The sequence below is a fragment of the Oncorhynchus keta genome, chromosome 1, assembly GCF_023373465.1.
Source record: "Oncorhynchus keta strain PuntledgeMale-10-30-2019 chromosome 1, Oket_V2, whole genome shotgun sequence".
Lineage (NCBI taxonomy): Eukaryota > Metazoa > Chordata > Actinopteri > Salmoniformes > Salmonidae > Oncorhynchus > Oncorhynchus keta.
Genome location: NC_068421.1, coordinates 100,302,602 through 100,446,780, shown reverse-complemented (window position 1 = coordinate 100,446,780; position 144,179 = coordinate 100,302,602). Strand labels below are relative to the sequence as shown.

At 46.8% G+C, this 144,179-nt stretch overlaps 4 protein-coding genes and 1 long non-coding RNA gene across 14 annotated transcripts in view; 3 read left to right on the top strand and 2 right to left on the bottom strand.

The window, feature by feature from the left end:
* chd1l (chromodomain helicase DNA binding protein 1-like) overlaps positions 1-42,325 on the top strand; it is a 73,227-nt gene extending 30,902 nt beyond the window's left edge. Inside the window, exons 14-24 of the mRNA XM_052469095.1 lie at positions 1,290-1,443; positions 5,230-5,407; positions 7,020-7,156; positions 11,327-11,478; positions 11,696-11,886; positions 12,020-12,118; positions 19,400-19,470; positions 22,145-22,259; positions 22,939-23,047; positions 37,163-37,637; positions 39,361-42,325. Of these exons, the coding sequence (XP_052325055.1) occupies positions 1,290-1,443; positions 5,230-5,407; positions 7,020-7,156; positions 11,327-11,478; positions 11,696-11,886; positions 12,020-12,118; positions 19,400-19,470; positions 22,145-22,259; positions 22,939-23,047; positions 37,163-37,637; positions 39,361-39,483 (1,804 nt within the window). The 3' untranslated portion in view covers positions 39,484-42,325. The remainder of the gene's footprint in view (positions 1-1,289; positions 1,444-5,229; positions 5,408-7,019; positions 7,157-11,326; positions 11,479-11,695; positions 11,887-12,019; positions 12,119-19,399; positions 19,471-22,144; positions 22,260-22,938; positions 23,048-37,162; positions 37,638-39,360) is intronic.
* LOC127909141 (uncharacterized) lies at positions 14,029-19,393 on the bottom strand. 6 transcript variants are annotated; one of them, XR_008069858.1, is made up of 7 exons: positions 18,951-19,393; positions 18,811-18,915; positions 18,389-18,493; positions 18,070-18,316; positions 17,675-17,779; positions 17,463-17,602; positions 14,029-17,174 (listed from the first exon to the last, which is right to left on the bottom strand). It is a non-coding gene; the product is annotated as an uncharacterized LOC127909141 (long non-coding RNA). The 6 variants fall into 6 exon arrangements; XR_008069860.1 differs by lacking the exon at positions 18,389-18,493 and having other exon boundaries at positions 18,070-18,174; positions 18,601-18,915; XR_008069859.1 differs by lacking the exons at positions 18,070-18,316; positions 18,389-18,493 and having other exon boundaries at positions 18,566-18,915.
* LOC127909112 (putative keratin-associated protein 4-16) lies at positions 26,142-32,003 on the bottom strand. Its single transcript, XM_052469108.1, has 2 exons — positions 31,857-32,003; positions 26,142-31,220 (listed from the first exon to the last, which is right to left on the bottom strand). Exon 2 carries the CDS (start codon positions 27,226-27,228, stop codon positions 26,302-26,304), a length of 927 nt encoding a protein of 308 aa, XP_052325068.1. The 5' UTR covers positions 27,229-31,220; positions 31,857-32,003; the 3' UTR covers positions 26,142-26,301.
* Positions 42,326-46,038: 3,713 nt separating the features above from the next.
* On the top strand, positions 46,039-138,384 carry LOC118387352 (E3 ubiquitin ligase TRAF3IP2-like). Of its 4 annotated transcripts, none has more exons than XM_052469100.1 (10): positions 46,042-46,210; positions 57,770-57,864; positions 68,705-69,318; positions 73,902-73,938; positions 74,055-74,110; positions 85,673-85,770; positions 88,466-88,534; positions 94,674-94,790; positions 98,836-98,910; positions 137,724-138,384. In XM_052469100.1, the coding sequence occupies exons 2-10, from the start codon at positions 57,821-57,823 to the stop codon at positions 137,868-137,870; spliced, it is 1,257 nt and encodes a 418-aa protein (XP_052325060.1). In that variant the 5' UTR covers positions 46,042-46,210; positions 57,770-57,820; the 3' UTR covers positions 137,871-138,384. The 4 variants fall into 4 exon arrangements, with proteins under 4 accessions (XP_052325062.1, XP_052325060.1, XP_052325059.1 ...); XM_052469099.1 differs by having other exon boundaries at positions 68,702-69,318; XM_052469102.1 differs by lacking the exon at positions 98,836-98,910 and having other exon boundaries at positions 46,039-46,210; positions 68,702-69,318.
* Positions 138,385-138,790: 406 nt separating this feature from the next.
* On the top strand, positions 138,791-143,714 carry LOC127909099 (uncharacterized). Of its 2 annotated transcripts, none has more exons than XM_052469098.1 (2): positions 138,791-142,595; positions 143,136-143,714. In XM_052469098.1, the coding sequence occupies exons 1-2, from the start codon at positions 141,593-141,595 to the stop codon at positions 143,702-143,704; spliced, it is 1,572 nt and encodes a 523-aa protein (XP_052325058.1). In that variant the 5' UTR covers positions 138,791-141,592; the 3' UTR covers positions 143,705-143,714. The 2 variants fall into 2 exon arrangements, with proteins under 2 accessions (XP_052325058.1, XP_052325056.1); XM_052469096.1 differs by having other exon boundaries at positions 142,650-143,714.
* The last annotated feature ends 465 nt before the right edge of the window (positions 143,715-144,179 follow it).

The window sequence follows — 144,179 nt, the reverse complement described above, 5'->3', positions numbered from 1 at the left end:
GTAACACAGGGCCCTAGTTCTATTGGTCAGACTAGGTAACACAGGGCCCTGGTTCTATTGGTCAGACTAGGTAACACAGGGCCCTAGTTCTATTGGTCAGACTAGGTAACACAGGGCCCTAGTTCTATTGGTCAGACCAGGTAACACAGGGCCCTAGTTCTATTGGTCAGACCAGGTAACACAGGGCCCTAGTTCTATTGGTCAGACTAGGTAACACAGGGCCCTAGTTCTATTGGTCAGACCAAGTAACACAGGGCCCTGGTTCTATTGGTCATACTAGGTAACACAGGGCCCTAGTTCTATTGGTCAGACCAGGTAACACAGGGCCCTAGTTCTATTGGTCAGACCAGGTAACACAGGGCCCTGGTTCTATTGGTCAGACTAGGTAACACAGGGCCCTAGTTCTATTGGTCAGACCAGGTAACACAGGGCCCTAGTTCTATTGGTCAGACCAGGTAACACAGGGCCCTAGTTCTATTGGTCAGACTAGGTAACACAGGGCCCTAGTTCTATTGGTCAGACTAGGTAACACAGGGCCCTAGTTCTATTGGTCAGACTAGGTAACACAGGGCCCTAGTTCTATTGGTCAGACTAGGTAACACAGGGCCCTAGTTCTATTGGTCAGACTAGGTAACACAGGGCCCTAGTTCTATTGGTCAGACCAGGTAACACAGGGCCCTAGTTCTATTGGTCAGACTAGGTAACACAGGGCCCTGGTTCTATTGGTCAGACCAGGTAACACAGGGCCCTAGTTCTATTGGTCAGACTAGGTAACACAGGGCCCTAGTTCTATTGGTCAGACCAGGTAACACAGGGCCCTAGTTCTATTGGTCAGACTAGGTAACACAGGGCCCTGGTTCTATTGGTCAGACCAGGTAACACAGGGCCCTAGTTCTATTGGTCAGACTAGGTAACACAGGGCCCTAGTTCTATTGGTCAGACCAGGTAACACAGGGCCCTGGTTCTATTGGTCAGACTAGGTAACACAGGGCCCTAGTTCTATTGGTCAGACTAGGTAACACAGGGCCCTGGTTCTATTGGTCAGACTAGGTAACACAGGGCCTTAGTTCTATTGGTCAGACCAGGTAACACAGGGCCTTAGTTCTATTGGTCAGACCAGGTAGCACGGGGCCCTAGTTCTATTGGTCAGACCAGGTAACAACATTAATAATAATATATATTAGCACTAGGGCCTTGAGTTAATAATAATATATATTAGCTGCTATATATTCTCTTACTTATTAATGTATATAAGTTGGTGGTGGGGTAACCAGAGGTCTATTTAACAGGGCTGTGAAGGTGATCCGGCTCCTGGGGAGGGATACGGTAGAGGAGATTGTGTACTCCCGGGCAAGTTCTAAGCTCAGCCTTACCAACACAGTGATAGAAGAGGGGCGTTTCTCTCTGCTTAACCACACCCACTCTGCTGCTGCCGGTCTGCAGGTCAGTAACCCTGGCAACACACCGTCAGTAACCCTGGCAAAACACCGTCAGTAACCCTGGCAACACAACGTCAGTAACCCTGGCAAACACTGTCAGTAACCCTGGCAACACACCGTCAGTAACCCTGGCAACACACCGTCAGTAACCCTGGCAACACACTGTCAGTAACCTGGCAACTGGTGATGGGAGGAAAAAATGCCTAAAGTTATTATCACAATATTATTATTTTATAGGCTGTACCTGCGCCAAAACTCTTCTTTCTTCTTTGTGAGTCAACATGTTTTCAGCACTTTTATTTCCATAACTGATCAAAACTAGTTTTTCATGGCTCTCTCGTGTCCCTCTACAGCAGACATATAGTGAGCAATATGTTTGGGACATTGAATCGCAGAGTCGAATCGCAATACATACAGAATCGTAAAATTCACAATACATATCGCACAGTCAGTAAACCTGGCAGCACACGGTCAAGAAACCTGGCAACACACGGTCAGTAAACCTGGCAACACACAGTCAGTAAACCTGGCAACACACGGTCAGTAAACCTGGCAACACACGGTCAGTAAACCTGGCAACACACGGTCAGTAAACCTGGCAACACACGGTCAGTAAACCTGGCAACACACGGTCAGTAAACCTGGCAACACACGGTCAGTAAACCTGGCAACGCACGGTCAGTAAACCTGGCAACACACAGTCAGTAAACCTGGCAACACACGGTCAGTAAACCTGGCAACACACGGTCAGTAAACCTGGCAACACACGGTCAGTAAACCTGGCAACACACGGTCAGTAAACCTGGCAACACACGGTCAGTAAACCTGGCAACACACGGTCAGTAAACCTGGCAACACACGGTCAGTAAACCTGGCAACACACGGTCAGTAAACCTGGCAACACACGGTCAGTAAACCTGACAACACACGGTCAGTAAACCTGGCAACACACGGTCAGTAAACACGGTCAGTAAACCTGGCAACACACGGTCAGTAAACCTGGCAACACACGGTCAGTAAACATGGCAACACACGGTCAGTAAACCTGGCAACACACGGTCAGTAAACCTGGCAACACACGGTCAGTAAACATGGCAACACACGGTCAGTAAACATGGTCAGTAAACCTGGCAACACACGGTCAGTAAACACGGTCAGTAAACCTGGCAACACACGGTCAGTAAACCTGGCAACACACGGTCAGTAAACCTGGCAGCACACGGTCAGTAAACCTGGCAACACACGGTCAGTAAACCTAGCAACACACGGTCAGTAAACCTGGCAACACACGGTCAGTAAACCTGGCAACACACGGTCAGTAAACCTGGCAACACACGGTCAGTAAACCTGGCAGCACACGGTCAGTAAACCTGGCAACACACGGTCAGTAAACCTGGCAACACACGGTCAGTAAACCTGGCAGCACACGGTCAGTAAACACTGTCAGTAAACACTGTCAGTAAACCTGGCAACACACGGTCAGTAAACCTGGCAACACACGGTCAGTAAACCTGGCAACACACGGTCAGTAAACCTGGCAGCACACGGTCAGTAAACCTGGCAGCACACGGTCAGTAAACCTGGCAACACACGGTCAGTAAACCTGGCAACACACGGTCAGTAAACCTGGCAACACACGGTCAGTAAACCTGGCAACACACGGTCAGTAAACCTGGCAACACACGGTCAGTAAACCTGGCAGCACACGGTCAGTAAACGTGGCAACACACGGTCAGTAAACCTGGCAACACACGGTCAGTAAACCTGGCAACACACGGTCAGTAAACCTGGCAACACACGGTCAGTAAACCTGGCAGCACACGGTCAGTAAACCTGGCAGCACACGGTCAGTAAACCTGGCAACACACGGTCAGTAAACCTGGCAACACACGGTCAGTAAACCTGGCAACACACGGTCAGTAAACCTGGCAACACACGGTCAGTAAACCTGGCAACACACGGTCAGTAAACCTGGCAACACACGGTCAGTAAACCTGGCAACACACGGTCAGTAAACCTGGCAACACACGGTCAGTAAACCTGGCAACACACGGTCAGTAAACCTGGCAACACACGGTCAGTAAACCTGGCAACACACGGTCAGTAAACACTGTCAGTAAACCTGGCAACACACGGTCAGTAAACCTGGCAGCACACTGTCAGTAAACATGGTCAGTAAACCTGGCAACACACGGTCAGTAAACCTGGCAACACACGGTCAGTAAACCTGGCAACACACGGTCAGTAAACCTGGCAACACATGGTCAGTAAACCTGGCAACACATGGTCAGTAAACCTGGCAACACACGGTCAGTAAACCTGGCAACGCATGGTCAGTAAACCTGGCAACACACGGTCAGTAAACCTGGCAACACATGGTCAGTAAACCTGGCAACACATGGTCAGTAAACCTGGCAACACATGGTCAGTAAACCTGGCAACACATGGTCAGTAAACCTGGCAACACACGGTCAGTAAACCTGGCAACACACGGTCAGTAAACCTGGCAACACACGGTCAGTAAACCTGGCAACACACCGTCAGTAAACCTGGCAACACACGGTCAGTAAACCTGGCAACACACGGTCAGTAAACCTGGCAACACACGGTCAGTAAACCTGGCAACACATGGTCAGTAAACCTGGCAACACACCGTCAGTAAACCTGGCAGCACACGGTCAGTAAACCTGGCAACACACGGTCAGTAAACCTGTCAACGCACGGTCAGTAAACCTGGCAACACACGGTCAGTAAACCTGGCAACACATGGTCAGTAAACCTGTCAACGCACGGTCAGTAAACCTGGCAACACACGGTCAGTAAACCTGGCAACACACAGTCAGTAAACCTGGCAACACACGGTCAGTAAACCTGGCAGCACACGGTCAGTAAACCTGGCAACACACGGTCAGTAAACCTGGCAACACACGGTCAGTAAACCTGGCAACACACGGTCAGTAAACCTGGCAACACATGGTCAGTAAACCTGGCAACACACGGTCAGTAAACCTGGCAACACACGGTCAGTAAACCTGGCAGCACACGGTCAGTAAACCTGGCAACACACGGTCAGTAAACCTGGCAACACACGGTCAGTAAACCTGGCAACACACGGTCAGTAAACCTGGCAACACACGGTCAGTAAACCTGGCAACACACGGTCAGTAAACCTGGCAACGCACGGTCAGTAAACCTGGCAACAGCAACCATTTCTTTCATGACACCTCACTGTCCCGTCAACAGGCTACTCTGCCCTTCCTGACACCTCACTGTCCCGTCAACAGGCTACTCTGCCCTTCCTGACACCTCACTGTCTCGTCAACAGGCTACTCTGCCCGTCCTGACACCTCACTGTCCCGTCAACAGGCTACTCTGCCCTTCCTGACACCTCACTGTCCCGTCAACTGGCTACTCTGCCCTTCCTGACACCTCACTGTCTCGTCAACAGGCTACTCTGCCCTTCCTGACACCTCACTGTCTCGTCAACAGGCTACTCTGCCCGTCCTGACACCTCACTGTCTCGTCAACAGGCTACTCTGCCCTTCCTGACACCTCACTGTCTCGTCAACAGGCTACTCTGCCCTTCCTGACACCTCACTGTCTCGTCAACAGGCTACTCTGCCCTTCCTGACACCTCACTGTCCCGTCAACTGGCTACTCTGCCCTTTCTGACACCTCACTGTCCCGTCAACTGGCTACTCTGCCCGTCCTGACACCTCACTGTCTCGTCAACAGGCTACTCTGCCCTTCCTCTCTCCTCATCCATCCTGTTCCATCTGTCTCTCTCCAGCTCAGCGAGATCCTGAAGTTTGGAGTGGACAAACTGTTGTCGTCAGAAGAGAGCTCCATCCAGGCTGTGAACATGGGTCTGATCCTGGGTCAGTCTAGAGACGGGGAGTGGCTGACTGATGAAGCCCCCACCCAGACCAAGGACCTGCCCACAGAGGAGGGAGAATCTGAGGGACAGAGTGAGTAGCAAAAGCTCATTGAGGCCCCACAGCAAAACCTGGCATCAATCTACACTGTAAACCTCTACTACTCTACACTATTAGTGTGCATCCCAAATTGCATTATATTCCCTCAGGTCCCTGTGGTAACCGTGTGGTTAGATTTGGACCAGTAACCAGCAGGTAGCCTAGTGGTTAGTGTTGGACTAGTAACCAGCAGGTAGCCAGTCTCTCTCTCTCCCTGTCTCTCTCTCTCTCCCTGTCCCTCTCTCTCTCTCTCTCCGTCTCCCTGTCTCCCTCCCTGTCTCTCTCTCTCTCCCCCTGTCTCTCTCCCTGTCTCTCTCCCTGTCTCTCTCCCTCTGTCTCTCCCTGTCCCTCTTTTTGTCCCTGTCCCTCACTCTCTCCCTGTCGCTCTCTCTCCCCTGTCCCTGTCTCTCTCTCCCTGTCTCTCTCTCCCCTGTCCCCCTGTCTCTCTCTCTCCCTGTCTCTGTCTCTCTCTCTCCCTGTCTCTCTCTCTCCCTGTCTCTCTCTCTCCCTGTCTCTGTCTCTCTCTCTCCCTGTCTCTCTCTCTCCCTGTCTCTGTCTCTCCCTGTCTCTCTCTCTCCCTGTCTCTCTCTCTCCCTGTCTCTCTCTCTCCCTGTCTCCCTCTCTCCCCCTGTCTCCCTGTCTCCCTCTCTCTCCCTGTCTCCCTCTCTCTCCCTGTCTCCCACTCTCTCCCTGTCTCTCTCTCTCTCCCTGTCCCTCTCTCTCTCTCTCCCTGTCTCTCTCTCTCTCTCCCTGTCCCTCTCTCTCTCTCTCTCCGTCTCCCTGTCTCCCTCCCTGTCTCTCTCTCTCTCCCCTGTCTCTCTCCCTGTCTCTCTCCCTGTCTCTCTCCCTCTGTCTCTCCCTGTCCCTCTTTTTGTCCCTGTCCCTCACTCTCTCCCTGTCGCTCTCTCTCCCCTGTCCCTGTCTCTCTCTCCCTGTCTCTCTCTCCCCTGTCCCCCTGTCTCTCTCTCTCCCTGTCTCTGTCTCTCTCTCTCCCTGTCTCTCTCTCTCCCTGTCTCTGTCTCTCCCTGTCTCTGTCTCTCCCTGTCTCTGTCTCTCCCTGTCTCTCTCTCTCCCTGTCTCTCTCTCTCCCTGTCTCCCTCTCTCCCTCTCTCTCCCTCTCTCTCCCTGTCTCCCTCTCTCTCCCTGTCTCCCTCTCGCTCCCTGTCTCCCTCTCTCGCTCCCTGTCTCCCTCTCTCTCCCTGTCTCCCTCTCTCTCCCTGTCTCCCTCTCTCTCCCTGTCTCCCTCTCTCTCCCTGTCTCCCTCTCTCTCCCTGTCTCCCTCTCTCTCCCTGTCTCCCTCTCTCCCCCTGTCTCCCCCGCTCTCCCTGTCTCCCTCTCTCCCTGTCTCCCCCTCGCTCCCTGTCTCCCCTCTCTCCCTGTCTCCCCCTCTCTCCCTGTCTCCCCCTCTCTCCCTGTCTCCCTCTCTCTCCCTGTCTCCCTCTCTCTCCCTGTCTCCCTCCCTCTCCCTGTCTCCCTCTCTCTCCCTGTCTCCCTCCCTCTCCCTGTCTCCCTCTCTCCCTGTCTCCCTCTCTCTCCCTTTCTCCCCCTCTCTCCCTGTCTCCCCCTCTCTCCCTGTCCCTCACTCCCTGTCTCTCTCCCTGTCCAGACCACATGTACTACTTTGAAGGGAGGGATTACTCCCGGGAGGTGAGCTCTGAGGACCAGAGGACCTTCAGTCGTCTCCTGGAGGAAGAGGCAGGAGGAGGAGGAGGAGAGAGACGAGCGACACGACACAACGATGAAGTAAGACTCTGTGACCGTCTCCTCACCTCTACTCTACTAGACTAGTGTGATGGTGGGCTAATGACTAACATCATTACTCACAAACATAGAAATATGACATCTTTATTCTACACCTTTCACTAGTAGCACTGTTAGACAGACAGGGTATGTTGTTGGAGTGTAATGTTAGACAGACAGACAGGGTATGTTGTTGGAGTGTAATGTCAGACAGACAGACAGGGTATGTTGTTGGAGTGTAATGTCAGACAGACAGACAGGGTATGTTGTTGGAGTGTAATGTCAGACAGACAGGGTGTTGTTGGAGTGTAATGTTAGACAGACAGACAGGGTATGTTGTTGGAGTGTAATGTTAGACAGACAGACAGGGTATGTTGTTGGAGTGTAATGTTAGACAGACAGACAGGGTATGTTGTTGGAGTGTAATGTTAGACAGACAGACAGGGTATGTTGTTGGAGTGTAATGTTAGACAGACAGACAGGGTATGTTGTTGGAGTGTAATGTTAGACAGACAGGGTATGTTGTTGGAGTGTAATGTTAGACAGACAGGGTATGTTGTTGGAGTGTAATGTTAGACAGACAGACAGGGTATGTTGTTGGAGTGTAATGTTAGACAGACAGGGTATGTTGTTGGAGTGTAATGTTAGACAGACAGGGTATGTTGTTGGAGTGTAATGTTAGACAGACAGGGTATGTTGTTGGAGTGTAATGTTAGACAGACAGGGTATGTTGTTGGAGTGTAATGTCAGACAGACAGACAGGGTATGTTGTTGGAGTGTAATGTCAGACAGACAGACAGGGTATGTTGTTGGAGTGTAATGTCAGACAGACAGGGTGTTGTTGGAGTGTAATGTCAGACAGACAGGGTGTTGTTGGAGTGTAATGTTAGACAGACAGACAGGGTATGTTGTTGGAGTGTAATGTTAGACAGACAGACAGGGTATGTTGTTGGAGTGTAATGTTAGACAGACAGACAGGGTATGTTGTTGGAGTGTAATGTCAGACAGACAGGGTATGTTGTTGGAGTGTAATGTTAGACAGACAGACAGGGTATGTTGTTGGAGTGTAATGTTAGACAGACAGGGTATGTTGTTGGAGTGTAATGTTAGACAGACAGACAGGGTATGTTGTTGGAGTGTAATGTTAGACAGACAGACAGGGTATGTTGTTGGAGTGTAATGTTAGACAGACAGGGTATGTTGTTGGAGTGTAATGTCAGACAGACAGACAGGGTATGTTGTTGGAGTGTAATGTCAGACAGACATGGTATGTTGTTGGAGTGTAATGTCAGACAGACAGGGTATGTTGTTGGAGTGTAATGTTAGACAGACAGACAGGGTATGTTGTTGGAGTGTAATGTTAGACAGACAGACAGGGTATGTTGTTGGAGTGTAATGTTAGACAGACAGGGTATGTTGTTGGAGTGTAATGTTAGACAGACAGGGTATGTTGTTGGAGTGTAATGTCAGACAGACAGACAGACAGGGTATGTTGTTGGAGTGTAATGTTAGACAGACAGGGTATGTTGTTGGAGTGTAATGTTAGACAGACAGGGTATGTTGTTGGAGTGTAATGTTAGACAGACAGGGTATGTTGTTGGAGTGTAATGTCAGACAGACAGGGTATGTTGTTGGAGTGTAATGTCAGACAGACAGGGTATGTTGTTGGAGTGTAATGTTAGACAGACAGGGTATGTTGTTGGAGTGTAATGTCAGACAGACAGGGTATGTTGTTGGAGTGTAATGTCAGACAGACAGGGTATGTTGTTGGAGTGTAATGTCAGACAGACAGGGTATGTTGTTGGAGTGTAATGTCAGACAGACAGACAGGGTATGTTGTTGGAGTGTAATGTTAGACAGACAGACAGACAGGGTATGTTGTTGGAGTGTAATGTTAGACAGACAGGGTATGTTTTGTTGGAGTGTAATGTCAGACAGACAGGGTATGTTGTTGGAGTGTAATGTCAGACAGACAGACAGACAGGGTATGTTGTTGGAGTGTAATGTCAGACAGACAGGGTATGTTGTTGGAGTGTAATGTTAGACAGACAAGGTATGTTGTTGGAGTGTAATGTTAGACAGACAGACAGGGTATGTTGTTGGAGTGTATTGTCAGACAGACAGACAGGGTATGTTGTTGGAGTGTAATGTTAGACAGACAGACAGGGTATGTTGTTGGAGTGTAATGTCAGACAGACAGACAGGGTATGTTGTTGGAGTGTAATGTTAGACAGACAGACAGGGTATGTTGTTGGAGTGTAATGTTAGACAGACAGACAGGGTATGTTGTTGGAGTGTAATGTTAGACAGACAGACAGGGTATGTTGTTGGAGTGTAATGTCAGACAGACAGACAGGGTATGTTGTTGGAGTGTAATGTTAGACAGACAGACAGACAGACAGGGTGTGTTGTTGGAGTGTAATGTCAGACAGACAGGGTATGTTGTTGGAGTGTAATGTCAGACAGACAGACAGGGTATGTTGTTGGAGTGTAATGTCAGACAGACAGGGTATGTTGTTGGAGTGTAATGTCAGACAGACAGGGTATGTTGTTGGAGTGTAATGTCAGACAGACAGACAGGGTATGTTGTTGGAGTGTAATGTTAGACAGACAGACAGACAGACAGACAGACAGGGTATGTTGTTGGAGTGTAATGTCAGACAGACAGGGTATGTTGTTGGAGTGTAATGTCAGACAGACAGGGTATGTTGTTGGAGTGTAATGTCAGACAGACAGGGTATGTTGTTGGAGTGTAATGTCAGACAGACAGGGTATGTTGTTGGAGTGTAATGTCAGACAGACAGGGTATGTTGTTGGAGTGTAATGTCAGACAGACAGGGTATGTTGTTGGAGTGTAATGTCAGACAGACAGGGTATGTTGTTGGAGTGTAATGTCAGACAGACAGGGTATGTTGTTGGAGTGTAATGTCAGACAGACAGGGTATGTTGTTGGAGTGTAATGTCAGACAGACAGGGTATGTTGTTGGAGTGTAATGTCAGACAGACAGACAGGGTATGTTGTTGGAGTGTAATGTCAGACAGACAGACAGGGTATGTTGTTGGAGTGTAATGTCAGACAGACAGACAGGGTATGTTGTTGGAGTGTAATGTTAGACAGACAGACAGGGTATGTTGTTGGAGTGTAATGTTAGACAGACAGACAGGGTATGTTGTTGGAGTGTAATGTCAGACAGACAGGGTATGTTGTTGGAGTGTAATGTCAGACAGACAGACAGGGTATGTTGTTGGAGTGTAATGTCAGACAGACAGACAGGGTATGTTGTTGGAGTGTAATGTCAGACAGACAGACAGGGTATGTTGTTGGAGTGTAATGTCAGACAGACAGACAGGGTATGTTGTTGGAGTGTAATGTCAGACAGACAGGGTATGTTGTTGGAGTGTAATGTCAGACAGACAGGGTATGTTGTTGGAGTGTAATGTCAGACAGACAGGGTATGTTGTTGGAGTGTAATGTTAGACAGACAGACAGGGTATGTTGTTGGAGTGTAATGTCAGACAGACAGGGTATGTTGTTGGAGTGTAATGTCAGACAGACAGGGTATGTTGTTGGAGTGTAATGTCAGACAGACAGGGTATGTTGTTGGAGTGTAATGTCAGACAGACAGGGTATGTTGTTGGAGTGTAATGTTAGACAGACAGACACAGAGGCTATGTTGTTGAAATTGGCCAGACTGTGCATTGTCAATGGTCTGTGATTGGCTCAGCCGTGTATACGGTCTGTCTGTTGGTTATAGTATGTCTTCCAAATGGCACCTTACTCCCTATATAGTGCACTACTTTAGACCATCCTATGGGCCCAGGGCACACTATTCCCTCTATAGTGCACCACTTTAGACCATCCTATGGGCCCAGGGCACACTATTCCCTCTATAGTGCACCACTTTAGACCATCCTATGGGCCCAGGGCACCTTACTCCCTATATAGTGCACTACTTTAGACCATCCTATGGGCCCAGGGCACACTATTCCCTGTATAGTGCACTACTTTTCAACAGAGTCCTATGGGCCCAGGGCACACTATTCCCTCTATAGTGCACTACTTTTCAACAGAGTCCTATGGGCCCAGATCTAAAGTAGTGTACTATATTGGGAATAGCGTGTAATTTGGGGGACAACCTATGTCTCTTGGCTGATGTTCAGTGGCCCCCTCAGGTGTGTCTGTCCGGGCCCCTGTTGGCCCCCATGAGGAAGAGGAAGGCCTTGACTGAGACTGACCTGAAAGAGAGGGAGGAGGCTGCAGCTAAGAGGGCCAGAGTACAGGAGGACAAGAGGAGGAGATTACAGGAGAACAAACACAGGAAGAAGTAAGTCATTTTCACAAGAAACCAAACAGCAGAAAACTGACTGAAACAGGGAGGTACTCACTAACAGTTTCAAATAAGAAAACTTGTTTCTGTTACAAAATATTTTGCTATGGTTTGCAACGGTGTGCATTAATGAATATGACCCTGATCGTGGGGTAGACACCTGCAACATAGACCCTAGTTCTGGTTCTGGTATAATGAGGCGTCTGTGTTGCAGGATGGCATGGTGGGAGTCCAGTGGGTACAGGTCCCTGTGTTTACCCTCTGTGGAGAGCGAGGAGGAGGAGGAGGCTGATGACCTCAGTGTGACCTCTACAGATTCAGAACACTCTGCTATTAGCTACGTGTTGGGCGATGTCACACACCCCTACGCCAACCAGGAAGATGCCATCATAGTGCACTGTGTTGGTATGGAATCATTCTGATATTAAAACATTCATTCTGGTTATCACCTTGCTTACAGCAAAGAAAGAGAGCGAAACAAACAAACATGAAAACATTGTATTGAAAATGTCTGTGTTTATGCTCTGGCATCTTGTAGATGACTCTGGCCGGTGGGGTAGAGGTGGTCTCTTCACAGCATTGGAGAACAGGTCAGATGCACCATGTAAACAATATGAGCTGGCTGGAAAGATGAAAGGTGAGCTCACATCGTCCAGGGTCACAAACCCTTTTTCCTTAAAGAATATTAACGTGGGCCTCCCGGGCGGCGCAGTGGTTAAGGGCTGTGCCACCAGAGGCTCTGGGTTCAACCTTCGTCTCTCCCGAGCCTGTACGGGAGTTGTAGCGATGAGACAAGATAGTAGCTACTAACAATTGGACACCGCGAAATTGGGGAGAAAAAGGGGAGTAAAATCCAACAACAAAAAGAAGGAAAAGAATATTAACGAACCGATGCGGCGGGCAAACGCACTGGAAAAGCATTTAAATGGACGAGGCACACGAGAGCGCGTTACATACACACGAGAGAGCGTTACATACACACGAGAGAGCGTTACATACACACGAGAGAGCGTTACATACACACGAGAGAGCGTTACATACACACGAGAGCGCGTTACATACACACGAGAGAGAGCGTTACATACACACGAGAGAGCGCGTTACATACACACGAGAGCGCGTTACATACACACGAGAGAGCGCGTTACATACACACGAGAGCGCGTTACATACACACGAGAGCGCGTTACATACACACGAGAGAGCGTTACATACACACGAGAGCGCGTTACATACACACGAGAGCGTTACATACACACGAGAGAGAGCGTTACATACACACGAGAGCGCGTTACATACACACGAGAGCGCGTTACATACACACGAGAGAGCGTTACATACACACGAGAGAGCGCGTTACATACACACGAGAGAGCGTTACATACACACGAGAGCGCGTTACATACACACGAGAGAGAGCGTTACATACACACGAGAGCGCGTTACATACACACGAGAGCGCGTTACATACACACGAGAGCGCGTTACATACACACGAGAGCGCGTTACATACACACGAGAGCGCGTTACATACACACGAGAGAGCGCGTTACATACACACGAGAGCGCGTTACATACACACGAGAGAGCGTTACATACACACGAGAGAGCGTTACATACACACGAGAGAGCGTTACATACACACGAGAGAGCGTTACATACACACGAGAGCGCGTTACATACACACGAGAGCGCGTTACATACACACGAGAGAGCGTTACATACACACGAGAGAGCGCGTTACATACACACGAGAGCGCGTTACATACACACGAGAGAGCGTTACATACACACGAGAGAGCGTTACATACACACGAGAGAGCGTTACATACACACGAGAGAGCGTTACATACACACGAGAGCGCGTTACATACACACGAGAGAGCGTTACATACACACGAGAGAGCGTTACATACACACGAGCGCGTTACATACACACGAGAGAGCGCGTTACATACACACGAGAGAGCGTTACATACACACGAGAGAGCGCGTTACATACACACGAGAGCGCGTTACATACACACGAGAGAGCGCGTTACATACACACGAGAGAGCGTTACATACACACGAGAGAGCGCGTTACATACACACGAGAGAGCGTTACATACACACGAGAGCGCGCGTTACATACACACGAGAGAGCGTTACATACACACGAGAGCGCGTTACATACACACGAGAGAGCGCGTTACATACACACGAGAGCGTTACATACACACGAGAGAGCGTTACATACACACGAGAGCGCGTTACATACACACGAGCGCGTTACATACACACGAGAGCGCGTTACATACACACGAGAGCGCGCGTTACATACACACGAGAGAGCGTTACATACACACGAGAGCGCGTTACATACACACGAGAGAGCGTTACATACACACGAGAGAGCGCGTTACATACACACGAGAGCGCGTTACATACACACGAGAGAGCGTTACATACACACGAGAGAGAGCGTTACATACACACGAGAGAGAGCGTTACATACACACGAGAGAGCGTTACATACACACGAGAGAGAGCGTTACATACACACGAGAGAGCGTTACATACACACGAGAGAGCGTTACATACACACGAGAGAGCGTTACATACACACGAGAGAGCGTTACATACACACGAGAGAGCGTTACATACACACGAGAGAGCGTTACATACACACGAGAGCGCGTTACATACACACGAGAGAGCGCGTTACATACACACGAGAGAGCGCGTTACATACACACGAGAGAGCGTTACATACACACGAGAGAGCGTTACATACACACGAGAGAGCGTTACATACACACGAGAGAGCGTTACATACACACGAGAGAGCGTTACATACACACGAGAGAGCGTTACATACATTTGCTCAGAAGAGGGGGTTTCAACTCCATTCTAATATGGACTTTGCTTCTGGAAAACCGTATCAAGTCACGGTTGTTGTGTCGAGTGCTGCTTTTGGATCTCCCTCGTATACTTCTGTTATCGGGGGGAAAGGTCCACAATGGAACGAACATTAATGTGGAGACTGATACATTTACATCGGTTGGCTATCAAATATAATTGTCTGTGCTTTTGTGGGCTAATGTAGCCCATTTTATACAATAAATATGTTGTCGCGAGGACAGTCTGAGGACTGTTATTTATCAAATTTATACGTTTATTGAACTAGGCAAGTCAGTTAAGAACAAATTCTTATTTTCAATGACGGCCTAGGAACAGTGGGTTAAATGTCTTGTTCCAGGGCAGAACGACAGATATGTACCTTGTCAGCTCGGGGATTCGATCTTGCAACCTTTCGGTTACTAGTCCAATGCTCTAACCACTAGGCTACCCTGCCGTTCCCCATTAACGTCGTGACTTGACTTTAACATTCATCTGAGGACTGTTATTTATCTAATTAACTAAATATGTTTAATTGTTAAATTCATCATGTAACAATTAACTCATTAGGATCTAGGGCACCACGAGAGAGATTATTTAAAGAGTTACCATCTCCTGAATTAAACTCTATACGGTCTTTACCTTTTCACATCTACAAACAGTCAACTTATTAATCATAACCTTGTATCATATCATTCTGAACAGCCGTAACCTCCTTGCGTCTGCAAAAACCTGAGCCTTACTTATGATTCAGCACAGTCGTGGCCAAAAGTTTTGAGAATGACACAAATATTAATTTTCACAAAGTCTGATGCCTCAGTTTGTATGATGGCAATTTGCATATACTCCAGAATGTTATGAAGAGTGATCAGATGAATTGCAATTAATTGCAAAGTCCCTCTTTGCCATGCAAATGAACTGAATCCCCCAAAAACATTTCCACTGCATTTCAGCCCTGCCACAAAAGGACCAGCTGACATGTCAGTGATTCTCTCATTAACACAGGTGTGAGTGTTGAGGAGGACAAGGCTGTTGACGAGGACAAGGCTCTGTCATGCTGATTGAGTTTGAATAACAGACTGGAAGCTTCAAAAGGAGGGCAGTGCTTGGAATGATTGTTCTTCCTCTGTCAACCATGGTTACCTGCAAGGAAACACGTGCCGTCATCATTACTTTGCACAAAAAGGGCTTCACAGGCAAGGATATTGCTGCCAGTAAGATTGCACCGAAATCAACCATTTATCGGGGCATCAAGAACTTCAAGGAGAGCGGTTCACTTGTTGTGAAGAAGGCTTCAGGACTGTTGTGAAGAAGACTTTTGGAGGATGGCCTGGTGTCAAGAAGGACAGCAAAGAAGCCACTTCTCTCCAGGAAAGACATCAGGGACAGACTGATATTCTGCACAGGGATTGGACTGTTGAGGACTGGGGTAAAGTCATTTTCTCTGATTGTTTGGGGCATCCGGAAAAAAGCTTGTCCGGAGAAAACAAGGTGAGCGCTACCATCAAGTCCTGTGTCATGCCAACAGTAAAGCATCCTGAGACCATTCATGTGTGGGGTTGCTTCTCAGCCAAGGGAGTGGGCTCACTCACAATTTTGCCTAAGAACACAGCCATGAATAAAGAATGGTACCAACACATCCTCCAGGAGCAACTTCTCCCAACCATCCAGGAACAGTTTGGTGACGAACAATGCCTTTTCCAGCACGATGGAGCACCTTGCCATAGGGCAAAAGTGATAACTAAGTGGCTTGGGGAACATAACATCGATATTTTGGGTCCATGGCCAGGAAACTCCCCAGACCTTAATCCCATTGAGAACGTGTGGTCAATCCTCAAGAGGCGGGTGGACAAACAAAAAAACATAAATTCTGCAAGCATTGATTATGCAAGAATGGGCTGCCATCAGTCAGGATGTGGCCCAGAGGTTAATTGAATGGGCTGCCATCAGTCAGAATGTGCCCCAGAAGTTAATTGAATGGGCTGCCATCAGTCAGGATGTGGCCCAGAAGTTAATTGAATGGGCTGCCATCAGTCAGGATGTGGCCCAGAAGTTAATTGAATGGGCTGCCATCAGTCAGGATGTGGCCCAGAAGTTAATTAAATGGGCTGCCATCAGTCAGGATGTGGCCCAGAAGTTAATTGAATGGTCTGCCATCAGTCAGGATGTGGCCCAGAAGTTAATTGAATGGGCTGCCATCAGTCAGGATGTGCCCCAGAAGTTAATTGAATGGGCTGCCATCAGTCAGGATGTGGCCCAGAAGTTAATTGAATGGGCTGCCATCAGTCAGGATGTGGCCCAGAAGTTAATTGAATGGTCTGCCATCAGTCAGGATGTGGCCCAGAAGTTAATTGAATGGTCTGCCATCAGTCAGGATGTGGCCCAGAAGTTAATTGACAGCATGCCAGGGCAGATTGCAGAGGTCTTGAAAAAGAAGGGTCAACACTATAAATATTGACTCTTTGCATCAACTTCATGTTATTGTCAATAAAAGCCTTTGACACTTATGACATGCTTGTAATTATACTTCAGTATCCATAGCAACATCTGACAAAAATATCTAAAGGCACTGAAGCAGCAAACTTTGTGGAAATTAATATTTGTGTCATTCTCAAAACTTTTGGCCACGACGGTACATGCCAATCAGGATATATCTATAGCTATGTACTGTACATGCCAATCAGGATATCTATAGCTATGTACTGTACCTGCCAATCAGGATATCTATAGCTATGTACTGTACCTGCCAATCAGGATATCTATAGCTATGTACTGTACATGCCAATCAGGATATCTATAGCTATGTACTGTACCTGCCAATCAGGATATATCTATAGCTATGTACTGTACCTGCCAATCAGGATTTATCTATAGCTATGTACTGTACCTGCCAATCAGGATATCTATAGCTATGTACTGTACCTGCCAATCAGGATATCTATAGCTATGTACTGTACCTGCCAATCAGGATATATCTATAGCTATGTACTGTACATGCCAATCAGGATATCTATAGCTATGTACTGTACATGCCAATCAGGATATCTATAGCTATGTACTGTACCTGCCAATCAGGATATATCTATAGCTATGTACTGTACCTGCCAATCAGGATATCTATAGCTATGTACTGTACATGCCAATCAGGATATCTATAGCTATGTACTGTACCTGCCAATCAGGATATCTATAGCTATGTACTGTACATGCCAATCAGGATATCTATAGCTATGTACTGTACCTGCCAATCAGGATATCTATAGCTATGTACTGTACATGCCAATCAGGATATATCTATAGCTATGTACTGTACCTGCCAATCAGGATATCTATAGCTATGTACTGTACCTGCCAATCAGGATATCTATAGCTATGTACTGTACATGCCAATCAGGATATCTATAGCTATGTACTGTACCTGCCAATCAGGATATATCTATAGCTATGTACTGTACATGCCAATCAGGATATCTATAGCTATGTACTGTACATGCCAATCAGGATATCTATAGCTATGTACTGTACCTGCTAATCAGGATATCTATAGCTATGTACTGTACCTGCCAATCAGGATTTATCTATAGCTATGTACTGTACCTGCCAATCAGGATTTATCTATAGCTATGTACTGTACCTGCCAATCAGGATATATCTATAGCTATGTACTGTACCTGCCAATCAGGATATATCTATAGCTATGTACTGTACCTGCCAATCAGGATATCTATAGCTATGTACTGTACATGCCAATCAGGATATCTATAGCTATGTACTGTACATGCCAATCAGGATATCTATAGCTATGTACTGTACCTGCCAATCAGGATATATCTATAGCTATGTACTGTACATGCCAATCAGGATATCTATAGCTATGTACTGTACATGCCAATCAGGATATCTATAGCTATGTACTGTACATGCCAATCAGGATATCTATAGCTATGTACTGTACCTGCCAATCAGGATATCTATAGCTATGTACTGTACATGCCAATCAGGATATATCTATAGCTATGTACTGTACCTGCCAATCAGGATATCTATAGCTATGTACTGTACATGCCAATCAGGATATCTATAGCTATGTACTGTACATGCCAATCAGGATATCTATAGCTATGTACTGTACCTGCCAATCAGGATATCTATAGCTATGTACTGTACATGCCAATCAGGATATATCTATAGCTATGTACTGTACATGCCAATCAGGATATCTATAGCTATGTACTGTACCTGCCAATCAGGATATCTATAGCTATGTACTGTACATGCCAATCAGGATATCTATAGCTATGTACTGTACCTGCCAATCAGGATATCTATAGCTATGTACTGTACATGCCAATCAGGATATCTATAGCTATGTACTGTACCTGCCAATCAGGATATCTATAGCTATGTACTGTACATGCCAATCAGGATATCTATAGCTATGTACTGTACCTGCCAATCAGGATATCTATAGCTATGTACTGTACCTGCCAATCAGGATATCTATAGCTATGTACTGTACATGCCAATCAGGATATCTATAGCTATGTACTGTACCTGCCAATCAGGATATCTATAGCTATGTACTGTACATGCCAATCAGGATATCTATAGCTATGTACTGTACCTGCCAATCAGGATATCTATAGCTATGTACTGTACCTGCCAATCAGGATATCTATAGCTATGTACTGTACCTGCCAATCAGGATATCTATAGCTATGTACTGTACATGCCAATCGATAGCAGTCAAACGGGTTAAATCGACATCCATCAATGGAAAATGATATTTTATCTTGCAACATTTGCAATCTCCTTTATTAGCTCACAGTAATTCTCATTTTGATGGAAAACCACATTTTACTTCTTAATTCCCTCAATAGCAAAAATGTTCTCGATGTCTCTGTCTACTGGCTCTCCATCAGCCCTGGTTCTAATGTCTAATCTAATGGCCTCCAGTGCCTTAGACCTAGTTGTAACTGTACTACCTGTGCTGTCCTGCCATTACACACCAGTAAATCAAGAGTTATTTCTGTTTCAGACTTGGAGCTGGGATCAGTGTTGCTGTTTCCTGTGGATGATAAACAGTCCAGACTGGATGGCCAAGACCAGGTAAGTGTAGCAGAGATGACGTAGACCTGTCTGTGTCACCCTCATGAGGAAATTTCCTCTAGGTCTAATGGTTGATGTTCAGGTGGGTTCAGATCCCACCTGTTACACAAGCACACACACGCCCCCTCTCAACACACAGTACGTGTCTATGCCCTAACATCTTGCCAGAGTGTTAAAGCTATAGAACCTTCAGAAAGGATTCACACCACTTGACCTTTTGCCACATTTTGTTGTGTTACAGCTTGCATATAAAATGGGTTCAATTTAGATTTTGTCACTGGCCTATAAACACAATACCCCATAATGTAAAAGTGGAATTGTGTTTTTTCACATTTTTACTAATTAATAAAAATGTGTAGCTGAATTGTTTTGAGTCAATAAGTAGTATTTAACCCCTTTGTTATGGCAAGCCTAAACATTTTCAGGAGTAAAAATGTGCTTACCATAATAAGTGTCATGGACTCTGTGTGCAATAATGGGGTTTAACAATATTTTTGAATGACTACCTCATCTCTGTACCCCACACATACAATTATCTGTAAGGTCCCTCATCTCTGTACCCCACACATACAATTATCTGTAAGGTCCCTCATCTCTGTACCCCACACATACAATTATCTGTAAGGTCCCTCATCTCTGTACCCCACGGATACAATTATCTGTAAGGTCCCTCATCTCTGTACCCCACACATACAATTATCTGTAAGGTCCCTCATCTCTGTACCCCACAAATACAATTATCTGTAAAGTCCCTCATCTCTGTACCCCACGGATACAATTATCTGTAAGGTCCCTCATCTCTATACCCCACACATACAATTATCTGTAAGGTCCCTCATCTCTGTACCCCACACATACAATTATCTGTAAGGTCCCTCATCTCTGTACCCCACACATACAATCATCTGTAAGGTCCCTCATCTCTATACCCCACACATACAATTATCTGTAAGGTCCCTCATCTCTGTACCCCACACATACAATTATAATATATAATAATAATATATGCCATTTAGCAGACGCTTTTATCCAAAGCGACTTACAGTCATGTGTGCATACATTCTACGTATGGGTGGTCCCGGGATTGAACCCACTACCCTGGCGTTACAAGCGCCATGCTCTACCAACTGAGCTACAGAAGGACCACCATTATCTGTAAGGTCCCTCAGTCCAGCAGGGAATTTCAAACACAGATTCAACCACAAAGACCAGGGCGGTTTTTACAATGCCTTGCAAAGAAAAGCACCTATTGGTAGATGGTAATTAAAAAAGCAGACATTGAATATCCCTTTGATCATGGTGAAGTTATTAGTTACACTTTGGATGGTGTATCAATAAGCCCAGTCACTACAAAGATACAGGTGTCCCTCCTAACTCAGTTGCCGGAGAAGAAGGAAACTGCTCACCATGAGGCCAATGGTGAATTTAAAACAGTTACATAGTTTAATGGTTGTGATAGGAGAAAACTGAGGAGGGATCAACAACATCGTAGTTACTCCACAATACTAAACTAATTGAGAGTGAAAAGAAGGAAACCTTTACAGAATACTAATACTCCAAAACATGTACCCTGTTTGCAACAAGGGACTAAAGTAATACTGTAAAAATATGGCAAAGCATGTCACTTTTGTTCCTGAATACAAAGTGTTATGTTTGGGGCAAATCCAATACAACACATTACTGAGTACCACTCTCCATATTTTCAAGCACAGTGTTATGGGTATGCTTGTTATCATTAAGGGCTAGTGAGTTTTTCAGGGTAGAAAATAAATGGAATGGCGCTAAGCACAGGCAAAAAGGAAAACCTGGTTCAGTCTGCTTTCCACCAGACACTGGGAGATGGATTCACCTTTCATCAGGACAACAACCTAAAACACAAGGCCAAATCCTAGAGGACAACCTGGTTCAGTCTGCTTTCCACCAGACACTGGGAGATGGCTTCACCTTTCATCAGGACAACAACCTGGTTCAGTCTGCTTTCCACCAGACACTGGGAGATGAATTCACCTTTCAGCAGGACAATAACCTAAAACACAAGGCCAAATCTACACTGGAATTGCTTACCAAGAGGACGGTGAATATTCATCAGTGGCAGTTTTGACTTAAATCTGGTTGAAAATCTATGACAAGACCTGAAGATAACAATGATCAACAACCAATTTGACAGAGATAGAAAATAATCATGTGCAAATGTTGCACAATCCAGGTATGGAAAGTTCTAGAAACTTACCCAGAAAGACTCACAGCTGTAATCGCTGCCAAAGGTGCTTCTACAAAGTATTGAGTCAGGGGTGTGAATACAGCTCTAAATGAGATATTTCTGTATTTAATTTTCAATGATTAGCAAAAGAAATCTAAAAACATGTTATGACTTGGTCATTATGGGGTATTGTGTAGGAAAAAAACATGTTTAATCCATTTGAATTCAGGCGGTAACACAACAAGATGTGGAATAAGTCAAGGGGTATGAATGCTTTCTGTAGGCCCTGTATGTTCCTGTGTGTGCCCACACTCTGCTCTGACATAATTAAGATACCTGTGTAATTATGATGATGATGTACCTGATTTGTATAATGAGTGATTTGTTCCCACCCTCCTGTTCTCAGATGACCGTGATGTGATGTGGTCCGTCCGTCTGTCCCCAGGTTGTTCTGATGTGTCTGTCTGTCCTCAGGTGGCCCTGATAGTGGCCCAGCAGAGAGCCAGAGACAACAGCCTGTCAGGGATCCATCTCTCTGCTCTGGAAGAAGGACTCCAGAAAATCTACAGGGTTGCCAAGACTAACAAGGGTAGTCTGTCTGTCTGTCTGTCTGTCTGTCTGTCTGTCTGTCTGTCTGTCTGTCTGTCTGGGGAGAGATTAGGCCCTCTGTCTGTCTGTCTGTCTGTCTGTCTGTCTGTCTGTCTGTCTGTCTGTCTGTCTGTCTGTCTGGGAGAGATTAGACCCGCTGTCTGTCTGTCTGTCTGGGAGAGATTAGGCCCGCTGTCTGTCTGGGAGAGATTAGGCCCTCTGTCTGTCTGTCTGTGTCTGTCTGTCTGTCTGTCTGTCTGTCTGTCTGGGAGAGATTAGGCCATCTGTCTGTCTGTCTGTCTGTCTGTCTGTCTGTCTGTCTGTCTGTCTGTCTGTCTGTCTGCCTGCCTGCCTGCCTGCCTGCCTGCCTGCCTGCCTGCCTGCCTGCCTGCCTGCCTGCCTGCCTGCCTGTCTGTCTGTCTGTCTGTCTGTCTGTCTGTCTGTGAGAGATTAGGCCATCTGTCTGTCTGCCTGCCTGCCTGCCTGCCTGCCTGCCTGCCTGCCTGTCTGTCTGTCTGTCTGTCTGTCTGTCTGTCTGTCTGTCTGTCTGTCTGTCTGTGTAGTTGGAGTAAGAGACCATTTACTCTGCTGTACACGTCACTAAAGATGCTGATTTGAGTCACGAAAGATTTAATTTGTCTCCTTATTTCCCTCTCATACACCTCTCTCCCCTCCCCTAGCTAGCGTCCATCTCCCCCGAATCGGCCACTCCACCAGAGGGTTTAACTGGTATGGAACAGAGAGACTCATCAGAAAACACCTGGCCTCCAGAGGGGTACACACCTCCATGTATCCTTTCTACTCCTTTACAAACCCTAACACAGCTCCATGTATCCTTTCTACTCCTTTATAAACCCTAACACACCTCCATGTATCCTTTCTACTCCTTTACTAACCCTAACACACCTCCATGTATCCTTTCTACTCCTTTACTAACCCTAACACACCTCCATGTATCCTTTCTACTCCTTTACTAACCCTAACACACCTCCATGTATCCTTTATATTCCTTTACTAACACACCTCCATGTATCCTTTCTACTCCTTTACTAACACACCTCCATGTATCCTTTCTACTCCTTTACAAACCCTAACACACCTCCATGTATCCTTTATATTCCTTTACAAACCCTATCACACCTCCATGTATCCTTTCTACTCCTTTACTAACACACCTCCATGTATCCTTTCTACTCCTTTATAAACCCTAACACACCTCCATGTATCCTTTCTACTCCTTTACAAACCCTATCACACCTCCATGTATCCTTTCTACTCCTTTACAAACCCTAACACACCTCCATGTATCCTTTCTACTCCTTTATAAACCCTAACACACCTCCATGTATCCTTTCTACTCCTTTATAAACCCTATCACACCTCCATGTATCCTTTCTACTCCTTTACTAACACACCTCCATGTATCCTTTCTACTCCTTTATAAACCCTAACACACCTCCATGTATCATTTCTACTCCTTTACAAACCCTATCACACCTCCATGTATCCTTTCTACTCCTTTACAAACCCTAACACACCTCCATGTATCCTTTCTACTCCTTTATAAACCCTAACACACCTCCATGTATCCTTTCTACTCCTTTATAAACCCTAACACACCTCCATGTATCCTTTATATTCCTTTACTAACCCTAACACACCTCCATGTATCCTTTCTACTCCTTTATAAACCCTAACACACCTCCATGTATCCTTTCTACTCCTTTACTAACCCTAACACAACCCCATGTATCCTTTCTACTCCTTTACAAACCCTAACACACCCCCATGTATCCTTTCTACTCCTTTACAAACCCTAACACACCTCCATGTATCCTTTCTACTCCTTTACTAACCCTAACACAACCCCATGTATCCTTTATATTCCTTTACAAACCCTATCACACCTCCATGTATCCTTTCTACTCCTTTACAAACCCTAACACACCTCCATGTATCTTTCTACTCCTTTACTAACACACCTCCATGTATCCTTTCTACTCCTTTACAAACCCTAACACACCTCCATGTATCCTTTCTACTCCTTTACAAACCCTAACAAATCTCCATGTATCCTTTCTACTCCTTTACAAACCCTAACACACCTCCATGTATCCTTTCTACTCCTTTACTAACACACCTCCATGTATCCGTTCTACTCCTTTACTAACCCTAACATGTATACTTTCTACTCCTTTACTAACGCTAACACACCCCCATGTATCCTTTCTACTCCTTTACTAACCCTAACACCTCCATGTATCTTTCTACTCCTTTACAAACCCTAACACACCTCCATGTATCCTTTCTACTCCTTTACTAACCCCAACACACCTCCATGTATCCTTTCTACTCCTTTACTAACCCTAACACACCTCCATGTATCCTATCTACTCCTTTACTAACCCTAACACACCTCCATGTATCCTTTCTACTCCTTTACTAACCTTAACACACCCCCATGTATCCTTTCTACTCCTTTACAAACCCTAACACACCTCCATGTATCCTTCTACTCCTTTACTAACCCTAACACACCTCCATGTATCCTTTCTACTCCTTTTACTAACCCTAACATGTATCCTTTCTACTCCTTTACAAACCCTAACACACCTCCATGTATCCTTTCTACTCCTTTACAAACCCTAACACACCTCCATGTATCCTTTCTACTCCTTTACTAACCCTAACACACCTCCATGTATCCTTTCTACTCCTTTACTAACCCTAACACACCCCCATGTATCCTTTCTACTCCTTTACAAACCCTAACACACCTCCGTGTATCCTTTCTACTCCTTTACAAACCCTAACATGTATCCTTTCTACTCCTTTACAAACCCTAACACACCTCCATGTATCCTTTCTACTCCTTTACAAACCCTAACACACCCCCATGTATCCTTTCTACTCCTTTACAAACCCTAACACACCTCCATGTATCCTTTCTACTCCTTTACTAACCCTAACATGTATCCTTTCTACTCCTTTACTAACACACCTCCATGTATCCTTTCTACTCCTTTACTAACACACCTCCATGTATCCTTTCTACTCCTTTACAAACCCTAACACACCTCCATGTATCCTTTCTACTCCTTTACTAACCCTAACATGTATCCTTTCTACTCCTTTACTAACCCTAACACACCTCCATGTATCCTTTCTACTCCTTTACTAACCCTAACACACCTCCATGTATCCTTTCTACTCCTTTACTAACACTAACACACCTCCATGTATCCTTTCTACTCCTTTACAAACCCTAACACAACCCCATGTATCCTTTCTACTCCTTTACTAACCCTATCACACCTTAATGTATCCTTTCTACTCCTTTACTAACACACCTCCATGTATCCTTTCTACTCCTTTACTAACACACCTCCATGTATCCTTTCTACTCCTTTACAAACCCTAACACACCTCCATGTATCCTTTCTACTCCTTTACAAACCCTAACACACCTCCATGTATCCTTTCTACTCCTTTACAAACCCTAACACACCTCCATGTATCCTTTCTACTCCTTTACAAACCCTAACACACCTCCATGTATCCTTTCTACTCCTTTACTAACCCTAACACACCTCCATGTATCCTTTCTACTCCTTTACTAACCCTAACATGTATCCTTTCTACTCCTTTACTAACCCTAACACACCTCCGTGTATCCTTTCTACTCCTTTACTAACCCTAACAACCTCATGTATCCTTTCTACTCCTTTATTTACCCTAACATCTCCTTTGGTAAACAGTTGTGTACTCTTTGTTTATTTAACCAAATAGCTTGCCGGCTAACGTTAGCTGCCTAACTAAGTAGCATTGCTGTAACCAGCTAGCTGGCTAAATATGTATTCAGCTAGTTAGCTAGCCATGTTCTATGCTGTTAGACTGATATAAAAAAAAATGTAATTAGGCAAGTCCGTTAAGAACAAATTGTTATTTACAATGACGGCCTAGGAAAATGCAAACGGCCTCCTGCGGGGACGGGGGACTGGGATTAAAAATAAATACAATTAAAATATTGGACAAAACACTCATCACAACAAGAGAGACAGCACAACACTACACGAAGAGAGACCTAAGATGACAACATAGCATGGCAGCAACACAACAACAACATGGTAGAAACACATGGTAGCAGCACAACATAACATGGTAGCAGCACATGGTAGCAACACAACATAACATGGCAGCAACATAACAACAACATGGTAGCAACACAACATGGTAGCAGCACAACACAACATGGTAGCAGCACAACATAACATGGTAGCAACACAACACAACATGGTAGCAACACATGGTAGCAACACAACATAACATGGTAGCAACACATGGTAGCAGCACATGGCAGCAACATAACAACAACATGGTAGCAACACAACACAACATGGTAGCAGCACAACACAACATGGTAGCAGCACAACATAACATGGTAGCAACACAACACAACATGGTAGCAACACAACATAACATGGTAGCAACACATGGTAGCAACACATGGTAGCAGCACATGGTAGCAACACATGGTAGCAGCACATGGTAGCTACACAACATAACATGGTAGCAACACAACATGGTAGCAGCACAACATAACATGGTAGCAACACATCACAACATGGTAGCAACACAACATGGTAGCAACACAACATGGTAGCAACACAACACAACATGGTAGCAGCACAACATAACATGGTAGCAACACAACATAACATGGTAGCAGCACAACATAACATGGTAGCAGCACAACATAACATGGTAGCAACACATGGTAGCAACACAACATAACATGGTAGCAACACATGGTAGCAACACAACATAACATGGTAGCAGCACAACATAACATGGTAGCAGCACAACATAACATGGTAGCAACACATGGTAGCAACACATGGTAGCAACACAACATAACATGGTAGCAGCACAACATAACATGGTAGCAGCACAAAACATGGCACAAACATTATTGAGCACAGACAACAGCACAAAGGGCAAGAAGGTAGAGACAACAATACATCACACAACTCAGTCACAACTGTCAGCGAGTGTCCATGACTGAGTCTTTGAATGAAGAGATTGAGATCAAACTGTCCAGTTTGAGTGTTAGTTGCAGCTTGTTCCAGTCGCGAGCTGCAGCGAACTGAAAAGACGAGCGACCCAGCGGTGTGTGTACTTTCTTGACCTTTAACAGAATGTGACTGGCAGAACAGGTGTTGTATGTGGAGGATGAGGGCTGCAGTAGGTATCTCAGATAGGGGGGAGTGAACAGGTGTTGTATGTGGAGGATGAGGGCTGCAGTAGATATCTCGGATAAGGGGGAGTGAGGCCTAAGACGGTTTTATAAATAAGCATCAACCAGTGGGTCTTATGACGGGAATACAGAGATGACCGGTTTACAGAGAGTATAGAGTGCAGTGATGTGTCCTATAAGGAGCATTGGTGGCAAATATGATGGCAGAATGGTAATGAACATCTAGCCGCTCGAGTGCACCCTCACCTGCCAATCTATACATTACGTCTCCGTAATCTAGCATGGGTAGGATGGTCATCTGAATCAGGGTTCGTTTGGCAGCTGGGGTGAAAGAGGAGCGATTACGATAGAGGAAACCAGGTCTAGATTTAACTTTAGCCTGCAGCTTTGTTATGTGCTGAGAGAAGGACAGTGCACCGTCTAGCCATACTCCCAAGTTCTTGTATGAGGTGACTAAATCAAGCTCTAAACCCTCAGAGGTAGTAATCACACCTGTGGGGAGAAGGGCATTCTTCTTACCAAAGCACATGATCTTTGTTTTGGAGGTGTTCAGAACAAGGTTAAGGGCAGAGACAGCTTGTTGGACACTAAGAAAGCTTTGTTGTAGAGCGTTTAACACAGAATCTGGTAGAGGGGCCAGCTGAGTATAAGACTGTATCATCTGCATATACAGTGGGGCAAAAAAGTATTTAGTGAGCCACCAATTGTGCAAGTTCTCCCACTTAAAAAGATGAGAGGCCTGTAATTTTCATCATAGGTACACTTCAACTGTGACAGACAAAATGAGAAAAAAAATCCAGAAAATCACATTGTAGGGTTTTTAATGAATTTATTTGCAAATTATGGTGGAAAATAATTATTTGGTCACCTACAAACAAGCAAGAGTGGCCTAGCCAGTCTCCAGATCTCAACCCCATAGAAAATCTTTGAAGGGAGTTGACAGTCCGAGTTTCCCAGCAACAGCCCCAAAACATCACTGTTCTAGAGGAGATCTGCATGGAGGAATGGGCCAAAATACCAGCAACACTGTGTGAAAACCTTGTGAAGACTTACAGAAAACGTTTGACCTCTGTCATTGCCAACAAAGGGTATATAACAAAGTATTGAGGTAAACTTTTGTTTTTGACCAAATACTTATTTTCCACCATAATTTGCAAATAAATTCATTAAAAATCCTACAATGTGGGGCCTAGGATTGAGCCATTTGGGAAACTCCCTTGATGACAGGCAGTGGCTGAGACAGCAGATTTTCTGACTTTATCCACTGCACTCTTTGAGAGAGGTAGTTTGCAAACCAGGCCAAAGACCCCTTAGCCGGTCCACGAGAATGGAATGGTCTACCGTATCAAAAGCCTTGGCCAAGTCAATAAAAATAGCAGCACAACATTGCTTTGAATCAAGGGCAATGGTGACATCATTGAGGACCTTTAAGGTTGCAGTGACATCCATAGCCTGAGCAGAAACCAGATTGCATACTTTTATGCTCGCTTCGAGGCAAGCAACAAGCATGCACGAGAGCACCAGCTGTTCTGGATGACTGTGTGATAACGCTCTCGGTAGCCGATATGAACAAAACCTTTAAATACGTCCTTCTGTAGCTCAGTTGGTAGAGCATGGCGCTTGTAATGCCAGGGTAGTGGGTTCGACTCCCGGGACCACCCATACGTAGAATGTATGCACACATGACTGTAAGTCGCTTTGGATAAAAGCGTCTGCTAAATGGCATATATTATTATTATTATTAACATTCACAAAGCCGCTGGGCCAGACGCATTACCAGGACGTGTACTCAGCGCGGACCAACTCAAGTGTCTTCACTGACATTTTCAACCTTTCCCTGACCGAGTCTATAATACCAACATGTCATAACATAACATACATAACCTGCCTAAATGATTACCGCCCCGTGGCACTCACATCGGTAGCCAAGACAAGCTTTGAAAGGCATGACTCACATCAACAGCATCCTCACCGGACACCCTACACACCAATTCGCATACCGCCCCAACAGATCCACAGATGACACAATCTCAATCACACTCCACACCGCCCTTTCTCACCTGGACAAAAGGAACACCTATGTGAGAATGCTGTTCATTGAATAAAGCTCAGCGTTCAACACCATAGTGCCCTCAAATCTCATCGCTAAGCTAAGGACCCTGGGACTAAACACCTCCCTCTGCAACTGGATCCTGGACTTCCTGACAGGCCGCCCCCATGTGGTAAGGGTAGGTAACAACACATCTGCCACGCTGATCCTTAACACTGGTGCCCCTCAAGGGTGTGTACTTAGTCCCCTCCTGTATTCACCCACGACTGCGTGGCCAAACATAACTCCAACATCATCATTAAGTTTGCTGACGACACAACAGTGGTAGGCCTGATCACCGACAACGATGAGACAGCATATAAGGAGGAGGTCAGAGATCTGGCAGTGTGGTGCCAGGACAACAACCTCTCCCTCAACGTGAGCAAGACAAAGGAGCTGATCGTGGACTACAGGGAAAAGGAGGGCCGAACAGGCTCACATTAACATCGACGGGGTTGTAGTGGAGCGGGTTGAGAGTTTCAAGTTCCTTGGTGTCCACATCACCAACGAACTATCATGGTCCAAACATACCAAGACAGTTGTGAAAAAGGCACGACAAAACCTTTTCCCCCCCAGGAGACTGAATAGATTTGGCATGGATCCCCAGATCCTCAAAAGGTTCTACAGATGCACCATCGAGAGCATCCTGACCGGTTGCATCACCGCCTGGTATGGCAACTGCTCGGCATCTGACCGTAAGGCGCTTCCTGCGGGTAGTGCATACGGCCCAGTACATCACTGGGGCCAAGCTTCCTGCCATCCAGGACCTCTATACCAGGCGGTGTCAGAGGGAAGCCCATAAAATTGTCAAAGACTCAAGTCACCCAAATTATAGACTGTTTTCTCTGCTACTGCATGACAAGCGGTACCGGAGCGCCAAGTCTAGGACCATAAGGCTCCTCAACAGCTTCTACTCCCCAGCCATTAGACTGCTGAACAATTCATAAAAATCAACACCGGACAATTTACATTGACCCCCCCTCTTGCTACTCGCTGTTTGTTTGTTACCTATGCAGTCACTTCGCCCCCACCTACATGTACAGATTACCTCAACTAGCCTGTACCCCCGCAAACTGACTCGGTACCGGTGCCCCCTGTGTATAGCCTCTACATTGACTCTGTACCGTAACACCCTGTATATAGCCTCCACATTGACTCTGTACCGGTACCCCCTGTATATCTATATTAATTTCCGGCGCCGACAGAGATGGCCGCCTCGCTTCGCGTTCCTAGGAAACTATGCAGTTTTTTGTTTTTTTTACGTGTTATTTCTTACATTGGTACCCCAGGTCATCTTAGGTGTCATTACATACAGTCGAGAAGAACTACTGAATATAAGAGCAGCGTCAACTCACCATCAGTACGACCAAGAATGACTTTCCCGGAGCGGATCCTGTGTTCTGCCCTCCACCCAGGACAACGGAATGGATCCCAGCCTGCGACCCAAAACAACGACGTCGTAGAACGCCGCAGCCCGTCTGGTGTTCAACCTTCCCAAGTTCTCTCACGTCATCCCGCTCCTCCGCTCTCTCCACTGGCTTCCAGTTGAAGCTCGCATCCGCTACAAGACCATGGTGCTTGCCTACGGAGCTGTGAGGGGAACGGCACCTCAGTACCTCCAGGCTCTGATCAGGCCCTACACCCAAACAAGGGCACTGCATTCATCCACCTCTGGCCTGCTCGCCTCCCTACCACTGAGAAAGTACAGTACCCGCTCAACCCAGTCAAAACTGTTCGCTGCTCTGGCCCCCCAATGGTGGAACAAACTCCCTCACGACGCCAGGACAGCGGAGTCAATCACCACCTTCCGGAGACACCTGAAACCCCACCTCTTTAAGGAATACCTAGGATAGGATAAGTAATCCTTCTCACCCCCCCCCCTTAAAAGATTTAGATGCACTATTGTAAAGTGGCTGTTCCACTGGATGTCATAAGGTGAATGCACCAATTTGTAAGTCGCTCTGGATAAGAGCGTCTGCTAAATGACTTAAATGTAAATGTAATGTAAATGTAAAAGAGGCAAACGAAGCGGTCTTCTGGTCAGGCTCCGGAGACGGGCACATCGCGCGCCACTCCCTAGCATACTACTCGCCAATGTCCAGTCTCTTAACAACAAGGTTGATGAAATCCGAGCAAGGGTAGCATTCCAGAGGGACATCAGGGACTGTAACGTTCTTTGCTTCACGGAAACATGTCTCACTGGAGACATGGTGCTTGCCTACGGAGCTGTGAGGGGAACGGCACCTCAGTACCTCCAGGCTCTGATCAGGCCCTACACCCAAACAAGGGCACTGCGTTCATCCACCTCTGGCCTGCTCGCCTCCCTACCACTGAGGAAGTACAGTTCCCGCTCAGCCCAGTCAAAACTGTTCGCTGCTCTGGCCCCCCAATGGTGGAACAAACTCCCTCACGACGCCAGGACAGCGGAGTCAATCACCACCTTCCGGAGACACCTGAAACCCCACCTCTTTAAGGAATACCTAGGATAGGATAAGTAATCCTTCTCACCCCCCCAAAAAGATTTAGTTGCACTATTGTAAAGTGGCTGTTCCACTGGATGTCATAAGGTGAATGCACCAATTTGTAAGTCGCTCTGGATAAGAGCGTCTGCTAAATGACTTAAATGTAAATGTAAATGAGACGCTATCGGAGTCGGTGCAGCCAGCTGGTTTCTCCACGCATCGCGCTGACAGAAACAAATATCTTTCTGGTAAGAAGAGGGGCGGGGCGTATGCTTTATGGTTAACGAGACGTGGTGTGGTCACAACAACATACAGGAACTCAAGTCCTTCTGTTTACCCGATTTAGAATTCCTCACAATCAAATGTCGACCGCATTAACTACCAAGGGAATTCTCTTCGATTATAATCACAGCCGTATATATTCCCCCCCAAGCAGACACATCAATGGCTCTGAATGAACTTTATTTGACTCTTTGCAAACTGGAATCCACATATCCTGAGGCTGCATTCATTGTAGCTGGGGATTTTAACAAGGCTAATCTGAAAACAAGACTCCCTAAATTGTATCAGCATATCGATTGCGCAACCAGGGCTGGTAAAACCTTGGATCATTGCTATTCTAACTTCCGCGATGCATATAAGGCCCTCCCCCGCTCTCCTTTCGGAAAAGCTGACCACGACTCCATTTTGTTGCTCCCTGCCTACAGACAAAAGCTAAAACAAGAAGCTCCCACGCTGAGGTCTGTTCAACGCTGGTCCGACCAATCTGATTCCACGCTCCAAGACTGCTTCCATCACGTGGACTGGGATATGTTTCGTATTGCGTCAGATAACAACATTGACGAATACGCTGAATCGGTGAGCAAGTTCATTAGAACGTGCGTTGAAGATGTCGTTCCCATAGCAACGATTAAAACATTCCCAAACCAGAAACCGTGGATTGATGGCAGCATTCGCGTGAAACTGAAAGCGCGAACCACTGCTTTTAATCAGGGCAAGGTGACCGGAAACATGACCGAATACAAACAGTGGAGCTATTCCCTCCGCAAGGCAATCAAACAAGCTAAGCATCATTATAGAGACAAGGTAGAATCGCAATTCAACGGCTCAGACACAAGAGGTATGTGGCAGGGTCTACAGTCAATCACGGATTACAAAAAGAAAACCAGCCCAGTCATGGACCAGGATGCCTTGCTCCCAGGCAGACTAAATAACTTTTTTGCCCGCTTTGAGGACAATACAGTGCCACTGACACGGCCCGCAACCAAAACATGCAGGCTCTCCTTCACTGCAGCCGAGGTGAGTAAAACATTTAAACGTGTTAACCCTCGCAAGGCTGTAGGCCCAGACGGCATCCCCAGCCGCGCCCTCAAAGAATGCGCAGACCAGCTGGCTGGTGTGTTTACGGACATATTCAATCAATCCCTATCCCAGTCTGCTGTTCCCACATGCTTCAAGAGGGCCACCATTGTTCCTGTTCCCAAGAAAGCTAAGGTAACTGAGCTAAACGACTACCGCCCCGTAGCACTCGAGTCAAGGACCATATCACCTCCACCCTACCTGACACCCTAGACCCAGTCCAATTTGCTTACCGCCCAAATAGGTCTACAGACGATGCAATCTCAACCACACTGCACACTGCCCTAACCCATCTGGACAAGAGGAATACCTATGTGAAAATGCTGTTCATCGACTACAGCTCAGCATTTAACACCATAGAACCCTCCAAACTCGTCATCAAGCTCGAGACCCTGGGTCTCGACCCCGCCCTGTGCAACTGGGTACTGGACTTCCTGACGGGCCGCCCCCAGGTGGTGAGGGTAGGTAACAACATCTCCACCCCGTTGATCCTCAACACTGGGGCCCCACAAGGGTGCGTTCTGAGCCCTCTCCTGTACTCCCTGTTCACCCACGACTGCGTGGCCACGCACGCCTCCAACTCAATCATCAAGTTTGAGGACGACACAACAGTGGTAGGCTTGATTACCAACAACGACGAGACGGCCTACAGGGAGGAGGTGAGGGCCCTCGGAGTGTGGTGTCAGGAAAATAACCTCACACTCAACGTCAACAAAACTAAGGAGATGATTGTGGACTTCAGGAAACAGCAGAGGGAACACCCCCCTATCCACATCGATGGAACAGTAGTGGAGAGGGTAGTAAGTTTTAAGTTCCTCGGCGTACACATCACAGACAAACTGAATTGGTCCACCCACACAGACAGTATCGTGAAGAAGGAGCAGCAGCGCCTCTTCAAACTCAGGAGGCTGAAGAAATTTGGCTTGTCACCAAAAGCACTCACAAACTTCTACAGATGCACAATCGAGAGCATCCTGTCGGGCTGTATCACCGCCTGGTACGGCAACTGCTCCGCCCACAACCGTAAGGCTCTCCAGAGGGTAGTGAGGTCTGCACAACGCATCACATTATTAATCTCATATGTATATGTATATACTGTACTCTATATCATCTACTGCATCTTTATGTAATACATGTATCACTAGCCACTTTCAACTATGCCACTTTGTTAACATACTCATCTCATATGTATATACTGTACTCGATACCATCTACTGCATCTTGCCTATGCCGCTCTGTACCATCACTCATTCATATATCTTTTTGTACATATTCTTTATCCCTTTACACTTATGTGTATAAGGTAGTAGTTTTGGAATTGTTAGCTAGATTACTCATTGGTTATTACTGCATTGTCGGAACTAGAAGCACAAGCATTTCGCTACACTCGCATTAACATCTGCTAACCATGTGTATGTGACAAATAAAATTTGATTTGATTTGATAGCCTCCACATTGACTCTGTACCAGTACCCCCTGTATATAGCCTCCACATTGACTCTGTACCGGTACCCCCTGTATATAGCCTCCACATTGACTCTGTACCAGTACCCCCTGTATATAGCCTCCACATTGACTCTGTACCAGTACCCCCTGTATATAGCCTCCACATTGACTCTGTACCGGTACCCCCTGTATATAGCCTCCACATTGACTCTGTACCGTAACACCCTGTATATAGCCTTCACATTGACTCTGTACCGGTACCCCCTGTATATAGCCTCCACATTGACTCTGTACCGTAACACCCTGTATTTAGCCTCCACATTGACTCTGTACTGGTACCCCCTGTATATAGCCTCCACATTGACTCTGTACTGGTACCCCCTGTATATAGTCTCCACATTGACTCTGTACCGTAACACCCTGTATATAGCCTCCACATTGACTCTGTACCGTAACACCCTGTATATAGCCTCCACATTGACTCTGTACTGGTACCCCCTGTATATAGCCTCCACATTGACTCTGTACCGTAACACCCTGTATATAGCCTCCACATTGACTCTGTACCGTAACACCCTGTATATAGCCTCCACATTGACTCGGTACCGGTGCCCCCTGTATATAGCCTCCACATTGACTCGGTACCGGTGCCCCTGTATATTGACTCTGTACCGTAACACCCTGTATATAGCCTCCACATTGACTCTGTACTGGTACCCCTGTATATAGCCTCCACATTGACTCTGTACTGGTACCCCCTGTATATAGTCTCCACATTGACTCTGTACCGTAACACCCTGTATATAGCCTCCACATTGACTCTGTACCGTAACACCCTGTATATAGCCTCCACATTGACTCTGTACCGTAACACCCTGTATATAGCCTCCACATTGACTCGGTACCGGTGCCCCCTGTATATAGCCTCCACATTGACTCGGTACCGGTGCCCCCTGTATATAGCCTCCACATTGACTCGGTACCGGTACCCCCTGTATATAGCCTCCACATTGACTCTGTACCGTAACACCCTGTATATAGCCTCCACATTGACTCTGTACTGGTACCCCCTGTATATAGCCTCCACATTGACTCTGTACCGTAACACCCTGTATATAGCCTCCACATTGACTCTGTACCGTAACACCCTGTATATAGCCTCCACATTGACTCGGTACCGGTGCCCCCTGTATATAGCCTCCACATTGACTCGGTACCGGTGCCCCCTGTATATAGCCTCCACATTGACTCTGTACCGTAACACCCTGTATATAGCCTCCACATTGACTCTGTACTGGTACCCCCTGTATATAGCCTCCACATTGACTCTGTACTGGTACCCCCTGTATATAGTCTCCACATTGACTCTGTACCGTAACACCCTGTATATAGCCTCCACATTGACTCTGTACCGTAACACCCTGTATATAGCCTCCACATTGACTCTGTACTGGTACCCCCTGTATATAGCCTCCACATTGACTCTGTACCGTAACACCCTGTATATAGCCTCCACATTGACTCTGTACCGTAACACCCTGTATATAGCCTCCACATTGACTCGGTACCGGTGCCCCCTGTATATAGCCTCCACATTGACTCGGTACCGGTGCCCCCTGTATATAGCCTCCACATTGACTCGGTACCGGTACCCCCTGTATATAGCCTCCACATTGACTCTGTACCGTAACACCCTGTATATAGCCTCCACATTGACTCTGTACCGTAACACCCTGTATATAGCTTCCACATTGACTCTGTACCGTAACACCCTGTATATAGCCTCCACAATGACTCTGTACCGTAACACCCTGTATATAGCCTCCACATTGACTCTGTACCGTAACACCCTGTATAAAGCCTCGTTATGTTATTCTTATTGTGTTACTTTTTATTTTAGTCTACTTGATAAATATGTTATTCTTCTTGATCTGCACTTTTGTTAAGGGCTTGTAAGTCAGCATTTCACAGTAAAGTCTACACTTGTTGTATTCCGTGCATGTGGTAAATAAAGCTTGATTTGATACCAGAGAGAATACTATAGACATCAATAAAGCCAGTCAGTTGGTTATTGGCACGTTTTTACAACACTTTTGATAAACTGGGCGCTCTAAAAGAATAGGGTTCCGTTTGGGCGCTCTAAAAGAATAGGGTTCCGTTTGGGAAGCAGACAAATGGCCTTTTCTCTGCATTGCATCTGTTGAAGGGATCGAGTGCTAAATGTGTTTGTCTTAACTGTGAAGGCTTTGTTTTGTCCAGGATGTTTAGTCCTTAACTGGCCTGTCTATCAGATACTACTACGGCAGGTCTGTCTCTACCTCTGCTTTAGGTACATCCACAACACCCTCCACAGCATCAGCCTCAACCTCCAAGGCCTCAGCCTCTAGCTCCAAGACCTCAGCAGCATCCCCCTCCCCAACCTCCGTCTCGGTCTCCCCCTCTCCTCCACACTCCCCCCCAGTGCCACAGTATCCTGGCCCTGACTCAGACAGGGAGAGTGAGGAAGGAGAGACAGCCAATCAGAGCTCAGACAGAGGGAGTGAGGAAAGAGAGACAGTCAATCAGAGCAGCAGGACCCCCAGCCCCTCTGGACCTGCTCTGCCTGACTTCATGAGAGGAGTTCATGTGTTCTTCTACAACCTGACAGCCTCAGACAGGAAGAGACTGGCCCGCTACCTCATCACATATGAAGGAGATGAGGAGGAGATCATGAGTTCAGAGGTCACACACATTGTAACAGAGCTGGAGAGTCCTGTCCAATCACAGGTGACCTCAACAGTCAGTCTTACATTTACAATTTCAAGGATTGTTATAACATGGTTATAACATGAAAAGCATTGATGTACAGTGACACATATTTCTGATGTTGCTATGGTCTGATGATGCTAGTATTGTGATGTTGCTATGGTCTGATGATGCTAGTCTTGTGATGTTGCTATGGTCTGATGTTGCTATGGTCTGATGATGCTAGTCTTGTGATGTTGCTATGGTCTGATGATGCTAGTCTTGTGATGTTGCTATGGTCTGATGTTGCTATGGTCTGATGATGCTAGTCTTGTGATGTTGCTATGGTCTGATGATGCTAGTCTTGTGATGTTGCTATGGTCTGATGATGCTAGTCTTCTGATGTTGCTATGGTCTGATGATGCTATGGTCTGATGATGCTAGTCTTGTGATGTTGCTATGGTCTGATGATGCTAGTCTTGTGATGTTGCTATGGTCTGATGATGCTAGTCTTGTGATGTTGCTATGGTCTGATGATGCTAGTCTTCTGATGATGCTATGGTCTGATGATGCTATGGTCTGATGATGCTAGTCTTGTGATGTTGCTATGGTCTGATGATGCTAGTCTTCTGATGTTGCTATGGTCTGGTGATGCTATGGTCTGATGTTGCTATGGTCTGATGATGCTAGTCTTGTGATGTTGCTAGTCTTGTGATGTTGCTATGGTCTGATGATGCTAGTCTTGTGATGATGCTATGGTCTGATGATGCTAGTCTTCTGATGTTGCTATGGTCTGATGATGCTAGTCTTGTGATGTTGCTATGGTCTGATGATGCTAGTCTTGTGATGTTGCTATGGTCTGATGTTGCTATGGTCTGATGATGCTAGTCTTGTGATGTTGCTATGGTCTGATGTTGCTATGGTCTGATGATGCTAGTCTTGTGATGTTGCTATGGTCTGATGATGCTAGTCTTGTGATGTTGCTATGGTCTGATGATGCTAGTCTTGTGATGTTGCTATGGTCTGATGATGCTAGTCTTGTGATGTTGCTATGGTCTGATGATGCTAGTCTTGTGATGATGCTAGTCTTGTGATGTTGCTATGGTCTGATATTGCTATGGTCTGATGTTGCTATGGTCTGATGATGCTAGTCTTGTGATGTTGCTATGGTCTGATGATGCTAGTCTTGTGATGATGCTAGTCTTGTGATGTTGCTATGGTCTGATGATGCTAGTCTTGTGATGTTGCTATGGTCTGATGATGCTAGTCTTGTGATGTTGCTATGGTCTGATGATGCTAGTCTTGTGATGTTGCTATGGTCTGATGATGCTAGTCTTGTGATGTTGCTATGGTCTGATGATGCTAGTCTTGTGATGTTGCTATGGTCTGATGATGCTAGTCTTGTGATGATGCTAGTCTTGTGATGTTGCTATGGTCTGATGATGCTAGTCTTGTGATGTTGCTATGGTCTGATGATGCTAGTCTTGTGATGTTGCTATGGTCTGATGATGCTAGTCTTGTGATGTTGCTATGGTCTGATGATGCTAGTCTTGTGATGATGCTAGTCTTGTGATGTTGCTATGGTCTGATGATGCTAGTCTTGTGATGTTGCTATGGTCTGATGATGCTAGTCTTGTGATGTTGCTATGGTCTGATGATGCTAGTCTTGTGATGTTGCTATGGTCTGATGATGCTAGTCTTGTGATGTTGCTATGGTCTGATGATGCTAGTCTTCTGATGTTGCTATGATTTTCTGTGTCACCAGGAGCTCCAGGAGCTGATTGGTCAGCACCCTCATGCACTTCCTGTTCAGAAGACCTGGCTGGAGGCCTGCTTCTCTAGACAGAGACAAGTCAACACCACCAAGTTCCTGCACTACTTTAAATGATGTATCTCTTCAGTACTATAACACGCAGGTGATGTGAGCCTGCAGGAGCCACGGATCAATTCCTTATGCAGCACTCCCTTTCTCCCGCTACAATACTACTTAACATACTCAACTGATTACACTGAAGTAGAGAACATTCCTTTACTCTGCTTTTTATTTGTATACATGTTTATCAATTATTTTAATGAAATTTGAAATGAAATGAAATTTGAAATTTTTTATGAAATTTGAAATGTATTTTGGTAGTTGCAGGCAGCCTAGTAGTTACAGCGTTGGGCCAGTAACTGAAAGGTTGCTGGATCGAATCCCCGAGCTGACAAGGTAAACATCTGTCATTCTGCCCCTTAGCAAGGCAGTTAACCCACTGTTCCCCAAGCGCTGAAGACATGGGTGTCGATTAAGGAAGCCTCCCCCCGCACCTCTCTGATTGAGGGGTTGGGTTAAATGTGGAAGACACATTTCAGTTGAATGCATTCAGTTGTACAACTGACTAGGTATCTCCCTTTCCTTATCATTCCGTGTTCTCTATATCAGTGGTTCTCAACGTTTTTCAGATACTGTCCCTGAGGTACCCCTATGGCTGGGAACTAATGCTGTATATCTGACCAGGTACCACTCTAAAGTGATATGTTATGGAACAGAGAGGTGGGGCTTATAGAAAAGGGGCGTGGCATGATGCTCCAGCTGTAGAGGTCAATGAGGTATAAAAGAACTGGGAACTGCTTCCAAGATGGACATCTGTTGTTTTTAATGTAATCTGCTCATGTTGGCATATGCTGTTTTGTGGTCACTCCCATCTGCTTGACAGAGCCGGTAACGCCTGATCACTACCCGCTGTGTGCACTGGCGCTAGCAGCAATGACGTCATCCAGAAGCATTGCTGCTAGCGCTGTGTGCACTGGCGCTAGCAGCAATGACGTCATCCAGAAGCATTGCTGCTAGCGCTGTGTGCACTGGCGCTAGCAGCAATGACGTCATCCAGAAGCATTGCTGCTAGCGCTGTGTGCACTGGCGCTAGCAGCAATGACGTCATCCAGAAGCATTGCTGCTAGCTCTGTGTGCACTGGCGCTAGCAGCAATGACGTCATCCAGAAGCATTGCTGCTATCTCTGTGTGCACTGGCGCTAGCAGCAATGACGTCATCCAGAAGCATTGCTGCTAGCGCTGTGTGCACTGGCGCTAGCAGCAATGACGTCATCCAGAAGCATTGCTGCTAGCTCTGTGTGCACTGGCGCTAGCAGCAATGACGTCATCCAGAAGCATTGCTGCTAGCTCTGTGTGCACTGGCGCTAGCAGCAATGACGTCATCCAGAAGCATTGCTGCTAGCGCTGTGTGCACTGGCGCTAGCAGCAATGACGTCATCCAGAAGCATTGCTGCTAGCTCTGTGTGCACTGGCGCTAGCAGCAATGACGTCATCCAGAAGCATTGCTGCTAGCGCTGTGTGCACTGGCGCTAGCAGCAATGACGTCACCCAGAAGCATTGCTGCTAGCGCTGTGTGCACTGGCGCTAGCAGCAATGACGTCATCCAGAAGCATTGCTGCTAGCGCTGTGTGAACTGGCGCTAGCAGCAATGACGTCATCCAGAAGCATTGCTGCTAGCTCTGTGTGCACTGGCGCTAGCAGCAATGACGTCACCCAGAAGCATTACTGCTAGCGCTGTGTGCACTGGCGCTAGCAGCAATGACGTCATCCAGAAGCATTGCTGCTAGCGCTGTGTGCACTGGCGCTAGCAGCAATGACGTCATCCAGAAGCATTGCTGCTAGCGCTGTGTGCACTGGCGCTAGCAGCAATGACGTCATCCAGAAGCATTGCTGCTAGCGCTGTGTGCACTGGCGCTAGCAGCAATGACGTCATCCAGAAGCATTGCTGCTAGCGCTGTGTGCACTGGCGCTAGCAGCAATGACGTCATCCAGAAGCATTGAATGATTATTAAATGTTCAGCTGTCAGTGATGGGAAAACAATTTGTTCTCAGACAATTATTAGAAAAAAAAGCACTGGATATTTTTGGCACAAAGGTGATAAGAGTGTCTTTTTAGGATTTTTTAAAAATTGGACTTCTATGGGGATTGTCCTGTTGTGCTTTGCTCGGCTTGGTAGCAACACAACATGGCAGCAGCAAAAACGCAATGTGACCAACAGGCACAACCACAGCGGTCCTTGCTATGCTATCTGGAATCCTTGGGACGTCCACAACCTAACTCTTTTACCTTTCAGATTACTGGATGTTATTTGGGACAGCCCAAGGATCCCAGATAGCATAGAAAGGTCTGCTGTGGTTGTGCCTGTTGGTCACATTGCGTATATATATATATATATGTGTGATGTATTGTTGTCTACGCCCAATAATGTTTGTACCCTGTTTTGTGCTGCTGCCATGCTAAGTTGAAGTTTACATCCACCTTAGCCAAATACATGCACCAAAGTACGTTCATATCTAGGAGACAGAACGAGTCTCCTTCCTGAGCGGATTCATGGTGTTTATACAGATGAATGAGGTACCTTCAGGCGTTTGGAAATTACTCCCAAGGATGAACCAGACTTGTGGAGGTCAAGAAATACAATTCTGACATCTTGGCAGATTTCTTTTGATTTTCCCATTATGACAAGCAAAGAGGCACGGAGATAGAAGGTAGGCCTTGAAATACATCCAGTTACACCTCCAATTGACTCATGATGTCAATTAGCCTATCATAAGCTTCTAAAGCCTTGACAATGTGCCAAGCTGTTTAAAGGCACAGTCAACTTAGTGTATGTAAACTTCTGACCCACTGGAATTGTGATACAGTGAATTATAAATTAAACAATTGTAATAAAAAATTACTTATGTCATGCACAAAGTAGATGTGGCAACACTAGTTTATTAACAAGACATTTGTGGAGTGGTTGAAAAAACGAGTTCTAATAGCTCTACAAAGTGTAACTTCAACTGTCTAAGTGTTGAACATTCAAATATTTTCAAGCACCAAGGAGAAAAGACAGCATTTGTGTGTTACATAAATTGCATAGTTTATTTACACAAAAAAAAAACACTGCAATTTGACATACCAGGTATCAAGCAGAAATGGACTTGATTTGTGCCCATCAATATTATAAACTTACAGTATCATATTTATGCTCGTATATATTATGTTAACGGAGAGCAAAGAAAAGTTTTTGAATCGGCCTAATCAAGACCATTTTAAATCTGTGTGACATGATCCCCTTCGGATGGATCATTTTAGAACGTCAGTGTACTAGCGAGTACACAGTGCAGGTTTTAATCATGAGCAGAGGGACCACCTATGTGACAATTTATCCCTGGTAGTAAGTTACTATTAGATAATGACTAGCCCTACTCTGCAGTAAGTTACTATTAGAGAATGGCTAGCCCTACTCTGCAGTAAGTTACTATTAGATAATGGCTAGCCCTACTCTGCAGTAAGTTACTATTAGATAATGGTTAGCCCTACTCTGCAGTAAGTTACTATTAGAGAATGGCTAGCCCTACTCTGCAGTAAGTTACTATTAGATAATGGCTAGCCCTACTCTGCAGTAAGTTACTATTAGATAATGACTAGCCCTACTCTGCAGTAAGTTACTATTAGATAATGACTAGCCCTACTCTGCAGTAAGTTACTATTAGATAATGGCTAGCCCTACTCTGCAGTAAGTTTCTATTAGATAATGGCTAGCCCTACTCTGCAGTAAGTTACTATTAGAGAATGGCTAGCCCTACTCTGCAGTAAGCTACTATTAGATAATGACTAGCCCTACTCTGCAGTAAGTTACTATTAGATAATGACTAGCCCTACTCTGCAGTAAGTTACTATTAGATAATGGCTAGCCCTACTCTGCAGTAAGTTACTATTAGATACTGCAGAGTAGGGCTAGCCATTAAGTTTCTATTAGATAATGACTAGCCCTACTCTGCAGTAAGTTACTATTAGATAATGGCTAGCCCTACTCTGCAGTAAGTTACTATTAGATAATGGCTAGCCCTACTCTGCAGTAAGTTACTATTAGATAATGGCTAGCCCTACTCTGCAGTAAGTTACTATTAGATAATGGTTAGCCCTACTCTGCAGTAAGTTACTATTAGATAATGACTAGCCCTACTCTGCAGTAAGTTACTATTAGATAATGACTAGCCCTACTCTACAGTAAGTTACTATTAGATAATGGCTAGCCCTACTCAGCAGTAAGTAACTCAGCTAGCTATAATTTCTTACACCTTGATGATAACAAACGGGCTATCTGCTAATTGTGGTAATCGTTTGAGTAACATATTGATAATTTTTATTTATTTATTTCACCTTAATTTAACCAGGTAGACAAGTTGAGAACAAGTTCTCATTTACAATTGCGACCTGGCCAAGATAAAGCAAAGCTGTTCGACAGATACAACGACACAGAGTTACACATGGAGTAAAACAAACATACAGTCAATAATACAGTATAAACAAGTCTATATACAATGTGAGCAAATTAGGTGAGAAGGGAGGTAAAGGCAAAAAAGGCCATGGTGGCAAAGTAAATACAATATAGCAAGTAAAACACTGGAATGGTAGTTTTGCAATGGAAGAATGTGCAAAGTAGAAATAAAAATAATGGGGTGCAAAGGAGCAAAATAACTCAATTAAATACAGTTGGGAAAGAGGTAGTTGTTTGGGCTAAATTATAGGTGGGCTAATAATAATAACAATTGTTTGTTTTGAGTTCAAGTACGAAAATCTTAGTTAATGGATTTCAAATGGCTTAATGTTAACTAGCTGAACACTGACAGCTGTAGCCTACTAGTTACCCCACATTAGCGCAACATTCATATACTGTCAGTTACGACACTGCACTGTATATGAGTGTATTACTAGCACAGATGTAAACAATGTTAGGCTAAATTGGGAACCGATCTCTCTTATCTGATTAACTCTGTTAACTGTCTGGAGTCAAAGACCTAAAGTTACCTTAGTGACTCAACTTTCGTAAAAGTTGTTAAGGAAACCTAATATTAATTTACTTCAAATATGTCAACCAATCAACCTGCTATCTGCCAATCACGGGAATGCCTGGAACGTTCTGATGCCGGGCATCCTGGTGGTTGGTGGAGTGGCGTGGAGGGGGCGGGGCATTGGAAGATAAGACCAGGTTCAGCCTTTGTTCTCTCTCTTACGTCTGGGGCTTCACAAAGAGAAGGTCACGGTTGGATTGTGGGGTATCTTTAATTTTTTTGGCGTGGGCTACAGCCAAACAGTAGCCTGTGTAAAGTTGGGTTAATTAACAGTCAATTCTTAAACTCAACCCTCTGTCTGGACAATTGTTCCTTTATGATCTAGTCAGGTCATTACAATATATTACAGGTATGTGTATGCCTGCAGGCCTCTTGCCTAAGCACTCCCTAGGTGCCTTCCCCTTCCCCCCTGGGAACAAATGAAAGAATATTACAAACCACTTCACAACAAAACTGGGAAGAAAACTAACTCAGGACATTAAATAAGCTCTCTCTGAGCAACAAACCAACACAGGACATACCAAATCTCTTAGCAACAACCCAACATGATATAAGCATCAGCCTCCTATCTCTCATCGGAAGTCTCTCTCAGCAAAAAAAAAATCTCTCCTGAATAACAGAACAGTGGCTTTTATAACTGGAGAAGGAGTCTAGTGGGATTCAGCTGTAACTTGACGAGGGGGCGGGGTCAGCTCCAATTAGCCGTGGAGTCGACCAATCAGCTGCTTGGGAGATTTCACGAAGCCATCTCCTAAAACACAAACTACAACACAGAAAGTAGGGAACGGAACATTCTTCTGTATGTTTTTCTTCTTCTGTATCTAGCAACCAACATTAATATTCTCTCTTCCTCGATTTGAAAAATGTGCCGCCGAAAGTCAAAATAAATGCTTCTTTCAACAAGAGGTGAAATGAGATGTCAATCAGCATTAAACTGCCAATAGCGAATGACATATTTGGGACACCCCTCTGGTTCCGCCCCTGGTCCTTATTGAACCTCAGATTGTTGTTCTTTACATAGTCATTTTTCCATGTCCGATCCCTCACTGTCCTGGAGATGAATCTCATAATCACTGGACGCGGTGGTTCTCCCCATCTCTCAGCCTACCCCGGCTGTCACGGATCCCTCTGGAACTTTCATTGCGAACACCATAAGTGTGCCCCTATTCCCACTGATTGTATTTGTATAAGTGTGCCCTTTATTCAACATGTTGGGGTTGATTATTCTTACAATGTCCGTTGGTGCGTGTGAGTACATATGACTGCAAGCATATGAATGAGTTTCAGCAAAAGCTATTTCCTCCTTGGAAGTCTCACATCCAATATCTCCGCAACAGTTTGGTTATGATCTTAATCCATACTGCTAGCATTGCAGGTGTTAGCGATGGCTTGATTAATGACAAAATTATTCAAAATAGCTACATTGTATAGGTATATGACTTTGTTTGTTGCAACTGCAGCCTAAAATGATTAATGTGAGAACCGCTATTGTTCCTCAGCTATAAATGTTTACCTCTCGTGCTGCCATCAACGTGTTGAGTTTGTCATGACGTATACAGATCTATGCAAACAACGTCAGTTATTGACCGAAGAGAGGAGGCTGGGCTTGGTGAACTTTTCTCTCTTGGCAGTGTCACTTGAGCGAGTGTCGAGACATACATACCATACCGACTCTTCGATTTTCAACTTTTTGAACAAACCGTCAGATCTGTACTAAAATCCTTCTTTTGAACATGAGGTAGGTGAAATAGCCTTCTAGAGCACTGTGCCCTGGTTAATATGAGATGTGGATCTCATCTTTTTCACTTACACCAGGAAGCTACTCTGAAAATACAGTTTACCAATCTATCAATTACTTCACAATGGAAGAAGTTAAACAGCACTAAGCTACCCTTAAATATGCACTGTGCAGAAATTGCTCCTGGTTGCTAAAATTATCATAGTTAACCTAATTTCAGTGTATGTAACAGAACAAACAGTCATTATGTAGATAATCATTGTGCCATCTACACCCTTGTGAAATATATATTTCCATAACTAAATATTGTATTTTCAGCTGTTTGAAGCGGGTTTACAAAACTGAAAGTAAAAGACAAACTAATCTTAAGAACGGGAAGCATAGAAATAGCACGCATAGAACAGCTCTACTGCTTCTTAGATTTGCTTTCAAAGAGAATGAAAGATCTATGACTCACATTTCTATGTGCGGTGCCCCAAAAATCTTTAAGAAAAATATAGTTTACTGGAGTTACTTTTTAAAATGAGTTTGCTACATCCAAATACTTAGTTAAAAATTGTCTTATGCAAATCTGGAATGTCATTGAATAGAAATTGCAAGAACAGATCACTATTGGATCATATGTTACCATAAATAAAGATAAAAATAAAGGTACAATTAAAATATGTTACCACAAGGTAATTTAGCCTATTTAAAAACGTTTTGAAAGTGAGAATTAGGCACCTGTGACGATTAAAAGGGAAATGATTGCCTATGTTAACCAAGTATTGTGTAATTCCAGTAGTTACCTACACCCCTAGATGGCAAAAAAAAGTAATCAACTACTGAAAACACTACCTAGATTTGAATTTGTTCAACTACCACCAAGCTACTGCTAAAATGGAGCTAAATTACTAGTTGAAGTGCATGTAGTTAACTACTCTCCAATACCTTTATGTATCCACCGCAGTACGGGATCTGGTCATGTTTCTTTCCCAACTTTTATATGTTATTGGTAAAGATTTGTTGCAATAAAAAAACTAATCATTTCCTGAATATTTTGTTCTGAATGTACAATTGCAAGGCTTGTCTAGCTCTGGTCCAGGTGCGTCTTCTAGCTCTAGTCCAGGGTGTAATGCACATGCATGTAGTATTTTCCATGTCAAGAATCAGAAAGTCACCTTCTGACATTTTAAATTCAGTGTCACAATAAAAGCTTCTGAAAGTTCATTTTGATAACTGACAGACCGTAGATCTGAACACAGGAAAGCGACAGGAAGAGGCACCAATCGAAATTGCACTCAATGCAGATTTTTGCGGTCGATAGGATAGATGTCTCGGGGGCAGTTTCTGTGCACCTTTGCATGCGCTGCTGCTCATGCAGGGTGTGACCATGTCAAGCAGAATGTGAACTGTTGGAAAATATGAGTTCAGCTTCTGTTCTGAATCAGGGTCAACGCTACTGCCACTGCTGTTACAGTGGAAAACGTGACTGACTACAATGACTTCATCAGCTAAACGTTCTGAGATGTATAGCCTCTAGGCAAGGGGTCTGCAACAAGCCAAAACCGGCCCGCAAGTAATTTTATTTTTACATTCTCTTTATGCCTTTATTTATGGTTAATTTGCAGGGTGTTCATTATTTTCCGTCCCCTGACCCTTTGCTCTGACAGCTGAATCTAGGCTTTGTGCATCACACCTGGAGACGGAACAGATACCTCTTTCCCAAACCATAGTAAATTATAAATACTCCGATTCAGTCAAGCTGTCAAAAACCCAAACCTGTCCTCACCTTAGATATGTTATTAAATGACTCAGGTTTCATTACACCAATGTAACCATGTAAAAACACTGAACTTCTGATTGTTGGTTATCCCTCTATATAAAACACAGAACTTCTGATTGTTGGTTATCCCTCTATATAAAACACTGAACTTCTAATTGTTGGTTATCCCTCTATATAAAACACAGAACTTCTGATTGTTGGTTATCCCTCTATATAAAAACACTGAACTTCTGATTGTTGGTTATCCCTCTATATAAAACACTGAACTTCTGATTGTTGGTTATCCCTCTATATAAAACACTGAACTTCTGATTGTTGGTTATCCCTCTATATAAAACACTGAACTTCTGATTGTTGGTTATCCTCTATATAAAACACAGAACTTCTGATTGTTGGTTATCCCTCTATATAAAACACTGAACTTCTGATTGTTGGTTATCCCTCTATATAAAACACAGAACTTCTGATTGTTGGTTATCCCTCTATATAAAACACTGAACTTCTGATTGTTGGTTATCCCTCTATATAAAACACAGAACTTCTGATTGTTGGTTATCCCTCTATATAAAACACTGAACTTCTAATTGTTGGTTATCCCTCTATATAAAACACAGAACTTCTGATTGTTGGTTATCCCTCTATATAAAAACACTGAACTTCTGATTGTTGGTTATCCCTCTATATAAAAACACTGAACTTCTGATTGTTGGTTATCCGTCTATATAAAAACACAGAACTTTGTAAAAGAGCTGGAATGTTGTGTACCTGAATATTGTAGTTGCCTAGACTACCTGAGGCCAGCCAGCTTTCTCACGTATCATAAACCTGAACTTTTATAACTCTGGACTGACTGTATGGTTTCTAACCTAGAATTTATAAACCTGGACTGTGTGCCTGCATGATGTGTCCCAAATGACACCCTTTACCCTATATAGTGCCCTTCTTTTGCACTAAATAGGGAATAGAGAGCCATTTGCAGACATGTATGCCTACAATCAAGACACATATTAACATTAAATGAGGATATGGTTTGGTTTCCCATCAGTGAGAGTCGAGTTTGTATTTCCACTGAACTCTCATTACGTCCTCCTCCTCCCCACTAGTGCTACGAGATAACAGACTACTGCTGGTAAATTACTGATACAGGTTCAGAAAAGTCCCTATGAGCAGAGTAGCTGTAGGTGGCACGGCACGTTGACTCAATAGCCTTTACATTTTAAATTAATTTGACAAAATGACTATATCAAATCAAGCTTTATTAATGCAGCACATTTCAGACATGGAATGTAAAACTAACAAAACACAATGAAAATAAAAGCTGAAATAGTTACTACACAACAAACATAAGATAAACAAAAGAATGACACAAACTGAACAACTAAAATGCACACTGAGGAAAAGCAAAGCTAAAAAGGTGTTTTAAAATCCCTTTTAAATATGTCCACAGTTTCAGCCCCCCTCAGGTTCCCTGGCAGGCTATTCCAGAGGCTGGGGGCATAGTAACTAAAGGCTGTCTCTCCATGCTGCTTGGTCCTAGGCTTTAGGATAGTTAAAAGGCTGCCTCTCCATGCTGCTTGGTCCTAGGCTTTGGGATAGTAAAAGGGCTGTCTCTCCATGCTGCTTGGTCCTAGGCTTTGGGATAGTTAAAAGGCTGTCTCTCTATGCCTCTTGGTCCTGGGCTTTGGGAAAGTTAAAAGGCCAGAGGACCTGAGGGACCTACTGGGTACATAACTTAAAGCATGTCTGATCATGTATTGGGGTGCATAATCATGGATTGAGTTGAAAACCAATAGAATAATCTTCAAATTAATTTTAAAACTCGCAGCCAGTACAGAGACCTTAAAACCAGTGTAATGTGTTCTCTGTCTGGTCTTGGTCAGTACCCTGCTGCATTCTGTATGTTTACAGTACAGAGACCATTAAACTGGTGTAATGTGTTCTCTGTCTGGTCTTGGTCAGTACCCTGCTGCATTCTGTATGTTTTACAGTACAGAGACCATTAAACTGGTGTAATGTGTTCTCTGTCTGGTCTTGGTCAGTACCCTATAGCATTCTGTATGTTTTACAGTACAGAGACCATTAAACCAGTGTAATGTGTGTTCTCTGTCTGGTCTTGGTCAGTACCCTGCTGCATTCTGTATGTTTACAGTACAGAGACCATTAAACTGGTGTAATGTGTTCTCTGTCTGGTCTTGGTCAGTACCCTGCTGCATTCTGTATGTTTTACAGTACAGAGACCATTAAACTGGTGTAATGTGTTCTCTGTCTGGTCTTGGTCAGTACCCTATAGCATTCTGTATGTTTTACAGTACAGAGACCATTAAACTGGTGTAATGTGTTCTCTGTCTGGTCTTGGTCAGTACCCGGCAGCATTCTGTATGTTTTGCAGTTGACCAATGGCTTTCTTGGGTAGACCAGACAGGAGAGCATTACAGTAGTCAAGCCTGCTTGTAATGAAAGCATGGATGAGTCTCTATCATCCTGAGAGAGAAACGGCTGCACCTTGGAGATGTTCCTCATGTGGTAAAAAAGCTAATTTGGTCACATTCCTAATGTGGGATTTGAAATGTTGTAAAGAATCTAAAATAACTCTGTTTTTAACCTGGTGTTTTATCTTGATTAAAATGTGCTTCTCTCTCTGTGCTTTGGCTCCAACAATCAGCACCTCGGTCTTGTCTTGATTTAGCTGGAGGAAGTTGTGAGTATTTCAATCACTAATACTGTCTAATAATTTTTCCGTGGAGCTGAAATCCTCTTGTGACACAGACATGTGAAGTTGTGTATCGTCTGTGCAAACTCGCCACATTTAGATGTGGAGGAAAGCTCACATAACTTTGCTGGGGTAGGATTTATCAGGCCATCAATGGTCAAGAAGAGCGCTAAAATTATTCTCATTAGTGATCGTTATAAAATGACCCCATTTGGCATTTCTAGTTGCTCTCAGAATATCATAGTGGACCTGCAACTTTGACTTTCTCCACTTCTGCTCTGTCTTTCTGCAATGGCTCTTTAATTGATTAGTTTCCTCGCTCATATACGGGGCTCTCCATTTGGATGTGTCCTTTTTCAACCTTAATTGAGCTATGGCATCAATGGTAGTCTAGTGGTTAGAGCGTTGGACTAGTAACCGAAAGGTTGCAAGATCAAATCCCCGAGCTGACAATATAAACAAATGTCGCTCTGCCCCTGAACAGGCACTTAACCCACTGTTCCTAAGCCATCATTGAAAATTAGTAATTTGTTCTTATCTGACTTGCCTCGTTAAATAGGTTAAGGTTTAAAAAAAAGACTATTAAAGTTATCAACTAAATCATCACAGGAGGAAGGCAGAATAGGTGGTGGAGTATTGTTCACTAAATAAAATCTGTAGCAACTTCAGAGGCCAGATAGCGTTTCTTAATAATGTGGTCAGTATTACCCTGTGCTAAGGGCAACAGCGTTCCTAATAATGCGTTCCTTAATAATGCGTTTCTTAATAATGCGTTTCTTAATAATGCGTTTCTTAATAATGCATTTCTTAATAATGCGTTTCTTAATAATGCGTTTCTTAATAATGCGTTCCTAATAATGCGTTTCTTAATAATGCGTTTCTTAATAATGCGTTTCTTAATAATGCGTTTCTTAATAATGCGTTTCTTAATAATGCGTTTCTTAATAATGCGTTCCTTAATAATGCGTTTCTTAATAATGCGTTTCTTAATAATGCGTTTCTTAATAATGCGTTTCTTAATAATGCGTTTCTTAATAATGCGTGTCTTAATAATGCGACCCTAATAATGCGTTCCTTAATAATGCGTTTCTTAATAATGCGTTTCTTAATAATGCGTGTCTTAATAATGCGTTCCTTAATAATGCGTTTCTTAATAATGCGTTTCTTAATAATGCGTTTCTTAATAATGCGTTTCTTAATAATGCGTTTCTTAATAATGCGTTCCTAATAATGCGTTTCTTAATAATGCGTTTCTTAATAATGCGTTTCTTAATAATGCGTTTCTTAATAATGTGTTTCTTAATAATGCGTTCCTTAATAATGCGTTTCTTAATAATGCGTTCCTAATAATGCGTTCCTTAATAATGCGTTTCTTAATAATGCGTTTCTTGATAATGCGTTTCTTAATAATGCGTTTCTTAATAATGCGTTTCTTAATAATGCGTTTCTTAATAATGCGTTTCTTAATAATGCGTTTCTTAATAATGCGTTTCTTAATAATGCGTGTCTTAATAATGCGTTCCTTAATAATGCGTTTCTTAATAATGCGTTTCTTAATAATGCGTTTCTTAATAATGCGTTTCTTAATAATGCGTTCCTTAATAATGCGTTCCTTAATAATGCGTTTCTTAATAATGCGTTCCTAATAATGCGTTCTTTAATAATGCGTTTCTTAATAATGCGTTCCTTAATAATGTGGTCAGTATTACCCTGTGCTGTGGGCAACAAGGTAGTAGAAAGCAACATCAACAATAGAGGATATGTCAATAGAAAGCCCCTTGGTAATAACCAGGTCCAGAGTATGGCTGTGGTTATGGGTGGGCCCAGTAGAAAGCCCCTTGGTAATAACCAGGTCCAGAGTATGGCTGTGGTTATGGGTGGGCCTAGTAGAAAGCCCCTTGGTAATAACCAGGTCCAGAGTATGGCTGTGGTTATGGGTGGGCCTAGTAGAAAGCCCCTGGGTAATAACCAGGTCCAGAGTATGGCTGGGGTTATGGGTGGGCCCTGTAGAAAGCCCCTTGGTAATAACCAAATCAAATCAAATGTATTTATATAGCCCTTCGTACATCAGCTGATATCTCAAAATGCTGTACAGAAACCCAGCCTAAAACCCCAAACAGCAAGCAATGCAGGTGTAGAAGCACGGTGGCTAGGAAAAACTCCCTAGAAAGGCCAAAACCTAGGAAGAAACCTAGAGAGGAACCAGGCAATGTGGGGTGGCCAGTCCTCTTCTGGCTATGTGGGGAGGCCAGTCCTCTTCTGGCTATGTGGGGTGGCCTGTCCTCTTCTGGCTGTGCCGGGTGGAGATTATAACAGAACATGGCCAAGATGTTCAAATGTTCATAAATGACCAGCATGGTCGAATAATAACAAGGCAAGTTCAGAGTATGGCTGTGGTTATGGGTGGGCCCAGTAGAAATCCCCCTGGTAACAACCAGGTCCAGAGTATGGCTGTGGTTATGGGTGGGCCCAGTAGAAATCCCCCTGGTAACAACCAGGTCCAGAGTATGGCTGTGGTTATGGGAGGGCCCAGTAGAAAGCCCCTTGGTAATAACCAGGTTCAGAGTATGGCTGTGGTTATGGGTGGGCCCAGTAGAAAGCCCCCTGGTAATAACCAGGTCCAGAGTATGGCTGTGGTTATGGGTGGGCCCTGTAACATGATGGCTAAAGTCCATAGAGCTCAAAAGATTTACTCCAAGGCCATTGAATTTATCAATATTTTTGTCAACATGAATATTAAAATCGCCCAACACAATGATTTTATCCAAATTCTCAAGGACAATAGACAATAGTTTGGAGAAATGAGTAAAGAAAGTGGGGCAGTACTTTGGTTGCCTATACAGGGTTATGGCCAGCACTGGTGGCTGACATTTAAACAATATAACATGATGCTCTGGTCTGGTGGCTGACATTTAAACAGTATAATATGATGCTCTGGTCTGGTGGCTGACATTTAAACAGTATAATATGATGCTCTGGTCTGGTGGCTGACATTTAAACAGTGTAACATGATGCTCTGGTCTGGTGGCTGACATTTAAACAGTATAATATGATGCTCTGGTCTGGTGGCTGACATTTAAACAGTATAATATGATGCTCTGGTCTGGTGGCTGACATTTAAACAGTATAATATGATGCTCTGGTCTGGTGGCTGACATTTAAACAGTATAGCATGATGCTCTGGTCTGGTGGCTGACATTTAAACAGTATAATATGATGCTCTGGTCTGGTGGCTGACATTTAAACAGTGTAACATGATGCTCTGGTCTGGTGGCTGACATTTAAACAGTATAGCATGATGCTCAAAAGACTCAAAGTCGCCAAATGAAATGTCCTTACAGCTGATAGCATTAGTAAAAATATAGGCTTCTCCTTTTCTGCTGGAGTATGAAAAGCTGTAGTCTGGGGGGTGGCTTCAATAAGAGAGGCACTACAGTCTGAAGACAGCCATGTTTCAGTGACAAACATGCAATCAACTTTGCACTCAGTAATGAGGTCATTCATAAGAAAGGCCTTACTCCTGAGTGGCCCAGCGGTCTAAGACACTGCATCGCAGCGCTAGCTGTGCCACTAGAGATTCTGGGTTCGAGTCCAGGCTCTGTCAGCCGGCCGCGACCAGCGCACAATTGGCCCAGCACCATCCAGGTTAGGGGAGGGTTTGGCCGGCAGGGATGTCCTTGTCCTATCGTGCACTAGCTACTCCTGTGCCGGTCCGGTCGCGGTGCACGCAGACATGGTCGGCAGGTGTACAGTGTTTCCTCCAACACTGCATCTAGCTTTTGTGTCAAGAAGCAGTGCGGCTTGGTTGGGTTGTGTTTCGGAGAACGCACGGCTCTCTGCCTTCGCCTCTCCCGAGTCCGTATGGGAATTGCAGCGATGAGACAAGACTGTAACTACCAATTGGATACCACAAAATTGGGATGACCACATTTTCTGACCGTCTCCAATCTATCAGAATGGAGATAACAGTTTGAATAAACTGGCGGCGTTAAAGGAACATAAATAAGGTTACTCACAATAACCATAGCCTGTCTGAAGTGTGTTCTGGGATATGTGTCCTGTCTGAAGTGTGTTCTGGGATATGTGTCCTGTCTGAAGTGTGTTCTGGGATATGTGTCCTGTCTGAAGTGTGTTCTGGGATATGTGTCCTGTCTGAAGTGTGTTCTGGGATATGTGTCCTGTCTGAGGTATGTTCTGGGATATGTGTCCTGTCTGAAGTATGTTCTGGGATATGTGTCTTGTCTGAAGTATGTTCTGGGATATGTGTCCTGTCTGAAGTATGTTCTGGGATATGTGTCCTGTCTGAGGTATGTTCTGGGATATGTGTCCTGTCTGAGGTATGTTCTGGGATATGTGTCCTGTCTGAGGTATGTCCTGGGATATGTGTCCTGTCTGAAGTGTGTTCTGGGATATGTGTCCTGTCTGAAGTATGTTCTGGGATATGTGTCCTGTCTGAAGTATGTTCTGGGATATGTGTCCTGTCTGAAGTGTGTTCTGGGATATGTGTCCTGTCTGAAGTGTGTTCTGGGATATGTGTCCTGTCTGAAGTATGTTCTGGGATATGTGTCCTGTCTGAGGTATGTTCTGGGATATGTGTCCTGTCTGAAGTATGTTCTGGGATATGTGTCCTGTCTGAAGTGTGTTCTGGGATATGTGTCCTGTCTGAAGTATGTTCTGGGATATGTGTCCTGTCTGAAGTATGTCCTGGGATATGTGTCCTGTCTGAGGTATGTTCTGGGATATGTGTCCTGTCTGAAGTGTGTTCTGGGATATGTGTCCTGTCTGAGGTATGTTCTGGGATATGTGTCCTGTCTGAGGTATGTTCTGGGATATGTGTCCTGTCTGAAGTATGTTCTGGGATATGTGTCCTGTCTGAAGTATGTTCTGGGATATGTGTCCTGTCTGAAGTATGTCCTGGGATATGTGTCCTGTCTGAGGTATGTTCTGGGATATGTGTCCTGTCTGAGGTATGTTCTGGGATATGTGTCCTGTCTGAAGTATGTTCTGGGATATGTGTCCTGTCTGAGGTATGTCCTGGGATATGTGTCCTGTCTGAAGTGTGTTCTGGGATATGTGTCCTGTCTGAAGTATGTTCTGGGATATGTGTCCTGTCTGAAGTATGTTCTGGGATATGTGTCCTGTCTGAAGTGTGTTCTGGGATATGTGTCCTGTCTGAAGTGTGTTCTGGGATATGTGTCCTGTCTGAAGTATGTTCTGGGATATGTGTCCTGTCTGAGGTATGTTCTGGGATATGTGTCCTGTCTGAAGTATGTTCTGGGATATGTGTCCTGTCTGAAGTGTGTTCTGGGATATGTGTCCTGTCTGAAGTATGTTCTGGGATATGTGTCCTGTCTGAAGTATGTTCTGGGATATGTGTCCTGTCTGAGGTATGTTCTGGGATATGTGTCCTGTCTGAAGTGTGTTCTGGGATATGTGTCCTGTCTGAAGTGTGTTCTGGGATATGTGTCCTGTCTGAAGTGTGTTCTGGGATATGTGTCCTGTCTGAAGTGTGTTCTGGGATATGTGTCCTGTCTGAAGTGTGTTCTGGGATATGTGTCCTGTCTGAAGTATGTTCTGGGATATGTGTCCTGTCTGAAGTATGTTCTGGGATATGTGTCCTGTCTGAGGTATGTTCTGGGATATGTGTCCTGTCTGAAGTATGTTCTGGGATATGTGTCCTGTCTGAGGTATGTTCTGGGATATGTGTCCTGTCTGAAGTGTGTTCTGGGATATGTGTCCTGTCTGAGGTATGTTCTGGGATATGTGTCCTGTCTGAGGTATGTTCTGGGATATGTGTCCTGTCTGAGGTATGTTCTGGGATATGTGTCCTGTCTGAAGTATGTTCTGGGATATGTGTCCTGTCTGAAGTGTGTTCTGGGATATGTGTCCTGTCTGAAGTGTGTTCTGGGATATGTGTCCTGTCTGAAGTATGTTCTGGGATATGTGTCCTGTCTGAGGTATGTTCTGGGATATGTGTCCTGTCTGAAGTGTGTTCTGGGATATGTGTCCTGTCTGAGGTATGTTCTGGGATATGTGTCCTGTCTGAGGTATGTTCTGGGATATGTGTCCTGTCTGAGGTGTGTTCTGGGATATGTGTCCTGTCTGAAGTGTGTTCTGGGATATGTGTCCTGTCTGAGGTATGTTCTGGGATATGTGTCCTGTCTGAGGTATGTTCTGGGATATGTGTCCTGTCTGAAGTATTCTGGGATATGTGTCCTGTCTGAAGTATGTTCTGGGATATGTGTCCTGTCTGAAGTGTGTTCTGGGATATGTGTCCTGTCTGAGGTATGTTCTGAGATATGTGTCCTGTCTGAAGTGTGTTCTGGGATATGTGTCCTGTCTGAAGTGTGTTCTGGGATATGTGTCCTGTCTGAAGTGAAACGTCTATGATTTTTCTACCTTTGTGTACCAATTCAGGATACATCACTATGAAGAGAACTGTGTTCTGGTCATGATGTGTTTGTCCTACATTTTTAATCTCAGCCCCCGTCCACGCAGGAGGCCTTTTGCCTCTTAGTAGGCCGTCATTGTACATAATAATTTGTTCTTAACTGACTTACCTAGTTAAATAAGTAAAACATTCATATCCATATTTATGCATTTCTGTGTACTACAGATCAGGGACCATGATGTAATTCTGTTACCGGGTGGTAATCCACTTACTGCAGTTCAATAACCACCCCATTGTTTATACATATAGACATCTTTGAAATCTTAACTCAGAGAAGATATTTAGGAGTTTTGGGAAAACGTGCCCACAGAGGGGAATTTTACCATCATTCTGTTACATCTGCACTGTTGGAGAAAATGTGTTTTTGTCAAATGTTCATTGTAAATTGTTCAAAGTAGTCCTTGTGCATGGAGTTGTATGGTTTGTTGAACTTTGAAATCATTGGTTTTAGCTCGGCATACTTTTGAAGTGAAAAAACCTGTCATTCTGTTACTGTAGAATTGCCCTCATTCTTTGCTAGCAGGATGTTGTGTGTTCATTTTGGCCGGCTGTGTGTTGCCATAAGTTACCTGTGATGTTTATTTTGGCAGGCTGTGTGTTGCCATAAGTTACCTGTGATGTTTATTTTGGCAGGCTGTGTGTTGCTGGGACTTGACAGGAGCTGATCCTCCAGTGGCAGACAGAATGATGCTGCCCACTCCCTGTTACTCAACCACAGCTACTAACAGGTAGGCCTACATGCTACAGTATGGCCTACATGCTACAGTATGGCCTACATGCTACAGTATGGCCTACATGCTACAGTATGGCCTACGTGCTACAGTATGTCCTACATGCTACAGTATGTCCTACATGCTACAGTATGTCCTACATGCTACAGTATGTCCTACATGCTACAGTATGGCCTACATGCTACAGTATGTCCTACATGCTACAGTATGTCCTACATGCTACAGTATGTCCTACATGCTACAGTATGGCCTACATGCTACAGTATGGCCTACATGCTACAGTATGGCCTACATGCTACAGTATGGCCTACATGCTACAGTATGTCCTACATGCTACAGTATGTCCTACATGCTACAGTATGTCCTACATGCTACAGTATGTCCTACATGCTACAGTATGTCCTACATGCTACAGTATGGCCTACATGCTACAGTATGTCCTACATGCTACAGTATGTCCTACATGCTACAGTATGTCCTACATGCTACAGTATGTCCTACATGCTACAGTATGTCCTACATGCTACAGTATGTCCTACATGCTACAGTATGGCCTACATGCTACAGTATGTCTATGGGGCATTTCCATGTAAAAGGACACATGACCACCAACATGTGAAATTCATAGGAGCTTGTCAAATGAAAGATCTTTTTTTTTGGCGAAATTAAGGCATATATACATTTTTCAACCATTTTCCATCGTAATCATGTAGCAAAGTGTTTAATTTCTGGTCGAACAGATTGAAAAGCGGTCTTAGAAAACGTTTAGCAGAAAAAGTCTTAAAATTATATTAGAATACATCAATACACAATGTTGAGGTAAAGCATCCTGACAACTAATATCAACATTTAGTTTGGAGAAATTACTTGCCTTCTGTAAGTTTGAGAAACATTGCCTTGTCATACTATTACCAAAAACCAGCGGCGCAACTTTGGTTTTAGAAATGGGGGGGGACATAATTATAATTTCTTTTTTTTATCCAGTCGGATAAACACTCCAAACAGCCTGACCGCTCGGAGGCGTCCACATGGTCCTAAAGCAAACCTTTGCCTTGTTTTGTATCACATTCCAATGATAAAACTGGCGGGGACAGAAATGCCACACACTGTTTCTTCAAGATATTTTCTCATTTCTCTCCTTCATGAAGAGGAAGGATAATGAAAGTTTACAGAAATAACAAGGTAGACCTACCAATTAGTTATAGTATTTTTACTGATATCAAGTTTTATATCAGTGCTGTCACTAAATTGGTAACGGAATTACTGAAACATTTGTAGGCGAGAGTGGGGTAAGTTTAGCCAAAGGGTTAGTTAATTCACCACTTGTTTCTAGGAAACCATGTCGCCATTTCATTGAGTCGGTGAAGGAAGACACCAAATGGAAGTGTTAAGCAAGTCGGTCCAAAAACACACATTTTTTACAAAGTCAAATCAATTTTACGCAGCTTTTTTTGAAAGATATCACGTAGTAGAACTGCATAAGTGTTGCTCTCCACTTTCTGGAGGATGAGGTCTGAAATCAGTGGAATTAGAGTATGATAGCTAAGGAGATGGACAATATTCTGCCGTTTGATTGCAAATGAATTCATTAGGCCCTAATCTAGGGATTTCACTTTACTGGGAATACAGATATGCATCTGTTGGTCACAGATACCTTTAATAAAAAGATAGGGGTGTGGATCAGAAAACCAGTCAGTATCTGGTGTGGATCAGAAAACCAGTCAGTATCTGGTGTGAATCAGAAAACCAGTCTGTATCTGGTGTGGATCAGAAAACCAGTCAGTATCTGGTGTGGATCAGAAAACCAGTCAGTATCTGGTGTGGATCAGAAAACCAGTCAGTATCTGGTGTGAATCAGAAAACCAGTCAGTATCTGGTGTGGATCAGAAAACCAGTCAGTATCTGGTGTGGATCAGAAAACCAGTCAGTATCTGGTGTGGATCAGAAAACCAGTCTGTATCTGGTGTGGATCAGAAAATCAGTCAGTATCTGGTGTGAATCAGAAAACCAGTCTGTATCTGGTGTGGATCAGAAAACCAGTCAGTATCTGGTGTGAATCAGAAAACCAGTCTGTATCTGGTGTGGATCAGAAAACCAGTCTGTATCTGGTGTGGATCAGAAAACCAGTCTGTATCTGGTGTGAATCAGAAAACCAGTCAGTATCTGGTGTGGATCAGAAAACAAGTCTGTATCTGGTGTGACCACCATTTGCCTCATGTAGCGTGACACATCTCCTTCACATAGAGTTGATCAGGCTGTGGAATGTTGTCCAACATGCTCAATGGGGGACATGTCTGGTGAGTATGCAGGCCATGGAAGAACTGGGACATTTTCAACTTCCAGGAATTGTGTCCAGATCCTTGCGACATGGGGCCTTGCATTATCATGCTGAAACATGAGGTGATGGCGGCTGATGAGTAGAACAACAATGGGCCTCAGGATCTCGTCACGGCATCTCTGTGCATTCAAATTGCCATTGATAAAATGCAGCTGTGTTCGTTGTCCATAGCTTATGCCTGCCCATACCATAACCCCACCTCCACCATGGGGCATTCTGTTCACGACGTTATCATCAGAAAACCGCTTGCCCACACAATGTTATACACCTTGTCTGTGGTTGTGAGGCCGGTTGGACGTTCTGACAAATTCTCTAAAACGGCGTTGGAGGTGGCTTATGGTAGATAAATTAGCATGAACTTATCTGGCAACCACTCTGGTGGACATTCCTGCAGTGAGGATGCCAATTGCACGCTCCCTCAGCTTGAGACGTCTGTGGCATTGTGTTATGTGACACAACTGCAAGTTTTTTTTGGCCTTTTTATAGTCCCCAGCACAAGGTGCACCTGCGTAATGATCAGTTTATTGATATGCCACACCTGTCAGGTGGATGCATCTAGGCAAAGGAGAAATGTTCTCAAATTTGTGTATAACATTTGAGAGAAATGCACTTTTTGTGTGTATGGAAAATTTCAGGTATCTTTTATTTCAGCTCATGAAGCACTTTACATATTGAGTTTATATTTGTGTTCAGTGTAGATGGTTTTACGATTGTTCTATACATCAGTTAGGGTCTCTATAAGCTTCAATATCAGGTCCTAAACATGGCATGACAAGTGCATCCTTGTAGCTGTGTGGGCTAATATAGTCAACCTTCTTTCCTTGGGGTTAGTGGAACCAATGGTCACCATACTCCATTCAAATGATGATTACATAATATTTTTGTAATGTGACATGCAAATGAACTCAAGATGGTGCGTTTTTATTGTTCCAGAACAGCCCTCATCATGTCCCGTGTATACAAATGTAAAACAAGCAGGGGTCTATCACCCCTTGAGTTTCTTCAGACAACAGGAAGTGAGAGATGAGAAGAAGTCTATATGAGCAGCCCTCATCATGTCCCGTGTATACAAATGTAAAACAAGCAGGAGTCTAGCACCCCTTGAGTTTCTTCAGACAACAGGAAGTGAGAGATGAGAAGAAGTCTATATGAGCAGCCCTCATCATGTCCCGTGTATACAAATGTAAAACAAGTAGGAGTCTAGCACCCCTTGAGTTTCTTCAGACAACAGGAAGTGAGAGATGGGAAGAAGTCTATATGAGCAGCAGCAAGGGATATATTTTTTTGACAATGACACTGAAGAGGTACATTTGACAAAAAAATATGAAGGAAAAAGGAGACCGCACACTGCTCTTGATAGTATCACTGATATTTAATAAGCTTATGTATCGTACTACGTATTCGTCTGAGCTTTTGTGAATTTCTTAAAATTTGCACCCTTACGTGGACCTCGCCGCACCCACATCTGTGAAAATCTAACGGTATAAATGAGTAGAGAGGAGCAGATGAACACAAGGTCCGTTAACATGGAGTCTGAGCTTGATAAACATATCAAGAATCTCACGGACCAGTTTGATGGGCTGGAAACAACATCTCTGTCCCATACAACTGGTCAAGAAATGAAAGGTAATTCATATTGAACAGAGAGATACCACACCCCCATTCCATGAATTACACTTTGACCTTACACTTCAAACAACCCTGGAATGAAATCAATAAACTTTGACGGAAAAGTCTTGTGATTAATTCCCATGGAAATCATACTGGAAAATGCTGAATTTGAACATACAAAGAATTGTGTATTAGATAAGTGGAAGAATGATTTTGCTAACCTGTTTTCAGGGAACAATATAGCATCTGTGTTTGATGACTTCTTAAATGATACTTGTAAGGTTATACTTCTATTAACGGGAGTGAATTGATCAAAAATACACACACAGCATGTTAACACAAACTAAGAAAAAAAACCACATGCTGCAGCTAGGGCTGTGGCGGTGATTGTCAAGCAAATAACTGTCCGTCTCACAGTAATTGTCAGGCTCCTCGACTCCTCTAACCGGGGTACCTGATCCTGCTGACTCCATTCAATCAGTGTGTAATTCTGTCAGGATGTGTATGAAGGCAAAGTCAGGTGCAGGAGAGCAGAGTATGATTAAATAAAGCACACTTTATTAAAGTTCCAAACCAGGAGCACAACAAAACAAACAAAACAAACAAAACAAACAAAACAAACAAAACGGAACAATAAAGTAAAGCACTTAACGAACATCACAAAACATGATGGGAAACAGAGGGTTAAATACAAGTAGATTGATTGGGGAAATGATAACCAGGTGTGTGTGTGTGAAGACAAGACAAATGGATATATGAAAACCAGGTGTGTATGAAGACAAGACAAATGGATATATGAAAACCAGGTGTGTGTGTGAAGACAAGACAAATGGATATATGAAAACCAGGTGTGTGTGAAGACAAGACAAATGGATATATGAAAACCAGGTGTGTGTGAAGACAAGACAAATGGATATATGAAAACCAGGTGTGTATGAAGACAAGACAAATGGATATATGAAAACCAGGTGTGTGTGAAGACAAGACAAATGGATATATGAAAACCAGGTGTGTATGAAGACAAGACAAATTAATATATGAAAACCAGGTGTGTATGAAGACAAGACAAATGGATATATGAAAACCAGGTGTGTGTGAAGACAAGACAAATGGATATATGAAAACCAGGTGTGTGTGAAGACAAGACAAATGGATATATGAAAACCAGGTGTGTGTGAAGACAAGACAAATGAATATATGAAAACCAGGTGTGTATGAAGACAAGACAAATGGATATATGAAAACCAGGTGTGTGTGAAGACAAGACAAATGAATATATGAAAACCAGGTGTGTATGAAGACAAGACAAATGGATATATGAAAACCAGGTGTGTATGAAGACAAGACAAATGGATATATGAAAACCAGGTGTGTGTGTGTGAAGACAAGACAAATGGATATATGAAAACCAGGTGTGTGTGAAGACAAGACAAATGGATATATGAAAACCAGGTGTGTGTGTGTGAAGACAAGACAAATGGATATATGAAAACCAGGTGTGTGTGAAGACAAGACAAATGGATATATGAAAACCAGGTGTGTATGAAGACAAGACAAATGGATATATGAAAACCAGGTGTGTATGAAGACAAGACAAATGGATATATGAAAACCAGGTGTGTATGAAGACAAGACAAATGGATATATGAAAACCAGGTGTGTGTGAAGACAAGACAAATGGATATATGAAAACCAGGTGTGTATGAAGACAAGACAAATGGATATATGAAAACCAGGTGTGTATGAAGACAAGACAAATGGATATATGAAAACCAGGTGTGTATGAAGACAAGACAAATGGATATATGAAAACCAGGTGTGTGTGAAGACAAGACACATGGATAAATGAAAACCAGGTGTGTGTGAAGACAAGACAAATGGATATATGAAAACCAGGTGTGTATGAAGACAAGACAAATGGATAAATGAAAACCAGGTGTGTGTGAAGACAAGACACATGGATAAATGAAAACCAGGTGTGTGTGAGCTCCTGTCTCCTGTGGACAGGTTAATGAACAGAAGACTGGATGGTCTCCTATATACAGCTCCTGTCTCCTGTGGACAGGTTAATCAACAGAAAACTGGATGGTCTCCTATATACAGCTCCAGTCTCCTGTGGACAGTCTCCTGTGGACAGGTTAATGAACAGAAGACATACATAATCACAGCTCTATCATTTATGTGTGTGTCCTATACTGAACTATGCCAATGGAATCTGGGTTTGTAAAGAATCTAAAACAGCAAACTCTATTCAGAATATGGCATACCATGTTTTTTGGGAGTGCATATGTTTGCCCCAAGCCTTACTATTCAAGGAGACATGTAATGGAGCCCGGTGGAATAAGACAGAGGAGGGAAATGATTAGGTTATGGAACTGTCTTATCATTTACATTTACATTTACATGGATTTATTGTGATTACATTTACATTTAAGTCATTTAGCAGACGCTCTTATCCAGAGCGACTTACAAATTGGTGCATTCACCTTATGACATCCAGTGGAACAGCCACTTTACAATAGTGCATCTAAATCTTTTAAGGGGGGTGAGAAGGATTACTTATCCTATCCTAGGTATTCCTTAAAGAGGTGGGGTTTCAGGTGTCTCCGGAAGGTGGTGATTGACTCCGCTGTCCTGGCGTCGTGAGGGAGTGTGTTCCACCATTGGGGAGCCAGAGCAGCGAACAGTTTTGACTGGGCTGAGCGGGAACTGTACTTCCTCAGTGGTAGGGAGGCGAGCAGGCCAGAGGTGGATGAACGCAGTGCCCTTGTTTGGGTGTAGGGCCTGATCAGAGCCTGGAGGTACTGAGGTGCCGTTCCCCTCACAGCTCCGTAGGCAAGCACCATGGTCTTGTAGCGGATGCGAGCTTCAACTGGAAGCCAGTGGAGAGAGCGGAGGAGCGGGGTGACGTGAGAGAACTTGGGAAGGTTGAACACCAGACGGGCTGCGGCGTTCTGGATGAGTTGTAGGGGTTTAATGGCACAGGCAGGGAGCCCAGCCAACAGCGAGTTGCAGTAATCCAGACGTGAGATGACAAGTGCCTGGATTAGGACCTGCGCCGCAACCTGTGTGAGGCAGGGTCGTACTCTGCGGATGTTGTAGAGCATGAACCTACAGGAACGGGCCACCGCCTTGATGTTAGTTGAGAACGACAGGGTGTTGTCCAGGATCACGCCAAGGTTCTTAGCACTCTGGGAGGAGGACACAATGGAGTTGTCAACCGTGATGGCGAGATCATGGAACGGGCAGTCCTTCCCCGGGAGGAAGAGCAGCTCCGTCTTGCCGAGGTTCAGCTTGAGGTGGTGATCCGTCATCCACACTGATATGTCTGCCAGACATGCAGAGATGCGATTCGCCACCTGGTCATCAGAAGGGGGAAAGGAGAAGATTAATTGTGTGTCGTCTGCATAGCAATGATAGGAGAGACCATGTGAGGTTATGACAGAGCCAAGTGACTTGGTGTATAGCGAGAATAGGAGAGGGCCTAGAACAGAGCCCTGGGGGACACCAGTGGTGAGAGCGCGTGGTGAGGAGACAGATTCTCACCACGCCACCTGGTAGGAGCGACCTGTCAGGTAGGACGCAATCAAGCGTGGGCCGCGCCGGAGATGCCCAACTCGGAGAGGGTGGAGAGGAGGATCTGATGGTTCACAGTATCGAAGGCAGCCGATAGGTCTAGAAGGATGAGAGCAGAGGAGAGAGAGTTAGCTTTAGCAGTGCGGAGCGCCTCCGTGATACAGAGAAGAGCAGTCTCAGTTGAATGACTAGTCTTGAAACCTGACTGATTTGGATCAAGAAGGTCATTCTGAGAGAGATAGCGGGAGAGCTGGCCAAGGACGGCACGTTCAAGAGTTTTGGAGAGAAAAGAAAGAAGGGATACTGGTCTGTAGTTGTTGACATCGGAGGGATCGAGTGTAGGTTTTTTCAGAAGGGGTGCAACTCTCGCTCTCTTGAAGACGGAAGGGACGTAGCCAGCGGTCAGGGATGAGTTGATGAGCGAGGTGAGGTAAGGGAGAAGGTCTCCGGAAATGGTCTGGAGAAGAGAGGAGGGGATAGGGTCGAGCGGGCAGGTTGTTGGGCGGCCGGCCGTCACAAGACGCGAGATTTCATCTGGAGAGAGGGGAGAAAGAGGTCAGAGCACAGGGTAGGGCAGTGTGAGCAGAACCAGCGGTGTCGTTTGACTTAGCAAACGAGGATCGGATGTCGTCGACCTTCTTTTCAAAATGGTTGACGAAGTCATCTGCAGAGAGGGAGGAGGGGGGAGGATTCAGGAGGGAGGAGAAGGTGGCAAAGAGCTTCCTAGGGTTAGAGGCAGATGCTTGGAATTTAGAGTGGTAGAAAGTGGCTTTAGCAGCAGAGACAGAGGAGGAAAATGTAGAGAGGAGGGAGCGAAAGGATGCCAGGTCCGCAGGGAGGCGAGTTTTCCTCCATTTCCGCTCGGCTGCCCGGAGCCCTGTTCTGTGAGCTCGCAATGAGTCGTCGAGCCACGGAGCGGGAGGGGAGGACCGAGCCGGCCTGGAAGATAGGGGACATAGAGAGTCAAAGGATGCAGAAAGGGAGGAGAGGAGGGTTGAGGAGGCAGAATCAGGAGATAGGTTGGAGAAGGTTTGAGCAGAGGGAAGAGATGATAGGATGGAAGAGGAGAGAGTAGCGGGTGAGAGAGAGTGAAGGTTGGGCGAAGGTTGGGACGGCGCGATACCATCCGAGTAGGGGCAGTGTGGGAAGTGTTGGATGAGAGCGAGAGGGAAAAGGATACAAGGTAGTGGTCGATATATTATCAATATGTCAGAAGACAGAATAACAACAAAACATTCAACTGGGATTAAACACACAGCTGGACAAAGGAACACAATGTCATATTTTAAAGAAACTGATCTACAACACTTATTTAGAAACAAGTTACGATGCAATGCCAATATGAGCTCAAACAAGTTAACCCTAAAATACAACCGACAAAACTGGCCAACTGACATATGGCTAAAACCAAAACTGTAAACCTTCAACCAGACCAAAAACAGCTACAATCCAGAACCTTGTCACCTCTCACCTAAGAAGAAACTAAAGGTCCTTGTGTGGCCAGTTGAGAAACAGGATACTGCCCTTGGTAATGTAAGTAGGTTGGTTCGATGCCATAGATGAAGAAGAGGGGCTATCTGGGATTTAGGGGAGGTCCAGAACTAACTTTATATGATGATTTGAGAGCTGTACTGTTTGATAAAATGTTGCAAAGAAAACAACATGAACTACAATTGAATGTCTCTTGAGGGAGTATTTGTGGTTGCAGACAGTCTCCATACTTGGAGGATGAGACCGGATGAGTTGTTTGGATTTCTCCGTTATCTGTCACTGACGTATGAACATTTATTTTTTTATCCAAAAATGTTTTTCATTGGCCATATTATGTTTACGCTGAACTGTCTTGAGTCAATAACTATTCAACCCTTTTGTTATGACAGTTTTGAAGCACAGTGGTGGCCGCATCATGTTATGGGTATGTTTGTAATGGTTAAGGACTGGAGTTTTTCAGGATAGAAACGTAATGGAGCTACACACAGGCAATCTCCACTGAAGTTGCTTATCGAGAAGACAGTGAATTTTCAAGTTACAGTTGACTTAAATCTGCTTAAATCTATGGCAAGACCTTAAAATGGCTGTCTAGCAATGATCAGCAACCAATTAGACAGACTTTGAAGAATTTAGAAATGAATAATGGGCAAATGTTTCACAATCCAGGTGTGGAAAGCTCTTAGAGACTTTCCCAGAAAGACTCACAGCTGTATTCGCTGCCAAAGGTACTCTTTTTTTCTTTCTTCCCAGGACACACTTCAGACAGGACACATATCCCAGGACATTCTTCAGACAGGACACATATCCCAGAACATACCTCAGACAGGACACATATCCCAGAACATACTTCAGACAGGACACATATCCCAGAACATACCTCAGACAGGACACATATCCCAGAACATACTTCAGACAGGACACATATCCCAGAACATACTTCAGACAGGACACATATCCCAGAACACACTTCAGACAGGACACATATCCCAGAACATACTTCAGACAGGACACATATCCCAGAACACACTTCAGACAGGACACATATCCCAGAACATACTTCAGACAGGACACAGTAATTCGGTTGTTATTCCATTGATTACCTCCAGCCAGATGACCCAGTGACCCAATGAACCTCATGAACCTTTCAAATATTAGTCACAAATAAAACCGTTTTTTTTTACTCCTTTTTCTCTCCAATTCCGTCCAATTGGTAGTAACAGTTTTGTCCCATCGCTACAACTCCCGTACGAACTCGGGAGAGGCAAAGGCCGATAGCCGTGCGTCCTCCAAAACACAACCCAACCAAGCCGCACTGCTTCTTAACACATCGCCCATTTAACCCGGAAGCCAGCCACGCATATGTGTCGGAGGAAACATCGTACACCTGGCGACTGTGTCAGCGTGCACTGCGCCCGGCCCGTCACAGGAATCGCTAGTGCGCGATAGGACAAAGGACATCCCTATGACAAAGCCTGGACTCGAACCCAGAATCTCTAGTGGCACAGCTAGCGCTGCGATGCAGTGTCTTAGACCGCTGGGCCACTCGGGTGATTCTAACATGTGGGGGTTGAATACTTACCTAATCATACTGTATATTTGAGTTTTTACAAATATTCACATTTTTTACTTTGACAGAGTACTTTGTGTAGATCGTTGATAAAAAAATGACAATCTATTTGAATCCCACTTTGTAACACAACAAAAAATGGAATAAATCAAAGGGTGTGAATACTTTCTGAAGTGCATGATGTAACTGAAGCCTGTCCTCTGTCCCAGGCCTAACCCTAACCTCTGACCCCTAACTGACCTCTGTCCCAGTAGGCGTGTCCCCCAGCTTATCTGCTGCCATAGAGAGTTCCAGAACACTCCAGAGGAGGACGACGAAACCTCTACCCCCTGCCCTGATCTCCCCCCTGACCTCCACTCTGACCTCCGCCCCGACCTCCACCCCGACCTCCAACGTGACGGCTCCATGGCTGGCTCTGCCCTCAGCAGTCGGAGGGCGGGGCCCAGCTACACGCCGTATCAGCCTCCTGTAGGCCTCCCAGTCGGGTACAGCCAGCCTACCCCGTTCCCCAGCCAGGCTGATGGCTCCTGGCTTCACCCCAGCTACACCAGTGCCTGGCCTGGTCCTTACCCCAGCAGCCTGCCCTCCCGCCTCACCCCTCCGAACCACCCCAGCTACCCAGGGGAGAGCTGCTACTCCCGGGGAAGGTCCCTGTCCCTCACCCCCCTGCCGGGCCGTGACAGCCCTAGTATGACCAGCCTGGAGCAGCCCCACTCCCTTCACTCCATCCCCCTCTCAGCAGGCTTCTACCACCACTCTCTGACTCCATACACCTGCTGTGCCCAGTGCCCTGTGGAGGGCTTCAACATGGGCCCCTACCACAGCCCCCAGCCCATCGCTGGTTACCGCCTACCCTCCAGGCCCATGTGTGAGTAACGCTAGCTAACAAACTTTTGTACATCGCACTGTTCCGTACGATTGACCTTATTTTAGTGTCCGAAAAAGGTAATAGTTCCAGGTCAACTGTAATATGAATACTATTGTAAAGCACAATTCCTCCCCTTTCCAGCCAAATCAATGACGAGCCCTTCAGGCCGTCTCTGCATGACTGAAGAAGGCAATGAGCTCCGTTGGGTCTTTAGAACAATGGCGGGTGGGGAATCAAAACCTATTGATAGTGAAAGGGTGTGGAAACTGCTTTTTTTACCCCATCTGTCCAACTTATCACCTCTAAAATGTAAATAAAACACTATAAAGGGTTTATATAATGTGTCATTACATCCCTATTTGAAAGTGTGTGTCGAATTTGAATCTGTTTTTTAGTGTGGCGCTAATGTTAACAGCGGCTGTCGTGGCTTATGAGAGTCACAGTGGCTTAGAATGATGACGCAAAAAATTTATGCATTCAGTTGTCCACGTACCCTGTCCCCTGTCCCTGTCCTCTTACCCTGTCCCCTTACCCTGTCCCCTTACCCTGTCCATGTCCCCTTACCCTGTCCCCTTACCCTGTCCATGTCCCCTTACCCTGTCCTCTTACCCTGTCCCCTTACCCTGTCCCCTGTCCCTGTCCTCTTACCCTGTCCCCTTACCCTGTCCATGTCCCCTTACCCTGTCCATGTCCCCTTACCCTGTCCTCTTACCTGTCCATGTCCCCTTACCCTGTCCTCTTACCCTGTCCATGTCCCCTTACCCTGTCCCCTTACCCTGTCCCCTTACCCTGTCCCCTTACCCTGTCCCCTTACCCTGTCCTCTTACCCTGTCCATGTCCTCTTACCCTGTCCATGTCCCCTTACCCTGTCCCGTTACCCTGTCCCTTACCCTGTCCTCTTACCCTGTCCATGTCCCCTTACCCTGTCCCTGTCCTCTTACCCTGTCCATGTCCTCTTACCCTGTCCATGTCCTCTTACCCTGTCCCTGTCCTCTTACCCTGTCCCCTTACCCTGTCCCCTTACCCTGTCCTCTTACCCTGTCCACGTCCCCTGTCCACGTACCCTGTCCATGTCCCCTTACCCTGTCCCTGTCCTCTTACCCTGTCCATGTCCTCTTACCCTGTCCATGTCCCCTTACCCTGCCCCTGTCCTCTTACCCTGTCCATGTCCCCTTACCCTGTCCTCTTACCCTGTCCCCTGTCCCTGTCCTCTTACCCTGTCCACGTCCCCTGTCCACATACCCTGTCCATGTCCCCTTACCCTGTCCCCTTACCCTGTCCTCTTACCATGTCCACGTCCCCTGTCCACGTACCCTGTCCATGTCCCCTTACCCGGTCTCCTTACCCTGTCCCTGTCCTCTTACCCTGTCCATGTCCTCTTACCCTGTCCATGCCCCCTTACCCTGCCCCTGTCCTCTTACCCTGTCCATGTCCCCTGTCCCTGTCCTCTTACCCTGTCCCCTTACCCTGTCCATGTCCCCTGTCTCTGTCCATGTCCTCTTACCCTGTCCATGTCCCCTTACCCTGTCCTCTTACCCTGTCCCCTGTCCCTGTCCTCTTACCCTGTCCACGTCCCCTGTCCACATACCCTGTCCATGTCCCCTTACCCTGTCCACGTCCCCTGTCCACGTCCCCTGTCCACGTACCCTGTCCATGTCCCCTTACCCTGTCCCCTTACCCTGTCCCTGTCCTCTTACCCTGTCCATGTCCTCTTACCCTGTCCATGCCCCCTTACCCTGCCCCTGTCCTCTTACCCTGTCCATGTCCCCTGTCCCTGTCCTCTTACCCTGTCCCCTTACCCTGTCCATGTCCCCTGTCTCTGTCCATGTCCCCTTACCCTGTCCCCTTACCCTGTCCATGTCCCATGTCTCTGTCCATGTCCCCTTACCCTGTCCCCTTACCCTGTCCACGTCCCCTGTCCACGTACCCTGTTCATGTCCCCTTACCCTGTCCCCTTACCCTGTCCCTGTCCTCTTACCCTGTCCATGTCCTCTTACCCTGTCCATGTCCCCTTACCCTGTCCCCTTACCCTGTCCCCTTACCCTGTCCTCTTACCCTGTCCCCTTACCCTGTCCCTGTCCTCTTACCCTGTCCATGTCCTCTTACCCTGTCCATGTCCCCTTACCCTGTCCCCTTACCCTGTCCCCTTACCCTGTCATCTTACCCTGTCCCCTTACCCTGTCCCCTTACCCTGTCCCTGTCCTCTTACCCTGTCCATGTCCTCTTACCCTGTCCATGTCCCCATACCCTGTCCCCTTACCCTGTCCCCTTACCCTGTCCATGTCCCCTGTCTCTGTCCATGTCCCCTTACCCTGTCCCCTTACCCTGTCCATGTCCCCTGTCTCTGTCCATGTCCCCTTACCCTGTCCTCTTACCCTGTCCACGTCCCCTGTCCACGTACCCTGTCCATGTCCCCTTACCCTGTCCCCTTACCCTGTCCCTGTCCTCTTACCCTGTCCATGTCCTCTTACCCTGTCCATGTCCCCTTACCCTGCCCCTGTCCTCTTACCCTGTCCATGTCTCCTTACCCTGTACTCTTACCCTGTCACCTTACCCTGTCCATGTCACCTTACCCTGTCCCTGTCCTCTTACCCTGTCCCCTGTCCCTGTCCTCTTACCCTGTCCCCTTACCCTGTCCATGTCCCCTGTCTCTGTCCATGTCCCCTTACCCTGTCCATGTCCCCTGTCTCTGTCCATGTCCCCTTACACTGTCCCCTTACCCTGTCCATGTCCCCTTACCCTGTCCATGTCCCCTGTCTCTGTCCATGTCCCCTTACCCTGTCCATGTCCCCTTACCTCTGCCCATGTCCCCTTACCCTGTCCATGTCCCCTTACCTCTGCCCATGTCCCCTTACCCTGTCCCTGTCCCCTTACCCTGTCCCCTTACCCTGTCCATGTCCCCTGTCTCTGTCCATGTCCCCTTACCCTGTCCCCTTACCCTGTCCCCTTACCCTGTCCATGTCCCCTGTCTCTGTCCATGTCCCCTTACCCTGTCCATGTCCCCTTGTATGACCTCTTATACACTATATTAGGCCCAGCCTGACCTCTTATACACTATCTTAGGCCCAGCCTTTGGACCTTTGTTTGTCCTAGATATGGCTACTATATTGTGATCACTACATCCAATGGATCTGGATACTGTTTTAAAGCACATTTCTGCAGCATCAGTAAAGATGTGATCAATACTTATTGATGATTTAATTCCTGTGCTGTTTGTATCTACCTGGTAAGTTGACTGATAACCTCAACCAGGTTGAAGGCACTGGTTACTGTTAGAAGCTTTTCCTTGAGTGGGCAGCTTGATGAAAGCCAGTCAATATTTAAAATCACCCAGAAAATATACCTCTGTTGATCCTACATACATTATCAAGCATTTCACAATTTAAAAAAAAAACATTTCACACATTTAACATCCGGCACTAAAATGATTCCAAGCTATTTAACATCAGGAGTCTGCTTGATTCACTCCTCTTTGATCATAATGTTGAGTGACTCTAACATTAGCAATTTTCTGGAGGAAAAACAAATCACAGAGGTCTTCTTGATATTCAATGTCAAAGCATGAGTTATTAAGCTATTCTACAATTCCAACCATATGTTGTGTCAACACATCAGTAACGGCAAGACATGTTTTTCCTGCCGCATAAACTACAGTGTGGTCAGCATACAGCTGAACACTAGCCCCTCTGCACTTACCTCAGGAAGATCATTTATGTATGAACTAAAAAGAAGTGAAACTAGAACCGATCCTTGTGGGACACCCATTCTGTTTTTCTGAGCTGTATACGTGTTATTGATCACTACACTTTGTTCCCTGTTCTTGATTCAAACCATCTAAGTGCTTTTTTAGGAAATTTGAACCTGGAGTGTTGAGACCAGGATGCGGTGTCAAAAGCTTTGCTTAAATTGACAAAAATAGCTCCAACCACATTGCCTTTGTCCAACGTTCAAAACCCATCTATCAGAAAACTGTTTTCTTTGTCTGTTGAGTCACCCGAGTGGTGCAGAGTCTGCATCTCAGTGCAGGAGGCGTCACTGCAGTCCCTGGTTTGAATCCAGGCTGCATAACATAGGATAAGTAATCCTTCTCACCCCCCCTAAAAGATTTAGATGCACTATTGTAAAGTGGCTGTTCCACTGGATGTCATAAGGTGAATGCACCAATTTGTAAGTCGCTCTGGATAAGAGCGTCTGCTAAATGACTTAAATGTAAATGTAAATCTGTCTGTGATTGGGAGTCCCATAGGGCGATGCACAATTGGCCGGTGTAGGCCGTCATTGTAAATAAGAATTGGTTCTTAACTGACTTGCCAGGTTAAATAAAACATGTAGTGTTTACGTCTAAAGCCGAATTGCTCTGAATACAGGAATTGATTCTACAAGTAGGCCATTAATTGCTCTGTTAAAGCTGTCTCCATTACTTTTGATAGAACTGGGAAAATGCTAATCGGCCTGTAGTTACATGCCTGGTCAACTTCACCCCATTTTAAAAATGGGTGTTACCAGTGCCTTTATCCACCCCTCTGGAAACTGTGTAGTGCTTATTGACAGATTTATCAGGTCTCTCTCTCTCTCTCTCTCAGATAACTACAGACTGCCAGGTGCAGGCGACGTGCAAAGGTAAGCTAGCGAGCATATGATCTGCATTACCAAGAGCAAAGGTCTCAGAAATCCCTTTTTGCAAAGAGATTAACTTTGTTTCTGAAATGGTAACTCATGTTGGATCTTCTTTCTAGTGGCCACATGAGTCCCCATCCTAACCCCTGCAGTGCCCCCCTCTCTGTGGAACAAAGTAAGTACATGAGTCCCCATACTACACCCTGCAGTGGTAGTGTAGTAGCAGTAGTGGTAGTGAAGTAGTGTGTTTGTGTATTAGTGGTAGTGTAGTAGTGGTAGTGTAATAGCTGTAGAGAGGTAGTGGTAGTGTAGTAAGGTAGTAGTAGTGTATTATTTGTAGTGGTAGTGTAGTAGTGGTAGTGTATTATTTGTAGTGGTAGTGTAGTAGCAGTAGTGGTAGTGTAGTAGTGTGTTTGTGTATTAGTGGTAGTGTAGTAGTAGTGTAATAGCTGTAGAGAGGTAGTGGTAGTGTAGTAAGGTAGTAGTAGTGTATTATTTGTAGTGGTAGTGTAGTAGTGGTAGTGTAATAGCTGTAGAGAGGTAGTGGTAGTGTAGTAAGGTAGTAGTAGTGTATTATTTGTAGTGGTAGTGTAGTAGTGTACTGAAGTAGTGGTAGTGTAGTGGTAATGGGGTATTGTAGTTGTGGTAGTGTGGTGGTATGGTAGTGGTTGTGTAGTAGTAGAGAAGTAGTATTAGTGGTAGTGAAGTAGTTTGGTAGTGTAGTAGTAGAAAAGTAGTGTGGTAGTGGTATTTTAGTCATAGAGAAGTAGTGTGGTATTTTTGTAAGAGAAGTAGTGTAGTTGTGGTAGGGGTAGTGTGGAAGTGGTAGTGTAGTAGTAGAGAAGTTGTTTGGTAGTGTAGTAGTAGAGAAGTTGTGTGGTAGTGGTAGCGTAGTAGTAGAGAAGTGTGGTAGTGTAGTAGTAGAGAAGTTGTGTGGTAGTGTAGTAGTAGAGAAGTAGTGTAGTAGTAGTGTGGTAGTGTAGTAGTAGTGTGGTAGTGTAGCAGTAGAGAAGTAGTGTGGTAGTGTAGTAGTAGATAAGTAGTGGTAGTGTAGTAGTAGAGAAGTAGTGTGGTAGTGTAGTAGTAGAGAAGTAGTGTGGTAGTGTAGTAGTAGAGAAGTAGTGTAGTAGTAGAGAAGTAGTGTAGTAGTAGAGAAGTAGTGGTAGTGTAGTAGTAGAGAAGTAGTGGTAGTGTAGTAGTAGCGAAGTAGTGTGGTAGTGTAGTAGTAGAGAAGTAGTGTAGTAGTAGAGAAGTAGTGTAGTAGTAGAGAAGTAGTGGTAGTGTAGTAGTAGCGAAGTAGTGTGGTAGTGTAGTAGTAGAGAACTTGTGTGGTAGTGTAGTAGTAGAGAAGTAGTGTAGTAGTAGAGAAGTAGTGTAGTAGTAGAGAAGTAGTGTAGTAGTAGAGAAGTAGTGGTAGTGTAGTAGTAGAGAAGTAGTGTGGTAGTGTAGTAGTAGAGAAGTAGTGTGGTAGTGTAGTAGTATCGAAGTAGTGTAGTAGTAGAGAAGTAGTGGTAGTGTAGTAGTAGAGAAGTAGTGGTAGTGTAGTAGTAGAGAAGTAGTGTGGTAGTGTAGTAGTAGAGATGTAGTGGTAGTGTAGTAGTAGAGAAGTAGTGGTAGTGTAGTAGTAGAGATGTAGTAGTAGAGAAGTAGTGTGGTAGTGTAGTAGTAGAGATGTAGTGGTAGTGTAGTAGTAGCGAAGTAGTGTGGTAGTGTAGTAGTAGAGAAGTTGTGTGGTAGTGTAGTAGTAGAGAAGTTGTGTGGTAGTGTAGTAGTAGAGAAGTAGTGGTAGTGTAGTAGTAGAGATGTAGTGTGGTAGTGTAGTAGTAGAGAAGTTGTGTGGTAGTGTAGTAGTAGAGATGTAGTGGTAGTGTAGTAGTAGAGAAGTAGTGTAGTAGTAGTGTGGTAGTGTAGTAGTAGTGTGGTAGTGTAGTAGTAGAGAAGTAGTGTGGTAGTGTAGTAGATAAGTAGAGAAGTAGTGTGGTAGAGAAGTAGTGTAGTAGTGGTAGTGTAGTAGTAGAGAAGTAGTGTAGTAGTGTAGTAGTAGAGAAGTTGTGTGGTAGTGTAGTAGTAGAGAAGTTGTGAAGTAGTGGTAGTGTAGTAGTAGAGAAGTAGTGTGGTAGTGTAGTAGTAGAGAAGTAGTGTAGTAGTAGAGAAGTAGTGTGGTAGTGTAGTAGTAGAGTAGTAGTGTTAGTGTAGTAGTAGCGAAGTAGTGCGGTAGTGGTACTGTGGTAATAGTAGTGTAGTAGTGCGGTAGTGGTACTGTGGTAATAGTAGTGTGGTTGTGGTAGTAAAGTAGGGGTAGTGTAGTAGTGTGGTAGGAGTAGTGGTACTGGAGTAATAGTAGTGTGGATGTGGTGGTAGTTGTAAAGTAGGGGTAGTGTAGTAGTGTGGTAGGAGTAGTGGTACTGGAGTAATAGTAGTGTGGATGTGGTAGTGATGGTAGTTGTAAAGTAGGGGTAGTAGTAGAGAAGTAGTGTAGTAGTAGAGACGTAGTGTAAAAGGGATGTAGTGGTGGTTTAGTTGGGTGGTAGTGTAGTAGTAAAGTAGTAGTATGTGGAAGTGTTTTAGTGTGCTAGTGGTAGCGTGGTGGTGTAGTAGTAGTGATAGTGTGGTAGTGATAGTAGTAGTGATAGTGTAGTAGTGGTAGTGTGGTGGTGTGGTAGTGATAGTAGTAGTGGTAGTGTGATGGTGTGGTAGTGATAGTAGTAGTGGTAGTGTGATGGTATAGTAGTGGTAGTAGTGATAGTGTGGTAGTGATAGTAGTAGTGATAGTGTAGTAGTGGTATTGTGCTGGTGCAGTAGTGATAGTAGTAGTGGTAGTGTGGTGGTGTGGTAGTGATAGTAGTAGTGGTAGTGTAATGGTATAGTAGTGGTAGTAGTGATAGTGTGGAAGTGTTTTAGTGTGCTGGTGGTGTAGTAGTAGTGATAGTGTAGTAGTGGTGGTGTGGTAGTGATAGTGTGGTGGTGTGGTAGTGGTAGTAGTGGTAGTGTGATGGTGCAGTAGTGATAGTAGTAGTGATAGTGTAGTAGTGGTAGTAGTGATAGTGTAGTAGTGGTAGTGTGGTGGTGTGGTAGTGATAGTAGTAGTGGTAGTGTGATGGTGTGGTAGTGATAGTAGTAGTGGTAGTGTGATGGTATAGTAGTGGTAGTAGTGATAGTGTGGTAGTGATAGTAGTAGTGATAGTGTAGTAGTGGTAGTGTGCTGGTGCAGTAGTGATAGTAGTAGTGGTAGTGTGTTGGTGCAGTAGTGATAGTAGTAGTGGTAGTGTGTTGGTGCAGTAGTGATAGTAGTAGTGATAGTGTAGTAGTGGTAGTGTGCTGGTGCAGTAGTGATAGTAGTAGTGGTATTGTGCTGGTGCAGTAGTGATAGTGTAGTAGTGGTAGTGTGGTGGTGTGGTAGTGATAGTAGTAGTGGTAGTGTGATGGTATAGTAGTGGTAGTAGTGATAGTGTGGAAGTGTTTTAGTGTGCTGGTGGTGTAGTAGTAGTGATAGTGTAGTAGTGGTGGTAGTGATAGTGTAGTAGTTGTAGTGTGGTGGTATAGTAGTGGTAGTAGTGATAGTGTAGTAGTGGTAGTGTGGTGGTGTAGTAGTGATAGTGTGGTGGTGTGGTAGTGATAGTGTGGTGGTGTGGTAGTGATAGTAGTAGTGGTAGTGTGATGGTATAGTAGTGGTAGTGTGGTGGTGTGGTAGTGATAGTGTGGTGGTGTGGTAGTGATAGTAGTAGTGGTAGTGTGATGGTATAGTAGTGGTAGTAGTGTGGTGGTGTGGTAGAGGTATATTGATGTGTGTGTTTATATATTTATAGTGATGTGTATAGTGATGTGTGTGCTAAAATCTTTCCCTCCCTGTGACCTCTAACCTCTATTTTAATCCTTCATCACAGTAGAATTGTTTGTGACCTCTAACCTCTTTAATCCCTCATCACCGTAGGAGAAGTGTTTGTGACCTCTAACCTCTTTAATCCCTCATCACCGTAGGAGAAGTGTTTGTGACCTCTAACCTCTTTAATCCCTCATCACCGTAGGAGAAGTGTTTGTGACCTCTAACCTCTTTAATCCCTCATCACCGTAGGAGAAGTGTTTGTGACCTCTTGTCACGATCGTCGTTGTAATCATACTCAGACCAAAGTGCAGCATGGAATCGGTTCGACATCTTTTATTGATAGTCAAGCACACAAAAAACAAGGAAGAATAAACTATACGTGAAGCTCAAGCAGTGTTCACAGGCAACTACATAGAAACCAGATCTGCCTAAATATGATCCCCAATTAGAGACAACGATAAACAGCTGCCTCTGATTGGGAACCAAACATAGAAACAAAACACTGCGATCGGAACACCCCCCCCCTAGTCACACCCCGACCTAACCTAAATAGAGAATTACAAGGCTCTCTATGGTCAGGGCGTGACACTTCTAACCTCTATTTAAACCCTTCATCACCGTAGGAAGGGTGTTTGTGACCTCTAACCTCTATTTAAACCCTTCATCACCGTAGGAGAAGTGTTTGTGACCTCTAACCTCTATTTAAACCCTTCATCACCGTAGGAAGGGTGTTTGTGACCTCTAACCTCTATTTAAACCCTTCATCACCGTAGGAAGGGTGTTTGTGACCTCTAACCTCTATTTAAACCCTTCATCACCATAGGAGAAGTGTTTGTGACCTCTAACCTCTATTTAAACCCTTCATCACCGTAGGAAGGGTGTTTGTGACCTCTAACCTCTATTTAAACCCTTCATCACCATAGGAGAAGTGTTTGTGACCTCTAACCTCTATTTAAACCCTTCATCACCGTAGGAAGGGTGTTTGTGACCTCTAACCTCTATTTAAACCCTTCATCACCGTAGGAAGGGTGTTTGTGACCTCTAACCTCTTTAATCCCTCATCACCGTAGGAGAAGTGTTTGTGACCTCTAACCTCTTTAATCCCTCATCACCATAGGAAGGGTGTTTGTGACCTCTAACCTCTATTTAAACCCTTCATCACCGTAGGAAGGGTGTTTGTGACCTCTAACCTCTATTTAAACCCTTCATCACCGTAGGAAGGGTGTTTGTGACCTCTAACCTCTATTTAAACCCTTCATCACCGTAGGAAGGGTGTTTGTGACCTCTAACCTCTATTTAAACCCTTCATCACCGTAGGAAGGGTGTTTGTGACCTCTAACCTCTATTTAAACCCTTCATCACCGTAGGAAGGGTGTTTGTGAACTCTAACCTCTATTTAAACCCTTCATCACCGTAGGAAGGGTGTTTGTGACCTCTAACCTCTATTTAAACCCTTCATCACCGTAGGAAGGGTGTTTGTGACCTCTAACCTCTATTAAAACCCTTCATCACCGTAGGAAGGGTGTTTGTGACCTCTAACCTCTATTTAAACCCTTCATCACCGTAGGAAGGGTGTTTGTGACCTCTAACCTCTATTTAAACCCTTCATCACCGTAGGAAGGGTGTTTGTGACCTCTAACCTCTATTTAAACCCTTCATCACCGTAGGAAGGGTGTTTGTGACCTCTAACCTCTATTTAAACCCTTCATCACCGTAGGAAGGGTGTTTGTGACCTCTAACCTCTATTTAAACCTTTCATCACCATAGGAAGGGTGTTTGTGACCTCTAACCTCTATTTAAACCCTTCATCACCGTAGGAAGGGTGTTTGTGACCTCTAACCTCTATTTAAACCCTTCATCACCGTAGGAAGGGTGTTTGTGACCTCTAACCTCTATTTAAACCCTTCATCACCGTAGGAAGGGTGTTTGTGACCTCTAACCTCTATTTAAACCCTTCATCACCGTAGGAAGGGTGTTTGTGACCTCTAACCTCTATTTAAACCCTTCATCACCGTAGGAAGGGTGTTTGTGACCTCTAACCTCTATTTAAACCCTTCATCACCGTAGGAAGGGTGTTTGTGAACTCTAACCTCTATTTAAACCCTTCATCACCGTAGGAAGGGTGTTTGTGACCTCTAACCTCTATTTAAACCCTTCATCACCGTAGGAAGGGTGTTTGTGACCTCTAACCTCTATTTAAACCCTTCATCACCGTAGGAAGGGTGTTTGTGACCTCTAACCTCTATTTAAACCTTTCATCACCATAGGAAGGGTGTTTGTGACCTTTAACCTCTATTTAAACCCTTGATCACCATAGGAAGGGTGTTTGTGACCTCTAACCTCTATTTAAACCCTTCATCACCATAGGAAGGGTGTTTGTGACCTCTAACCTCTATTTAAACCCTTCATCACCGTAGGAAGGGTGTTTGTGACCTCTAACCTCTATTTAAACCCTTCATCACCGTAGGAAGGGTGTTTGTGACCTCTAACCTCTATTTAAACCCTTCATCACCGTAGGAAGGGTGTTTGTGACCTCTAACCTCTATTTAAACCCTTCATCACCATAGGAAGGGTGTTTGTGACCTCTAACCTCTATTTAAACCCTTCATCACCGTAGGAAGGGTGTTTGTGACCTCTAACCTCTATTTAAACCCTTCATCACCGTAGGAAGGGTGTTTGTGACCTCTAACCTCTATTTAAACCCTTCATCACCGTAGGAAGGGTGTTTGTGACCTCTAACCTCTATTTAAACCCTTCATCACCATAGGAAGGGTGTTTGTGACCTCTAACCTCTATTTAAACCCTTCATCACCGTAGGAAGGGTGTTTGTGACCTCTAACCTCTATTTAAACCTTTCATCACCATAGGAAGGGTGTTTGTGACCTTTAACCTCTATTTAAACCCTTGATCACCATAGGAAGGGTGTTTGTGACCTCTAACCTCTATTTAAACCCTTCATCACCATAGGAAGGGTGTTTGTGACCTCTAACCTCTATTTAAACCCTTCATCACCGTAGGAAGGGTGTTTGTGACCTCTAACCTCTATTTAAACCCTTCATCACCGTAGGAAGGGTGTTTGTGACCTCTAACCTCTATTTAAACCCTTCATCACCGTAGGAAGGGTGTTTGTGACCTCTAACCTCTATTTAAACCCTTCATCACCGTAGGAAGGGTGTTTGTGACCTCTAACCTCTATTTAAACCCTTCATCACCGTAGGAATGGTGTTTGTGACCTCTAACCTCTATTTAAACCCTTCATCACCGTAGGAAGGGTGTTTGTGACCTCTAACCTCTATTTAAACCCTTCATCACCGTAGGAAGGGTGTTTGTGACCTCTAACCTCTATTTAAACCCTTCATCACCGTAGGAAGGGTGTTTGTGACCTCTAACCTCTATTTAAACCCTTCATCACCGTAGGAATGGTGTTTGTGACCTCTAACCTCTATTTAAACCCTTCATCACCGTAGGAAGGGTGTTTGTGACCTCTAACCTCTATTTAAACCCTTCATCACCGTAGGAAGGGTGTTTGTGACCTCTAACCTCTATTTAAACCCTTCATCACCGTAGGAAGGGTGTTTGTGACCTCTAACCTCTATTTAAACCCTTCATCACCGTAGGAAGGGTGTTTGTGACCTCTAACCTCTATTTAAACCCTTCATCACCATAGGAAGGGTGTTTGTGACCTCTAACCTCTATTTAAACCCTTCATCACCGTAGGAAGGGTGTTTGTGACCTCTAACCTCTATTTAAACCTTTCATCACCATAGGAAGGGTGTTTGTGACCTTTAACCTCTATTTAAACCCTTGATCACCATAGGAAGGGTGTTTGTGACCTCTAACCTCTATTTAAACCCTTCATCACCATAGGAAGGGTGTTTGTGACCTCTAACCTCTATTTAAACCCTTCATCACCGTAGGAAGGGTGTTTGTGACCTCTAACCTCTATTTAAACCCTTCATCACCGTAGGAAGGGTGTTTGTGACCTCTAACCTCTATTTAAACCCTTCATCACCGTAGGAAGGGTGTTTGTGACCTCTAACCTCTATTTAAACCCTTCATCACCGTAGGAAGGGTGTTTGTGACCTCTAACCTCTATTTAAACCCTTCATCACCATAGGAAGGGTGTTTGTGACCTCTAACCTCTATTTAAACCCTTCATCACCGTAGGAAGGGTGTTTGTGACCTCTAACCTCTATTTAAACCCTTCATCACCGTAGGAAGGGTGTTTGTGACCTCTAACCTCTATTTAAACCCTTCATCACCGTAGGAAGGGTGTTTGTGACCTCTAACCTCTATTTAAACCCTTCATCACCATAGGAAGGGTGTTTGTGACCTCTAACCTCTATTTAAACCCTTCATCACCGTAGGAAGGGTGTTTGTGACCTCTAACCTCTATTTAAACCTTTCATCACCATAGGAAGGGTGTTTGTGACCTTTAACCTCTATTTAAACCCTTGATCACCATAGGAAGGGTGTTTGTGACCTCTAACCTCTATTTAAACCCTTCATCACCATAGGAAGGGTGTTTGTGACCTCTAACCTCTATTTAAACCCTTCATCACCGTAGGAAGGGTGTTTGTGACCTCTAACCTCTATTTAAACCCTTCATCACCGTAGGAAGGGTGTTTGTGACCTCTAACCTCTATTTAAACCCTTCATCACCGTAGGAAGGGTGTTTGTGACCTCTAACCTCTATTTAAACCCTTCATCACCGTAGGAAGGGTGTTTGTGACCTCTAACCTCTATTTAAACCCTTCATCACCGTAGGAATGGTGTTTGTGACCTCTAACCTCTATTTAAACCCTTCATCACCGTAGGAAGGGTGTTTGTGACCTCTAACCTCTATTTAAACCCTTCATCACCGTAGGAAGGGTGTTTGTGACCTCTAACCTCTATTTAAACCCTTCATCACCGTAGGAAGGGTGTTTGTGACCTCTAACCTCTATTTAAACCCTTCATCACCGTAGGAATGGTGTTTGTGACCTCTAACCTCTATTTAAACCCTTCATCACCGTAGGAAGGGTGTTTGTGACCTCTAACCTCTATTTAAACCCTTCATCACCGTAGGAAGGGTGTTTGTGACCTCTAACCTCTATTTAAACCCTTCATCACCGTAGGAAGGGTGTTTGTGACCTCTAACCTCTATTTAAACCCTTCATCACCGTAGGAAGGGTGTTTGTGACCTCTAACCTCTATTTAAACCCTTCATCACCATAGGAAGGGTGTTTGTGACCTCTAACCTCTATTTAAACCCTTCATCACCGTAGGAAGGGTGTTTGTGACCTCTAACCTCTATTTAAACCTTTCATCACCATAGGAAGGGTGTTTGTGACCTTTAACCTCTATTTAAACCCTTGATCACCATAGGAAGGGTGTTTGTGACCTCTAACCTCTATTTAAACCCTTCATCACCATAGGAAGGGTGTTTGTGACCTCTAACCTCTATTTAAACCCTTCATCACCGTAGGAAGGGTGTTTGTGACCTCTAACCTCTATTTAAACCCTTCATCACCGTAGGAAGGGTGTTTGTGACCTCTAACCTCTATTTAAACCCTTCATCACCGTAGGAAGGGTGTTTGTGACCTCTAACCTCTATTTAAACCCTTCATCACCGTAGGAAGGGTGTTTGTGACCTCTAACCTCTATTTAAACCCTTCATCACCGTAGGAATGGTGTTTGTGACCTCTAACCTCTATTTAAACCCTTCATCACCGTAGGAAGGGTGTTTGTGACCTCTAACCTCTATTTAAACCCTTCATCACCGTAGGAAGGGTGTTTGTGACCTCTAACCTCTATTTAAACCCTTCATCACCGTAGGAAGGGTGTTTGTGACCTCTAACCTCTATTTAAACCCTTCATCACCGTAGGAATGGTGTTTGTGACCTCTAACCTCTATTTAAACCCTTCATCACCGTAGGAAGGGTGTTTGTGACCTCTAACCTCTATTTAAACCCTTCATCACCGTAGGAAGGGTGTTTGTGACCTCTAACCTCTATTTAAACCCTTCATCACCGTAGGAAGGGTGTTTGTGACCTCTAACCTCTATTTAAACCCTTCATCACCGTAGGAAGGGTGTTTGTGACCTCTAACCTCTATTTAAACCCTTCATCACCGTAGGAAGGGTGTTTGTGACCTCTAACCTCTATTTAAACCCTTCATCACCGTAGGAAGGGTGTTTGTGACCTCTAACCTCTATTTAAACCCTTCATCACCGTAGGAAGGGTGTTTGTGACCTCTAACCTCTTTAATCCCTCATCACCGTAGGAAGGGTGTTTGTGACCTCTAACCTCTATTTAAACCCTTCATCACCGTAGGAAGGGTGTTTGTGACCTCTAACCTCTATTTAAACCCTTCATCACCATAGGAAGGGTGTTTGTGACCTCTAACCTCTATTTAAACCCTTCATCACCGTAGGAAGGGTGTTTGTGACCTCTAACCTCTATTTAAACCCTTCATCACCATAGGAAGGGTGTTTGTGACCTCTAACCTCTATTTAAACCCTTCATCACCGTAGGAAGGGTGTTTGTGACCTCTAACCTCTATTTAAACCCTTCATCACCGTAGGAATGGTGTTTGTGACCTCTAACCTCTATTTAAACCCTTCATCACCGTAGGAAGGGTGTTTGTGACCTCTAACCTCTATTTAAACCCTTCATCACCGTAGGAAGGGTGTTTGTGACCTCTAACCTCTATTTAAACCCTTCATCACCGTAGGAAGGGTGTTTGTGACCTCTAACCTCTATTTAAACCCTTCATCACCGTAGGAAGGGTGTTTGTGACCTCCAACCTCTATTTAAACCCTTCATCACCATAGGAAGGGTGTTTGTGACCTCTAACCTCTATTTAAACCCTTCATCACCGTAGGAAGGGTGTTTGTGACCTCTAACCTCTATTTAAACCTTTCATCACCATAGGAAGGGTGTTTGTGACCTTTAACCTCTATTTAAACCCTTGATCACCATAGGAAGGGTGTTTGTGACCTCTAACCTCTATTTAAACCCTTCATCACCATAGGAAGGGTGTTTGTGACCTCTAACCTCTATTTAAACCCTTCATCACCGTAGGAAGGGTGTTTGTGACCTCTAACCTCTATTTAAACCCTTCATCACCGTAGGAAGGGTGTTTGTGACCTCTAACCTCTATTTAAACCCTTCATCACCGTAGGAAGGGTGTTTGTGACCTCTAACCTCTATTTAAACCCTTCATCACCGTAGGAAGGGTGTTTGTGACCTCTAACCTCTATTTAAACCCTTCATCACCGTAGGAATGGTGTTTGTGACCTCTAACCTCTATTTAAACCCTTCATCACCGTAGGAAGGGTGTTTGTGACCTCTAACCTCTATTTAAACCCTTCATCACCGTAGGAAGGGTGTTTGTGACCTCTAACCTCTATTTAAACCCTTCATCACCGTAGGAAGGGTGTTTGTGACCTCTAACCTCTATTTAAACCCTTCATCACCGTAGGAATGGTGTTTGTGACCTCTAACCTCTATTTAAACCCTTCATCACCGTAGGAAGGGTGTTTGTGACCTCTAACCTCTATTTAAACCCTTCATCACCGTAGGAAGGGTGTTTGTGACCTCTAACCTCTATTTAAACCCTTCATCACCGTAGGAAGGGTGTTTGTGACCTCTAACCTCTATTTAAACCCTTCATCACCGTAGGAAGGGTGTTTGTGACCTCTAACCTCTATTTAAACCCTTCATCACCGTAGGAAGGGTGTTTGTGACCTCTAACCTCTATTTAAACCCTTCATCACCGTAGGAAGGGTGTTTGTGACCTCTAACCTCTATTTAAACCCTTCATCACCGTAGGAAGGGTGTTTGTGACCTCTAACCTCTATTTAAACCCTTCATCACCGTAGGAAGGGTGTTTGTGACCTCTAACCTCTATTTAAACCCTTCATCACCGTAGGAAGGGTGTTTGTGACGTACGAAGCCGACAGCGATAAACACGTCAAACAGATCATCAACTTTGTGGCGTTGCTGAGACACAATGGCTTCGATACACACGTAAGCACACACACACACACACGTAAGCACACATACACACACACACACGTAAGCACACACACACACACACGTAAGCACACACACACACGTAAGCACACGTAGTAACCAAAAAAGTGTTAAACAAATCAAAATAGCCTCCAGACTTGCACAGTGGTCTAAGGCATGCAGTGCTAGCTGTGCCACTAGAGATCCTGGTTCGAATCCAGGCTCTGGCGCAGCCGGCCGTGTTTCCTCCGACACATTGGTGCGGCTGGCTTCCGGGTTAAGCGGGCGTTGTGTCAAGAAGCAGTGCCTCTTGGCTGGGTTGGGTTTCAGCTCTTGACCTTGGCCTCTCCTGAGTCCGTACAGGAGTTGCAGCGATGGGACAAGACTGTAACTTCCAATTGGATACCACAAAATTGGGGAGATTTTTTATAATTTTTTATAAATAAAGAAAAAATATATAGGAATATATTTGAGATTCTTCAAAGTAGCCTTTACCTTGATGACATCTTTGCACAAGAAACACCTAACATTTTCCTAAAATGAAGTCTGAAAAAAACGTTTTTACAAATTTTAATCATAAAATAATTTGACAACCCTGTTTGTAAACTTTTAAATGATATCAAACTCAACTGTATATTTCCGGGGGTGAAGACATGGATGCCTCATGTTAGGGTGGGGTATGCAAAACGGCTGTTAATTTCTGACCACTTCTACAACAAAATGTTCATTTCTGACCACTTCTACAACAAAATGTTCATTTCTGACCACTTCTACCACAAAATGTTCATTTATGACCACTTCTACCACAAAATGTTCATTTATGACCACTTCTACCACAAAATGTTCATTAATGACCACTTCTACCACAAAATGTTCATTTATGACCACTTCTACCACAAAATGTTCATTTATGGCCACTTCTACCACAAAATGTTCATTAATGACCACTTCTACCACAAAATGTTCATTTATGACCACTTCTACCACAAAATGTTCATTTATGACCACTTCTACCACAAAATGTTCATTTATGACCACTTCTACCACAAAATGTTCATTAATGACCACTTCTACCACAAAATGTTCATTTATGACCACTTCTACCACAAAATGTTCATTTATGGCCACTTCTACCACAAAATGTTCATTAATGACCACTTCTACCACAAAATGTTCATTTATGACCACTTCTACCACAAAATGTTCATTTATGACCACTTCTACCACAAAATGTTCATTTATGACCACTTCTACCACAAAATGTTCATTTATGACCACTTCTACCACAAAATGTTCATTTATGACCACTTCTACCACAAAATGTTCATTTATGACCACTTCTACCACAAAATGTTCATTTATGACCACTTCCACCACAAAATGTTCATTTATGACCACTTCTACAACAAAATGTTCATTTCTGACCACTTCTACAACAAAATGTTCATTTCTGACCACTTCTACCACAAAATGTTCATTTATGACCACTTCTACCACAAAATGTTCATTTATGACCACTTCTACCACAAAATGTTCATTTATGACCACTTCTACCACAAAATGTTCATTTATGACCACTTCTACCACAAAATGTTCATTTATGACCACTTCTTCCACAAAATGTTCATTTCTGACCACTTCTACAACAAAATCTTCATTTATGACCACTTCTACCACAAAATGTTCATTTATGACCACTTCCACCACAAAATGTTCATTTCTGACCACTTCCACCACAAAATGTTCATTTATGACCACTTCTACCACAAAATGTTCATTTATGACCACTTCTACCACAAAATGTTCATTAATGACCACTTCTACCACAAAATGTTCATTTATGACCACTTCTACCACAAAATGTTCATTTATGACCACTTCTACCACAAAATGTTCATTTATGACCACTTCTACCACAAAATGTTCATTTATGACCACTTCTACCACAAAATGTTCATTTCTGACCACTTCTACAACAAAATGTTCATTTATGACCACTTCCACCACAAAATGTTCATTTATGACCACTTCTACCACAAAATGTTCATTTATGACCACTTCTACAACAAAATGTTCATTTATGACCACTTCTACCACAAAATGTTCATTTATGACCACTTCTACCACAAAATGTTCATTAATGACCACTTCTACCATGGGCAAATATGTTTAGAAAGCTTTGTTCAAATCCAAAGGGGTGCGTTCAAAAAGTGATTGAAATCAAATGTAAAGACCCAGTTGCACCTTCCTTGAGAGCTTTTGAATTCTTCAACACTGTATTTAGCATACAGATCCCTTGGGCCTGTTCCAGAGAACTAGATCAATGAGAAACTTAATGACAGGGTACAATTTGTGTTTATTATGGATCTGCCTTGGCAGCAGCTACTCTTCCTGGGGTCCAGCAAAATTAAGGCGACAACAACATACACATTTAGCTTCCTTAATAAACCTTCAAATCTAGTTATATGTGGCTGTATATGTGGCTGTTAATTTGGGTGTTTGTCAAAGTTAGCTGGCTAACGTAGTACATTTACATTTTAGTCATTCAGCAGACGCTCTTATCCAAAGAGACTTAGGAGCTATTAGGTTTGAGTGCCTTGCTCAAGGGTACATGGACAGATATGTAAAAATCCTAGTTATCTCTGTGATTCAAACCATTTCCTCTGAAGTACTGCACCCCACTCGTCTGCTCTACATCCTGGTGTTTCAGATCGATATGTTTGAGCAGCAGTTCCGGAGCATCAGTAAGATCGACTTCATGGAGCGCTACCTCAGCGAGGTAAAGGACGTTCCTCACCTGTCATTCCAGCTCATCAGCTCTTCTTGTTAACTTAATGATAGTTCGTCTCGACATTCCTCTTCAGGGTTAGGGAATAGGGTGCTCTATGTTGGGAATAGGGTTAGGGAATAGGGTGCTCTATGTTGGGAATAGGGTTAGGGAATAGGGTTAGGGAATAGGGTTAGGGAATAGGGTTAGGGAATAGGGTTAGGGAATAGGGTGCTCTATGTTGGGAATATGGTTAGGGAATAGGGTTAGGGAATAGGGTGCTCTATGTTGGGAATAGGGTTAGGGAATAGGGTGCTCTATGTTGGGAATAGGGTTAGGGAATAGGGTTAGGGAATAGGGTGCTCTGTTGGGAATAGGGTTAGGGAATAGGGTGCTCTATGTTGGGAATAGGGTGCTCTATGTCGGGAATAGGGTTAGGGAATAGGGTGCTCTATGTTGGGACTAGGGTTAGGGAATAGGGTGCTCTATGTTGGGAATAGGGTTAGGGAATAGGGTTAGGGAATAGGGTTAGGGAATAGGGTTAGGGAATAGGGTGCTGTATGTTGGGAATAGGGTTAGGGAATAGGGTTAGGGAATAGGGTTAGGGAATAGGGTTAGGGAATAGGGTGCTCTGTTGGGAATAGGGTTAGGGAATAGGGTTAGGGAATAGGGTTAGGGAATAGGGTTAGGGAATAGGGTTAGGGAATAGGGTGCTCTATGTTGGGAATAGGGTTAGGGAATAGGGTGCTCTATGTTGGGAATAGGGTTAGGGAATAGGGTTAGGGAATAGGGTTTGGGAATAGGGTTAAGGAATAGGGTTAGGGAATAGGGTTAGGGAATAGGGTGCTCTGTTGGGAATAGGGTTAGGGAATAGGGTGCTCTATGTTGGGAATAGGGTTAGGGAATAGGGTTAGGGAATAGGGTTAGGGAATAGGGTTAGGGAATAGGGTGCTCTATGTTGGGAATAGGGTTAGGGAATAGGGTGCTCTATGTTGGGAATAGGGTGCTCTGTTGGGAATAGGGTTAGGGAATAGGGTGCTCTATGTTGGGAATAGGGTTAGGGAATAGGGTGCTCTATGTTGGGAATAGGGTTAGGGAATAGGGTTAGGGAATAGGGTGCTCTATGTTGGGAATAGGGTTAGGGAATAGGGTTAGGGAATAGGGTGCTCTATGTTGGGAATAGGGTGCTCTATGTTGGGAATAGGGTGCTCTATGTTGGGAATAGGGTGCTCTATGTTGGGAATAGGGTGCTCTATGTTGGGAATAGGGTTAGGGAATAGGGTGCTCTATGTTGGGAATAGGGTGCTCTGTTGGGAATAGGGTTAGGGAATAGGGTGCTCTATGTTGGGAATAGGGTGCTCTGTTGGGAATAGGGTTAGGGAATAGGGTTATGGAATAGGGTTAGGGAATAGGGTTAGGGAATAGGGTGCTCTGTTGGGAATAGGGTTGGGGAATAGGGTGCTCTATGTTGGGAATAGGGTTAGGGAATAGGGTTAGGGAATAGGGTTTGGGAATAGGGTTAGGGAATAGGGTTAGGGAATAGGGTTAGGGAATAGGGTGCTCTGTTGGGAATAGGGTTAGGGAATAGGGTGCTCTATGTTGGGAATAGGGTTAGGGAATAGGGTTAGGGAATAGGGTTAGGGAATAGGGTGCTCTGTTGGGAATAGGGTTAGGGAATAGGGTTAGGGAATAGGGTGCTCTATGTTGGGAATAGGGTTGGGGAATAGGGTTAGGGAATAGGGTGCTCTGTTGGGAATAGGGTTAGGGAATAGGGTGCTCTATGTTGGGAATAGGGTTAGGGAATAGGGTGCTCTATGTTGGGAATAGGATTAGGGAATAGGGTTAGGGAATAGGGTTAGGGAATAGGGTTAGGGAATAGGGTTAGGGAATAGGGTGCTCTATGTTGGGAATAGGGTTAGGGAATAGGGTGCTCTATGTTGGGAATAGGGTTAGGGAATAGGGTGCTCTATGTTGGGAATAGGGTTCCCTGGGCCCATACGGCTCCTGAGTGGTGCAGCAGTCTAAGGCACTGCATCTCAGTGCTAGAAGCGTCACTACAGACCCTGGTTTGATTCCAGGCTGTATCACAACCGGCCGTAATTGGGAGTCCCATAGGGCGGCGCCCAATTGGCCCAGCGTCGTCCGGGTTAGGGTTTGGCCGGGGTAGGCCATCATTGTAAATAACAATGAGTTATTTACTGACTTGCCTAGTTAAATAAAGGTTACATAACATTTAAAGATGTAAAAATAATGCACTATGTAGGGAATAGTGTGACATTTGCGATATGTTTATGCTATGACCAAAATCCATGAATGTCAATAGTGAAGTTAGTAACAGGGAAGTGTAAGAGAGACAGCCAGGTTAGTAACAGGGAAGTGTAAGAGACAGACAGGTTAGTAACAGGGAAGTGTAAGAGAGACAGACAGGTTAGTAACAGGGAAGTGTAAGAGAGACAGACAGGTTAGTAACAGGCCAGTGTAAGAGAGACAGACAGGTTAGTAACAGGCCAGTGTAAGGGACAGACAGGTTAGTAACAGGCCAGTGTAAGGGACAGACAGGTTAGTAACAGGCCAGTAAGGGACAGACAGACAGGTTAGTAACAGGCCAGTAAGGGGCAGACAGACAGACAGGTTAGTAACAGGCCAGTGTAAGGGACAGACAGGTTAGTAACAGGCCAGTGTAAGGGACAGTCAGACAGGTTAGTAACAGGCCAGTAAGGGACAGACAGACAGACAGGTTAGTAACAGACCAGTGTAAGGGACAGTCAGACAGGTTAGTAACAGGCCAGTAAGGGACAGTCAGACAGGTTAGTAACAGACCAGTGTAAGGGACAGTCAGACAGGTTAGTAACAGGCCAGTAAGGGACAGTCAGACAGGTTAGTAACAGGCCAGTAAGGGACAGTCAGACAGGTTAGTAACAGACCAGTGTAAGGGACAGTCAGACAGGTTAGTAACAGGCCAGTGTAAGGGACAGTCAGACAGGTTAGTAACAGGCCAGTAAGGGACAGTCAGACAGGTTAGTAACAGGCCAGTAAGGGACAGTCAGACAGGTTAGTAACAGACCAGTGTAAGGGACAGTCAGACAGGTTAGTAACAGGCCAGTAAGGGACAGTCAGACAGGTTAGTAACAGACCAGTGTAAGGGACAGTCAGACAGGTTAGTAACAGGCCAGTAAGGGACAGTCAGACAGGTTAGTAACAGACCAGTGTAAGGGACAGTCAGACAGGTTAGTAACAGGCCAGTGTAAGGGACAGTCAGACAGGTTAGTAACAGGCCAGTAAGGGACAGTCAGACAGGTTAGTAACAGACCAGTGTAAGGGACAGTCAGACAGGTTAGTAACAGGCCAGTAAGGGACAGACAGACAGACAGGTTAGTAACAGGCCAGTGTAAGGGACAGTCAGACAGGTTAGTAACAGGCCAGTAAGGGACAGACAGACAGGTTAGTAACAGGCCAGTGTAAGGGACAGTCAGACAGGTTAGTAACAGGCCAGTAAGGGACAGACAGACAGACAGGTTAGTAACAGGCCAGTGTAAGGGACAGTCAGACAGGTTAGTAACAGGCCAGTAAGGGACAGACAGACAGACAGACAGACAGACAGACAGGTTAGTAACAGGCCAGTGTAAGGGACAGTCAGACAGGTTAGTAACAGGCCAGTGTAAGGGACAGTCAGACAGGTTAGTAACAGGCCAGTAAGGGACAGACAGACAGACAGGTTAGTAACAGGCCAGTGTAAGGGACAGTCAGACAGGTTAGTAACAGGCCAGTGTAAGGGACAGTCAGACAGGTTAGTAACAGGCCATAAAGGGACAGACAGACAGGTTAGTAACAGGCCAGTAAGGGACAGACAGCCAGACAGGTTAGTAACAGGCCAGTGTAAGGGACAGACAGGTTAGTAACAGGCCAGTAAGGGACAGACAGACAGACAGACAGACAGGTTAGTTACAGGGAAGTGTAAGAGAGACAGACAGGTTAGTAACAGGGAAGTGTAAGAGAGACAGACAGGTTAGTAACAGGCCTGTGTAAGGGACAGACAGACAGGTTTTTAACATGCCAGTGTAAGGGACAGACAGACAGACAGACAGACAGGTTAGTAACAGGCCAGTGTAAGGGACAGACAGACAGACAGGCAGGTTTTTAACAGGCCAGTGTAAGGGACAGACAGACAGACAGGTTAGTAACAGGGAAGTGTAAGAGAGACAGACAGGTTAGTAACAGGGAAGTGTAAGAGAGACAGACAGGTTAGTAACAGGGAAGTGTAAGAGACAGATCGACAGGTTAGTAACAGGGAAGTGTAAGAGAGACAGACAGGTTAGTAACAGGGAAGTGTAAGAGAGACAGACAGGTTAGTAACAGGCCAGTGTAAGAGAGACAGACCGACAGGTTAGTAACAGGGAAGTGTAAGAGAGACAGCCAGGTTAGTAACAGGCCTGTGTAAGGGACAGACAGACAGGTTAGTAACAGGCCAGTGTAAGGGACAGACAGACAGACAGGTTAGTAACAGGCCTGTGTAAGGGACAGACAGACAGACAGACAGACAGGTTAGTAACAGGCCAGTGTAAGGGACAGACAGGTTAGTAACAGGCCAGTGTAAGGGACAGACAGCTTAGTAACAGGCCAGTAAGGGACAGACAGACAGACAGACAGACAGACAGACAGACAGACAGGTTAGTAACAGGCCAGTAAGGGACAGACAGACAGACCGACAGGTTAGTAACAGGCCAGTAAGGGACAGACAGACAGGTTAGTAACAGGCCAGTAAGGGACAGACAGACAGGCAGGTTAGTAACAGGCCAGTGTAAGGGACAGACAGACAGACAGGTTAGTAACAGGCCAGTGTAAGGGACAGACAGGTTAGTAACAGGCCTGTGTAAGGGACAGACAGGCAGGTTAGTAACAGGCCAGTAAGGGACAGACAGACAGGTTAGTAACAGGCCAGTAAGGGACAGACAGACAGGCAGGTTAGTAACAGGCCAGTGTAAGGGACAGACAGACAGGTTAGTAACAGGCCAGTAAGGGACAGACAGACAGACAGGCAGGTTAGTAACAGGGAAGTGTAAGAGAGACAGACAGGTTAGTTACAGGGAAGTGTAAGAGAGACAGACAGGTTAGTAACAGGGAAGTGTAAGAGAGACAGACAGGTTAGTAACATGGAAGTGTAAGAGAGACAGACAGGTTAGTAACATGCCTGTGTAAGGGACAGACAGGTTAGTAACAGGCCAGTGTAAGCGACAGACAGACAGACAGGTTTTTAACAGGCCAGTAAGGGACAGACAGACAGGTTTTTAACAGGCCAGTGTAAGGGACAGACAGACAGGTTAGTAACAGGCCAGTAAGGGACAGACAGACAGACAGGTTAGTAACAGGCCAGTGTAAGGGACAGACAGACAGGTTAGTAACAGGCCAGTGTAAGGGACAGACAGACAGGTTAGTAACAGGCCAGTGTAAGGGACAGACAGACAGGTTAGTAACAGGCCAGTGTAAGGGACAGACAGGTTAGTAACAGGCCAGTGTAAGGGACAGACAGGTTAGTAACAGGCCAGTAAGGGACAGACAGACAGACAGGTTAGTAACAGGCCAGTGTAAGGGACAGGCAGACAGGTTAGTAACAGGCCAGTAAGGGACAGTCAGACAGGTTAGTAACAGGCCAGTAAGGGACAGACAGACAGGTTAGTAACAGATCAGTGTAAGGGACAGTCAGACAGACAGGTTAGTAACAGGCCAGTAAGGGACAGTCAGACAGACAGGTTTTTAACAGGCCAGTAAGGGACAGTCAGACAGACAGGTTAGTAACAGGCCAGTAAGGGACAGACAGACAGACAGGTTAGTAACAGGCCAGTGTAAGGGACAGTCAGACAGACAGGTTTTTAACAGGCCAGTAAGGGACAGTCAGACAGGTTAGTAACAGACCAGTGTAAGGGACAGACAGACAGGTTAGTAACAGGCCAGTAAGGGACAGACAGTCAGACAGGTTAGTAACAGGCCAGTGTAAGGGACAGACAGACAGGTTAGTAACAGACCAGTGTAAGGGACAGACAGACAGGTTAGTAACAGACCAGTGTAAGGGACAGACAGACAGGTTAGTAACAGACCAGTGTAAGGGACAGACAGACAGACAGGTGTCTAACTCCTCTGTGCCTCACCCTTACAGAAGGAATACCTCATTATCATCATCATCAGTCCAAAGTACCATGAGACTGTGACCTCATCACCGGTCAGCTTAGAGAACGACGAGAGGATCCTCAACACAGTCTACATACACAAACAGGTACCTCAACACTGTCAGACCTCAACACTGTCAGACCTCAACACAGTCTACATACACAAACAGGTACCTCAACACTGTCAGACCTCAACACTATCAGACCTCAACACTATCAGACCTCAACACTTTCTACATACACAAACAGGTACCTCAACACTGTCAGACCTCAACACTGTCAGACCTCAACACAGTCAGACCTCAACACAGTCAGACCTCAACACAGTCAGACCTCAACACTATCAGACCTCAACACAGTCAGACCTCAACACTTTCTACATACACAAACAGGTACCTCCACACTGTCAGACCTCAACACTGTCAGACCTCAACACAGTCAGACCTCAACACTGTCAGACCTCAACACAGTCAGACCTCAACACAGTCAGACCTCAACACAGTCTACATACACAAACAGGTACCTCAACACTGTCAGACCTCAACACTATCAGACCTCAACACAGTCAGACCTCAACACTGTCTACATACACAAACAGGTACCTCAACACTGTCAGACCTCAACACTATCAGACCTCAACACAGTCAGACCTCAACACTGTCTACATACACAAACAGGTACCTCAACACTGTCAGACCTCAACACTGTCAGACCTCAACACAGTCAGACCTCAACACTGTCAGACCTCAACACAGTCAGACCTCAACACTATCAGACATCAACACAGTCAGACCTCAACACTGTCTACATACACAAACAGGTACCTCAACACTATCAGACCTCAACACAGTCAGACCTCAACACTGTCTACATACACAAACAGGTACCTCAACACGGTCAGACCTCAACACAGTCTACATACACAAACAGGTACCTCAACACTGTCAGACCTCAACACTGTCAGAACGCAACACTGTCAGACCTCAACACAGTCTACATACACAAACAGGTACCTCAACACAGTCAGACCTCAACACGGTCAGACCTCAACACAGTCAGACCTCAACACTGTCAGACCTCAACACTATCAGACCTCAACACTTTCTACATACACAAACAGGTACCTCAACACTGTCAGACCTCAACACAGTCAGACCTCAACAGAGTCAGACCTCAACACTTTCTACATACACAAACAGGTACCTCAACACTGTCAGACCTCAGCACTATCAGACCTCAACACAGTCAGACCTCAACACTATCAGACCTCAACACTATCAGACCTCAACACAGTCAGACCTCAACACTATCAGACCTCAACACTATCAGACCTCAACACTGTCAGACCTCAACACTGTCAGACCTCAACACTGTCAGACCTCAACACTGTCAGACCTCAACACTGTCAGACCTCAACACTATCAGACATCAACACATTCAGACCTCAACACTGTCTACATACACAAACAGGTACCTCAACACTGTCAGACCTCAACACTGTCAGACCTCAACACTGTCAGACATCAACACAGTCAGACCTCAACACTATCAGACCTCAACACAGTCAGACCTCAACACTGTCTACATACACAAACAGGTACCTCAACACGGTCAGACCTCAACACAGTCTACATACACAAACAGGTACCTCAACACTGTCAGACCTCAACACTGTCAGACCTCAACACTGTCAGACCTCAACACAGTCTACATACACAAACAGGTACCTCAACACGGTCAGACCTCAACACTGTCAGACCTCAACACTGTCAGACCTCAACACTGTCAGACCTCAACACAGTCAGACCTCAACACAGTCAGACCTCAACACTGTCTACATACACAAACAGGTACCTCAACACGGTCAGACCTCAACACAGTCTACATACACAAACAGGTACCTCAACACTGTCAGACCTCAACACTGTCAGACCTCAACACTGTCAGACCTCAACACAGTCTACATACACAAACAGGTACCTCAACACGGTCAGACCTCAACACTGTCAGACCTCAACACTGTCAGACCTCAACACAGTCAGACCTCAACACTGTCAGACCTCAACACTTTCTACATACACAAACAGGTACCTCAACACGGTCAGACCTCAACACAGTCAGACCTCAACACTGTCAGACCTCAACACTGTCAGACCTCAACACTGTCAGACCTCAACACAGTCAGACCTCAACACAGTCAGACCTCAACACTATCAGACATCAACACAGTCAGACCTCAACACTGTCTACATACACAAACAGGTACCTCAAAACTATCAGACCTCAACACAGTCAGACCTCAACACTGTCTACATACACAAACAGGTACCTCAACACGGTCAGACCTCAACACAGTCTACATACACAAACAGGTACCTCAACACTGTCAGACCTCAACACTGTCAGACCTCAACACTGTCAGACCTCAACACTGTCAGACCTCAACACTGTCAGACCTCAACACTTTCTACATACACAAACAGGTACCTCAACACAGTCAGACCTCAACACGGTCAGACCTCAACACTGTCAGACCTCAACACTGTCAGACCTCAACACTGTCAGACCTCAACACAGTCAGACCTCAACACTGTCTACATACACAAACAGGTACCTCAACACAGTCAGACCTCAACACTGTCAGACCTGAACACTGTCAGACCTCAACACTGTCAGACCTCAACACAGTCAGACCTCAACACAGTCAGACCTCAACACAGTCATACCTCAACACTGTCAGACCTCAACACGGTCAGACCTCAACACAGTCAGACCTCAACACAGTCAGACCTCAACACTGTCAGACCTCAACACGGTCAGACCTCAACACTGTCAGACCTCAACACTGTTACAGTCAACTCTGTTACGGTCAACCCTGTTACGGTCAACCCTGTTATGGTCAACCCTGTTATGGTCAACCCTGTTATGGTCAACCCTGTTACGGTCAACTCTGTTACGGTCAACCCTGTTACAGTCAACTCTGTTATGGTCAACCCTGTTATGGTCAACCCTGTTACAGTCAACTCTGTTATGGTCAACCCTGTTATGGTCAACCCTGTTACAGTCAACTCTGTTATGGTCAACCCTGTTATGGTCAACCCTGTTATGGTCAACCCTTTATGGTCAACCCTGTTACAGTCAATCCTGTTATGGTCAACCCTGTTACAGTCAACCCTGTTACAGTCAACCCTGTTACAGTCAACTCTGTTATGGTCAACCCTGTTATGGTCAACCCTGTTACAGTCAACTCTGTTACGGTCAACCCTGTTATGGTCAACCCTGTTATGGTCAACCCTGTTATGGTCAACCCTGTTATGGTCAACTCTGTTATGGTCAACCCTGTTATGGTCAACCCTGTTACAGTCAACTCTGTTACGGTCAACCCTGTTATGGTCAATCCTGTTATGGTCAACCCTGTTACAGTCAACCCTGTTACAGTCAACCCTGTTACGGTCAACCCTGTTACAGTCAACCCTGTTACGGTCAACCCTGTTACAGTCAACCCTGTTACGGTCAACCCTGTTACAGTCAACCCTGTTACGGTCAACCCTGTTACAGTCAACCCTGTTACGGTCAACCCTGTTACTGTCAACCCTGTTATGGTCAACCCTGTTACAGTCAACCCTGTTACGGTCAACCCTGTTACTGTCAACCCTGTTACTTTATTTGGCACTTAATTGACACTTACTGTAGTCATTTTTTTTTTCAATTTTCTTTTTTCTATAACAAACACACTGTTGACATGTAGATTATGGTGTAATTAAATGTTTTGCCTTGTGTGGTAGGTTTGGTGGCTTTTGACATTCTCATGTAGGTGTCATAACCAGCCATAGAATAATGGTCACAACAGGTGTCACAACAGGTGTCACAACAGGTGTCACAACAGGTGTGAATATGCCATGACAGTGTCAATAAAACAGCTTATGACATGTTCTGTCATCATGATGTGGCTCTGACCGTGTCATAACGCTGGGTCACATGTTCTGTCATCATGATGTGGCTCTGACCGTGTCATAACGCTGGGTCACATGTTCTGTCATCATGATGTGGCTCTGACCGTGTCATAACGCTGGGTCACATGTTCTGTCATCATGATGTGGCTCTGACCGTGTCATAACGCTGGGTCACATGTTCTGTGTGTTTGTGCTGCAGCTGCAGAATGAGTTCATTCAGAACGGCAGTAAGAACTTCCGGTTCATCCCTATCCTGTTCCCTGGGGCTAGAAAGGTAAAATATATACATCTGTCTCTCTGCTGCTGGAGCTGCTTTATAGTCAACACAATATTACACTGCTGTCAATTTTTTAAATCATGACAAGTAAGGCTAGCGTCGGTGACTTGCCCGTGATACAGGTGCCCAGTAGGGAGCATGTTGATGGCCACATGCCCTTGATACAGGTGCCCAGTAGGGAGCATGTTGATGGCCACATGCCCTTGATACAGGTGCCCAGTAGGGAGCATGTTGATGGTGCACAGGTCGCCGGCTTATCGACTCATTGTGAATCTCAAACAGCCACGTAAAACGGTCTTGAGTGACAACAAATGAGCTGATTCGCTTTCCATGCACCCATTCCTTTCAACACGCTCATTTGCCTATACTCAAGTCGTTATATTGTCCTGCAGCTACCCATACTCCAGTCACCATATTGGGCTACAGCTACCCATACTCCAGTCACCATATTGTCCTGCAGCTACCCATACTCCAGTCACCATATTGTCCTGTAGCTACCCATACTCCAGTCACCATATTGTCCTGCAGCTACCCATACTCAAGTCGTCATATTGTCCTGCAGCTACCCATACTCCAGTCACCATACTGGGGGACAGCTACCCATACTCCAGTCACCATATTGTGGGACAGCTACCCATACTCCAGTCACCATACTGGGGGACAGCTACCCATACTCCAGTCACCATATTGTCCTGCAGCTACCCATACTCAAGTCGTCATATTGTCCTGCAGCTACCCATACTCCAGTCACCATATTGGGTGACAGCTACCCATACTCCAGTCACCATATTGGGCTACAGCTACCCATACTCCAGTCACCATATTGTCCTGCAGCTACCCATACTCCAGTCACCATATTGGGTGACAGCTACCCATACTCCAGTCACCATACTGGGCTGCAGCTACCCATACTCCAGTCACCATATTGGCCTGCAGCGACCCCATACTCCAGTCACCATATTGGGGGACAGCTACCCATACTCCAGTCACCATACTGGGGGACAGCTACCCATACTCCAGTCACCATATTGTCCTGCAGCTACCCATACTCAAGTCATCATATTGTCCTGCAGCTACCCATACTCCAGTCACCATATTGTCCTGCAACTACCCATACTCCAGTCACCATATTGGCCTGCAGCGACCCCATACTCCAGTCACCATACTGGGGAACAGCTACCCATACTCCAGTCACCATACTGGGGGACAGCTACCCATACTCCAGTCACCATACTGGGGGACAGCTACCCATACTCCAGTCACCATATTGTCCTGCAGCTACCCATACTCAAGTCATCATATTGTCCTGCAGCTACCCATACTCCAGTCACCATATTAGGCTGCAGCTACCCATACTCCAGTCACCATATTGGGCTACAGCTACCCATACTCCAGTCACCATATTGTCCTGCAGCTACCCATACTCAAGTCGTTATATTGTCCTACAGCTACCCATACTCCAGTCACCATAATGGGCTGCAGCTACCCATACTCCAGTCACCATTTTGGGCTACAGCTACCCATACTCCAGTTACCATATTGGGCTGCAGCTAACCATACACCAGTCACCATATTGGCCTGCAGCTACCCATACTCCAGTCACCATACTGGGAGACAGCTACCCATACTCCAGTCACCATATTGGCCTGCAGCTACCCATACTCCAGTCACCATACATGGAGACAGCTACCCATACTCCAGTCACCATACTGGGCTACAGCTACCCATACTCCAGTTACCATATTGGGCTGCAGCTACCCATACTCCAGTCACCATATTGGCCTGCAGCTACCCATACTCCAGTCACCATACTGGGAGACAGCTACCCATACTCCAGTCACCATATTGGCCTGCAGCTACCCATACTCCAGTCACCATATTGGGCTACAGCTACCCATACTCCAGTCACCATACTGGGGGACAGCTACCCATACTCCAGTCACCATATTGGCCTGCAGCTACCCATACTCCAGTCACCATATTGGCCTGCAGCTACCCATACTCCAGTCACCATACATGGAGACAGCTACCCATACTACAGTCACCATATTGGCCTGCAGCTACCCATACTCCAGTCACCATACTGGGAGACAGCTACCCATACTCCAGTCACCATATTGGGCTGCAGCTACCCATACTCCAGTCACCATACTGGGAGACAGCTACCCATACTCCAGTCACCATATTGGGGGACAGCTACCCATACTCCAGTCACCATACTGGGGGACAGCGACCCATACTCCAGTCACCATACTGGGGGACAGCTACCCATACTCCAGTCACTATATTAGGGGACAGCTACCCATACTCCCGTCACCATTTTGGGCTACAGCTACCCATACTCCAGTCACCATTTTGGGCTGCAGCTACCCATCCTCCAGTCACCATACTGGGAGACAGCTACCCATACTCCAGTCACCATACTGGGAGACAGCTACCCATACTCCAGTCACCATATTGGGCTGCAGCTAACCATACTCCAGTCACCATATTGGGCTGCAGCTACCCATACTCCAGTCACCATTTTGGGCTACAGCTACCCATAATCCAGGCACCATTTTGGGCTACAGCTACCCATACTCCAGTCACCATACTGGGAGACAGCTACCCATACTCCAGTCACCATATTGGCCTGCAGCTACCCATACTCCAGTCACCATACTGGGAGACAGCTACCCATACTCCAGTCACCATATTGGGCTGCAGCTAACCATACTCCAGTCACCATATTGGGCTGCAGCTACCCATACTCCAGTCACCATTTTGGGCTACAGCTACCCATAATCCAGGCACCATTTTGGGCTACAGCTACCCATACTCCAGTCACCGTATTGGGCTGCAGCTACCCATACTCCAGTCACCATATTGGCCTGCAGCTACCCATACTCCAGTCACCATTTTGGGATACAGCTACCCATACTCCAGTTACCATATTGGGCTGCAGCTACCCATACTCCAGTCACCATACTGGGAGACAGCTACCCATACTCCAGTCACCATATTGGCCTGCAGCTACCCATACTCCAGTCACCATATTGGCCTGCAGCTACCCATACTCCAGTCACCATACTGGGAGACAGCTACCCATACTCCAGTCACCATATTGGCCTGCAGCTACCCATACTCCAGTCACCATACATGGAGACAGCTACCCATACTACAGTCACCATATTGGCCTGCAGCTACCCATACTCCAGTCACCATACTGGGAGACAGCTACCCATACTCCAGTCACCATATTGGGCTGCAGCTACCCATACTCCAGTCACCATATTAGGCTACAGCTACCCATACTCCAGTCACCATACTGGGCTGCAGCTACCCATACTCCAGTCACCATATTGTCCTACAGCTACCCATACTCCAGTCACCATATTGGGGGCACAGCTACCCATACTCCAGTCACCATATTGTCCTACAGCTACCCATACTCCAGTCACCATATTGGGGGCACAGCTACCCATACTCCAGTCACCATATTGGGGGACAGCTACCCATACTCCAGTCACCATACTGGGGGACAGCTACCCATACTCCAGTCACCATATTGGGGGACAGCTACCCATACTCCAGTCACCATACTGGGGGACAGCGACCCATACTCCAGTCACCATACTGGGGACAGCTACCCATACTCCAGTCACCATATTGGCCTGCAGCTACCCATACTCCAGTCCCCATACTGGGGGACAGCTACCCATACTCCAGTCACCATATTGGGCTGCAGCTACCCATACTCCAGTCACCATACTGGGCAGCAGCTACCCATACTCCAGTCACCATTTTGGGCTGCAGCTACCCATACTCCAGTCACCATTTTGGGCTACATCTACCCATACTCCAGTCACCATTTTGGGAAACAGCTACCCATACTCCAGTCACCATATTGGCCTGCAGCTACCCATAATCCAGTCACCATACTGGGAGACAGCTACCCATACTCCAGTCACCATATTGGGCTGCAGCTACCCATACTCCAGTCACCATACTGGGGACAGCTACCCATACTCCAGTCACCATATTGGGCTGCAGCTACCCATACTCCCATCACCATTTTGGGCTACAGCTACCCATACTCCAGTCACCATTTTGGGCTACAGCTACCCATACTCCAGTCACCGTATTGGGCTGCAGCTACCCATACTCCAGTCACCATACATGGAGACAGCTACCCATACTACAGTCACCATATTGGCCTGCAGCTACCCATACTCCAGTCACCATACTGGGAGACAGCTACCCATACTCCAGTCACCATACTGGGAGACAGCTACCCATACTCCAGTCACCATACTGGGAGATAGCTAACCATACTCCAGTCACCATATTGGCCTGCAGCTACCCATACTCCAGTCACCATATTGGCCTGCAGCTACCCATACTCCAGTCACCATATTGTCCTGCAGCTACCCATACTCCAGTCACCATACTGGGGGACAGCTACCCATACTCCAGTCACCATATTGGGCTGCAGCTACCCATACTCCAGTCACTATATTGTCCTGCAGCTACCCATACTCCAGTCACCATATTGTCCTGCAGCTACCCATACTCCAGTCACCATACTGGGGGACAGCTACCCATACTCCAGTCACCATATTGGCCTACAGCTACCCATACTCCAGTCACCATATTGGGCTGCAGCTACCCATCCTCCAGTCACCATTTTGGGCTACAGCTACCCATACTCCAGTCACCATTTTGGGCTACAGCTACCCATACTTCAGTTACCATATTGGGCTGCAGCTAACCATACACCAGTCACCATACTGGGAGACAGCTACCCATACTCCAGTCACCATATTGGCCTGCAGCTACCCATACTCCAGTCACCATACTGGGAGACAGCTACCCATACTCCAGTCACCATATTGGGCTGCAGCTACCCATACTCCAGTCACCATATTGGGCTGCAGCTACCCATACTCCAGTCACCATATTGTCCTGCAGCTACCCATACTCCAGTCACCATACTGGGGGACAGCTACCCATACTCCAGTCACCATACTGGGGGACAGCTACCCATACTCCAGTCACCATTTTGGGATACAGCTACCCATACTCCAGTTACCATATTGGGCTGCAGCTACCCATACTCCAGTCACCATACTGGGAGACAGCTACCCATACTCCAGTCACCATATTGGCCTGCAGCTACCCATACTCCAGTGACCATATTGTCCTGCAGCTACCCATACTCCAGTCACCATACTGGGAGACAGCTACCCATACTCCAGTCACCATATTGGCCTGCAGCTACCCATACTCCAGTCAACATACATGGAGACAGCTACCCATACTACAGTCACCATATTGGCCTGCAGCTACCCATACTCCAGTCACCATACTGGGAGACAGCTACCCATACTCCAGTCACCATATTGGGCTGCAGCTACCCATACTCCAGTCACCATATTAGGCTACAGCTACCCATACTCCAGTCACCATACTGGGCTGCAGCTACCCATACTCCAGTCACCATATTGTCCTACAGCTACCCATACTCCAGTCACCATATTGGGGGCACAGCTACCCATACTCCAGTCACCATATTGTCCTACAGCTACCCATACTCCAGTCACCATATTGGGGGCACAGCTACCCATACTCCAGTCACCATATTGGGGGACAGCTACCCATACTCCAGTCACCATACTGGGGGACAGCTACCCATACTCCAGTCACCATATTGGGGGACAGCTACCCATACTCCAGTCACCATACTGGGGGACAGCGACCCATACTCCAGTCACCATACTGGGGGACAGCTACCCATACTCCAGTCACCATATTGGCCTGCAGCTACCCATACTCCAGTCCCCATACTGGGGGACAGCTACCCATACTCCAGTCACCATATTGGGCTGCAGCTACCCATACTCCAGTCACCATACTGGGCAGCAGCTACCCATACTCCAGTCACCATTTTGGGCTGCAGCTACCCATACTCCAGTCACCATTTTGGGCTACATCTACCCATACTCCAGTCACCATTTTGGGCAACAGCTACCCATACTCCAGTCACCATATTGGCCTGCAGCTACCCATAATCCAGTCACCATACTGGGAGACAGCTACCCATACTCCAGTCACCATATTGGGCTGCAGCTACCCATACTCCAGTCACCATATTGGCCTACAGCTAACCATACTCCAGTCACCATATTGGCCTGCAGCTACCCATACTCCAATCACCATATTGGGGGACAGCTACCCATACTCCAGTCACCATTTTGGGCTACAGCTAACCATACTCCAGTCACCATATTGGGCTGCAGCTACCCATACTCCAGTCACCATACTGGGGGACAGCTACCCATACTCCAGTCACCATATTGGGCTGCAGCTACCCATACTCCCATCACCATTTTGGGCTACAGCTACCCATACTCCAGTCACCATTTTGGGCTACAGCTACACATACTCCAGTCACCGTATTGGGCTGCAGCTACCCATACTCCAGTCACCATATTGGCCTGCAGCTACCCATACTCCAGTCACCATACATGGAGACAGCTACCCATACTACAGTCACCATATTGGCCTGCAGCTACCCATACTCCAGTCACCATACTGGGAGACAGCTACCCATACTCCAGTCACCATACTGGGAGACAGCTACCCATACTCCAGTCACCATACTGGGAGATAGCTAACCATACTCCAGTCACCATATTGGGCTGCAGCTACCCATACTCCAGTCACCATATTGGCCTGCAGCTACCCATACTCCAGTCACCATATTGTCCTGCAGCTACCCATACTCCAGTCACCATACTGGGGGACAGCTACCCATACTCCAGTCACCATATTGGGCTGCAGCTACCCATACTCCAGTCACCATATTGTCCTGCAGCTACCCATACTCCAGTCACCATATTGTCCTGCAGCTACCCATACTCCAGTCACCATACTGGGGGACAGCTACCCATACTCCAGTCACCATATTGGCCTACAGCTACCCATACTCCAGTCACCATATTGGGCTGCAGCTACCCATCCTCCAGTCACCATTTTGGGCTACAGCTACCCATACTCCAGTCACCATTTTGGGCTACAGCTACCCATACTTCAGTTACCATATTGGGCTGCAGCTAACCATACACCAGTCACCATACTGGGAGACAGCTACCCATACTCCAGTCACCATATTGGCCTGCAGCTACCCATACTCCAGTCACCATACTGGGAGACAGCTACCCATACTCCAGTCACCATATTGGGCTGCAGCTACCCATACTCCAGTCACCATATTGGGCTGCAGCTACCCATACTCCAGTCACCATATTGTCCTGCAGCTACCCATACTCCAGTCACCATACTGGGGGACAGCTACCCATACTTCAGTCACCATTTTGGGATACAGCTACCCATACTCCAGTTACCATATTGGGCTGCAGCTACCCATACTCCAGTCACCATACTGGGAGACAGCTACCCATACTCCAGTCACCATATTGGCCTGCAGCTACCCATACTCCAGTGACCATATTGTCCTGCAGCTACCCATACTCCAGTCACCATACTGGGAGACAGCTACCCATACTCCAGTCACCATATTGGCCTGCAGCTACCCATACTCCAGTCACCATACATGGAGACAGCTACCCATACTACAGTCACCATATTGGCCTGCAGCTACCCATACTCCAGTCACCATACTGGGAGACAGCTACCCATACTCCAGTCACCATATTGGGCTGCAGCTACCCATACTCCAGTCACCATATTAGGCTGCAGCTACCCATACTCCAGTCACCATACTGGGCTGCAGCTACCCATACTCCAGTCACCATATTGTCCTACAGCTACCCATACTCCAGTCACCATATTGGGGGCACAGCTACCCATACTCCAGTCACCATATTGGGGGACAGCTACCCATACTCCAGTCACCATACTGGGGGACAGCGACCCATACTCCAGTCACCATATTGGGCGACAGCTACCCATACTCCAGTCACCATACTGGGGGACAGCTACCCATACTCCAGTCACCATATTGGGGGACAGCTACCCATACTCCAGTCACCATACTGGGGGACAGCGACCCATACTCCAGTCACCATACTGGGGGACAGCTACCCATACTCCAGTCACCATATTGGCCTGCAGCTACCCATACTCCAGTCACCATACTGGGGGACAGCTACCCATACTCCAGTCACCATATTGGGGGACAGCTACCCATACTCCAGTAACCATACTGGGGGACAGCGACCCATACTCCAGTCACCATACTGGGGGACAGCTACCCATACTCCAGTCACCATATTGGCCTGCAGCTACCCATACTCCAGTCACCATACTGGGGGACAGCTACCCATACTCCAGTCACCATATTGGGCTGCAGCTACCCATACTCCAGTCACCATACTGGGCAGCAGCTACCCATACTCCAGTCACCATTTTGGGCTGCAGCTACCCATACTCCAGTCACCATTTTGGGCTAGATCTACCCATACTCCAGTCACCATTTTGGGCAACAGCTACCCATACTCCAGTCACCATATTGGCCTGCAGCTACCCATAATCCAGTCACCATACTGGGAGACAGCTACCCATACTCCAGTCACCATATTGGGCTGCAGCTACCCATACTCCAGTCACCATATTGGCCTACACCTAACCATACTCCAGTCACCATATTGGCCTGCAGCTACCCATACTCCAGTCACCATATTGGGGGACAGCTACCCATACTCCAGTCACCATATTGGGCTGCAGCTACCCATACTCCCGTCACCATATTGGGGGACAGCTACCCATACTCCAGTCACCATACTGGCCTACAGCTACCCATACTCCAGTCACCATATTGGCCTGCAGCTACCCATACTCCAGTCACCATATTGGGGGACAGCTACCCATACTCCAGTCACCATATTGGGCTGCAGCTACCCATACTCCAGTCACCGTATTGGGCTGCAGCTACCCATACTCCAGTCACCATATTGGGCTACAGCTACCCATACTCCCGTCACCATATTGGGCTGCAGCTACCCATACTCCAGTCACCATATTGGGCTACAGCTACCCATACTCCCGTCACCATACTGGGGGACAGCGACCCATACTCCAGTCACCATACTGGGGGACAGCTACCCATACTCCAGTCACCATATTGGGCTGCAGCTACCCATACTCCCGTCACCATACTGGGGGACAGCTACCCATACTCCAGTCACCATATTGGGCTGCAGCTACCCATACTCCAGTCACCGTATTGGGCTGCAGCTACCCATACTCCAGTCACCATATTGGCCTGCAGCTACCCATACTCCAGTCACCATACATGGAGACAGCTACCCATACTACAGTCACCATATTGGCCTGCAGCTACCCATACTCCAGTCACCATACTGGGAGACAGCTACCCATAATCCAGTCACCATACTGGGAGACAGCTACCCATACTCCAGTCACCATACTGGGAGATAGCTAACCATACTCCAGTCACCATAATGGCCTGCAGCTACCCATACTCCAGTCACCATATAGGCCTGCAGCTACCCATACTCCAGTCACCATATTGTCCTGCAGCTACCCATACTCCAGTCACCATACTGGGGGACAGCTACCCATACTCCAGTCACCATATTGGGCTGCAGCTACCCATACTCCAGTCACCATATTGTCCTGCAGCTACCCATACTCCAGTCACCATATTGTCCTGCAGCTACCCATACTCCAGTCACCATACTGGGGGACAGCTACCCATACTCCAGTCACCATATTGGCCTACAGCTACCCATCCTCCAGTCACCATTTTGGGCTACAGCTACCCATACTCCAGTCACCATTTTGGGCTGCAGCTACCCATACTCCAGTCACCATATTGGGCTGCAGCTAACCATACACCAGTCACCATACTGGGAGACAGCTACCCATACTCCAGTCACCATATTGGCCTGCAGCTACCCATACTCCAGTCACCATACTGGGAGACAGCTACCCATACTCCAGTCACCATATTGGGCTGCAGCTACCCATACTCCAGTCACCATATTGGGCTGCAGCTACCCATACTCCAGTCACCATATTGTCCTGCAGCTACCCATACTCCAGTCACCATACTGGGGACAGCTACCCATACTCCAGTCACCATACTGGGGGACAGCTACCCATACTCCAGTCACCATATTGGGCTACAGCTACCCATACTCCAGTCACCATATTAGGCTGCAGCTACCCATACTCCAGTCACCATACTGGGAGACAGCTACCCATACTCCAGTCACCATATTGGCCTGCAGCTACCCATACTCCAGTCACCATATTGTCCTGCAGCTACCCATACTCCAGTCACCATACTGGGGGACAGCTACCCATACTCCAGTCACCATATTGGGCTGCAGCTACCCATACTCCAGTCACCATTTTGTCCTGCAGCTACCCATACTCCAGTCACCATATTGTCCTGCAGCTACCCATACTCCAGTCACCATACTGGGGGACAGCTACCCATACTCCAGTCACCATATTGGCCTACAGCTACCCATACTCCAGTCACCATATTGGGCTGCAGCTACCCATCCTCCAGTCACCATTTTGGGCTACAGCTACCCATACTCCAGTCACCATTTTGGGCTACAGCTACCCATACTTCAGTTACCATATTGGGCTGCAGCTAACCATACACCAGTCACCATACTGGGAGACAGCTACCCATACTCCAGTCACCATATTGGCCTGCAGCTACCCATACTCCAGTCACCATACTGGGAGACAGCTACCCATACTCCAGTCACCATATTGGGCTGCAGCTACCCATACTCCAGTCACCATATTGGGCTGCAGCTACCCATACTCCAGTCACCATATTGTCCTGCAGCTACCCATACTCCAGTCACCATACTGGGGGACAGCTACCCATACTCCAGTCACCATACTGGGGACAGCTACCCATACTCCAGTCACCATATTGGGCTACAGCTACCCATACTCCAGTCACCATATTAGGCTGCAGCTACCCATACTCCAGTCACCATACTGGGAGACAGCTACCCATACTCCAGTCACCATATTGGCCTGCAGCTACCCATACTCCAGTCACCATATTGGGGGACAGCTACCCATACTCCAGTCACCATATTAGGCTGCAGCTACCCATACTCCAGTCACCATATTGGGCTGCAGCTACCCATACTCCAGTCACCATACTGGGGGACAGCTACCCATACTCCAGTCACCATATTGTGGGACAGCTACCCATACTCCAGTCACCATACTGGGGGACAGCGACCCATACTCCAGTCACCATATTGGGGGACAGCTACCCATACTCCAGTCACCATATTGGGCTGCAGCTACCCATACTCCCGTCACCATTTTGGGCTACAGCTACCCATACTCCAGTCACCATTTTGGGCAGCAGCTAACCATACTCCAGTCACCATTTTGGGCTACAGCTACCCATACTCCAGTCACCATACATGGAGACAGCTACCCATACTACAGTCACCATATTGGCCTGCAGCTACCCATACTCCAGTCACCATACTGGGAGACAGCTACCCATACTCCAGTCACCATACTGGGAGACAGCTACCCATACTACAGTCACCATATTGGCCTGCAGCTACCCATACTCCAGTCACCATACTGGGGGACAGCTACCCATACTCCAGTCACCATATTGGGCTGCAGCTACCCATACTCCAGTCACCATACTGGGCAGCAGCTACCCATACTCCAGTCACCATTTTGGGCTGCAGCTACCCATACTCCAGTCACCATTTTGGGCTACATCTACCCATACTCCAGTCACCATTTTGGGCAACAGCTACCCATACTCCAGTCACCATATTGGCCTGCAGCTACCCATAATCCAGTCACCATACTGGGAGACAGCTACCCATACTCCAGTCACCATATTGGGCTGCAGCTACCCATACTCCAGTCACCATATTGGCCTACAGCTAACCATACTCCAGTCACCATATTGGCCTGCATCTACCCATACTCCAGTCACCATATTGGGGGACAGCTACCCATACTCCAGTCACCATATTGGCCTGCATCTACCCATACTCCAGTCACCATTTTGGGCTGCAGCTACCCATACTCCCGTCACCATTTTGGGCTACAGCTACCCATACTCCAGTCACCGTATTGGGCTGCAGCTACCCATACTCCAGTCACCATATTGGCCTGCAGCTACCCATACTCCAGTCACCATACATGGAGACAGCTACCCATACTACAGTCACCATATTGGCCTGCAGCTACCCATACTCCAGTCACCATACTGGGAGACAGCTACCCATACTCCAGTCACCATACTGGGAGACAGCTACCCATACTACAGTCACCATATTGGCCTGCAGCTACCCATACTCCAGTCACCATACTGGGAGACAGCTACCCATACTCCAGTCACCATACTGGGAGACAGCTACCCATACTCCAGTCACCATACTGGGAGATAGCTAACCATACTCCAGTCACCATATTGGCCTGCAGCTACCCATACTCCAGTCACTATATTGGCCTGCAGCTACCCATACTCCAGTCACCATATTGTCCTGCAGCTACCCATACTCCAGTCACCATACTGGGGGACAGCTACCCATACTCCAGTCACCATATTGGGCTGCAGCTACCCATACTCCAGTCACCATATTGTCCTGCAGCTACCCATACTCCAGTCACCATATTGTCCTGCAGCTACCCATACTCCAGTCACCATACTGGGGACAGCTACCCATACTCCAGTCACCATATTGGCCTACAGCTACCCATACTCCAGTCACCATATTGGGCTGCAGCTACCCATCCTCAGTCACCATTTTGGGCTACAGCTACCCATACTCCAGTCACCATTTTGGGCTACAGCTACCCATTCTTCAGTTACCATATTGGGCTGCAGCTAACCATACACCAGTCACCATACTGGGAGACAGCTACCCATACTCCAGTCACCATATTGGCCTGCAGCTACCCATACTCCAGTCACCATACTGGGAGACAGCTACCCATACTCCAGTCACCATATTGGGCTGCAGCTACCCATACTCCAGTCACCATATTGGGCTGCAGCTACCCATACTCCAGTCACCATATTGTCCTGCAGCTACCCATACTCCAGTCACCATACTGGGGGACAGCTACCCATACTCCAGTCACCATACTGGGGGACAGCTACCCATACTCCAGTCACCATATTGGGCTACAGCTACCCATACTCCAGTCACCATATTAGGCTGCAGCTACCCATACTCCAGTCACCATACTGGGAGACAGCTACCCATACTCCAGTCACCATATTGGCCTGCAGCTACCCATACTCCAGTCACCATATTGGGGGACAGCTACCCATACTCCAGTCACCATATTAGGCTGCAGCTACCCATACTCCAGTCACCATATTGGGCTGCAGCTACCCATACTCCAGTCACCATACTGGGGGACAGCTACCCATACTCCAGTCACCATATTGTGGGACAGCTACCCATACTCCAGTCACCATACTGGGGGACAGCGACCCATACTCCAGTCACCATACTGGGGGACAGCTACCCATACTCCAGTCACCATATTGGCCTGCAGCTACCCATACTCCAGTCACCATACTGGGGGACAGCTACCCATACTCCAGTCACCATATTGGGCTGCAGCTACCCATACTCCCGTCAACATTTTGGGCTACAGCTACCCATATTGGGCTGCAGCTACCCATACTCCAGTCACCATATTGTCCTGCAGCTACCCATACTCCAGTCACCATACTGGGGGACAGCTACCCATACTCCAGTCACCATATTGGCCTACAGCTACCCATACTCCAGTCACCATATTGGGCTGCAGCTACCCATCCTCCAGTCACCATTTTGGGCTACAGCTACCCATACTCCAGTCACCATATTGGGCTGCAGCTACCCATACTCCAGTCACCATATTGGGCTGCAGCTACCCATACTCCAGTCACCATATTGTCCTGCAGCTACCCATACTCCAGTCACCATGCTGGGGGACAGCTACCCATACTCCAGTCACCATACTGGGGGACAGCTACCCATACTCCAGTCACCATATTGGGCTACAGCTACCCATACTCCAGTCACCATATTAGGCTGCAGCTACCCATACTCCAGTCACCATACTGGGAGACAGCTACCCATACTCCAGACCATATTGGCCTGCAGCTACCCATACTCCAGTCACCATATTGGGGGACAGCTACCCATACTCCAGTCACCATATTAGGCTGCAGCTACCCATACTCCAGTCACCATATTGGGCTGCAGCTACCCATACTCCAGTCACCATACTGGGGGACAGCTACCCATACTCCAGTCACCATATTGTGGGACAGCTACCCATACTCCAGTCACCATACTGGGGGACAGCGACCCATACTCCAGTCACCATACTGGGGGACAGCTACCCATACTCCAGTCACCATATTGGCCTGCAGCTACCCATACTCCCGTCAACATTTTGGGCTACAGCTACCCATACTCCAGTCACCATTTTGGGCTACAGCTACCCATACTCCAGTCACCATTTTGGGCAACAGCGACCCATACTCCAGTCACCATTTTCGGCAACAGCGACCCATACTCCAGTCACCATACTGGGGGACAGCTACCCATACTCCAGTCACCATATTGGCCTGCAGCTACCCATACTCCAGTCACCATACTGGGGGACAGCTACCCATACTCCAGTCACCATATTGGGCTGCAGCTACCCATACTCCAGTCACCATACTGGGCAGCAGCTACCCATACTCCAGTCACCATTTTGGGCTGCAGCTACCCATACTCCAGTCACCATTTTGGGCTACATCTACCCATACTCCAGTCACCATTTTGGGCAACAGCTACCCATACTCCAGTCACCATATTGGCCTGCAGCTACCCATAATCCAGTCACCATACTGGGAGACAGCTACCCATACTCCAGTCACCATATTGGGCTGCAGCTACCCATACTCCAGTCACCATATTGGCCTACAGCTAACCATACTCCAGTCACCATATTGGCCTGCATCTACCCATACTCCAGTCACCATATTGGGGGACAGCTACCCATACTCCAGTCACCATATTGGGCTGCAGCTACCCATACTCCAGTCACCATTTTGGGCAGCAGCTAACCATACTCCAGTCACCATTTTGGGCAGCAGCTACCCATACTCCCGTCACCATTTTGGGCTACAGCTACCCATACTCCAGTCACCATATTGGGCTGCAGCTAACCATACTCCAGTCACCATACTGGGGGACAGCTACCCATACTCCAGTCACCATTTTGGGCAGCAGCTAACCATACTCCAGTCACCATATTGGGCTGCAGCTACCCATACTCCAGTCACCATACTGGGGGACAGCTACCCATACTCCAGTCACCATATTGGCCTGCAGCTACCCATACTCCAGTCACCATACTGGGGGACAGCTACCCATACTCCAGTCACCATATTGGCCTGCAGCTACCCATACTCCAGTCACCATACTGGGAGACAGCTACCCATACTCCAGTCACCATACTGGGGGACAGCTACCCATACTCCAGTCACCGTATTGGGCTGCAGCTACCCATACTCCAGTCACCATATTGGCCTGCAGCTACCCATACTCCAGTCACCATACATGGAGACAGCTACCCATACTACAGTCACCATATTGGCCTGCAGCTACCCATACTCCAGTCACCATACTGGGAGACAGCTACCCATACTCCAGTCACCATACTGGGAGACAGCTACCCATACTCCAGTCACCATACTGGGAGATAGCTAACCATACTCCAGTCACCATATTCGCCTGCAGCTACCCATACTCCAGTCACTATATTGGCCTGCAGCTACCCATACTCCAGTCACCATATTGTCCTGCAGCTACCCATACTCCAGTCACCATACTGGGGGACAGCTACCCATACTCCAGTCACCATATTGGGCTGCAGCTACCCATACTCCAGTCACCATATTGTCCTGCAGCTACCCATACTCCAGTCACCATATTGTCCTGCAGCTACCCATACTCCAGTCACCATACTGGGAGACAGCTACCCATACTCCAGTCACCATATTGGGCTGCAGCTACCCATACTCCAGTCACCATATTGGGCTGCAGCTACCCATACTCCAGTCACCATATTGTCCTGCAGCTACCCATACTCCAGTCACCATACTGGGAGACAGCTACCCATACTCCAGTCACCATACTGGGAGACAGCTACCCATACTCCAGTCACCATACTGGGGGACAGCTACCCATACTCCAGTCACCGTATTGGGCTGCAGCTACCCATACTCCAGTCACCATATTGGCCTGCAGCTACCCATACTCCAGTCACCATACATGGAGACAGCTACCCATACTACAGTCACCATATTGGCCTGCAGCTACCCATACTCCAGTCACCATACTGGGAGACAGCTACCCATACTCCAGTCACCATACTGGGAGACAGCTACCCATACTCCAGTCACCATACTGGGAGATAGCTAACCATACTCCAGTCACCATATTCGCCTGCAGCTACCCATACTCCAGTCACTATATTGGCCTGCAGCTACCCATACTCCAGTCACCATATTGTCCTGCAGCTACCCATACTCCAGTCACCATACTGGGGGACAGCTACCCATACTCCAGTCACCATATTGGGCTGCAGCTACCCATACTCCAGTCACCATATTGTCCTGCAGCTACCCATACTCCAGTCACCATATTGTCCTGCAGCTACCCATACTCCAGTCACCATACTGGGAGACAGCTACCCATACTCCAGTCACCATATTGGGCTGCAGCTACCCATACTCCAGTCACCATATTGGGCTGCAGCTACCCATACTCCAGTCACCATATTGTCCTGCAGCTACCCATACTCCAGTCACCATACTGGGGGACAGCTACCCATACTCCAGTCACCATACTGGGGGACAGCTACCCATACTCCAGTCACCATATTGGGCTATAGCTACCCATACTCCAGTCACCATATTAGGCTGCAGCTACCCATACTCCAGTCACCATATTAGGCTGCAGCTACCCATACTCCAGTCACCATATTGGGCTGCAGCTACCCATACTCCAGTCACCATACTGGGGGACAGCTACCCATACTCCAGTCACCATATTGTGGGACAGCTACCCATACTCCAGTCACCATACTGGGGGACAGCGACCCATACTCCAGTCACCATACTGGGGGACAGCTACCCATACTCCAGTCACCATATTGGCCTGCAGCTACCCATACTCCAGTCACCATACTGGGGGACAGCTACCCATACTCCAGTCACCATATTGGGCTGCAGCTACCCATACTCCCGTCAACATTTTGGGCTACAGCTACCCATACTCCAGTCACCATTTTGGGCAACAGCTACCCATACTCCAGTCACCATTTTGGGCAACAGCGACCCATACTCCAGTCACCATACTGGGGGACAGCTACCCATACTCCAGTCACCATATTGGCCTGCAGCTACCCATACTCCAGTCACCATACTGGGGGACAGCTACCCATACTCCAGTCACCATATTGGGCTGCAGCTACCCATACTCCAGTCACCATACTGGGCAGCAGCTACCCATACTCCAGTCACCATTTTGGGCTGCAGCTACCCATACTCCAGTCACCATTTTGGGCTACATCTACCCATACTCCAGTCACCATTTTGGGCAACAGCTACCCATACTCCAGTCACCATATTGGCCTGCAGCTACCCATAATCCAGTCACCATACTGGGAGACAGCTACCCATACTCCAGTCACCATATTGGGCTGCAGCTACCCATACTCCAGTCACCATACTGGGAGACAGCTAACCATACTCCAGTCACCATTTTGGGCAACAGCTACCCATACTCCAGTCACCATATTGGGCTGCAGCTACCCATACTCCAGTCACCATACTGGGAGACAGCTAACCATACTCCAGTCACCATATTTGGGGACAGCTACCCATACTCCAGTCACCATTTTGGGCAGCAGCTAACCATACTCCAGTCACCATATTGGGCTGCAGCTACCCATACTCCAGTCACCATACTGGGGGACAGCTACCCATACTCCAGTCACCATATTGGGCTGCAGCTACCCATACTCCCGTCACCATTTTGGGCTACAGCTACCCATACTCCAGTCACCGTATTGGGCTGCAGCTACCCATACTCCAGTCACCATATTGGCCTGCAGCTACCCATACTCCAGTCACCATACTGGGGGACAGCTACCCATACTCCAGTCACCATATTGGGCTGCAGCTACCCATACTCCAGTCACCATATTGTCCTGCAGCTACCCATACTCCAGTCACCATATTGTCCTGCAGCTACCCATACTCCAGTCACCATACTGGGGGACAGCTACCCATACTCCAGTCACCATATTGGCCTACAGCTACCCATACTCCAGTCACCATATTGGGCTGCAGCTACCCATCCTCCAGTCACCATTTTGGGCTACAGCTAACCATACACCAGTCACCATACTGGGAGACAGCTACCCATACTCCAGTCACCATATTGGCCTGCAGCTACCCATACTCCAGTCACCATACTGGGAGACAGCTACCCATACTCCAGTCACCATATTGGGCTGCAGCTACCCATACTCCAGTCACCATATTGGGCTGCAGCTACCCATACTCCAGTCACCATATTGTCCTGCAGCTACCCATACTCCAGTCACCATACTGGGGGACAGCTACCCATACTCCAGTCACCATACTGGGGGACAGCTACCCATACTCCAGTCACCATATTGGGCTACAGCTACCCATACTCCAGTCACCATATTAGGCTGCAGCTACCCATACTCCAGTCACCATACTGGGAGACAGCTACCCATACTCCAGTCACCATATTGGCCTGCAGCTACCCATACTCCAGTCACCATATTGGGGGACAGCTACCCATACTCCAGTCACCATATTAGGCTGCAGCTACCCATACTCCAGTCACCATATTGGGCTGCAGCTACCCATACTCCAGTCACCATACTGGGGGACAGCTACCCATACTCCAGTCACCATATTGTGGGACAGCTACCCATACTCCAGTCACCATACTGGGGGACAGCGACCCATACTCCAGTCACCATACTGGGGGACAGCTACCCATACTCCAGTCACCATATTGGCCTGCAGCTACCCATACTCCAGTCACCATACTGGGGGACAGCTACCCATACTCCAGTCACCATATTGGGCTGCAGCTACCCATACTCCCGTCAACATTTTGGGCTACAGCTACCCATATTGGGCTGCAGCTACCCATACTCCAGTCACCATATTGTCCTGCAGCTACCCATACTCCAGTCACCATATTGTCCTGCAGCTACCCATACTCCAGTCACCATACTGGGGGACAGCTACCCATACTCCAGTCACCATATTGGCCTACAGCTACCCATACTCCAGTCACCATATTGGGCTGCAGCTACCCATCCTCCAGTCACCATTTTGGGCTACAGCTACCCATACTCCAGTCACCGTTTTGGGCTACAGCTACCCATACTTCAGTTACTATATTGGGCTGCAGCTAACCATACACCAGTCACCATACTGGGAGACAGCTACCCATACTCCAGTCACCATATTGGCCTGCAGCTACCCATACTCCAGTCACCATACTGGGAGACAGCTACCCATACTCCAGTCACCATATTGGGCTGCAGCTACCCATACTCCAGTCACCATATTGGGCTGCAGCTACCCATACTCCAGTCACCATATTGTCCTGCAGCTACCCATACTCCAGTCACCATACTGGGGGACAGCTACCCATACTCCAGTCACCATACTGGGGGACAGCTACCCATACTCCAGTCACCATATTGGGCTACAGCTACCCATACTCCAGTCACCATATTAGGCTGCAGCTACCCATACTCCAGTCACCATACTGGGAGACAGCTACCCATACTCCAGTCAACATATTGGCCTGCAGCTACCCATACTCCAGTCACCATATTGGGGGACAGCTACCCATACTCCAGTCACCATATTAGGCTGCAGCTACCCATACTCCAGTCACCATATTGGGCTGCAGCTACCCATACTCCAGTCACCATACTGGGGGACAGCTACCCATACTCCAGTCACCATATTGTGGGACAGCTACCCATACTCCAGTCACCATACTGGGGGACAGCGACCCATACTCCAGTCACCATACTGGGGGACAGCTACCCATACTCCAGTCACCATTTTGGGCAGCAGCTAACCATACTCCAGTCACCATATTGGGCTGCAGCTACCCATACTCCAGTCACCATACTGGGGGACAGCTACCCATACTCCAGTCACCATATTGGGCTGCAGCTACCCATACTCCCGTCACCATTTTGGGCTACAGCTACCCATACTCCAGTCACCATTTTGGGCTACAGCTACCCATACTCCAGTCACCGTATTGGGCTGCAGCTACCCATACTCCAGTCACCATATTGGCCTGCAGCTACCCATACTCCAGTCACCATACATGGAGACAGCTACCCATACTACAGTCACCATATTGGCCTGCAGCTACCCATACTCCAGTCACCATACTGGGAGACAGCTACCCATACTCCAGTCACCATACTGGGAGACAGCTACCCATACTCCAGTCACCATACTGGGAGATAGCTAACCATACTCCAGTCACCATATTGGCCTGCAGCTACCCATACTCCAGTCACTATATTGGCCTGCAGCTACCCATACTCCAGTCACCATATTGTCCTGCAGCTACCCATACTCCAGTCACCATACTGGGGGACAGCTACCCATACTCCAGTCACCATATTGGGCTGCAGCTACCCATACTCCAGTCACCATATTGTCCTGCAGCTACCCATACTCCAGTCACCATATTGTCCTGCAGCTACCCATACTCCAGTCACCATACTGGGGGACAGCTACCCATACTCCAGTCACCATATTGGCCTATAGCTACCCATACTCCAGTCACCATATTGGGCTGCAGCTACCCATCCTCCAGTCACCATTTTGGGCTACAGCTACCCATACTCCAGTCACCATTTTGGGCTACAGCTACCCATACTTCAGTTACCATATTGGGCTGCAGCTAACCATACACCAGTCACCATACTGGGAGACAGCTACCCATACTCCAGTCACCATATTGGCCTGCAGCTACCCATACTCCAGTCACCATACTGGGAGACAGCTACCCATACTCCAGTCACCATATTGGGCTGCAGCTACCCATACTCCAGTCACCATATTGGGCTGCAGCTACCCATACTCCAGTCACCATATTGTCCTGCAGCTACCCATACTCCAGTCACCATACTGGGGGACAGCTACCCATACTCCAGTCACCATACTGGGGGACAGCTACCCATACTCCAGTCACCATATTGGGCTACAGCTACCCATACTCCAGTCACCATATTAGGCTGCAGCTACCCATACTCCAGTCACCATACTGGGAGACAGCTACCCATACTCCAGTCACCATATTGGCCTGCAGCTACCCATACTCCAGTCACCATATTGTCCTGCAGCTACCCATACTCCAGTCACCATACTGGGGGACAGCTACCCATACTCCAGTCACCATATTGGGCTGCAGCTACCCATACTCCAGTCACCATATTGTCCTGCAGCTACCCATACTCCAGTCACCATATTGTCCTGCAGCTACCCATACTCCAGTCACCATACTGGGGGACAGCTACCCATACTCCAGTCACCATATTGGCCTACAGCTACCCATACTCCAGTCACCATATTGGGCTGCAGCTACCCATCCTCCAGTCACCATTTTGGGCTACAGCTACCCATACTCCAGTCACCATTTTGGGCTACAGCTACCCATACTTCAGTTACCATATTGGGCTGCAGCTAACCATACACCAGTCACCATACTGGGAGACAGCTACCCATACTCCAGTCACCATATTGGCCTGCAGCTACCCATACTCCAGTCACCATATTGGGGGACAGCTACCCATACTCCAGTCACCATATTAGGCTGCAGCTACCCATACTCCAGTCACCATATTGGGCTGCAGCTACCCATACTCCAGTCACCATATTGGGGGACAGCTACCCATACTCCAGTCACCATATTGTGGGACAGCTACCCATACTCCAGTCACCATACTGGGGGACAGCGACCCATACTCCAGTCACCATACTGGGGGACAGCTACCCATACTCCAGTCACCATATTGGCCTGCAGCTACCCATACTCCAGTCACCATACTGGGGGACAGCTACCCATACTCCAGTCACCATATTGGGATGCAGCTACCCATACTCCCGTCAACATTTTGGGCTACAGCTACCCATATTGGGCTGCAGCTACCCATACTCCAGTCACCATATTGTCCTGCAGCTACCCATACTCCAGTCACCATATTGTCCTGCAGCTACCCATACTCCAGTCACCATACTGGGGGACAGCTACCCATACTCCAGTCACCATATTGGCCTACAGCTACCCATACTCCAGTCACCATATTGGGCTGCAGCTACCCATCCTCCAGTCACCATTTTGGGCTACAGCTACCCATACTCCAGTCACCATTTTGGGCTACAGCTACCCATACTTCAGTTACTATATTGGGCTGCAGCTAACCATACACCAGTCACCATACTGGGAGACAGCTACCCATACTCCAGTCACCATATTGGCCTGCAGCTACCCATACTCCAGTCACCATACTGGGAGACAGCTACCCATACTCCAGTCACCATATTGGGCTGCAGCTACCCATACTCCAGTCACCATATTGGGCTGCAGCTACCCATACTCCAGTCACCATATTGTCCTGCAGCTACCCATACTCCAGTCACCATACTGGGGGACAGCTACCCATACTCCAGTCACCATACTTGGGGACAGCTACCCATACTCCAGTCACCATATTGGGCTACAACTACCCATACTCCAGTCACCATATTAGGCTGCAGCTACCCATACTCCAGTCACCATACTGGGAGACAGCTACCCATACTCCAGTCACCATATTGGCCTGCAGCTACCCATACTCCAGTCACCATATTGGGGGACAGCTACCCATACTCCAGTCACCATATTGGGCTGCAGCTACCCATACTCCAGTCACCATATTGGGCTGCAGCTACCCATACTCCCGTCAACATATTGGGCTACAGCTACCCATACTCCAGTCACCATACTGGGGGACAGCGACCCATACTCCAGTCACCATACTGGGGGACAGCTACCCATACTCCAGTCACCATATTGGCCTGCAGCTACCCATACTCCAGTCACCATACTGGGGGACAGCTACCCATACTCCAGTCACCATATTGGGCTGCAGCTACCCATACTCCCGTCAACATTTTGGGCTACAGCTACCCATACTCCAGTCACCATTTTGGGCTACAGCTACCCATACTCCAGTCACCATATTGGCCTGCAGCTACCCATACTCCAGTCACCATACTGGGAGACAGCTACCCATACTCCAGTCACCATATTGGGCTGCAGCTACCCATACTCCAGTCACCATACTGGGGGACAGCTACCCATACTCCAGTCACCATATTGGCCTGCAGCTACCCATACTCCAGTCACCATACTGGGAGACAGCTACCCATACTCCAGTCACCATATTGGGCTGCAGCTACCCATACTCCAGTCACCATACTGGGGGACAGCTACCCATACTCCAGTCACCATATTGGCCTGCAGCTACCCATACTCCAGTCACCATACTGGGAGACAGCTACCCATACTCCAGTCACCATTTTGGACTGCAGCTACCCATACTCCCGTCAACATTTTGGGCTACAGCTACTCATACTCCAGTCACCATTTTGGGCAACAGCTACCCATACTCCAGTCACCATATTGGCCTGCAGCTACCCATACTCCAGTCACCATACTGGGAGACAGCTACCCATACTCCAGTCACCATATTGGGCTGCAGCTACCCATACTCCAGTCACCATACTGGGGGACAGCTACCCATACTCCAGTCACCATATTGGGCTGCAGCTACCCATACTCCAGTCACCATATTGGGGGACAGCTACCCATACTCCAGTCACCATACTGGGGGACAGCTACCCATACTCCCGTCACCATTTTGGGCTACAGCTACCCATACTCCAGTCACCATTTTGGGCTACAGCTACCCATACTCCAGTCACCATTTTGGGCTACAGCTACCCATACTCCAGTCACCGTATTGGGCTGCAGCTACCCATACTCCAGTCACCATATTGGCCTGCAGCTACCCATACTCCAGTCACCATACTGGGGGACAGCTACCCATACTACAGTCACCATATTGGCCTGCAGCTACCCATACTCCAGTCACCATACATGGAGACAGCTACCCATACTCCAGTCACCATACTGGGGGACAGCTACCCATACTCCAGTCACCATACTGGGGACAGCTACCCATACTCCAGTCACCATATTGGGCTGCAGCTACCCATACTCCAGTCACCATATTGTCCTGCAGGTACCCATACTCAAGTCATTATATTGTCCTGCAGCTACCCATACTCCAGTCACCATATTGGCCTGCAGCTACCCATACTCCAGTCACCATATTGGCCTGCAGCTACCCATACTCCAGTCACCATATTGGCCTGCAGCTACCCATACACCAGTCACCATACTGGGAGACAGCTACCCATACTCCAGTCACCATATTGGCCTGCAGCTACCCATACTCCAGTCACCATACTGGGAGACAGCTACCCATACTCCAGTCACCATATTGGGCTGCAGCTACCCATACTCCAATCACCATATTGGGCTGCAGCTACCCATACTCCAGTCACCATACTGGGGGACAGCTACCCATACTCCAGTCACCATATTGGGGGACAGCTACCCATACTCCAGTCACCATACTGGGGGACAGCGACCCATACTCCAGTCACCATACTGGGGGACAGCTACCCATACTCCAGTCACCATATTGGCCTGCAGCTACCCATACTCCAGTCACCATACTGGGGGACAGCTACCCATACTCCAGTCACCATATTGGGCTGCAGCTACCCATACTCCCGTCAACATTTTGGGCTACAGCTACCCATACTCCAGTCACCATTTTGGGCTACAGCTACCCATACTCCAGTCACCATTTTGGGCTACAGCTACCCATACTCCAGTCACCATTTTGGGCTACAGCTACCCATACTCCGGTCACCATTTTGGGCAACAGCTACCCATACTCCAGTCACCATATTGGCCTGCAGCTACCCATACTCCAGTCACCATACTGGGGGACAGCTACCCATACTCCAGTCACCATATTGGGCTGCAGCTACCCATACTCCAGTCACCATACTGGGCAGCAGCTACCCATACTCCAGTCACCATTTTGGGCTGCAGCTACCCATACTCCAGTCACCATTTTGGGCTACATCTACCCATACTCCAGTCACCATTTTGGGCAACAGCTACCCATACTCCAGTCACCATATTGGCCTGCAGCTACCCATAATCCAGTCACCATACTGGGAGACAGCTACCCATACTCCAGTCACCATATTGGGCTGCAGCTACCCATACTCCAGTCACCATATTGGCCTACAGCTAACCATACTCCAGTCACCATATTGGCCTGCAGCTACCCATACTCCAGTCACCATATTGGGGGACAGCTACCCATACTCCAGTCACCATATTGGGCTGCAGCTACCCATACTCAAGTCATCATATTGGCCTGCAGCTACCCATACTCCAGTCACCATATTGGGGGACAGCTACCCATACTCCAGTCACCATATTGGGCTGCAGCTACCCATACTCCCGTCACCATTTTGGGCTGCAGCTACCCATACTCCAGTCACCATTTTGGGCTACAGCTACCCATACTCCAGTCACCGTATTGGGCTGCAGCTACCCATACTCCAGTCACCATATTGGCCTGCAGCTACCCATACTCCAGTCACCATACATGGAGACAGCTACCCATACTACAGTCACCATATTGGCCTGCAGCTACCCATACTCCAGTCACCATACTGGGAGACAGCTACCCATACTCCAGTCACCATACTGGGAGACAGCTACCCATACTCCAGTCACCATACTGGGAGATAGCTAACCATACTCCAGTCACCATATTGGCCTGCAGCTACCCATACTCCAGTCACCATATTGGCCTGCAGCTACCCATACTCCAGTCACCATATTGTCCTGCAGCTACCCATACTCCAGTCACCATACTGGGGGACAGCTACCCATACTCCAGTCACCATATTGGGCTGCAGGTACCCATACTCCAGTCACCATATTGTCCTGCAGCTACCCATACTCCAGTCACCATATTGTCCTGCAGCTATCCATACTCCAGTCACCATACTGGGGGACAGCTACCCATACTCCAGTCACCATATTGGCCTACAGCTACCCATACTCCAGTCACCATATTGGGCTGCAGCTACCCATCCTCCAGTCACCATTTTGGGCTACAGCTACCCATACTCCAGTCACCATTTTGGGCTACAGCTACCCATACTTCAGTTACCATATCGGGCTGCAGCTAACCATACACCAGTCACCATACTGGGAGACAGCTACCCATACTCCAGTCACCATATTGGCCTGCAGCTACCCATACTCCAGTCACCATACTGGGAGACAGCTACCCATACTCCAGTCACCATATTGGGCTGCAGCTACCCATACTCCAGTCACCATATTGGGCTACAGCTACCCATACTCCAGTCACCATATTGTCCTGCAGCTACCCATACTCCAGTCACCATACTGGGGGACAGCTACCCATACTCCAGTCACCATACTGGGGGACAGCTACCCATACTCCAGTCACCATACTGGGGGACAGCTACCCATACTCCAGTCACCATATTGGGCTACAGCTACCCATACTCCAGTCACCATATTAGGCTGCAGCTACCCATACTCCAGTCACCATACTGGGAGACAGCTACCCATACTCCAGTCACCATATTGGCCTGCAGCTACCCATACTCCAGTCACCATATTGGGGGACAGCTACCCATACTCCAGTCACCATATTGGCCTGCAGCTACCCATACTCCAGTCACCATACTGGGGGACAGCTACCCATACTCCAGTCAACATATTGGGCTGCAGCTACCCATACTCCCGTCAACATTTTGGGCTACAGCTACCCATACTCCAGTCACCATATTGGGCTGCAGCTACCCATACTCCAGTCACCATATTGTCCTGCAGCTACCCATACTCCAGTCACCATATTGTCCTGCAGCTACCCATACTCCAGTCACCATACTGTGGGACAGCTACCCATACTCCAGTCACCATATTGGCCTACAGCTACCCATACTCCAGTCACCATATTGGGCTGCAGCTACCCATCATCCAGTCACCATTTTGGGCTACAGCTACCCATACTCCAGTCACCATTTTGGGCTACAGCTACCCATACTTCAGTTACCATATTGGGCTGCAGCTAACCATACACCAGTCACCATACTGGGAGACAGCTACCCATACTCCAGTCACCATATTGGCCTGCAGCTACCCATACTCCAGTCACCATACTGGGAGACAGCTACCCATACTCCAGTCACCATACTGGGAGACAGCTACCCATACTCCAGTCACCATATTGGGCTGCAGCTACCCATACTCCAGTCACCAGATTGGGCTACAGCTACCCATACTCCAGTCACCATACTGGGAGACAGCTACCCATACTCCAGTCACCATATTGGCCTACAGCTACCCATACTCCAGTCACCATATTGGCCTGCAGCTACCCATACTCCAGTCACCATATTGGCCTGCAGCTACCCATACTCCAGTCACCATATTGGCCTGCAGCTACCCATACTCCAGTCACCATACTGGGGGACAGCTACCCATACTCCAGTCACCATTTTGGGATACAGCTACCCATACTCCAGTTACCATATTGGGCTGCAGCTACCCATACTCCAGTCACCATACTGGGAGACAGCTACCCATACTCCAGTCACCATATTGGCCTGCAGCTACCCATACTCCAGTCACCATATTGGCCTGCAGCTACCCATACTCCAGTCACCATACTGGGAGACAGCTACCCATACTCCAGTCACCATATCGGCCTGCAGCTACCCATACTCCAGTCAACATACTGGGAGACAGCTACCCATACTCCAGTCACCATATTGGGCTGCAGCTACCCATCCTCCAGTCACCATTTTGGGCTACAGCTACCCATACTCCAGTCACCATTTTGGGCTACAGCTACCCATACTTCAGTTACCATATTGGGCTGCAGCTAACCATACACCAGTCACCATACTGGGAGACAGCTACCCATACTCCAGTCACCATATTGGGCTGCAGCTACCCATACTCCAGTCACCATACTGGGGGACAGCTACCCATACTCCAGTCACCATATTGGGCTGCAGCTACCCATACTCCAGTCACCATATTGTGGGACAGCTACCCATACTCCAGTCACCATACTGGGGGACAGCTACCCATACTCCCGTCACCATTTTGGGCTACAGCTACCCATACTCCAGTCACCATTTTGGGCTACAGCTACCCATACTCCAGTCACCATTTTGGGCTACAGCTACCCATACTCCAGTCACCGTATTGGGCTACAGCTACCCATACTCCAGTCACCATATTGGCCTGCAGCTACCCATACTCCAGTCACCATACTGGGGGACAGCTACCCATACTACAGTCACCATATTGGCCTGCAGCTACCCATACTCCAGTCACCATACATGGAGACAGCTACCCATACTCCAGTCACCATACTGGGGGACAGCTACCCATACTCCAGTCACCATACTGGGGGACAGCTACCCATACTCCAGTCACCATATTGGGCTGCAGCTACCCATACTCCAGTCACCATATTGTCCTGCAGGTACCCATACTCAAGTCATTATATTGTCCTGCAGCTACCCATACTCCAGTCACCATATTGGCCTGCAGCTACCCATACTCCAGTCACCATATTGGCCTGCAGCTACCCATACTCCAGTCACCATATTGGCCTGCAGCTACCCATACACCAGTCACCATACTGGGAGACAGCTACCCATACTCCAGTCACCATATTGGCCTGCAGCTACCCATACTCCAGTCACCATACTGGGAGACAGCTACCCATACTCCAGTCACCATATTGGGCTGCAGCTACCCATACTCCAATCACCATATTGGGCTGCAGCTACCCATACTCCAGTCACCATACTGGGGGACAGCTACCCATACTCCAGTCACCATATTGGGGGACAGCTACCCATACTCCAGTCACCATACTGGGGGACAGCGACCCATACTCCAGTCACCATACTGGGGGACAGCTACCCATACTCCAGTCACCATATTGGCCTGCAGCTACCCATACTCCAGTCACCATACTGGGGGACAGCTACCCATACTCCAGTCACCATATTGGGCTGCAGCTACCCATACTCCCGTCAACATTTTGGGCTACAGCTACCCATACTCCAGTCACCATTTTGGGCTACAGCTACCCATACTCCAGTCACCATTTTGGGCTACAGCTACCCATACTCCAGTCACCATTTTGGGCTACAGCTACCCATACTCCGGTCACCATTTTGGGCAACAGCTACACATACTCCAGTCACCATATTGGCCTGCAGCTACCCATACTCCAGTCACCATACTGGGGGACAGCTACCCATACTCCAGTCACCATATTGGGCTGCAGCTACCCATACTCCAGTCACCATACTGGGCAGCAGCTACCCATACTCCAGTCACCATTTTGGGCTGCAGCTACCCATACTCCAGTCACCATTTTGGGCTACATCTACCCATACTCCAGTCACCATTTTGGGCAACAGCTACCCATACTCCAGTCACCATATTGGCCTGCAGCTACCCATAATCCAGTCACCATACTGGGAGACAGCTACCCATACTCCAGTCACCATATTGGGTTGCAGCTACCCATACTCCAGTCACCATATTGGCCTACAGCTAACCATACTCCAGTCACCATATTGGCCTGCAGCTACCCATACTCCAGTCACCATATTGGGGGACAGCTACCCATACTCCAGTCACCATATTGGGCTGCAGCTACCCATACTCAAGTCATCATATTGGCCTGCAGCTACCCATACTCCAGTCACCATATTGGGGGACAGCTACCCATACTCCAGTCACCATATTGGGCTGCAGCTACCCATACTCCCGTCACCATTTTGGGCTGCAGCTACCCATACTCCAGTCACCATTTTGGGCTACAGCTACCCATACTCCAGTCACCGTATTGGGCTGCAGCTACCCATACTCCAGTCACCATATTGGCCTGCAGCTACCCATACTCCAGTCACCATACATGGAGACAGCTACCCATACTACAGTCACCATATTGGCCTGCAGCTACCCATACTCCAGTCACCATACTGGGAGACAGCTACCCATACTCCAGTCACCATACTGGGAGACAGCTACCCATACTCCAGTCACCATACTGGGAGATAGCTAACCATACTCCAGTCACCATATTGGCCTGCAGCTACCCATACTCCAGTCACCATATTGGCCTGCAGCTACCCATACTCCAGTCACCATATTGTCCTGCAGCTACCCATACTCCAGTCACCATACTGGGGGACAGCTACCCATACTCCAGTCACCATATTGGGCTGCAGGTACCCATACTCCAGTCACCATATTGTCCTGCAGCTACCCATACTCCAGTCACCATATTGTCCTGCAGCTACCCATACTCCAGTCACCATACTGGGGGACAGCTACCCATACTCCAGTCACCATATTGGCCTACAGCTACCCATACTCCAGTCACCATATTGGGCTGCAGCTACCCATCCTCCAGTCACCATTTTGGGCTACAGCTACCCATACTCCAGTCACCATTTTGGGCTACAGCTACCCATACTTCAGTTACCATATCGGGCTGCAGCTAACCATACACCAGTCACCATACTGGGAGACAGCTACCCATACTCCAGTCACCATATTGGCCTGCAGCTACCCATACTCCAGTCACCATACTGGGAGACAGCTACCCATACTCCAGTCACCATATTGGGCTGCAGCTACCCATACTCCAGTCACCATATTGGGCTACAGCTACCCATACTCCAGTCACCATATTGTCCTGCAGCTACCCATACTCCAGTCACCATACTGGGGGACAGCTACCCATACTCCAGTCACCATACTGGGGGACAGCTACCCATACTCCAGTCACCATACTGGGGGACAGCTACCCATACTCCAGTCACCATATTGGGCTACAGCTACCCATACTCCAGTCACCATATTAGGCTGCAGCTACCCATACTCCAGTCACCATACTGGGAGACAGCTACCCATACTCCAGTCACCATATTGGCCTGCAGCTACCCATACTCCAGTCACCATATTGGGGGACAGCTACCCATACTCCAGTCACCATATTGGCCTGCAGCTACCCATACTCCAGTCACCATACTGGGGGACAGCTACCCATACTCCAGTCAACATATTGGGCTGCAGCTACCCATACTCCCGTCAACATTTTGGGCTACAGCTACCCATACTCCAGTCACCATATTGGGCTGCAGCTACCCATACTCCAGTCACCATATTGTCCTGCAGCTACCCATACTCCAGTCACCATATTGTCCTGCAGCTACCCATACTCCAGTCACCATACTGTGGGACAGCTACCCATACTCCAGTCACCATATTGGCCTACAGCTACCCATACTCCAGTCACCATATTGGGCTGCAGCTACCCATCATCCAGTCACCATTTTGGGCTACAGCTACCCATACTCCAGTCACCATTTTGGGCTACAGCTACCCATACTTCAGTTACCATATTGGGCTGCAGCTAACCATACACCAGTCACCATACTGGGAGACAGCTACCCATACTCCAGTCACCATATTGGCCTGCAGCTACCCATACTCCAGTCACCATACTGGGAGACAGCTACCCATACTCCAGTCACCATACTGGGAGACAGCTACCCATACTCCAGTCACCATATTGGGCTGCAGCTACCCATACTCCAGTCACCAGATTGGGCTACAGCTACCCATACTCCAGTCACCATACTGGGAGACAGCTACCCATACTCCAGTCACCATATTGGCCTACAGCTACCCATACTCCAGTCACCATATTGGCCTGCAGCTACCCATACTCCAGTCACCATATTGGCCTGCAGCTACCCATACTCCAGTCACCATATTGGCCTGCAGCTACCCATACTCCAGTCACCATACTGGGGGACAGCTACCCATACTCCAGTCACCATTTTGGGATACAGCTACCCATACTCCAGTTACCATATTGGGCTGCAGCTACCCATACTCCAGTCACCATACTGGGAGACAGCTACCCATACTCCAGTCACCATATTGGCCTGCAGCTACCCATACTCCAGTCACCATATTGGCCTGCAGCTACCCATACTCCAGTCACCATACTGGGAGACAGCTACCCATACTCCAGTCACCATATCGGCCTGCAGCTACCCATACTCCAGTCAACATACTGGGAGACAGCTACCCATACTCCAGTCACCATATTGGGCTGCAGCTACCCATCCTCCAGTCACCATTTTGGGCTACAGCTACCCATACTCCAGTCACCATTTTGGGCTACAGCTACCCATACTTCAGTTACCATATTGGGCTGCAGCTAACCATACACCAGTCACCATACTGGGAGACAGCTACCCATACTCCAGTCACCATATTGGCCTGCAGCTACCCATACTCCAGTCACCATACTGGGAGACAGCTACCCATACTCCAGTCACCATATTGGGCTGCAGCTACCCATACTCCAGTCACCATACTGGGGGACAGCTACCCATACTCCAGTCACCATATTGGGGGACAGCTACCCATACTCCAGTCACCATACTGGGGGACAGCGACCCATACTCCAGTCACCATAATGGGGGACAGCTACCCCATACTCCAGTCACCATATTGGCCTGCAGCTACCCATACTCCAGTCACCATACTGGGGGACAGCTACCCATACTCCAGTCACCGTATTGGGCTGCAGCTACCCATACTCCCGTCAACATTTTGGGCTACAGCTACCCATACTCCAGTCACCATTTTGGGCTACAGCTACCCATACTCCAGTCACCATATTGGGCTGCAGCTAAACATACTCCAGTCACCATATTGGCCTGCAGCTACCCCATACTCCAGTCACCATTTTGGGCTACATCTACCCATACTCCAGTCACCATTTTGGGCAACAGCTACCCATACTCCAGTCACCATATTGGCCTGCAGCTACCCATACTCCAGTCACCATACTGGGAGACAGCTACCCATACTCCAGTCACCATATTGGGCTGCAGCTACCCATACTCCAGTCACCATACTGGGGGACAGCTACCCATACTCCAGTCACCATATTGGGCTGCAGCTAACCATACTCCAGTCACCACATTGGCCTGCAGCTACCCATACTCCCGTCACCATTTTGGGCTACAGCTACCCATACTCCAGTCACCATTTTGGGCAGCAGCTACCCATACTCCAGTCACCATATTGGGCTACAGCTACCCATACTCCAGTCACCGTATTGGGCTGCATCTACCCATACTCCAGTCACCATATTGGCCTGCAGCTACCCATACTCCAGTCACCATACTGGGGGACAGCTACCCATACTACAGTCACCATATTGGCCTGCAGCTACCCATACTCCAGTCACCATACATGGAGACAGCTACCCATACTCCAGTCACCATATTGGCCTGCAGCTACCCATACTCCAGTCACCATACTGGGAGACAGCTACCCATACTCCAGTCACCATACTGGGAGACAGCTACCCATACTCCAGTCACCATATTGGGCTGCAGCTACCCATACTCCAGTCACCAGATTGGGCTAAAGCTACCCATACTCCAGTCACCATACTGGGAGACAGCTACCCATACTCCAGTCACCATATTGGCCTGCAGCTACCCATACTCCAGTCACCATATTGGGCTGCAGCTACCCATCCTCCAGTCACCATTTTGGGCTACAGCTACCCATACTCCAGTCACCATTTTGCGATACAGCTACCCATACTCCAGTCACCATATTGGCCTGCAGCTACCCATACTCCAGTCACCATACTGGGAGACAGCTACCCATACTCCAGTCACCATATTGGCCTGCAGCTACCCATACTCCAGTCACCATACTGGGAGACAGCTACCCATACTCCAGTCACCATATTGGGCTGCAGCTACCCATACTCCAGTCACCATATTGCGCTGCAGCTACCCATACTCCAGTCACCATATTGTCCTGCAGCTACCCATACTCCAGTCACCATACTGGGGGACAGCTACCCATACTCCAGTCACCATACTGGGAGACAGCTACCCATACTCCAGTCACCATATCGGCCTGCAGCTACCCATACTCCAGTCAACATACTGGGAGACAGCTACCCATACTCCAGTCACCATATTGGCCTGAAGCTACCCATACTCCAGTCACCATACTGGGAGACAGCTACCCATACTCCAGTCACCATATTGGCCTGCAGCTACCCATACTCCAGTCACCATACTGGGCAGCAGCTACCCATACTCCAGTCACCATATTGGCCTGCAGCTACCCATACTCCAGTCACCATATTGGGCTGCAGCTACCCATACTCCAGTCACCATATTGTCCTGCAGCTAACCATACTCCAGTCACCATACTGGGAGACAGCTACCCATACTCCAGTCACCATATTGGCCTGCAGCTACCCATACTCCAGTCACCATACTGGGAGACAGCTACCCATACTCCAGTCACCATATTGGCCTGCAGCTACCCATACTCCAGTCACCATATTGGCCTGCAGCTACCCATACTCCAGTCACCATACTGGGAGACAGCTACCCATCATCCAGTCACCATATTGGCCTGCAGCTACCCATACTCCAGTCACCATACTGGGAGACAGCTACCCATACTCCAGTCACCATATTGGGCTGCAGCTACCCATACTCCAGTCACCATATTGTCCTGCAGCTACCCATACTCCAGTCACCATATCGGCCTGCAGCTACCCATACTCCAGTCACCATACTGGGGGACAGCTACCCATACTCCAGTCACCATACTGGGGGACAGCTACCCATACTCCAGTCACCAAACTGGGGGACAGCTACCCATACTCCAGTCACCATATTGTCCTGCAGCTACCCATACTCCAGTCACCATATCGGCCTGCAGCTACCCATACTCCAGTCAACATACTGGGAGACAGCTACCCATACTCCAGTCACCATATTGGCCTGAAGCTACCCATACTCCAGTCACCATACTGGGAGACAGCTACCCATACTCCAGTCACCATATTGGCCTGCAGCTACCCATACTCCAGTCACCATACTGGGCAGCAGCTACCCATACTCCAGTCACCATATTGGCCTGCAGCTACCCATACTCCAGTCACCATATTGGGCTGCAGCTACCCATACTCCAGTCACCATATTGGCCTGCAGCTACCCATACTCCAGTCACCATACTGGGAGACAGCTACCCATACTCCAGTCACCATATTGGGCTGCAGCTACCCATAATCCAGTCACCATATTGGCCTGCAGCTACCCATACTCCAGTCACCATATTGTCCTGCAGCTACCCATACTCCAGTCACCATATTGGGCTGCAGCTACCCATACTCCAGTCACCATACTGGGCAGCAGCTACCCATACTCCAGTCACCATATTGGCCTGCAGCTACCCATACTCCAGTCACCATTTTGGCCTACAGCTACCCATACTCCAGTCACCATACTGGGAGACAGCTACCCATACTCCAGTCACCATATTGGCCTGCAGCTACCCATACTCCAGTCACCATACTGGGAGACAGCTACCCATACTCCAGTCACCATATTGGGCAGCAGCTACCCATACTCCAGTCACCATATTGGCCTGCAGCTACCCATACTCCAGTCACCATACTGGGAGACAGCTACCCATACTCCAGTCACCATACTGGGGGACAGCTACCCATACTCCAGTCACCATACTGGGGGACAGCTACCCATACTCCAGTCACCATATTGGGCTGCAGCTACCCATACTCCAGTCACCATATTGTCCTGCAGGTACCCATACTCAAGTCGTTATATTGTCCTGCAGCTACCCATACTCCAGTCACCATATTGGCCTGCAGCTACCCATACTCCAGTCACCATATTGGCCTGCAGCTACCCATACTCCAGTCACCATATTGGGCTGCAGCTACCCATCCTCCAGTCACCATTTTGGGCTACAGCTACCCATACTCCAGTCACCATTTGGGATACAGCTACCCATACTCCAGTTACCATATTGGGCTGCAGCTACCCATACTCCAGTCACCATACTGGGAGACAGCTACCCATACTCCAGTCACCATATTGGCCTGCAGCTACCCATACTCCAGTCACCATATTGGCCTGCAGCTACCCATACTCCAGTCACCATACTGGGAGACAGCTACCCATACTCCAGTCACCATATTGGCCTGCAGCTACCCATACTCCAGTCACCATACTGGGAGACAGCTACCCATACTCCAGTCACCATATTGGCCTGCAGCTACCCATACTCCAGTCACCATATTGGGCTGCAGCTACCCATACTCCAGTCACCATATTGTCCTGCAGCTACCCATACTCCAGTCACCATACTGGGGGACAGCTACCCATACTCCAGTCACCATACTGGGGGACAGCTACCCATACTCCAGTCACCAAAATGGGGGACAGCTACCCATACTCCAGTCACCATATTGTCCTGCAGCTACCCATACTCCAGTCACCATATCGGCCTGCAGCTACCCATACTCCAGTCACCATATTGGCCTGCAGCTACCCATACTCCAGTCACCATATTGGGCTGCAGCTACCCATCCTCCAGTCACCATTTTGGGCTACAGCTACCCATACTCCAGTCACCATTTGGGATACAGCTACCCATACTCCAGTTACCATATTGGGCTGCAGCTACCCATACTCCAGTCACCATACTGGGAGACAGCTACCCATACTCCAGTCACCATATTGGCCTGCAGCTACCCATACTCCAGTCACCATATTGGCCTGCAGCTACCCATACTCCAGTCACCATACTGGGAGACAGCTAACCATACTCCAGTCACCATATTGGCCTGCAGCTACCCATACTCCAGTCACCATACTGGGAGACAGCTACCCATACTCCAGTCACCATATTGGGCTGCAGCTACCCATACTCCAGTCACCATATTGGGCTGCAGCTACCCATACTCCAGTCACCATATTGTCCTGCAGCTACCCATACTCCAGTCACCATACTGGGGGACAGCTACCCATACTCCAGTCACCATACTGGGGGACAGCTACCCATACTCCAGTCACCAAACTGGGGGACAGCTACCCATACTCCAGTCACCATATCGGCCTGCAGCTACCCATACTCCAGTCACCATATCGGCCTGCAGCTACCCATACTCCAGTCAACATACTGGGAGACAGCTACCCATACTCCAGTCACCATATTGGCCTGAAGCTACCCATACTCCAGTCACCATACTGGGAGACAGCTACCCATACTCCAGTCACCATATTGGCCTGCAGCTACCCATACTCCAGTCACCATATTGGCCTGCAGCTACCCATACTCCAGTCACCATATTGGGCTGCAGCTACCCATACTCCAGTCACCATATTGGCCTGCAGCTACCCATACTCCAGTCACCATACTGGGAGACAGCTACCCATACTCCAGTCACCATACTGGGAGACAGCTACCCATACTCCAGTCACCATATTGTCCTGCAGCTACCCATACTCCAGTCACCATACTGGGGGACAGCTACCCATACTCCAGTCACCATACTGGGAGACAGCTACCCATACTCCAGTCACCATATTGGCCTGCAGCTACCCATACTCCAGTCACCATACTGGGAGACAGCTACCCATACTCCAGTCACCATATTGGCCTGCAGCTACCCATACTCCAGTCACCATACTGGGAGACAGCTACCCATACTCCAGTCACCATATTGGCCTGCAGCTACCCATACTCCAGTCACCATATTGGCCTGCAGCTACCCATACTCCAGTCACCATACTGGGCAGCAGCTACCCATACTCCAGTCACCATATTGGCCTGCAGCTACCCATACTTGGACTATAGTTGTGTCAAAGATGTTCTACTAAGATAGACCACATCTTGTCGTTTCCAATGGGAGTGTGCCGAGTAGGTGGGAGTGTGCCGAGTAGATTGGATCAAGTGTTGAGATGGGTTTTTCAAAGCCGCGTTTATTGGTCTATCAGATGTCAATCAGATGACTTAGTGACGTCAATAAAATACATATCCATCATTTTCAAATTTACTTCAAAATGAGATGCAGACATTGGACTGGAGTGTTGGAGAAGAGTGACTTCAACACTTGAGTTGATGTAGTTAACTTTAAGTAACTATTTGTAACTATCTACTTGGGACAAACTAGCTAGCTAGCTACCACCTGTAAGATGAAGACCATTTGTGCCTTATAAATATGCATGACGTTCATTAGGAAAACGGCCACTATCTAGTGCACTCGTCCTAAACAATGTCATCTCTATAAACACTTAGGTAAGTCAAGTCTACCAAACGTAGTGCACTCTGTTTCTTATAGATTCTAGTTTTGGAGACAGAAAACTGTATGGAGATCAAATGTTTCATTGATGAGGAAATTAGCAGAATTTCGGCCAAAATCCATCTCAACCTTCTCCCACTGCCGGCAAACGGGCTTCCTCTCATCACCATATTTGGTAGTGAGAGGAAACACCAACCGGATGTCTCACATTTATACATCCGGTGAAATATCTGTCTCATCCATCTGTAGTAGTGTTTCTTGTGAAGCTCACTCCTCTCTCTCTCCCTCAGTGTCACGTCCCTACGTGGCTCCAGAACACTCATGTCTACAGCTGGCCTAGGGACAGAGATGACGTCCTACGTCGCCTGATGAGAATAGAGAAATACAACCCTCCTCCTATTGGGAAGCTACCGACCATCGTCTCTATCCCCATCTAACAGCACAGCGCCCCCGCTGGACTGGAGGACCGACAGCCGATTTAAACCATAAAGCTTCAGCCACACAAAGACTCATAAATATGGATTAAATCATAGTGTCTGTTTTTGTCTGTCGTAAATTAAACTCAAGTCAACTATTTTCGGACAAGTTGCATCCATAAAAAGACGATGTTCTTTGAGACCATCTCTGTGGTCCTTCAGTCAATCTGTAATTTTCAGACACAAAATCTCTGTTTGGCAGTGACCTAACAGTCAGAATGGACCTCTGCTCTGAAGACATCCTCACCCTCCAGATTAGAACCTGTTGCTGATCTGGGACCAGTGAAATACTTTACCTGGATCTTTATAGGATTCAACCGGAGACAGATCTTCTATGATCTGTTAACAACTGTTTTATCTGCTATGATCTAACAACTGTTTTATCTGCTATGATCTAACAACTGTTTTATCTTCTATGATCTGTCAACAACTGTTTTATCTGCTATGATCTGTTAATAACAACTGTTTTATCTGCTGTGTTGATCTCCAGTCCTAGAATACATAGAAGGACTGAACATATGAGGCACAGACCTCAATCGTCTCTGCTTCAGTCACGGCAGCTTGTTACTGTCTCTGCCTTTTCAGCTGGATGTGTTTTAACTGTTCTGTGAACTGACTGTTGTCCTGGAACACTGTGTGATAACTTACAGTTGAAGTCGGAAGTTTCCATACACCTTAGCCAAATACAATTATACTCCGTTTTTCACAATTCCTGACATTAAATCCTCATAAATATTCACTGTCTTAGGTCAGTTAGGATCACCACTTTATTTTAAGAATGTGAAATGTCAGAATAATAGTAGAGAGAATTATTGATTTAATCTTTAATTTATTTGATCACATTCCCAGTGGGTCAGAAGTTTACATACTAATTGAGTGTATCTGTTAGCTATGCCTTTAAATTGTTTAACTTGGGTCAAATGTTTTGGGTAGCCTTCCACAAGCTTCCCACAATAAGTTGGGTGAATTTTGGCCCATTCCTCCTGACAGAGCTGGTGTAACTAAATCAGGTTTGTAGGACTCCTTACTCGCACATGCTTTTTCAGTTCTGCCCACACATTTTCTATGGGATTGAGGTCAGGGCTTTGTGATGGCCACTCCAATACCTTGACTCTGTTGTCCTGAAGCCATTTTGCCACAGCTTTGGATGTATGCTTGGGGTCATTGTCCATTTGGAAGACCTATTTGCGACCAAGCTTTAATTGATGTCTTGAGATGTTGCTTCAATATATCCACATAATTTTCCTCCCTCATGATGCCATCTATATTCATGATGCCATCTATTTTGTGAAGTGCACCAGTCCCTCTTGCAGCAAAGCACCCCCACAACATGATGCTGCCACCCCCACAACATGATGCTGCCACCCCCACAACATAATGCTGCCGCCCCTGTGCTTCACGGATGGGATGGTGTTCTTCGGCTTGCAAGCATCCCCCTTTTTCCTCCAAACATATCAATGGTCATTATGACCAAACAGTTCTATTTTTGTTTCATCCGACCAGAGGACATTTCTCCAAAAAGTATGATCTTTGTCCCTATGTGCAGTTGCAAACCGTAGTCTGGCTTTTTTATGGCGGTTTTGGCGCAGTAGCTTCTTCCTTGCTGAGCGGCCTTTCAGGTTATTTCGATATAGAACTTGTTTTACTGTGTATATAGATACTTTTGTACCTGTTTCCTCCAGCATCTTCACAAGGTCCTTTGCTGTTGTTCTGGGATTGATTTGCACTTTTTGCACCAAAGTTGATGTTTGCACCGCCTTGATGTTAGTTGAGAACGACAGGGTGTTGTCCAGGATCACGCCAAGGTTCTTAGCGCTCTGGGAGGAGGACACAATGGAGTTGTCAACCGTGATGGTGAGATCATGGAACGGGCAGTCCTTCCCCGGGAGGAAGAGCAGCTCCGTCTTGCCGAGGTTCAGCTTGAGGTGGTGATCCGTCATCCACACTGATATGTCTGCCAGACATGCAGAGATGCGATTCGCCACCTGGTCATCAGAAGTGGGAAAGGAGAAGATTAATTGTGTGTCGTCTGCATAGCAATGATAGGAGAGACCATGTGAGGTTATGACAGAGCCAAGTGACTTGGTGTATAGCGAGAATAGGAGAGGGCCTAGAACAGAGCCCTGGGGGACACCAGTGGTGAGAGCGCGTGGTGAGGAGACAGATTCTCGCCACGCCACCTGGTAGGAGCGACCTGTCAGGTAGGACGCAATCCAAGCGTGGGCCGCGCCGGAGATGCCCAACTCGGAGAGGGTGGAGAGGAGGATCTGATGGTTCACAGTATCGAAGGCAGCCGATAGGTCTAGAAGGATAAGAGCAGAGGAGAGAGAGTTAGCTTTAGCAGTGCGGAGCGCCTCCGTGATACGCTGGAGAGCAGTCTCAGTTGAATGACTAGTCTTGAAACCTGACTGATTTGGATCAAGAAGGTCATTCTGAGAGAGATAGCGGGAGAGCTGGCCGAGGACGGCACGTTCAAGATTTTTGGAGAGAAAAGAAAGAAGGGATACTGGTCTGTAGTTGTTGACATCGGAGGGATCGAGTGTAGGTTTTTTCAGAAGCTGTGCAACATTCTCACATAGGTGTTCCTTTTGTCCAGGTTGGAACAGGCAGTGTGGAGTACAATAGATTTTGCATCTGTGCATCTGTTGGGGCGGCATGCAAATTTGAGTGGGTCTAGGGTTTCTGGGATGATGGTGTTGATGTGAGCCATGACCAGCCTTTCAAAGCACGTCATGGCTACAGACGTGAGTGCTATGGGTCGGCAGTCATTTAGGCAGGTTACCTTAGTGTTCTTGGGCACAGGCACTATGGTGGTCTGCTTAAAACATGTTGGTATTACAGACTCAGAAATAAAAAATGACAGAAATGTTCCACATGCACAAAAAGCGTATTTCTCTGTAAAATTTGTTTTAATCCCTGTTAGTGAACATTTGTCCTTTGCCGAGATAATCCATCCACCTGACAGGTGTGGCATATCAAGAAGCTGATTAAACAGCATGATCATTACACACGTGCACCTTGTGCTGGGGACAATAAACAGCCACTCTAAAATGTGCAGTTTTGTCTCACAACACAAAGCCACAGATGTCTCAAGTTGAGGGACTGCAAAAAAAAAAGTACAATTGGCATGCTGACTGCAGAAATGTCCCCCAGAGCTGTTGCCAAAGAATGTATGTGGACACCTGCTCATCAAAATCTCATTCCAAAATCATGGGCATTAATATGGAGTTGATCCCCCCTTTTGCTGCTATAACAGCCTCCATTCTTCTGGGAAGGCTTTCCACTAGACGTTGGAACATTGCTGCTATAACAGCCTCCACTCTTCTGGGAAGGCTTTCCACTAGACGTTGGAACATTGCTGCTATAACAGCCTCCACTCTTCTGGGAAGGCTTTCCACTAGACGTTGGAACATTGCTGCTATAACAGCCTCCACTCTTCTGGGAAGGCTTTCCACTAGATGTTGGAACATTGCTGCTATAACAGCCTCCATTCTTCTGGGAAGGCTTTCCACTAGATGTTGGAACATTGCTGTGGGGACTTGCTTCCATTCAGCCACAAGAGCATTAGTGAGGTCGGGCATTGATGCTGGGTGATTAGGGCTGGCTCGCAGTTGGCGATCTAATTCATCCCAAAGTTGTTAGATTGGGTTGAGGTATTTGTATTTTATGTATTATGTATTATTATGTATTTATTAGTTCCTGTCAAGACAGCAGCTACTCTTCCTGGTGTTTATTATGGATCCCCATTAGTTCCTGCCAAGGCAGCAGCTACTCTTCCTGGGGTTTATTATGGATTCCCATTAGTTCCTGCCAAGGCAGCAGCCACTCTTCCTGGGGTTTATTACGGATCCCCATTAGTTCCTGTCAAGGCAGCAGCTACTCTTCCTGGGGTTTATTATGGATCCCCATTAGTTCCTGTCAAGGCAGCATCTACTCTTCCTGGGGTTTATTATGGATCCCCATTAGTTCCTGTCAAGGCAGCAGCTACTCTTCCTGGGGTTTATTATGGATCCCCATTAGTTCCTGTCAAGGCAGCAGCTACTCTTCCTGGGGTTTATTATGGATCCCCATTAGTTCCTGTCAAGGCAGCAGCTACTCTTCCTGGGGTTTATTATGGATCCCCATTAGTTCCTGTCAAGGCAGCAGCCACTCTTCCTGGGGTTTATTATGGATCCCCATTAGTTCCTGTCAAGGCAGCAGCTACTCTTCCTGGGGTTTATTATGGATCCCCATTAGTTCCTGTCAAGGCAGCAGCCACTCTTCCTGGGGTTTATTATGGATCCCCATTAGTTCCTGTCAAGGCAGCAGCCACTCTTCCTGGGGTTTATTATGGATCCCCATTAGTTCCTGTCAAGGCAGCAGCTACTCTTCCTGGGGTTTATTATGGATCCTCATTAGTTCCTGTCAAGGCAGCAGCCACTCTTCCTGGGGTTTATTATGGATCCCCATTAGTTCCTGTCAAGGCAGCAGCCACTCTTCCTGGGGTTTATTATGGATCCCCATTAGTTCCTGTCAAGGCAGCAGCTACTCTTCCTGGGGTTTATTATGGATCCTCATTAGTTCCTGTCAAGGCAGCAGCCACTCTTCCTGGGGTTTATTATGGATCCCCATTAGTTCCTGTCAAGGCAGCAGCTACTCTTCCTTGGGTTTATTATGGATCCCCATTAGTTCCTGTCAAGGCAGCAGGTACTCTTCCTGGGGTTTATTATGGATCCCCATTAGTTCCTGTCAAGGCAGCAGCTACTCTTCCTGGGGTTTATTATGGATCCCCATTAGTTCCTGTCAAGGCAGCAGCTACTCTTCCTGGGGTTTATTATGGATCACCATTAGATCCTACCAAGGCAGCAGCTACTCTTCCTTGGGTTTATTATGGATCCCCATTAGTTCCTGTCAAGGCAGCAGCTACTCTTCCTGGGGTTTATTATGGATCACCATTAGTTCCTGTCAAGGCAGCAGCTACTCTTCCTGGGGTTTATTATGGACCCCCATTAGTTCCTGTCAAGGCAGCAGCTACTCTTCCTGGGGTTTATTATGGATCACCATTAGTTCCTGTCAAGGCAGCAGCCACTCTTCCTGGGGTTTATTATGGATCCCCATTAGTTCCTGTCAAGGCAGCAGCTACTCTTCCTTGGGTTTATTATGGATCCCCATTAGTTCCTGTCAAGGCAGCAGCTACTCTTCCTGGGGTTTATTATGGATCCCCATTAGTTCCTGTCAAGGCAGCAGCTACTCTTCCTGGGGTTTATTATGGATCCCCATTAGTTCCTGTCAAGGCAGCAGCTACTCTTCCTGGGGTTTATTATGGATCACCATTAGTTCCTGTCAAGGCAGCAGCTACTCTTCCTGGGGTTTATTATGGATCACCATTAGTTCCTGTCAAGGCAGCAGCTACTCTTCCTGGCGTTTATTATGGATCCCCATTAGTTCCTGTCAAGGCAGCAGCTACTCTTCCTGGGGTTTATTATGGATCCCCATTAGTTCCTGCCAAGGCAGCAGCTACTCTTCCTGGGGTTTATTATGGATCCCCATTAGTTCCTGTCAAGGCAGCAGCTACTCTTCCTGGGGTTTATTATGGATCCCCATTGGTTTCTGCCAAGGCAGCAGCTACTCTTCTTGGGGTTTATTATGGATCCCCATTAGTTCCTGCCAAGGCAGCAGATACTCTTCCTGGGGTTTATTATGGATCCCCATTAGTTCCTGTCAAGGCAGCAGCTACGCTTTCTAGGGTTTATTATGGATCCCCATTAGTTCCTGCCAAGGCAGCAGCTACTGTTCTTGGAGTCCAACATAATTAAGGCAGTTTATACCATTTTAAAAACATGACAATACATTCACACATATCTACAACACACTGTGTGCCCTCAGCCCCCTCCTCCACCACATATCTACAACACACTGTGTGTCCTCAGGCCCCTACTCCACCACTACCACATATCTACAACACACTGTGTGCCCTCAGGCCCCTCCTCCACCACATATCTACAACACACTGTGTGCCCTCAGGCCCCTACTCCACCACTACCACATATCTACAACACACTGTGTGCCCTCAGGCCCCTACTCCACCACTACCACATATCTACAACACCCTGTGTGCCCTCAGGACCCTCCTCCTCCACTACTACATATCTACAACACACTGTGTGCCCTCAGGCCCCTCCTCCACCACATATCTACAACACACTGTGTGCCCTCAGGCCCCTACTCCACCACTACCACATATCTACAACACACTGTGTGCCCTCAGGCCCCTCCTCCACCACATATCTA

Coding starts and splice junctions, on each gene's coding strand:
- LOC127909112 (XM_052469108.1), bottom strand. CDS start 27,228: ATGTTTGTGCCATGTTTTGTGCTGCTACCATGTTATGTTGTGCTGCTA.
- LOC118387352 (XM_052469099.1), top strand. CDS start 57,821: ATGATGCTGCCCACTCCCTGTTACTCAACCACAGCTACTAACAG. Junction 69,319..73,901: donor CCTACCCTCCAGGCCCATGT/GTGAGTAACGCT, acceptor TCTCTCTCTCAG/ATAACTACAGACTGCCAGGT. Junction 73,939..74,054: donor GGTGCAGGCGACGTGCAAAG/GTAAGCTAGCGA, acceptor TCTTCTTTCTAG/TGGCCACATGAGTCCCCATC.
- LOC127909099 (XM_052469096.1), top strand. CDS start 141,593: ATGTATTTATTAGTTCCTGTCAAGACAGCAGCTACTCTTCCTGGTGTT. Junction 142,596..142,649: donor AGTTCCTGTCAAGGCAGCAG/GTACTCTTCCTG, acceptor TCAAGGCAGCAG/CTACTCTTCCTGGGGTTTAT.